This window comes from Acomys minous, assembly GCF_964271855.1.
Source record: "Acomys minous genome assembly, chromosome: 10".
Lineage (NCBI taxonomy): Eukaryota > Metazoa > Chordata > Mammalia > Rodentia > Muridae > Acomys > Acomys minous.
In genome coordinates this window covers 108,022,740-108,143,615 of record NC_140491.1, presented here as the reverse complement: position 1 = coordinate 108,143,615, position 120,876 = coordinate 108,022,740, and the positions used below count along the sequence as shown (strand labels likewise).

Genomic DNA, 120,876 nt, shown 5'->3' with positions numbered 1-120,876 from the left:
GGCTCCCGGATTCTGAGAGCACACTTGAGTCCCGGTCAGTTGATTCTGTGTTCTTTTTTTTTTTTTTCACATTTTTATTGAAAATTAAAAATAATTCCTATTACATCTCATTTTCTATCCCATCCCATGCATCCTCCCATTCCTCCCTCCCTCCCACTTTCACCCCAATCCCCCTTCCCTATGACTGTGGCTGTGGGGGAACTCCTCCCCCTGAATATGGTGCTAGGGTATCAAGTCTTTTCTTGGTAGTCCGCTATCCTTCCTCCGAGTGCCATTGGGCCTCCCCCACAAAGGGACATGGCCAAATATGGGGCACCAGAGATCCTGTGAAAGTCAGTCCCCAGTCTCCACTTAGCTGTGGAGAATGTTCTGTCCCTTGGCTAGATCTGGGTAGGGGTTTGATGATGACTGCCTGTTTTGTCCATGGTTGGTGCCTTAGATCAAGCAGAATCCCTGGGCTCAGATCTAGCCATCATAATGTTCTTCTTGTAGGTTTCTAGGACCCTCTGGGTCCCCCTACTTGCCTATCCTCTATATTTTCCTCATCTAGAGTCTCAATAGGATGTCCTCACCTCTATCCCCGTTTCCTGGTAGGTGCAGACTTTCATGGGACCTGTCCCTTGGACTAGTGTCCGGTAATAAGTGAGTATATACCATTTGAGTCTTTCTGCTTCTGGGTTAGCTCACTCATTATGATCATTTCTAGCTCAATCCATTTGTCCACAAATTTTGGAAAATCCTTGTTTTTAATAGCTGAGTAGTATTCCATAGTGTATATATACCACAGTTTCTTTATCCATTCTTCTACTGAGGGGCACTTAGGCTGTTTCCATGTTCTGGCGATTATGAATAAGGCTGCTATGAACATGGTTGAGCAAATTTTCTTGTTGTGTGCTGGAGCATCTTCTGGGTAATTGGACCCATACTTGTCACCATGCACAAGACTCAAGTCCAAATGGATTAAAGACCTCAATATAAAACCAGAGACACTAAATCAGTTAGAAGAAAAAGTGGGGAAGAGCCTGGAACACATCGGCACAGGAGACAACTTCCTGAACAGAACACCAACAGCCCAGGCCTTAAGGTCAACAATTAATAAATGGGACCTCATGAGGCTGAGAAGCTTTTGTAAGGCAGGAGACACTGTCAAAAAAACAAAGCGACAGCCTACAAACTGGGAAAAGATCTTCACCAACCCTGCATCTGACAAAGGTCTAATATCCAAACTTTATAAAGAACTCAAGAAATTAAATACCACCAAACCAAATAACCCAATTGAGAAATGGGGCTCAGAATTAAATAGAGAATTCTCAACAGAGGAATATCAAATGGCTGAGACACACTTAAAGAAATGCTCAACATCTCTAGTCATCAGAGAAATGCAAATCAAAACAACTCTGAGATTCCATCTTACACCCATCAGAATGGCTAAAATCAAACATTCAAGTGACAACACATGCTGGCGAGGATGTGGAGAGAGAGGAACACTCCTTCATTGCTGGTGGGAATGCAAACTAGTACAGCCACTTTGGAAATCTATCTGGTGCTATCTCAGAAAAATGGGAATAGGGCTTCCTCAAGACCCAGCTATTTCACTCCTTGATTCTGTGTTCTTGGTCCCTCTGGTTCTCCCAGCCCTTCCTCCCCCTCCTCCGCAGGACTCCCCGAGCTCTGCCTAACGCTTGGCTGTGGGGCTCTGCATCTGTTCCCACAGTTGATGGGCGAAGCCTCGCTGGTCTCTCTGAGGATGGTTCTGCTAGGCGTGGGTCCCAGCACACCATTCGGGCAGGACAAAGCTTTCTTAAGTGAGTTTCCTGGGGGCTATCTCATGACCTTTTGGTTCTGCAGTTTGGAGCAACCAGGTCATTGTCAGGAAACATCTTTTATAAGTACTTTTAAAAACCTGGGTGTAAATGGTCAGGTGACGATTAGTGTTGGAAGACAGTCCAGGTTCATAAAATGTTCTCATTGTTCAGAGAAAGACAGTTTAAATTTATCCCCTTATTTTCATAAAAACCTGAAGCAATTGATTCATTTTGTTACAGTTAAAGTTTCTCTGTGTAGCCCTGGCTGTCCTGGAACTTGCTCTGTAGACCAGGCTGGCCTCAAACTCAAGAGACTCTCCTACCTCTGCCTCCTGAGTGCTAGAATTAAAGGTGTGGGCTGGCACTATAAAAGGATTAGGCAGGCAGTAGTAGCACATGCCTTTAATCTCAGCATTCAGGATGCAGATCTCTGAGGCCAGCGTGGCCTACAGAGCGAGTTCTAGGACAGCCAGGGCTACACAGAGAGACCTTAACTATAACAAAACAAACGTGCAAACAAAAATACTTTTACAAAAAGAAATCACCAAATTTCATTCTGTATGATTATTTTTAAAGAAATGTATTGGAGATTAGTATATAAACTTACATTTTTATCAAAGATGAAACAAACCAATTGTACATAAAATAAGTTTATTATTTTTTACTCTTTATAACAGACATTTTAGAAAGCACTAAAATTTCTAAAATACACTCCAAGATATTAATTACCAGCATGAGTATCCACAGAGTGTGCAGAGTGAAAGTCTCTACAACTTTCCTCACATATCGGTATAATCCTTGTATTTTCTGGGGTTGAAACTTATGAGGCTACCAAGTTATACCAATAAATTATCTATCTAATTTATTCAACCATACACTTCTGTAGAAAGGTCTATATAGATTGTTTTCAACAGTATTTAGATGTTCACTTAGCAAATATTATATAGTATCAAAGCATCAACAAATGGGCTCCATTTAACAATGGAACTTCTACTATGAAGTAATTAAATGTAGGATTAACTTGGAGCCACATATAATCTTGATTATAGGGAAGGAAATCACCTAAGAAACCCATTTGTTAGCAAGCTCTAAGACTGAGAAGAACTACATTATATAAAAGGGAGATACAGGCAGAGGGTCCAGCCAGGAGGGAGGAAGGAAGGCGCACATTGGACACACGTGAGGACTTAGGAGGCCGGCACAGCTGAAACAAAACCCAACAGGAAATGTGGACTATAATATACAGGAAGGGCAGGTCGTCAAGGCATCTGTTAAGGACTGAGACTCTCCCCGCAGAGCAATGAGCTTTTAAGCAGTTTAGACTTGAGTGGTGGGAGGGGCTGAGAGACAGCCCGTGGTTCCGAGTGCTCTTGCTCCTGTAGAGGACCTGGGTTTGGTCCCCAGCACCCACGTGGTGGCTCACACCCATCTGTAATTCCAGTTCCAGAGCATCTCAAACCCTCCGAGGGCAGCAGCATATGCTTGCTGCACACACACACACACACACACACACACACACACACACACACACACAGGCAAAACACCTATACACATAAAATAAAAATGTAAAATAAAAAAATAGTTTAGGCTCCTTAGTAATATAAATAGATAATAAATAAAAAGCACCTAATTAAAGAATGGGCCACGATCTAGATACCTCATTAAATAAGGTATACAAATGAAAAATAAGCATATGGAAAGAAACAGCATCATATGCCATTTAGAATTACAAATTACATTGAAAAACAAAGTGAAAGTCCATGGTTCAATCCCTGTTACCTAAATAAGTGAAAAACAGTTCACATATTAGAATGGTCAAATTCCAAAATATTGAAACTCATAGGCCAGGGCATGGAACAGTGATGCTTGTTAGAGGGACAGAAGATGGCAACATTCTTGAAGACAGTTTGGCAGACACCACAGGATCTGGAGTACCTTGGTGTGATCCAAAATGGATTGAACACTTAGAACCACACAGCAACTTATATACTTTTTTTGTTTTGGTTTGGTTTGGTTTGGTTTTCTGAGACAGGGTTTCCTTAAGTAGCCTTGCCTGTCCTGGACTTACTTTGTAGATCTGCCTGCATCTGCCTTCCTGAGTGCTGGGATTACAGGCATGCGCCACCACGCCTGTTATTTACACAGCAACTTGCACATGGATGTTTATTCATAATTGGCAAATTTTGGAAGCATCCAAGATGCCCTTTAAGAGTGACACACCAAACCAGAAGGCATCACTCATGCTAAGAAATGAGCTATCACGGCATGGAGAGGCACGGTGAAAGCAGTTTCCTCAAGAAGCCAATCTGAAAAGCACTATTGTAAGATTCCAAATACATGGCATCCTGGAAAAGGAAAACTACCCAGATAACGAAAAGATGAACAGCGTCTGAGGGGAGGAAGGAGAGAAAGCAAAAACAATTAGAGCCGTAAGTTTGCTGTTCACGTAAGTCTTGACAAAGGTCACTTTTGAGTTTAATGACAGTGCTTCCGCAGAATAGGCTGCAGCATCAAACAGTCTAACTGTGGACACTTTTATTTTATTTTATTTTTTTACGCATTTTTATTGAAAAATAAAATCATTCATATTACATCTCATTTGCTATCCCATCCCATGCATCCTCCCATTCCTCCCTCCCTCCCACTTTCACCCCATTCCCCTTCCCTATGACTTTTCTTGTTAAAGCTGGTTGATATTTGCCTAAAGCACAAAAACACACCTGACATACTTTCCATTGCTTAAGGAAAAGAAACCCTGAGCTTTCTTAAGTGAGGATGTGACTCAGAGGACACAGGAGTATAAGGGACATAGTCCATGCTTCGTGTGAGTGCTTCATGCTCCGTGCGACCATGGGTTTTTTAATTACTATGGCTCTAGCAGCCAAAATATCACTTAATACTGTGAAGGAATAATCGGATCTCCTTTAAGTAGCTTTGTAACATTTGCCATGGCAGTGAGGAATATTTTTGACCACTTCCATGGTCACTGAGAACTAACACCTGACTGATAAATTTTAATTTCATCTTTTACACATCGAGGAAAGAGGTCAGCAGCAGTTTTAGCCACATCGAGATGCTTGTTTCGGAGGACTGACTCCATTTCTTCAAACACTTCTTGTTCCAGCTGCCTCATGTTGTCCAACACTGTCTTGCCCTTTTCCTAATTAAAATAATAAAAGTCAACACACACACATGAATCAAACGAAATTCAGATGTACTGGGAAGGCTTGCTCATTCTGGTTTCTAATGGTTTACTTACTTTCCTATTCTGTAGATGCAAAAGGAATGAAAAAGAAAAAAGGGAAAAACGGAATGGTTTTCTTTGGGAAAAATCATTGCCAAATACCAAAATTAGTTATTTTATTTAAAAATACAAGAGTGATCACAGAGTGTTAGTACACCAGAAACTGAAATCAGGACAATACAAACTCCGCTTTGACTGTACATGAAGGAGTGTGCTGAGTCGAGACGGAGAGGCTGTGTGGATTTAGAGCTTGTGTATTTAAGGCCAAAGGCATCCCATAAGGAAATGGGCCTGGAGTACGTCTCAGTGGCCGAGTGTTTGCCTAGCATGCTTGAGGACCTGTGTTCAACCCCCAGCACTGGAAAACAGGAAAGTAGATAAATAAACTCCATCTGCACACTAAGGAAACAAAACAGTAATGTTCAAGAGGAAAAGCAAGAAAAAGACATTTTCTCCTTGTTTAAAACAGGGGTATGTCCACATCGTGTAGCTGTTCCTGTGTGTGCTGCTGGGGATTGAACCCAGGACCATGTACGTGCTAGGCACATGCTCGGCCTCTGAACCCATGTTTCCAAGTAAAGAGGAATCATTTGTTTGTTGTTTTTCGAGACAGGGTTCCTCTGTGTAGCCCTGGCTGTCCTAGACGTACCTTGTAGGCCAGGCTGGCCTATAACTCAGAGATCCACCTGCCTCTGCCTCTGCTTTGTAAACCAGTCTGGCCTTGAACTCACAGCGATCTGCTTGCCTCTGCCTCCCAAGTGCTGGGATTAAAGGTGTGCGCCACCACACATGGCTTAAGAGGAATAATTTTTAAGTAGTTTAAAAGTCGCCATCAACGTTGAGTCTAGAGGAAAAAAAGAACACTGTATACAAGTAAGCACCGATTAAAACTTCTGAACAACCGTGGGACAGTGTGCCACAAAATGATGCCTCCTACCGCGAGGCTGCACGCATTCCCGCCCCAGGCAGCTCTGTGGTGTGCAATAATGACGGGGAAGTAATTCTGTCAATAAACTATATTTAAATACTTGATTGCCTTTTTGGAAAACAAGCTCAAAATCTCTGCCTTCATGACATATTAAACAGATTCAAGATGGCTTAGAGAACTAAATGTTGTTAAATTTTATTTATTTATTTATTTGTGTGCATGTGCATGGGCATGAATGTGCCCAGGACCTATTTGGTCAAAGGAGAGAACCAACTCCTGGAAACTGTCCTCTGACTTCACACACACACACACACACACACACACACACACACACACACACACACACACACATACACACACACACACACACACACTGTGGCGTATGCATGCTCCCATACATATGCACAAAAATTAATAAGTATTTAAAAATCACATATAATGGAAAGAAAATATGGAAAATTATTTATTATGAAGCAAGGCAGGTGTTTTGAAAAATGAAATCAAGATGCCTTAAGAAAACAACAAATACAACTAACTAAATAAAAATTTCTTGACATAAATATATAGTGTTAATTGACTGATATTTTAAAAAAGGAACACAAGAGGCAGGCGGTGGTGGCCCACACCTTTAATCCCAGCACTTGGGAGGCAGAGGCAGGCAGATCGCTGTGAGTTCAAGGCCAGCCTGGTCTACAAAGCAAGTCCAGGACAGCCAAGGCTACACAGAGAAGCCCTGTCTCAAAAAACTAAAAAAAAAAAAAAAAGGAGCATAAGGTGGGAATGGCGGCATCTACCCATAAGCTGAGGCAGGAAGACTATTTAAACTCAAGACTTAATATTCTTATTATTGCCTCTTGACTCAACATCAATTGAGAAGTAATCTAAGGAAAAACAAAGAGTTAAGTCACCAAGGAGAAAATATGACAGTAAGCATAGATTTCCAGCCTTACAGGTATTCAAGAAACATAAATTAAAGTTATCATAGAAGTGATTTTCCTTAAAGGACAGAAGGAGACGCCAGCTCTGTGACACTTCCCTCAAACTCCACTATCTTCCACCACTTCAGAATGTCAATCCATAGTGTTGCTTAGAGTCTAAACCAGTAACATTAGTTTACCAAATATTAAAAAGTGCCGTAAAACCTACATGCTAGAAACAGTTTGTCAGGGAAAGCTGTAAGCACTTGCGTGCTGCCATGAGCAAAGAAGGGTGTGGAGGTGGATCAAGGGAGCAGACGCAAGTTCCAGTAGGTACCGCTAAGGAGACTGGAGGAAAGGACCAGAGGGACTAGAGTCTCAGCTGCTTTGGAGACTGAGGAGTAAGGTCATAAATTCAAGCCCCGCCTGGGTGGTAGAGTGACTTTAAGACCAGTCTTGGCAACCTAATGAGCTCTTGTCTCATGAAGCACGGGCAGGGTTGAGGACAGCATAGTGGGGGAAAGGACAGTCAACAGGCGGTAGGGACAGATAAGAAACAGACAAGATGGCTGACATACACATGGGGAGTGGCTTGATGCCAGTTTTAGACAGCACTTCCATTTCCTTCTTATCTATTTTCCTCCTCTCTTCTCTCAATCTGTTCCACAAAATAAATACACGCTCTTTCTAGAGATGCTATTTCAAGCGATATATTACTTTTCTAAGCTGCTTCAAGTTTTAAAATAATGAGCACCTATCATTTTGGTAACAATAACAACAGCAAAACAAAACAAGCAATTAGCTGGGCATGGTGGCCTGTACCTTTAATCCCAGCACTTGTCCCAGCACTTGGGATTCAAGGCCAGCCTGGTCTATACTGCAAATCCTGGGCTAGTCAGGAATACACAATGAGACCAATCTCAAAACAAAACAATAAACCAAAGCCCAAACAAAAAACCCAGCTTGTTATTTCAAATCTACAGAATTTCTTTCTTTTCTTTTCTTTCTTTCTTTCTTTTTTTTAAAATTTTGTTGTTGCTGCTGTTTTGGGGTTTTTTGGTTTTTTGAGACAAGGTTTCTCTGTGTATCCTTGGCTGTCCTAGAACTCACATTGATCCACCTGCCTCTGCTTCCCCCCCAAAAATATTTATTTATCATGTATACAGTACTCTGCCTATATGTACATCTGCAGGCCAGAAGAGGGCACCAGATCTGTTGTGAGCCACCATGTGGTTGCTGGGAATTGAACTCAGGACCTTTGGAAGAACAGACAGTACTCTTAACCGCTGAGCCATCTCTCCAGCCCCAAGTCTACAGAATCTTAATCACCTACTCTAGTTGTGTTTTGTTTGTTGGCAGTGGTTGTTGGTATGGATCTGGAGGCTCACACGTGCCAGGTGAGCCCTCTCTGATCGACCTCTAGCCCCTTAAGTCGCTTTACTTTTAACGTAGGGCTGTCAGATTAAGAACATCATATAAAAAGACCAGGTTAGGTGCCCTTCAGAGACTTTGTAATATTTGCTGTGGAATATATACTGAGTAAATTATGCAACTTCCCCTGGTTTCAGAATCTTTATCAAAATAATAATATACATAAAGTGGTTGTAAAGATTAAATAATGCACATAAAACTAAGTGTTCAGTAACTGTTAGCTATTGTTACTGTTGTCAAGATCTAAATTTTTTAAAAAGAGTCAAAACATACATAGATACTCTTTTGGCGGGAGTACGGTTGGGGAGTGGACAGGGCTCTCTCTGTAGACCCTGCTGGCCTGTCAATCTCACAGATGTCCACCTACCTCTGTCTTCTGAGTGCTGGGATTAAAGGTGTGCACACCACTGGCTGGCCCACAACACACACACTCTCAACCAAAGGTCAAAGATATATTGCTCCATAAGTCTAAGAGTCATTACTTCTAACCCTATTTTTTTTTCCAAGACAGGGTTTCTTTATGTAGCCTTGGCTGTCCTGGACTTGCTTTGTAGACCAGGATGGCCTCGATCCACCTGCCTCTGCCTCCTGAGTGCTGGGATTAAAGGTGTGCACCACCACACCCAGCCTAACCCTATGTTTAACATGAAGGACGGAAAGAAAGCTAATACTACAAAATCCAGAATATGAATTGAGTTATGCCTTGAACTATTCGTAATTATACACAAAGCATACAGCCTGACCATACCTTATTGTTACTTATCACTTCCAAGGCCTGTTGATGGTTTTGGTAGAGTGGGTGTCTTCTGTCAGGCTTGACATATGGCTTCTTTGCCACTGGCCTTTCAAGTTCAAATGTTGGTGATTTTGTATCCAACAGTTGTGAAATATGAGGAACAAATATGAAAGGCTTAAAAACAGACCTAGAAGAAACAGTCTTTATTGAATTTGTATGTCAAATATATATTTAAAAAAACAATTATTGTGTCTTCCTAGAATCCTTCTAATTGAGGTTTCCAATAATAACGTTTATATTCTAATTGGTTCCTGCCACATTAGTTATTCTCAGGCTCATCTCCCTGTACATTAGGCAAGAAGACAATGCTTTATTTAGTTTTGTATTCCCAAAGACCTACCAGATGGCCTGGCACACTAAGAATATCAGAAAACAGAAAGTTTGTCATTTGCCAGGGTAAAAGTCACAGCAGTGGTTATGACTTAAAGTAAAATTCAGCACCAAAGTTAATGAGACATGGGTTTCATTTTATGCACTCAAAAATATCATTACTAATATGAAGAACTGTAACACTAGAGAAGAATGAATATAAAATTGTTTCTAATATAATGTACATTAGGTCTTATAAGAGATACGAATGATTTAAATCAAGACATGTTATGGAAGCCCTAAGGACACTTGACTTGAACTGGTAATATTTTACATTGTACATGTATGTAATTTCTAAATGAGGTGCATATGTGTATTTGACATAAGATCATTTATGCTGTTCACTGTTGTCACTTAATGTTATAGCATCTGAAATCAGGAATCTACTTCTCTTGACAATGTTAAATATGCTGTGGGGAAAAGGATAACACAAGACATCTCATAAAAGCGACAACAGTTATGCACACAAAGAAACTGCAAATTAAAACCCAAACAGACAATACATTAAAAGTTATAGCCTTATTAATGTGACAAAGATTTATACTGAGGAACTGAGAGGTGACTCAGTGGTATTGCTCTTGCAGAAGACTTGCATTCAATTCTGTGTCTGTGTCTGTGTGTGTGTCTCTCTCTCCCCCTCCCTTCCCCTTCCTCCCTCCTTCCCCCCTCCCCCCCCTCTCTCTTATAAAAACTATACTGACAAAAATCATCTACACACCAACTATGTGCCCCATCCTATGACCTCTTGGTAGTTACAGTACTTGAGGACGTCACCTCTCAGGATGTGGAGTCCCTGTAAAGAAGTGAATGCAAGGAAGGCTGGGATCTTGAGGTAAAATAGAAACCATGCTTGCCGTGGTCAGGAATTCTCCCTTCATATTGATGCCACTTGGTTTATCTCGAAGAATTTCCATCATTGTTTCAAATGTTATGTATCCTGAGGAAATAATTTTTTAAAAGCCCATCAAATAATGCATATATTTTACAAGCAAATCTCTATTAATAAGATAAAATGATACATACTGGTATTGATCCTCCAGCACCAATGGGGCCTGGTGGGGTGGGGGCAGGTGGCAAATGGTGAAGAATATGTTCGTTACTGCCTGTGTCTTCACGCAGAATTTATATCAGCCACAAATTCACACATCAACTCAGTCACGTATGCTACTGTGTCACCATGTCTAGCACAGAGCAAACACTGACTGACTATTTAATGACAAAATAAAAAGTCAGTGTGGAGGACACAATGATGAAGAAAGCTGTAAAGCCCCTTTGGGGAGCTGGAGAGCTAGCGCAGTGGTTAGGCTCACTTATGCTCTTGCCGAGCACCCAGGCTTGGTTCTCAGCACCTACATGGTGACTCACAACCATCCATAATGTCCTCGGCCACCAGAGTGTTGTGATTCAGGTAAGCACCCCATATGAAAAGCAGTTTAGGAAAAATGCCAGTGAGAAACAGTGGCGAACTAAGAGAGCATCGATAAGCTTCCAGGCTGATAAAAGTCTGAACCTGAGTTTAGCGGAAGAAAAGGACGACTTTGTATGAGCAACCTGACTGCCATTCACTCTAAGGACTTTTCAGCAAAGCTGTTACAGGTGAATCCTTGAATTAAAAAGTCAACTTCTGGGAGCTGTGTAGTCTCAAAGTAGGCCTGCCTTACTCTCCCTACAGCTCTGCCATTGAACTATGGGAACTGTAGTCACACCACCACATGTATCTGTGCATAATTGGTTTTGAGCACTGTCACTATGGCCACAGAACATTAAGTATTATTTTAAAGTCAATTTTCATTTATTTCAAGCCATGTGCTTTCTGCTCCTCTCACTTTTCACCCAGCCCTGCACATCTTGCTTCTATCTGGGACCATCCCTGCTTTTCTTCTTTCTTCCTTCCCTACTTTTTTCACTTCTCTCTCTACTCACATAAGGATTACACCAGCATGTCCTGCTAACCAGGTGTTCTGCCACTGACCCACACCCCTCCAAACACCCTCATTTCCTTCCTTCCTTCTTTCCTTCCTTCCTTCCTTCCTTTAAAAAAAAATCATGAAGTGGCTGGAGAGATGGTTCAGACGGTAAGAACACTGCCTGCTCTTCCAGAGATCCTGAGTTCAATTCCCAGCAACCACATGGTGGCTCACAACCATCTATAAAGAAATCTATGCCCTCTTCTGGTGTGCAGACTTACATGTAGTCAGAATACTGTATACATAGTAAATAAATAAATTTTTAAAATCATGAGACAGTTTTGCTAAGTTGTCCAGTCCTCAAACTCACAGTCCTCTTGCCTTAACCTTCTAGCAGCTGTGACTACACGTGTGCAATACCACACTTAGCTGGGATTTATTTATTTATTTCCTAAAGAATGCCCTTAAGAACACTCTTCCATTGCTGGTGCGAGTGCAAACTTGTACAACCACTGTAGAAATAAATCTGGCGCTTTCTCAGAAAATTGGAAAAAGTTCTATTTCAAGACTTAGCCATACCACACGGTGTATATTCCACCATACCACAGGGACACTTGCTCAACTAGGTGCATAGCAGCATTGTTCATAACACCCAGAAACTGAAAACAAGCTAGATGTCCCTCAAAGGAAAAACGGATAAAGAAAATGTGGTACACTCTTTCTGAGGGTATACCATTCAGCTATTAAAAACAAGAACATCTTGACATTTGCAGGCAAATGGATAGAACTGGAAAATATCATCCCGAGTGATGTAACCCAGACCCAGAAAGACACACATAGAATGTGCTCACTTATAAGTAGATATTAGCTGTAATGTCGAGCATAACCAGGCTACAATCCATTGACCCAAAGAAGCTAAGTTACAAGGAGGACCTAAAGAAGGATGCTTGCATCTCACTCAGAAAGGGAAATAAAATAGGCATTGGCGGTGGATGGATGGAGGGATCTGGGTAGGAGAGGGATGAGGGGGGTTAGGAGCAGGGAGAGTGGGGAAGAGAGGGCCAGGTGAGAGAATGGAAACCAGAAGGGGGGGACACCTCAGGGATTTTCCAGAGACCTGCGATAGGGGAGGCCCCAGGAAGTCAACGGGGTCCCCTAGCTGAGATTCCTAGCAAAGGGGGATGTGGAGCCTCAAGGGGCCACCTCCTGTAGCCATGCAAGACATCCAGTGAAGGATTAAGGACAGCAAGCCACCCATAAAACCTCTGACCCGACGATTGTTCTGCCTATCAGATGTGCAGAGACAAAGACGGAGCAAAGACTGAGGGGATGGCCAACCACAGACTGGCCCTACTTGAGACTCATCCCACGGGAGAGAACCAATCCCTGACACTATTAATGTTACTCTGCTATGACTGTAGGCTAACAAGCCTCTGAGAGGCTTTACACAGCAGCTGAGGGAAACAGATGCAGAGACCCACAGCCACACATTAGACAGAGTTGGGGGAGTCCTAGAAAAGAGCTGGGGGGAATGGCTGAGGGAGCCAGAAGAGTTAAGAACTCCACAACACTACATCGTCAACTAACCTGGGCCCATGGGGAGAGACTGAGCCACCAACCAAAGAGCACGCATGGCCACGTCCTAGGCCCCCTGCACATAAGTAGCAGATGCACAGCTTGGTTAACACACAGGTCCCCCAACAACAACTGATGCAGGGTCCTCTCTGACTCTGATGCCTCCCTTTCAATCCTGTTCCCCTAACTGGGCTGCCTTATCTGGCCTCAGTGGGAGAGGATGCACCTAGTTCTGCAGTGACTTAATGTGCCAGGGTGGGTTGGTACCCATGGGGGACCTCCCCCTTCTCTGAGGAGATGGAGAGGGAAGGGTGAGGGGTTATATGAGGTGGAGGTGGGGGTGGGGGGACAGACTGGGAGGAGAGGAGGGGGGCTGCAATAAGGATGTAAAGTGAATAGATAAATAATTTTTTAAAAAAAGGTCTCTTAATATTTTTAGTGCCCAATAGTGAGTAATGAAATCTCTCTTTTTTATTTCAACTTTGTATTTGGAGAATATTTTCACTAAGTTGCAATTCAAAATTAGTAGATACGATTTTTCTCCACCTTAGGATGCCATTTCCAGTCTTCTAGGTCCTTTCCTTTCTGTTGAAAATTAGCTGCCAGTTTCTATTTGCCCCGTGAGTACTTATTTTCTCCAGGTGCTTTACAGATTTTCATCTCCTCTGAAATGCTGTGATGATGTCAATGTCCTGGTTAGATCCACCTTGTGATTTACAGAGCTGCTTTCTGGCTTTGGTAACTTTTATTAATTAGGAAAATTTCTCAGCCAGTGGGCCTTCAACTATTGCGTCTGTGTCTCTCTAGTCTGTCCCTTTCTGTTCTCTCTCTCTCTCTCTCTCTCTCTCTCTCTCTCTCTCTCTCTCTCTCTCTCTCTCTCTCTCTCCCTTTCTCATCTCTCTCTCTGGGTCTGTTTGTCTCTGTCTCTCGGTCTCTCTCTCTTTCCTTTTCTGGTTTTTCAAGACATGGTTTCTCCTTATAGCCCTGGCTGTCCTGAACTCACTTTGTAGACCAGGCTGGCCTTGAATTTACAGAGATCTACCTGCCTCTGCCTCCCTGAGTGCCACCATGCTCTGCAAGGCTATTTTCTATTGAACTTTCATTTTCTGTTTAATTTGTTGTTAAATCAATCTGACAAACTCTTAGCTTCAGTTACATTTTTCTGTCCTATCATTTCCATTTGGTTCCCTAGTTTACAAATTAAATTCTCCATTTTCTCTTTCTCTTTATTCTTTTTGAAAGAGGGTCTCACTATGTTACAATGGCTGGCCTAGACCTCAATATATAGATAAGCAGGCCTTAACTCAAGGCCATTCGCCTGCCTTCCACATCCAGCTTTGGCTCCATTTCCTTCATCTCTCACAAACATAATTTTTTGTTTTTAAAAAAAGTTTTAAAGTAATTTTAACCTTAAGTTCTGTTTCTGATGAAGTTAATTTGTGGATAGCCTGAGAATTGGTTTCTAATGGTCACTTATTTTTTCTCTTGGTTTTCAGTCATTTGGTCCTTTGTCTTGGCAAGACTGATAATCTTTTTCCCATTTTCATGTGTGTTTATACACGTGTCTATACGCATGTGATTACCTGCGCTGTGTCCATGTGTTCATGTGGGGTCATGACGCTGATGTCTAGCATCACCCTGGTCAGTCTTCCACCTTGGTACCTGAAGGACCTCTTGAGCAAGCCCAGAGCTCACCAATATGGCTAGTGTCATGATCAGCTTGTCCTGGGGGTCCTGTTTCTGCCTTCAAGGCCTGGATTACAGGCAGGCCGCCATGCTCACCTGACATTTACATGGGTTCTGGGGATCCGAATGTGGGTCCTCATGATTTCACAGCAGTACTTTAACTGAGGTCCCCAGCCCCAGATGACTTCTGACTGGATGCTGAAAATGTCAGATAAAAATTTGTAAAGTTCTGCATAGAGCTTTTTCAAAGTTTTTTTTTAAAAGATTTATTTATTTATTATATATACAGTGTTCTGCCTACATGTATGCCTGCACACCAGAAGAGGGCATCAGATCACATTATAGATGTTGTAAGCCACCATGTGGTTGCTGGGAATTGAACTCAGGACCTCTGAAAGAGCAGTCAATGCTCTTAACTGCTGAGCCATCTCTCCAGCCCCTAAAAGTTTTTTTAGTTGTGTATTTTGTATATGTGGATGTGTTGTCTTCATGTACATCTGCACACACCAGAAGAGGGCACTGGATTTCCTGGAACTGTAGTTACAGAGAGTTGTAAGCGTGGACACTGGGAGTCGAAGTCAGGGCCCTCTGGAGAAGAGCAGCCAGTGCTCTGGACCACTGAACCATCTCTCCAGGCCCCAAATTTGAACTCTGCCTTTTGTTTGTTTTTGCATGGAGTTTTCTTGCACAGAGGATTTCATGATCTTATGGAAATAACTAAGATGCATAAGGATGACTTTGATTCAGTTGAGATGGACCAACTCTGTTAATCCTCACCTCTCAAGACTGGCAGAATTCCGGGTCCTTAACTGGACACTTAGGCCACTTTCCATTCTTGCCTCTCAGTTGATCCTCAAATAAAGCTGCCTTAAGGCCTGTGACACTTGTGGGAGCTCTAGTAAGCTTTCAAGGGCCTTAACAATTACTTTCTGCTTACTTACTCTGTGTTCCATAATACTTTTAAATCAGAAACTGCTTTAAGGACCAATTATAACATAGAAAGTCAGGTTCTTGGACTAGGGATATTATCTCAGTGTCAAAGAGGTGTAAAGCCCTGGATTCACTATTCAAAATGGAAGACTTGAAAGTAATGGAAAGAAAAGGCCCATCCAAGGTATTAGAAGAGTCCTTTCCAGGCTGTCTGGGGTGCTAATCCATGCCTTCAAACAGTGGGCTTTCCTTCTCAGATCTTGAAGAGGTGTTCTCAGAAGGACATCAGTCTAACGCCAGGTATTTCTTCACAGACAGCAGTAAGCTTTTACCCATTCTACCACTCCGCCTCTCAGTTATCAAATATGTCGGCCGTCTGCTACCCTAACGTAGTACAGGTTTCCTAATAATAGTAATGGACATGGTCGGCCTATACTATAACAAGAACTGCTTTAAATTAGTGTAACACGTCCTCCCAAGGGCCACCGACTGCTTCACAAAAACCCTGTACAGCAACAGGCACAAAAGACCTCCTTTCAAACTGTTGGTCAGGGGATTACAAGATCCCCACAGCTCTACAACCTATCGCTGCTGCCATTGGTTGCCTCCCAGAAGCTGAAGATCAAATCCTTAATGGCAAAACCAATACACACTCTGTACATCGGACTCAGCGGATTTGAGCAGTAGCTTTCATATTACCAGAAGGTGCCATGCAAGCTGCTGAGGAGCAAAGGAGTCAAAAGTCCTGCCCAGCTATGATGCCTATGAACCACAATGACCAGCATGGCCATATCACTGAAAGTGCAGCCGGGCACTTACATCTTGGTAACCAACAGCTGTCTAATTAGACTCACAACCCACTTAGGCAGGAGGGAAGTCACGCCTGCTACGATAAATCTAGCCAACTACATGTGGCCATGGGTTGAAGGAGAGATAAACCTGTTTTTGTTATGATTCCAAGTGTGGGATTGGAAAGGTCTTGTGAGAGAACAGATGAGGTTAATCCACTAGAAGACAACCATCTTGTGCAGGAGCATGATTGTTGCCAGCTGAAAAGATCCCATGAACAGACTGTAGGAGGAGATATATAAATGAGCCCAAAAACTGAAGGCGGGGCCTTTGGAAACTTGGGATAGTTTTGGCTGTTCATCGCATCACTTTGAGATGCTCCTCGAGAGAACCACTCGAGGGAAGGCTTCAGGGCTCTGGGCTCCTGCTGAGGTTCCAGGTTCTGGTTACTCCAGGTTCCAGCAAAAGAAATCCTGCTGGTAACACCAGGAGAATTGCTCCTCAGAACTGATATCCTTACAGTTTTGTTATTCTTTAATCCTCTTTGCCTATTGTTTAGGTTAGTCGGGTTATAAGGAACATACACTGGGTTAATAAGTTCGTAATAAAATATATTGGTTAAGAAAACTGAACCTACAACAGGTGCTAGAGGACCCACTACCACCACTTTCCTAACCCAGTATGAATCCTAACTGCATTCTATACACTCTTCTTTACCCACAGATAAGAACAGATTTCGCCCCTCATCAAATATGCTTCCTTTTGCAGCAAGGACCATTGCCGAAAGCCATAACTAATCAAAATGCAGAGAACAACAGAACACAGGGTGCCCAGCCACACTCGATACAGCACAGCTCTTGCACCCAAGGCTCAGGGAGCATAATAAAAGAAGGGGAGGAAAGACTGCAAGTCAGAGGACCAGGAAGTCTGCTGCGAGACTGTGCCCTATGTAATAGGGAAGTGAAACCCACGAAATACCAACAACCTGGACCTGAGCAATTCCAACAGCTGATATCCCAAAATAGATAGAGAAAGATCACGAGGCTCCTTCCCCTGGATGAGAGTTACAGGCAATCAAGAACTGCTGAGAGAATTAAGTCTTCCCCAGGGATAACCCTAACGGGTCATCCAATAATCAGTGGTTAGTCCTAGAAACTGATGTGCAAGCAACACAATGGGCTCAGCAGGCTGCATTTTTATGTAGATTTATTTATACATGTAGGTATGTATATATATGATACACACACATGTGTATATATACATATGTTTGTTTGTTTGTTTTCAAGATATGGTTTCTCAGTGTAGCCTTGGAACTTGCTCTGTACCAGGCTGGCCCTCAAACTTAGAGATCCACCTGCCTCTACCTCCTGAGTGCTAAGATTAAAGGTGTGCACCACCACTGTCTAGTTATGAAATTATATTTTAATTAAATTTTTTTGGTTTTTGTTAATTAATTTTTTTAAAAAAATTAAAAAGTAAAATATAATTTCTGCCATTAGATGTACTAGGATATGAAATGTTTACTGTATTAAAATTAGTCCTAAAGAAACGCATGATCTTCATTTACATTTAGTTGACTATGGGTTTTTCTTTCCTCACAAAACTGTACTAATTGGGACTGGAAGCATATCATAATAGAGTGTACATGCTTAGTGTCCATCGGGCCCTGGGTTAACTCACAAGGCAATCTAACAGGCAAGAAGCTCCCTCTCCCTCTCCTTTAGTATGGGGATCAAAGGAGAAGCTCACCACAAGTCTGTATCCAAAATATGGATTTTTGATGCTTTGCTGAAAATTTAGATTCACGTGAAAGAACCTAAAGTGCTGCTGTTAGAGAAACAAGCTACCAACCAGTTTGTACCAGTGGCAGCAGGTTTTGTGCACGCATGCTTACTCTTACCCAGCTCCTTCATAACACAGCATGAGTTCATTTGACCTCACAGGGGACTTGCTAGAGGAGCTGCATCTTTCAGTAACTCCTGACCATCACTGGGAGAAGAGAGTGCTACATCTACACCCAGTGCTCCATGTTAAACTCAGCGGTAAAGCAAACCCTACCATTCACACTATCAGGCACAAAGCTTCAACATCTAGTGAGGTTTAAAAATGGTTCAGGTCTAAATTCCTGCAAATGGCAGGCTGTAATAAAAAACAATGTCAGAACTGTAACACCGTGATAATACAGGTATTATGAAAATGTTTCCAGGATTCAAAACCTACAATTCTCAAAATGAAAGGGGGATTTACATGATCACTTGAGTGGGGTAGCTGTAAGTAATCCACGAGCAAGCGCTGAATAAGTACCGAGACTGCAGCGGAAGGCTCCAGAAAGTAAATGTAAAACACAGGGTGCAATCTCATAGCAATTTAAACTGGTTACTTAAAATACACGCGTGAATATAGATACAGCTGGATATACATGCAGCACACTCAAATAGCCATCAGGTAGGGACAGACGGAAAGAAAGGAATAGGCTCTTCTGTCTAGAAAAAAAAATCATAGCAAACTTTAAACTTACGATACCAGCAGACAATTTCCTACGGAACTATTATTGGAGAGACGCTTCTCTCTCTGGATGACCTGTTCATCACACTTGCACCCATTACGATACCCACGCATGCGCTTCAAGTCTGTGATTCCTATTTTAAAGTTAATACGACAAATATTGCAATGTAGTAGCTTTCTGATTTATAATCGTCTATTTGGTTTTCTTCCTTTTGTCCTGTTACCCTCAACCTTGGGATTCTTGACATTTTCCCTTCTGTCGAGTTTGCTTGCGGCACAGTCTTCCTATACAGCATATATTGGCACTGAACTAGCTTGGCTCCTCCTGCCTCAGCTCCCGAATGGTGAGCCCTCTCCGCACTGAGGCGCGCGTCCTCGCGCCTGGTGCACTCCTTTCTGTTTAGCTATGTGCTGATCTCCAGTATTGGGAGGGCGGGTGGTTGTGCACAGCATGAGTGCACATGTGCACGCAGATGGAGTCAGGCCTATATAGTGAGACCACAACTCAAATTTTTTACAAAAGAGAAGAAAGTTTCTGAGGATTGAGAGTCTGAACTTGACCCTCAAAAGGAACCAGTATGTTTTTATAATGGCTTAATATTTCACACATATCAGAAAACAAAATAGCTTGTATTACCCTAATGCTGTTTTATTCAAACCATATTTTACTAAGTATGAGATCACTCCCACATTATATCTGCACAAAATTCAAATTTTTATGTTATTTAAATGCTAAAAATTACCTGTGTGTTTATTCAGAAGCCTGTAGCCCTGACAGTATCGGCTTGACGAGGTCAGCATCGCAGCCGTGTTAATGTAAGAATATGTTGCAGCAAAGTCAAACTCCTCTTTGCCATCCCACCAGCCCTTCTGCTTGGCATAGGTCCTCATGTCTGGATGCTCCCGGTCTATCTTGGTTGTTATGGAAAGCTGATTGGAAATATTACGGACTCCTATTTGCAAAGGATGAAAAGGAGCAGAAATGTCACCTTTAACACAAAGCATCTACCTCTACATTATGATTTTTAACCACCATTTAAACACTGAGTGAGTTTTTGCCATGTACAGCTACTGCATATTCTAAACAATTAATTAAACTTTGGGATAACTGTAGACTCAGGTGCAGTTATATGAAATAATCCAGAGAGATGGTATACACTCCACTCAGTTTCCACCCATCACATTCTATAGAACGATAGAATAATATCACAGCAAGAACATTCATTTTGATAATGTCAAGAAAAAGAACACCTGTACCATCATGTTACCCTTTCATACCAAACCTGTGCATCTCCCAATCCTAATGCTTTATTAACTCCAGGTACCCAGTATGGACTTTTTGACTCCAATGTAACTCAAAAGGTTTTATATATACATATATGTATATATACTATATATACACATATTTGGTTATACATAAATTTAAAACTCAAAATGTTTTATGTATACAAACATATATAACCATTATACTGGATATATAACCAAATATATATATATGGATATATATATCATCCATATATATTTATATATAACATTTTGAGTCTATGTATTAGTATATATATGTATGTATATACACGTGTGTGTGTATGTTGTGTGTGTGTGTATGTATCTCACAACCTAATATAATTTGGGTAAAGGCACTTGCCATAAACTGAACCACCTGAGTTCACATGATGGAAACAAAGAACTGATTCTCAAAAGTGGCCCTCTGACCTCCACACACATGCCGTAACACACATGCCGACATAGACATATGCACGTTTTTTAAAAAGAATGTTATGTAAGTAGAATTATTCATTAGATAGCCTTCTGGCTTTTTAAATTTTTATTTATTTATTTATTGAGACAGGGTTTCTCTTGTGTAGTCTTGGCTGTCCTAGCTACAGCTTTGTAGTCCAGGCTAGCCGAGCTCAGAGCCATCTGCCTGCCTCTGCCTCCAGAGGCCTGGAATTAAAGTGTGCGCCCCCATGCACAGCAGCCTTCTGCTTTTTAAAATTTATTTTAAAACATTTAAAAATGTACATGTGTTTACTTGTGTGTATGTGTTTATGAATTCTGGGAATCAAATTCAGGTTGTGAGGGCCGGTGGCACACACCCTTATCTGCTGAGATATCATGCCCTCCCCTTCCCCCCTCATGGGGCGTGTGTTTGTTTGTTTGTCTTTTTTTTTTTTTTAAGATTTATTATGTATAGTGTTTCACCTGCAATGTACACCTGCATGCCAGAAGAGGGCATCAGATCACATTATAGATGGTTGTGAGTCACCATGGGGTTGCTGGGAATTGAACTTGAAACCTTTGGAAGAACAGCCAGTGTTCTTAACCTCTGAGCCACCTCTCCAGCCTTTTCTAGTGTTTTAAACTCAGCACAATTCTGGGAAGACTCATCACGCCATCCGCAGTCATGGTGTATCTCATGGTTTGATGAATGACACTTTGTTCAGCATTTCAATACATGTGTGTACTACGCACAAGGCGGTTAGCTAGCTATCAGAGATGTATCATCTCTGTGCTGGAGACACTTGAAACAGCAATCTAGTTCTTGAGATCATTCAGTAAGAGGACAAGAACGCAGCAGCAAGGTTACTGCAACAGAATAATCAATGCAGGAAGGCGTTCATTCTGCATGACCAGGTAAGATGTTTTTCAGTAGTATTTATTCCTTTGTCTTTCAGGTAGGATATTTAATAAAAGAAAAAGTGGTCAATGATATAACCATAATAATAAAATGGATTAAATTTTATATATTTTATTAATATATCAAAACCGCCAAATATAAAAACAGTATTCCTAAGTCCATGAAAATAACTGGCAATAACCTATTTGAAAGGTAACACTGGAACCTTCCACAGCAGGCTCCTCCTGTAGCCTTTTTGAACTCTTCCAGAAGCTCACAACGACTTTTCCTTCCTCTGACGTTCAGAGCAACCACGGGTCCACATCACTCACGCAGTTAGCCCCCCAATTACCTGAGGCAGGCTCTGCTAGAGCCAAGGCTAGACGCAAACTCTGCAGTGCATAAGACTCCTGAACTTCTCGTCCCCCTAGCTCTCACCTGCCAGAGGTTGGGATGACAGGTGTGCGCCACTACTCTGCTTTATGCAGTGCTGGTGATTGGAGCAGGGCTCTGCATGTGCTAGACAAGCGTGACACCAAGTGGGCTAGCCTCCACCTCGTGTGTTTCCTTGTGCCTCTTATCTCCTCTGTAAAACTAGGAGACTCAAGACACAAGTGCACAAGCAGCGTGTGAGTAGGTCTCAGCAGAAGGCTAGCCTCTGACTGCGGAGAAGGCAGTAAGAGCAGGAGTGAAGAGTCTACTCACTACTTTAAGCTCCTTTCTACCTCTGGGTTTCTCCCTTGAAATTAAAAAAAAAAGAATATCAATATGTGTTCCCTATACTAATTACAAATTCCCTGTAACTTTGACATCAGAAACACTCCATTTCTAATCATGTTATGATATAAATACAGTACTTACATGTGAAATCCTAAAGAAATTTATTTTAAAAATAATACTGTCTAAATATATACAATAAAAGGGAAGTTTAAAAAAAAAAAAGAGGACTGGCTGGAGGGAAAGCTTAATGGGTTATCTGAATGCAAATCCCCGGGGCTGTTGTAAAGCTGAGGGTGGTAGTAGTGTCTAAGATCCCTCCGTGTCTGTGCTGAGATGGATCCCTCCATGTCTGTGCTGAGATGGATCCCTCCATATCTGTGCTGAGATGGATCCCTCCATGTCTGTGCTAAGATGATCCCTCCATGTCTGTGCTGAGATGGATCCCTCCATGTCTGTGCTAAGATGATCCCTCCATGTCTGTGCTGAGATGGATCCCTCCGTGTCTGTGCTGAGATGGATCCCTCCATGTCTGTGCTGAGATGGATCCCTCCATGTCTGTGCTGAGATGGATCCCTCCATGTCTGTGCTGAGATGATCCCTCTGTGTCTGTGCTGAGATGGATCCCTCCATCTCTGTGCTGAGATGGATCCCTCCATGTCTGTGCTGAGATGATCGCTCTGTGTCTGTGCTGAGATGGATCCCTCCATGTCTGTGCTGAGATGGATCCCTCCATGTCTGTGCTGAGATGATCCCTCCATGTCTGTGCTGAGATGATCCCTCCATGTCTGTGCTGAGATGGATCCCTCCATGTCTGTGCTGAGATGATCGCTCTGTGTCTGTGCTGAGATGGATCCCTCCATGTCTGTGCTGAGATGGATCCCTCCATGTCTGTGCTGAGATGATCCCTCCATGTCTGTGCTGAGATGGATCCCTCCAGGTCTGTGCTGAGATGATCCCTCTGTGTCTGTGCTGAGATGGATCCCTCCATGTCTGTGCTGAGATGGATCCCTGCATGTCTGTGCTGAGATGGATCCCTCCAGGTCTGTGCTGAGATGATCGCTCTGTGTCTGTGCTGAGATGGATCCCTCCATGTCTGTGCTGAGATGATCCCTCTGTGTCTGTGCTGAGATGGATCCCTCCATGTCTGTGCTGAGATGGATCCCTGCATGTCTGTGCTGAGATGGATCCCTCCATGTCTGTGCTGAGATGGATCCCTGCATGTCTGTGCTGAGATGGATCCCTCCAGGTCTGTGCTGAGATGATCGCTCTGTGTCTGTGCTGAGATGGATCCCTCCATGTCTGTGCTGAGATGATCCCTCTGTGTCTGTGCTGAGATGGATCCCTCCATGTCTGTGCTGAGATGGATCCCTGCATGTCTGTGCTGAGATGGATCCCTCCATGTCTGTGCTGAGATGATCGCTCTGTGTCTGTGCTGAGATGGATCCCTCCATGTCTGTGCTGAGATGATCCCTCCATGTCTGTGCTGAGATGGATCCCTCCAGGTCTGTGCTGAGATGATCCCTCTGTGTCTGTGCTGAGATGGATCCCTCCATGTCTGTGCTGAGATGATCCCTCTGTGTCTGTGCTGAGATGGATCCCTCCATGTCTGTGCTGAGATGGATCCCTGCATGTCTGTGCTGAGATGGATCCCTCCAGGTCTGTGCTGAGATGATCCCTCTGTGTCTGTGCTGAGATGGATCCCTCCATGTCTGTGCTGAGATGGATCCCTCCATGTCTGTGCTGAGATGATCCCTCTGTGTCTGTGCTGAGATGGATCCCTCCATCTCTGTGCTGAGATGGATCCCTCCATGTCTGTGCTGAGATGGATCCCTCCATGTCTGTGCTGAGATGATCCCTCTGTGTCTGTGCTGAGATGGATCCCTCCATGTCTGTGCTGAGATGGATCCCTCCATGTCTGTGCTGAGATGGATCCCTCCATGTCTGTGCTGAGATGGATCCCTCCATGTCTGTGCTGAGATGGATCCCTCTGTGTCTGTGCTGAGATGGATCCCTCCATGTCTGTGCTGAGATGGATCCCTCCATGTCTGTGCTGAGATGGATCCCTCCGTGTCTGTGCTGAGATGGATCCCTCCGTGTCTGTGCTGAGATGGATCCCTCCATGTCTGTGCTGAGATGGATCCCTCCATGTCTGTGCTGAGATGGATCCCTCCATGTCTGTGCTGAGATGGATCCCTCCGTGTCTGTGCTGAGATGGATCCCTCCATGTCTGTGCTGAGATGGATCCCTCCATGTCTGTGCTGAGATGGATCCCTCCGTGTCTGTGCTGAGATGGATCCCTCCATGTCTGTGCTGAGATGGATCCCTCCGTGTCTGTGCTAAGATGGATCCCTCCGTGTCTGTGCTGAGATGGATCCCTCCGTGTCTGTGCTGAGATGATCCCTCCATGTCTGTGCTGAGATGGATCCCTCCGTGTCTGTGCTAAGATGATCCCTCTGTGTCTGTGCTGAGATGGATCCCTCCGTGTCTGTGCTGAGATGGATCCCTCTGTGTCTGTGCTGAGATGGATCCCTCCATGTCTGTGCTGAGATGGATCCCTCCGTGTCTGTGCTAAGATGATCCCTCCATGTCTGTGCTGAGATGGATCCCTCCGTGTCTGTGCTGAGATGGATCCCTCTGTGTCTGTGCTGAGATGGATCCCTCCATGTCTGTGCTGAGATGGATCCCTCCATGTCTGTGCTGAGATGGATCCCTCCATGTCTGTGCTAAGATGATCCCTCCATGTCTGTGCTGAGAGGGAAGGCATGAGAGGAAGAGCCCCCAAAGCACATGGGTCAGCTAGCCAGGCTTATGCAGGAGCAGCAGACACCAGGGACCCTGCCTCCGAAAGGACCATGAGTCACCGGAGGCTGTCCTCTGACCTTCCCTTGTACACAGTGGTCCATCCTGCCCCACGCCTGGCATACAGACATGTACACATGTCACAAACAAACACACACAAGAAAAAATAAGAGGAATATATGACCATAAGTAAATCATGGGGAGAAATCAATTCCAACGCAATCAAATTGCATTGTTTTAGTCAATGGCATCCAATTTTGTTTTACTGCTGTGTTAATATACCCTTTCTAAACACAGACCCAAAGCCACCCATCCCAGACAAATTCCCTTTTCTTTACCTCCAAATTTATACATGATACAATTCTGAAATTCCACCCAAAGTTAGAAAAGGAATAAATAATATAAGTAGTTGTTCAAGAGAGGAAAAAAATGCATTATCTACAGTTAAGTGTATATTTTATTAATTATATAAACATAGAAACCAAATTGTAAATAGTTGTTCATACCTTGAACTTTTTCTGCTGCCCAGTAATTCCCTGAAGTCTCCAGAATCCAGGCTTCACTCCTATCAGCTATCAGGAAACTGTTAAAATAGCTAAACTCTTCACCCTCTGCACAGTTTCCACCTTGGCCGTATTTTTCTAATAAGTCGACAATGACATCAAGAGCTTTTTCAGCTGTATTAGCTCTTTCAAGGCCAAGTCTAAAATAAAAATATTGAGGGTCTCAGATTAAAAATAATTTCCTTTATTCATTTTAACTTCATGTGCAAGAAACACCATGTTAGCCAGGCGTGGTGGCGCACGCCTTTAATCCCAGCAATTGGAGAGGCAGAGGCAGATGGATCACTGTAAATTTGAGGCCAGCCTGTTCTACAAAGCGAGCCCAGGACAGCCAAGGGGTACACAGAGAACCCTGTCTTGAAAAAGGGAAAACAAACAAACAAACAAACAAACAAACAAATAAACACTGTGTTAACTATACTCAAAATGAGAAAACACAAGTTAATATGTAAAATAAAATCTTAGACTCCTTCTTCTCCTTCTTCTTCTTCTCCTCCTCCTCCTTCTTCTTTTCTCTCTCTCTCTCTCTCTGTCTCTCTCTCTCTCTTTTTGATACAGGGTTTCTCTGTATTAACCTTGGCTGTCGTGGACTCACTTTGTAGACCAGGCTGGCCTCGAACTCACAGCAATCCGCCTGTCTCTGCCTTTCGAGTGCTGGGATTTAAGACATGTGCCACCACCTCCTGGCTAGACTCCTACTTCTTAAGGCAGTTTGAGACAATGAAAACATTTGTGGAGTCAAGTTCCATCTTGGTAATTTACAACAAAGTTAGTTTTATTTCTAAGACTGAGATATTTCTTTGTAAAATGAAGGTATTAATCAACCATGTGATAAAACAATTCAGGCATTTCTGATAAGTGGTAATGTCTAATTTTGGCCCCTCTCCTAATTAATGATATGCATGAGTTTAGGTAGGTGTTTGTGTGCTGCATGTATGTGCTTATGTGGGTGTGAGTCTGAGGGCATGCATGCATGTAAGCATGTTTGTAGAAGCCAGAGGTTGAGGTCCAACAACTTTTTCAATTGCATTCCACCTTAAGCTATGAGACAGGATCTGCGGGTGAACTGGAACTTACCAATTCAGCTAGACTACTGCCCCGCAAGCCCCAGGGAACTGCCTGCTTCTGCTTCCCCAGTGCTAGGACTTCTACAGACGCACATGAGTGCTGGAGCTCAAACTCAGCTCTCACGCTTGCGCAGTGAGCACCTTGTGTGCTGAGCCACCCACCATAGACTAGGAAACTGCGTGCTGGGGGGAACACGGATGCTGCTCCATCTCGAGAAACAGCACAGTAGCTACCTGACAAGGTCCATGCCCAGAAGAGCTTCCTCCTGAGGAATCTCTTCCCTTCCCCATACGGCTTCATTCCCGATGCAGACTCCGTGCTCATTGGCTCCCATTTCTGCCCCCCACAACCAAGCTGGGCGACTAAGGATGACAGCATATGTTTCGGGGACTTGATCAACTTCTATGTAAGTACACTGTCAAGAAGAAAAAGTCAGACAACTATAAGACCAAACATGAAAAGTTACCGAATTCCAGAATTTAAAACACCATTTGGAAGACATCATCATGGAGCTAAACTGAAACTTTCAGTAACAAAAGCCTTAACCTTAAAACTGAGGCAGAATCGACTGTAAAGCACTCATCACTTAAATACGCTCTGAGTGTGCCTGTTATAATGCACCCTGCTAGCCAGGGGGTGGTGGCGCACGCCTTTAATCCCAGCACTTGGGAGGCAGAGGCAGGAGGATCGCTATGAGTTCGAGGCCAGCCTAGTCTACACAGTGAATCCAGGACAGTCAAGGCTACACAGAGAAACCCTGTCTCAAAAAACCAAAATAATAATAATAATAATAATACACCCTGCTAAGACAGGTCAGTGGCAAAGATACATCAAGCTTCATTTCAAGAAGCAAAGACTTCTCCATTAGCTAAGATACAACAAATATTAAGTATGAAGGCCAGGCAGAGTGGGCAGAGCAGCTGCGGAAGCCCAGGAGTGAAGGTTACTAACCTTCAAGCTGTCTCGTGGAGAATAACTAATATGAGGTGATGAGCAGCAGCTCAAAGGTTCAGTGTCTAGCATGTCCTGACCCAGAGGTCAGATGGGAGTTGCCACAGGCCCACACTTCCGGTGTAAGTGACCTCTGAGGCACCTTCACAGTGGTGGAAAGAGTAAGAACCTAACTTACATGACAGGCTAGATTTAAACATACAAGTCTAGAATGGAAATGATATCCCATAATAAACGGATACTGAAAAAGAAAACTATAGTCTAATGTACAAGAAGTCTTATACTTAATACATATCAGTGTTAGGACATCAAGAATCCAAAATGTTCATAACAATAGAAAGTAATATACACCTTTAAGTTCCATGTAAATACACGTTTAAATAAAAATTATAAAGGACATTTTATTTAATGTGCATATAAGAGGTGAGAAAAATACACAAAATGTACATTGATGGTATTATCAGAAGCCTAATAAATCTTTCTGATGAACCACAAAACTTACGTGTAAGGCTGTAGCTGTGGTTTGGGTGATAGAATATGTGCCTAACATACCACACAAGAGGGCATGGGTTTCATCGTCAGCACCATAGACAAAGAAACTAAGCCTGTTATTTATAAGATCCGGAATAAAATCTGGAGCCCACAGAGGTCAGACAGAGCACTGGATCTCATGCAACGGGGGTTACCGATGGTTGTGAACCACCATGTGGATGCTGGGAAATTAATCTGGGTCCTCTGCAAGTGCAACAAATGCTCTTAAACACGGAGCCAACTCTCTAGCCCCATTCCTTAATCCCTAGTCTGATCTAGACGTTGCTTCTCTGCTGCCACAATCTGCTGCTCCTGCCTAAGTTCTGCATTTAAACCACCCTACTCTACTGTGCTGCCACAGTCCATTCGCACACGCTCAGCTCCAATAAGATAGTGCCCAGGTTTTAATAAGTGACTTTAACTCTCTTGTCACTTCTAACATATAAAAAGTATTCAAATATTCGATCAAAGAGAACACTTTTTATTATTTCAGCAGTTCCTTCGAAATTATTGAAATAAAAGCCCAGAAGTCTATTTTTAGTTCAAACTATTTTCAACCTTAATTCTTGAATTTTAACTTCTGTCAAATGGTAGCTACGGAAAGAAATAAGCATCTATGGGGATGGAGAAATGGCTCACTGGTTAAGGGCACTTGCTGCTCTTGTAGAGGCCACAGCTCTGGTCCTGGCACCTACAGGACAGCTGTAACTACAGCCCCAAGACACCCAACACCCTCTTCTGGCCTCCTTGGGCACCAGGCACACATGTGCTGCACATACATACATATATGTAAACTATTTATACATATAAAACAAAATTATTTTTTAAAGACATATCCATTAACAACATTTTTCAAACTAGGTATTGTTAACACAACATATGTTTCACACACCTTAAGACGTTTTCCCAAATCATTATGAGCTGTAGCTGGAAAGTAAATTACTTCTTGTACTTCATCGAAGAGTCTGTCTGAATTTTTCCCAAAAATAACCCTATTTTCAACTGTTGCTGGCGGTAATGCCACAAAAGTGTCACAGGAGTAGGGTTCCATTTCTTAAAAAAAAAAAAAAAAAGAAGTGAAAGCATGTACAAGTTTCAAAGTAAAAAGAGAAAACATGTCAAGTACACTTAAAACAAAGAGCTTTTCTCTATGGCCAAGGGATAGACCTAAGAAGGGTGCACAGTAAAGTTTTAGCTATCGTATTACTTCTGTGCACGCCAGGATGGCCAGCGGTACACAGTAGGACCTGTCTTAAACAAATAAATGAGTAACATTACATAAACTACAAAAATCAGAGTATGACTTAGTAGTTAGCCATGTACTACTACTGTAATAAAATGACAACGAGAACCACATTTTTCTAGTCTACAGGTCAAGTTTCCTCTGTAAACCTTCTTCCAATGTGTGTTCCCTACTCCTTTCACTATGCCTGTAGCTGCTGCACATGCCACAGTCTGCTGTGTTGTATACTATGCCTGTAGCTGCTGCACATGCCACAGTCTGCTGTGTTGTGTACTATGCCTGTAGCTGCTGCACATGCCACAGTCTGCTGTGTTGTGTACTATGCCTGTAGCTGCTGCACATGCCACAGTCTGCTGTGTTGTGTACTATGCCTGTAGCTGCACATGCCATAGTCTGCTGCCCTGTGTACGCATGAGGCTCCTGACTAGATAGTGAGTCCTAGACAGCTAGATGATATGTTAATCTCTCTATCATTGTTTGAAATTATGTAAAGGTCGGGCGGTGATCGTGTACATCTTTAATCCAAGCATTTGGGAAGCAAAGGCAGACAGATCTCTGGTTTGGGGCCAACCTGGTTTAGACAGTGAGTGCCAGGATGGCCAGAGCCAAACAGAGACCCTGTCTCAAACAAACAAACAAAAATAAACAAAACAAAAAACCCAAAATGAAACCCCAACAACAACGAAACAACCCCTGCCCCTTGCGGGGGGGGGGGGGGGGCACTAAACTAAAAACTCTGCCTCCCAAGTGCTGGGATTAAAGGCATGTGCCACTTAAAAAAAATCATGGCGCTCTCGGAGGCAGAGGCAGCCGGATCTCTGAGTTCGTGGTCAGTCTGGTCTACAAAGGGAGTGCAGGACCAAAACCAAACAAACTAAAACTAAAACACCATCTACTAGGGCTGTTTTGAAGAGTTAGTAAAACCCCGAAGTTTCGTGAAAGCCCGGCTTGATGGTAATCCAAGTTTGAGCATTACATGGACGGTGTCACAAAAACAAGATAAAAACCCTGGAACAGAGCCAACCCTGCCCCCAAAAAGCTGTCATCTGTCCCAATTTGGCTTGTTCTTATCCTTTCTAGAGGTCAGTGGACTAAGCCATGCCCACACCAAACTCTGGGGTCCCTAGGGCCATCAAGTTGCAGTGGGTGACACACTAACTGGAATTGTGACAGCAACAAAGTAAACAGCACCCAGGGAGGAAAGCCCTTAGCCCTAACCATTCACGATGTTTGCTGAACATCTTTCTGAAGCTGCGTGTGGTGATGCACGCCTTTATTCCCAGCACTGGGGAGGCAAAGGCAGGCGGACCTCAGTAACTTCGCGGCCAAGGTCTACTTAGTCAATGCTACATTGTGAGACTGCCTCAAAAAAGGCATAGTAACAACAACAATTATAATAATAACTGGAAAGGACGAGCTAACCGTCTATTCCAGTGCTTTAGGTAACACCAATATTTTGAGTCTCACAGACGTCCTACAGTTGGCGTGAAACTGTCTCCATAATCTACATGGAAACTCCGCTGCAAAAGAAAATTTTTTGCAACTGGAGTTGGCGTTGCCAGAAAGTGCTGGGCTCGAACTTCGAAACCTCGCCGCTTTGGCTGCCTACGCTCGGAAGGACCCTCCGCTGCTCGCGACCCAGCCGAGAGCGAGCCTCACGCAGAGCTGGTTCCCCGAGCTTACCTTCTGTGCGCACGCGCGGACGCCGGGTAAGCCGCCGCAGCTACTAGAAGCAACCACCGGAAGAGACGAGGAGGGGCGGGGCGGGCCCAGGCTCTAATCGTCGGAAGTAGTCACCTTCGACCTCGGAAGTTCTCTCCGCAGCCTAACAGTTCCGGTAACGCTCCGCGAGTTTGTTTACGTTCCTCTCAGACCTATACCGGCTGACTTCTTCATCTCGGACTCCAAGATGGGGAAGTCGTTCGCCAATTTCATGTGTAAAAAGGACTTTCATCCTGCGTCCAAATCCAACATCAAGAAGGTGAGTAGCGGGGTCCGGAGAGGACAGCGACATGCTGAGCTCCATGGGACAGTCATGTCCTCTGCGCATCTGGTGCCGTCACGCCTTCCTTCATGCTAACCCAACAGACCGAATGGTTCCCAAAGTCCGGCCTGTCCGTCAATGTGGAGACCGACGCCATAGCTCGATGACACTGTCTCCTAGAGCCCAAAGATCAAGGCCCGGAAACTGCACCCTTGGACACAGAAGAACCGTGGCAAGAATTAAAGCGCGAAAGAAAGGGGACGGAACACAGAGAAACCCTGTCGGGGGAGGGCGGGGAGGGGGAGAAGGCTGGCGACGGCGTCAGACAAGAATTCGTTAGTTCAGTACGGTCACTTTTAGCCCTGAAGCCTCGCACAAACTATTTGAATGGCATCATCATTGGCCTCGTACCCTATCAGTTAAGAATGATCAGTGTCAGTTGTCCTAATTTGTAAAATTGTTAGGAAGACGAAATGAAATCGTATGGGAAAAGACTAGAAATGAACGCTTAGCACTATGTGTCACAAAAAGTACTCCAAAGTACACAAGCTTGTGATAATAGCTTAAGATTTTGGTTGTTTCTAAGCCTGTTGTGGGTCCTGTATGTTACCATGCACGTAAACAATGTTATGTATATATTAGCACACATGGGCATTAGAATATCTGTGCAAGGATGTACAAGAAACACTAACAGTGCTTATCCGGGAGTATAATTTTTAAGTCATTTTCAAAAACAACAACAACTTGCTAGATCTTTGTATCCCAGCCTTAACTCCTTGACTCCACTTCCACCACCACCACCCCCCAAAAAAATCCTGTTCTATTTCTTTATACATTCCAAAGCCTCTCTTTGTGGCTTCAAATTTACTATCAGAGGAGGATGGCCTTGAACTCCTGATCCTCCTGTCCCCGCCTCCCACATGCTGAGGTGATAGGTGTAAGCCTCTGCACTTGACTTTCCTTCATGTCTCCTTCCTAAGTCAAGAAATAGTTTATAATACGCAGAAGAATCATTATGAGCACTTTGACAATGGAGCTGTGTTTGATTTTTATTTCAGTTCATGGAACATGAGTTCTTGAGCAGTTGAGACTAGTTAAATAACTGTAAAACCTAGAGCTTGAAGTACATGGTGAATTTTCCATTTTGTTTTGGGGTTTGCAGACAGGGTCTCACTGTATAGCCCAGGCTGGCCTGGTACTCTTTGTAGTTCTACCTCAGCCTCCTGAGGCCTGGGCTTGTAGGAATGAGCCAGCCTTACCTGGCTAAACAGGTGTGTTTGATCATGGGAGCCGAGCAGGCTTCCAGGGTTCTCAAGCCTGCTCAATGGAAAAAGCACTTGATACACAAGTGTGTGGGCTAGAGTTTGGAACTCCAGCACCCGATAAAAGCCAGGTAGGCTTGGTGGCCCATTTGTAATCCTAGCCTTCAGGGGATGACGGTGGGAGATTGTGTGAGCTGGTAGCTTAGACTAGTGGAATTGTTAAACTCTGGGTTCAGTGAGAGACTCTGCCTCAGTAAGTAAGGAGGAGAGTAAAAAAGAAGATAGCTTTTTTTTTAACCCCTGGACTCCGTGCTCTCACATACACACCACACACACACTACACACACACACACACATACACACACACACACACACTACACACTACACACACACACTACACACACACACACACACCACACACACACACACACCACACACACACACACTACTCACACACACACACTACACACACACACACACACACTACACACATGCAAACAGGTGTATACACAAATCAGCCTAATTTAAACCCAGTTGTTAAATCCTATTTTGTTTCCCTAATACAGGTATGGATGGCAGAGCAGAAAATATCATATGATAAAAAGAAACAAGAAGAATTAATGCAGCAGTACCTTAAGGAGCAAGAGTCCTATGATAACAGGTGAGTGCCGCCTTGCAGGCGCTCTTAGAGTAGTCAGTTCCATGGGAGTGATCACGGGTCAGCCTCGCTCCCATAACTCCGCAGGGCTGCCTTTTCCAGCTGTCCCTTTCTTCACTTAACTCATCCAGTCTATGAGCAAGTCCTAAATGAGGCAGAGCTTGCAGGGATCGGGACCACTGTGTTAGCTACAGAGACTGATAGAAAGGTTTCTCTTTGTACACTGTTATGGGAGGATGCTCAGGACGCTTAGAAGAGTCCACTGATGGTGTTTTGGTTATATAGACTGTTCTCTGAAGCAACACTTATTTTTTTAAACATTTATATTAGAAACTTGAGACATTCATCAGTTTCTGGATAAGTGGGTCATGCTGTTAACATTGATACAGAGGTATTTGTTCAACGCTGTTTTCAGTTGCTTTGCTTATGTGCTTAGGAGCAGAATTTCTGCACCTTAAGGTAATTCTTTGTTTAGCTTTTTAAAGAGCCACCAAATTTCCATAGTTACTGCACTATTTTATATTTCCTACTATTAATGCAAAACTCTTTGCTTTCCTTCATGTTCGGTATTTGTAATTTTGCCTTTTTCCATTTTATTTTATGTTTTATTTACTGTTCTTGTCATTATTTTCCTAAGACAGGGTCTCACATAGCTTAAGCTGGTCTTGAACTCCCTGTGTAGCTGAGGATGAGCTAAAACTCTAGATTCTCCTGCCTTGAACTCTCAAGTGCTGGCATGTGCTGCTAGACCTGCTTAAGTGATACTAGGAAGCAAATGCAGGCCTTCCTGTGCGCCGGACCAGCATTCTACCAACTGAGTTGCAGCTCACTCTATTTATTGATAGACATGCTGATAAGCATGAAGTGGTAGCTATCGTTTTGATTTGTATTTTTCCATGTCTAGCGAGGCAAAGCTTTTCATGTACATGATTTTAAATTTTTAAATGGTGTTAAGACAAAATTTATAGATGTTTAAAGGTACACGTAGGGTTTTGTTGTTGTTGTTGTTATTTTTTTATTTTTTATTTTGGTTTTTTGAGACAGGGTTTCTCTGTTACACAGAGCATTGGCTGTCCTGGACTCTCTTTGTAGACCAGGCCAGGCTGGCCTTGAACTCACAGAGATCAGCCTGTTTCTGCATCCCATATGCTGGGATTAAAGGCGTGTGCCACCATGTCCAGCTACACCAAGGTATTTAAGTTTGTTTAATGTTTGTAAGCCATCACAGTGGCTTTTGTTTGGAACATTTTTTTTATCACCTGAAAAAGAAATTTTGTGCTCATTAGCAGTTGTCTTAGTTTGGGTTTCATTGCTGTGAGGAGACACCACGGCCACGGCAACTCTTAGGCAAACATTTAGCTGAGGCTGGCTCACAGTTCAGAAGTTTAGTCCACTATCATCATGGCAGGAAACATGGCAGCGTGCAGGCAGACATGGTGCTGGAGAAGGAGCTGAGAGCTCTACACCTTGATCCAAAGACCTCAGAAGGAGACTGTGTGCCACTGGGCACAGCTTGAGTAGCTGAGAACTCAAAGCCTGCCTCCTCAGTGACATAACTTGGACCTTCATAAGCATGCAGATACGCTTCATAACCCCACACATAGTAATTACTTTAAAACCAGGTGAGTGATTAACAAAAATACACTACTTGAACCTTTGGCCTCCACATGCATATGTATTCATGTGTGTCTGCATGTACACACACACACACACACACACACACACACACACACACACACACACACACACACACTAACTGGCTATGGTAGAGCACGTCTTTAATCCCAGTAGAGGAGGCAGGTGGATCACTGTATTAGGCTAGGCTGGCCTACAAAGCGAGATCCAGGACAGCTAGGCTACACAGCGAAACCCTATCTCAAAAAGCCAGAAAGAAAAAAGGCTATTTTTTTTTTTTTTTAAAGAAAAAGTTGTGGCTCCAAAATATATGATGGCATATAGGATTTCAAAACTATTTCAGCAGCATTTCACAGCTTTTAAGGAAATCTTATAAGAGTAATCATGTCATCTTTTTCCTTTATTGGGAGAACTGGAGGGAAAAAAGAAGCCTCAATTTTAGAGCAAGTTTCTAATAAGGTAGTACCTTTTGGCCTTTATCTCTAACAAAAATATCTTAATTCCTTTAGGGTTCTCTTTGAGAAATGGTATGCTCTGTGTTCGTCCTCACTTAACAACTTGTCATCATTTCATCTAGATTGCTTATGGGAGATGAGCGTGTAAAGAATGGCCTGAATTTCATGTATGAGGCCCCACCAGGAGTTAAAAAAGGTACTTGCCTCATTTCCTTTACACTTTTATGTGGTTACCTGCAAAGACTGAGCAGCCAGTATTTTAAATAGTTGTCTTTTTCCACTGCTGTTGCTCTGTGATAATAGCAACACAAACGCTGTCATTAGCACAGTTCAGATATTAAGAATTAACATGCCCTGGGACTGGAGAGATGGCTCAGAGGTTAAGAGCACTGACTGCTCTTCCAGAGGTTATGAGTTCAATTCCCAGCAACCCCATGGTGGCTCACAACCATCTATGATGTGATCTGATGCCCTCCTCTGGCCAGCAGATGTACATGCAGGCAGAGCACTGTATACATTATAATAAATAAATAAGTAAATCTTAAAAAAAAAAAAAAAAAAAAGAATTAACATGCCCATTCTGAGCTCTGGTTCATGTTGTACCTCAGGGATCTGGAGTTTTATCGTGTACAAAAAGAGAAGCCTGTAAATTCTTACAAGTTACACTTAAATAGCGCAGCATAGTAAGTAGTAGACTGTTGTACTGACATTTCTAATGTGTCCTGCTTCCCGCCCGCCCCGTGCTTTGAATATGCAATCAAGAAAACAAAGAGGTAGAGTACTTTTCTCTGTTTTAATTGATTTACAGCTGATTTTGATTTTATGGGAAACTGAATGAATTTTTACTGGCTGTTGTAGAAAGAAGACACGGAAGGAGAGACAGAGTACAAGTTCGAATGGCAGAAAGGTGCTCCAAGAGAAAAGTAAGGCCGCTTTGTGTTATGGGACTGTGTTGCTGTCCGCCGTCCTTCCCTCTTACTTGTTAGGGTCACTCGCCAGGGCAGGTAACTCCCGTGAGAGGACGTTTAGTGAGCTACCTCATACAGCCGTGTGCTTCAGTCTAGCGTTGGCTTATGTACTTGCTTGCTTTTTAAAGCTGTACATTATCAGGCAGTAAAGACACTGGAAATTGATGCTGGGTTTATGTCTTATAGTAAGACTGCATTTTATAATGTTTTAAGAACTATTAGCTTTTCTCAGGTTAACTGACATTGAATTTGTTAAGTTGTTCTTAACACTAAAGTCATACGTTTTTTTACTTAACAGATACGCCAAAGATGACATGAACATCAGAGATCAGCCCTTTGGTATCCAGGTAAGTGACATAGTTATTCTTTAAGGATAATTTTTACTTAGTACATATATCTTTACATTATTTTCCAAAAAATGTTTGTACTAGATTTCTCCAAAAGAACAGAACTAATAGGCTATGTGTGTGTGTGTTGGGGGTTTATTATGCTAGCTTAGAGGGTCATGATAGGGTGTGTGTGTGTGTGTGTGTGTGTGTGTGTGTGTGTGTGTGTGTGTGTGTTGGAGGTTTATTATGTTAGCTTAGAGGGTCATGATGGGCTGTGTGTGTGTGTTGGGGGTTTATTATGCTAGCTTAGAGGGTCATGATAGTGTGTGTGTGTGTGTGTGTGTGTGTGTGTGTGTGTGTGTGTGTTGGAGGTTTATTATGCTAGCTTAGAGGGTCATGATGTGTGTGTGTGTGTGTGTGTGTGTGTGTGTGTGTGTGTGTGTGTTGGGGCTTTATTATGCTAGCTTAGAGGGTCATGATGGGCTGGGTGTGTGTGTGTGTGTGTGTGTGTGTGTGTGTGTGTGTGTGTGTTGGGGATTTATTATGCTAGCTTAGAGGGTCATGATGGGAAAGCTAAGAAGCTGTTGTTGTCTGCTCTGTGAGGCTGAGTGTCTCTGCAGAGCTACTAGTCTTTCTTTAATCTATGTTGGAATCTTGAGGAAGTTGAATTTAGCAGCAACAGGCTAGAAGAACTTGAACTTGTCAGTGAGAGAGAGAGAGAGCAAACAGGCAAAAAGCAAAGCTTCCTTCTTTGAATTCTTTTTATGTAGGATGTCACCAGGAGGTATGGCCCAGATTTAATAATCTGATCAGGAAACCCCTCACAGGAGTGCCCAGCGGTTCAGGTGATTCCAGATGTGGTCAGGGTGGCAGCCAAGATTAGCATCACAGCATTTAAGCTAAAAAAGAACTTGGTTTACACTTAGTCAGATGCTAGGAGTGCAGTGAAAGCATGCAATGCAATAGGCACATGGAACTGGATGAGAATCAAGTCCTCTAGTGAAGGGATAATAATGTGATCACTAATAACGCAGAGTTACTGACTTAGAGTCAACTGTCACTCCAAGGCTGATCCCTGTGGGAAACATTGCCCTAGCCATCTGTGCATTGTCTGTGGCAGCTCTCCTGTCACATCTGTCACAACAGCAGAGTTTAGTTGCACACAAATATAAGCAGCTTAAAATACCATTTTTATTTTACAGAATAGTTTGCTAACTCCTATCTTAGAAATGTGAAACCTCAGGACTAGAGGTAATAGCTCAGTGAAAAAGTACTTTCACAGTGTGCTATGAGGGCCTAGATAAAAAAATTAAAAAAGAAAAGAAATGTAGCTGGGTGTGGTGGTACAGGCCTGTTTTTTCCAATGCATGAACAGTGGAGGCGAGGTAAGAAGATTGAAAGCTCGGCCTGAGCCACAGAGGGAGACCCTGTGTGGAAAAGGGAGGTGGGGGCAGGATATTTAGATGGATATATTAAAATTAGAAAACCTAAAGTTAAACCATGGTGTAATTCTTTGCGATATTTTACCATTTCCTTTTGGACAACATTGTTTTATTGTAGGAGGCATAGATAGGATTCATCTTAGATTACAGACAAAATTTATAGTAAAAGATTTTAGTATTTACATTGAATTCCTCACCATAGTTACAGAGTCTCTTTCCCTGGAGATCATTTTAAAAAGTAATTTCGCCAAAAGTGTGGTGGTGCACGTTTTAATCCCAGCACTCTAGAAGCAGAAGCAGGTTGATGTCTGTGAATTCAGGCCAACCTGTCTCCAAAGCAAGTTCCATGCCAGCCAGGGCTACATGGTGAGGCCCTGTCTCCAAGGCAAAAAAGGAAAAAAGTAGCGTAGGGGAACCTAAATTAGACGTTAGGCTCTTAGAATTTGAGGATCAAAATAATGTTTATTATTTCTCAGGTTCGAAATGTAAGGTGTATTAAATGTCACAAGTGGGGTCATGTGAACACAGATCGAGAATGCCCCTTGTTTGGTCTTTCTGGAATCAATGCAAGTTCAGTTCCTACTGATGGCTCAGGTAGGCATTAGACAACATTTATTTGTTTTAGAATTTTGTCAAACAAGGAAAAATCAAATAACATTTTTATTTAAGGTAAGTTCTTTTGTTGTACATAAGTTTAATTTACCCCCCACAATAGGATGATCAGAGCGCGTGGAGTCACTAAGTGGTAGAGTGCTGTGTTGTGGAGTGTGCAGGGCTCAGGGTCAGCCCCTCACACGCCGCCTCTCTCTGCTAACCTGCAAAGAGACGATGAGCGGGAACTCTATTCTCTGTGTTAAATTTGAAGTGCTCTATAATAGAGTTTAATTTTTCTATCCAAGTTTCTTTATTTATTCACTTATTGGGGGTTTTTGTTGTGGTGGTGGTGGTGGTGATTTTTAAGCAAGATCTCAATAAAAGCCAGGCTGGCCCCAAATTCGATACGTAGCCAAAGATGGCCTTGAGCTACTGATCAGGCCTCCGCCTCTTGAGTGCTGAGATTATAGCTTTGTGGAGACAGGCTCTTACTATGTAGCCCTGGCCGACCTGGAACACACTGTTTAGACCACGCTGCTTTTGAACTCACAGGCATCCCCCTGTCTTTACCTCCAGAGTGCTTGGATTAAAGGCATGAGCCACCGGGCTTTGCTCTGGGGTTTTTTGTTTGGTTGTTTGTTTTGTTTTTAATGTTTGTATTATGTGGGTGTGTGTGCATATACATATACACACACCTGTGCAGCTGGCCCAGGAGGCCACCTGGAGCTGGAGTCACAGGTGGTTTGACATGGATGCTAGGAACCTAATGGGTCCTGAAGGGCAGTGATTTAACAACTGAGTCATTCATCTCTCCAGCCCCACTAAGTTTGATTTTAAAGTAAGAGACATTAAACATGTTGTTTATTAATGTTAGTAGCCTGAAATTAGAAGAAATGGTTCATCTCTGTGTGTGCACCTGTGTATGTTCACATTTGAGTATATGAATGCAAATGTGTGAGTGCCAGGAGGAATGCATGTCAGGGTGCACATGTGGAAATCAAAAGACAACCTTTGGTGTCATCCAGTCCTTGCCCCCCACCTTGTTTGAAACAAGTTGTATTTGTGGTTGGGTGCTGCATACTCCAGGCTAGTTCATGAGCTTCCAGGCAGTTTCCTGTCTCCACTTCTGTCTTGAGGTGGGAGCACTAGTGTCTCAGTTACTTTTCTATTACTGTAAATGGGTAATTCCCATTACCAATGAATGGAACTTACAGACCAAAGAGTTTATTTGGGGCTTACCATTTGAGAGGCCCGGAGTCCATGACCGTCATGACGAGAAGCACGGCAGCACACACACCTCCTAATCCTTCCCAAACAGTTCTCACAACTGGGCCCCTAGTATTTAAGTGTATGAGCCTCTGGGGGCCATTCTCAGCACAGCTAAGGCCACAGGTATATGCTGCTGGCTTTGCATGGCTTCTGGGGATGTGGATGCTGGTCCTCGTACTTGCCAAGGAAACACTATTCGCTGAACCATCTCCCCTGTCCAAAAATTGTTCTTAAATTTAGATTCTCCTGATTGTAAAACTAGGCTTGACTGAAAACTCCCATTTCTGTTTAGTTGAGAGATGAAGCTTAAAACTGAGTTTTTTAATAAAAATATGAAACATGGTAAATTGGCTTTCTCTTGAAAGTTATTTATCTTGTGCATACTGCTTTCTACCTAAGAAAATTTGGTATGATGTGGATTATATCAATCATCTTGGTTCTTTTTATTAAAAAACTGAGAAGTTTTCACTTAAATTCATCAGTACCTTCTTAGTATTTCATCAAAACCCGACTTACAATAGATCATCATGGAAATAACCTACGTAACTCTATAATAGTAAGCGAGTCACAGTACTTACATGACTTTCTGCTCCTGATTAAAAAAAATAAGGATAACCAAGGCATGGTAGCACACAGCTTTAATCCCAGAACTCAGGAGGCAGAGGCAGGTGAATCGCTGTGTGTTTGAGGTCAACCTGGTTTACATAGAGAGTTCCAGAATAAGCAAGGCTACATAGAGAGATCTTGTCTGAAGAATAGTAGTATAATTCCAGTTTCCATCATTTTTAAAGCATCTGTAAAACTACTTTTCCTCTTCTTTGTTCTCTTCTTTCTGTATTTTAAAGGCACTATACATGCAGTTTTGGAGTAGTGGTGAAATAAACACTTTGATAAACAGTCTTTCTTTCTAGAGTGCCATTTGAAAGTGTGTATAAAAAAAGAACATTAAAAACGGGCAGGGTGATGTCTCAGTGGGCAAAAACACAAGTTTTGTAATTAAAGATTAGCAGCAACCCAAATGTTACCAGTATGGAGTTAGTAAAATAAACATTGATCTAGCATATATGCAGGCATGACCATGTAGTGCCCTGGTAGAATACCTATTTAAAAATTAATTACTGAGGAGGTGGGCGGTGTGGAGGTACTTTTGCCATGTAAGTGTAGCCCAGGCTGGCCTCAAATTGTAGCAGTCTTCCTGCCTCAGTGCTAGAATTACAGGCTAAGCTACCATGCTTGCCGTTGAACCGTAATCCTTTTAAGACTTTCTCAAATAATTTTTTGAACTATGTATTTAGCATTGTACACATAGCTAGTAAATTTTGTGTTTTAACTTACAAAAGATACATATTCTACTCATACTGTTTGATTAAAACTTTAACATGCCATACAAGAACACAGAAAATAGCTCCAAGTTTTCAGTCTAGCCAAGAACACAGACCTGATTATCTATGGATTTTCCTACAAGAGAAAATCTATTTGCCAAGGTAGACCTTGTGTAGGGGGAAAGCTTGACCAAAAGCACAAAAGATATAACGGATCACTTTAGATGACCAGAACCAGATGAAAATGGCTCTCACAAAAGTGGACAGGCTGTTCATGCTGCAGCCTGTGTTTCCTAACTCAATAGTTGAAGGCAGTGGTTTTCAACAGGAAGGCGGGGGGAGGGGGGTCACCTAAGACCATTGGAAAACAAGATCTTTACATTATGATTCCTAACAGCAAAATTATAGTTATGCAGTAGCAGCAAAAATAATTTATTGCCGGATGTGTTGGCGCACGCCTTTAATCCCAGCACTCAGGAGGATGAGGCAGGCAGATCATTGTGAGTTCAAGGCTAGCCTGATCTACAAAGTGAGTCCAAGACAGCCAAGGCTACATGGTGAAACCTTGTCTCAAAAAACCAAAAAAAGGGAAAAAATAAAAAAATGTATTGTTGGGGGTCACCACAACATGAGGAACTGTATTTTTAAAAGGTCAAAACATTAGGAAGGTTGAGAACTACTGGTCTATGGGATCACTTAGATATTTTGTCTAAATACTAGCTTCCTGGAGCTGTAGAAGTGGCTACCCACACAGTGGCTCACAACTGCCTGTTGCTCATGTCCATGGGAATCCAGTGCTGTCCTTTGACCTCCCCTATCACTGCATATATAACACAGTGCCCACAAATAGCCTGCACTCAGGCACATGTGCACGCACACACGGATGAATAAGTAGATATTTTAATCTTAGCTTCCAACCCCATCATAGAACTCTCCTAAATGAGAGTGTGCAGAGGGAAGTCCTCCACACGTGCCCAGTGGTGCTTGCGATCTGGATGTGGAAAGGCTGTTAGAAGCAGAATTGATGTCTCGGCATAGTGGGTCTCTGCGTGTTGCTTGTTTGGGAAGGGAATAGTTTGGAGGAAAATGAAAGCTGTACTGAAAGAGCTTTTTAAAAGGGGGTGTATTTTCAGCATTTCTCATTTTCACTTGCAACTTAATCTAGTACTAGGGAACTAGGCAAGAAAAATTGTTAGTGTGTTGGTGAGCTAAGGTGCACTGATTGAATCTGTACGGTGATTCTAATATAAACCTGCACGCATGTCAATTAGGACTGGAAGAGTACAGAGGAAAATAGTCAATATTTGGTAAGATTACAGGCAATTTTTATTTTATATTAAATGTGTGATTAATTAAAGTTGGAAAAGAAGCTTAAAATATTTGCCTTTTGGTATTGCATGTCATATGGTCTTTGGGACACTAATATTTTCCCTTATATTCCCATATTAAACTCATTTTCAAAATAATTGGAATAGCTAAAGAGAACGCAGGTACTAGTGGGTTGTAAAGGCTGTGTTCATGATGAGAACTAGTTAGCAAACTGAATTAATCCCTGTCTCAGTCTTTATAAAAACGTGATATTAAGGAAATTTCCATTTGTAATTTTTTTCTTCCCAATTGGCAAGATATAAGTACAAGAACCATAAATACATAGAGATTTTGATTCTTTATATCCTGTACACTTAAGAATGTCTGAAGGCACTGAGCTCTGTGATTAAATGAAGATAAAAATAGACCAGTGTGTTCACCGTCTGTGCTACTCTTCTGTGAACTAATGCAAGTTCCCGTGTAGTTAGGCATGACTAGGCTAACGCCAGTCCTTGAGAAGCCGAGGCAGAAAGGTTGAACTGCGTACTGAGACTCTGAAAGAAAGTCCTAATCTGTACTTGATGCATCATCAAGGCCGAGAACCATCCGCTTAAACCACAAGTACAAACAATTGAGATTCAACTTGATACTACTTATTTCTGTTGACTTAAATTGTGGAACTTACAAAAGTCATAAATTTTTACCCTAAGGAAATAATCATGGATATGTCATTGCAGATTTTATATAATTCAGAGCAAAAAAATTGCCTGAGTACCTAATAAAAAGCTATTAAGTGAGTAAGTATAAACATTGTTACTGTACTGTGCAGCAATTAAAACAAGAGGGAAAAAAATCTGGCTTGGTGGTGCACACTTTAGATCTCAACACTTAGGCGGGAGAGGTGATCAGAGCTCTGGTTTCAAGGCTAATTAGGGATGCACAGTGAGACCCTGTCTCAACAGATGAATAAGATAATATGAGGATTTCTTTACAGATATTGTTTACAACACTTGGTCAGATAAAAAGACAGGTTATAACACAAAGACTAGAGCTTAGAGCTAGGCATAGGTGTGGTGGCGCACACCTTTAATCCCAGCACTCAGGGAGGCAGAGACAGGTGGAGCTCTGTGAGTTTGAGACCATCCTGGTGTACAAATTGAGTCCAGAATAGCCAAGGCTACACACAGAAACCCTGTCTCAAAAAAAACAAAACAAAAATAAATAAATAAATAAATAGAATAAAAAGACCAGAGTTCAGTGGTAACAGTGCCTACAGTACACAATACCCCGGATTTGAGCCCCAGCACCATAGCACTTTTAATTAATTAATTAATTTAGAAGTGGTTAGACTTATGTTTCTCTTATCTATGGGTAGGCTTAGAGTGAAATACATAATTTGGAAAAAGTGTTGGAAGAAAAGGACCAAAATGTTAACAGTGTTTGTATTTGACTGTTAGGATTGCTTAAGATACTTTGCCTTATATTTTTTCTTAACTATATCTCCAACAGTGAAAGTAAATCACATTTCTATTTTTTTTAATGAACATTGTTTTGGAAGAATTAAAAATTATACCTAGGGGACTGGGTATTTTAAATCATGTTGCTCCATTAACAATGCCTTCAAAGTCCGACCTGAACTTAGCACTAGCACTTAATGAAAGCTAAGAGGAGCTCTTAAGAGCTCCTCCAAAACAAAACCACAACACTGCTGTATCAAAGAGGAAGGCAGACAATGGCGATGTGTTCTGAATCTGAATGCAGTAAAACATAAACTGACCAATTTCCTAATCCACTTGCTGATTCAAGCTAAAAATGTCTTTTCATTTAAAAAAAAATCACCTATTGAATAATGTCCCGCCAGTGAATAGAGATTATTTTTGCAATAAGGCAATTTCAGTGGATGTGGTTATCATGGGATAATCACACCCCTGGGGTACAGCCTTGTGCCTGTAATCTCCCAGGAGTGTAATTATTTCATGATAACCACACCCCCTGGTGCTACATTATTTCTATTATGAAATTCTTGGTATAGTATATAAAGTAACTTACTTTGATCACTGGAAACTGAAAGGTGCTGTTAGAATATTCCAGCTGTGAGGTTTACGGAGACCAGCTATAAGACTTACTTCTCCTTTACAGAGTTAAATTAGGCAATCAAAATGCTTCTTTGGGCTAAGCTGGTTTAGAATATCTTTTCTGCTGATAAGATCATCTTAAGTTTGTAAGTTTCCATCCACTCCAGACACTTCAAAATTACCTCCGAAACTTGTGAGCTTCAGTAGTGAATGGCTTCTTATAAAGTACTTTTCCCACAGTGTAATTCAATGGCTAGCACACATGTATTCTATACTGGGTAGCTTTTCTTTCTTTCTTCCTAACAATATAGCATGTGGTCTGAGCCTGGCTTTACCTCCATATGTAGCCAAGCATTACCTCGAACCCTGGTCCTTCTGCCGCCTCCTCCTCCTGAGTGCTGGGATGACAGGCAGGAGCCACCACTCCTGGTGTATGCAGGGTGGGGCTCAGACTCAGCGCCTCATGCACACTGGGAGCCACTCTGCCATCTGAAACTATCCCTGCCCTGTCACCTTGGTTTTTTCCTACTGACTCTTAGCTTTTAATGTATATTACAATTAAACTTATTTTGAAAAAGTAGAGTGGGAAATAGCAAGTCCTTTTAAAATCAACTTTATTGAGCTATAATTTCAAATAAGCAGTTCAGTTCTGTGGTTTCTAACACAGTTGCAGAGTTGTATTCACAGCAGCCAAGTCTACGATGTTTTCACGACCCCAAGAAGAAACTCACCCTCTAGCTTCATTCCCCGTTAGTCCCAACGGGAAGGCAGCCACTGATCTGCTTTATGCCTGTAAATCTGCTTGTTTGGAGATATCCTCTCTTCCATGGACTACCGTTTCCTAGAGCTTACCCTGCAGTGTGAATTGTCATGATAATAAGCCTAGTCCACCGAGAAACAGGTTTATGTGTATTTACCTGTAAAACAGTAGGTTAGGTTGTCTTCATGAAATAAAAAAGTGACACTATTTTTTAAGTGCTTCCTTTTCCTAGGTAAGACTTTGCATATCCTGGCTTGTTTGACTATGAGGCTTCTGTCTTTAGGATGCAGATGCTGGCTCTAAGCAGACACTGTGCAGAAGGGCTGAAGCACGGGAGTGTTTGATGCCAGCCTCAGCCACCCATCAGGCCCACCGTTTAACTTAGCCAGTCCTAAAGCTCTGATAATGCCAGTCACTGGTTTTTTTAGAATTATGGATCAATGAGATGCACCATTTAGAAACATTCAACTTTATTATTTATAAATGTAGTATATGATCATATGGGTTTCCTTTTTAGCCTGATGGATTACCTTAATTAATTTTGTACATTTGGTTTTTTGGTTTTTCAAAACAGATTTTCTCTGTGTAGCCTCAGGTGTTCTGGGCTCACTTTGTAGACTGGGCTGGCCTTGAACTCACCGTGATCTGCCTGCCTCTGCCTCCCGAGTGCTGCGATTAAAGGCGTGTGCCACCACACCTGGCTCACATTTGTTTTTGTTTTTATTTTTATTTTTTTTTAACAGACTGGATTCAAACCTTACTGTGCAGTTCTGACTAACCTCAAACTTTGGATTCTCTTGCCTCAGGTGCACACACCACACTCAGCCACTTGAATTGATTTTCAAATGTGGAACGAGCCTTGCATATCTGGATTAAATCCCACTTGGTTGTGGTATACATTGTTTTTATACATTATTGGAATCAATTTGCTAAATGATATCTATGTTCACAAGAGATACTGGCCCTCGGCGTTTTTTATCCGTTTTATCCGTTTATAGTCTCCGTTAGTTGTTAGGTAGGTGTAGCTAGTAAACCCATGTGGGCCCGAAGCTCCCTATCTCCAGATCGCACCATCTAATAACTCTCTAGTGAATGTTCTTAGGTGTTTGTACTCTAAGGCATTTGGCTCAGTTTATATAAATACAACCCCAAAACACAGGACTCTTTATCCTATTCCTTTATTCCTTTCCGGTACACGGGACATTAGTGGTGTCCCTTCCTTCCTTGCTATTATTAGTCATTGTGTCCCCGCTCTTTCCTTGGTTAGCCTGGCTGATGCTTTTTCAGTTTCGTGCTCTTTCTAGAGAGTAGCTTTCAGTGTGGTGAATTTTTCTCTCCTATATTTCTGTTTTCAGTTTTATTTCTTACTGAGTTTAATTTGGTTTTTTGTTGTTGTTGTTTGTTTTGGTTTGTTTTGTTGCTTTTGCTTTTTCAAGACAGGGTTTTTCTGTGCAGCCTTGACTATCCTTGAACTCAGAGATCTGCCTGCCTGTGCCTCCGAAGTGCTGGGATTAGAGGTGTGCCCCACCATCACCTGGCCTAATTAGTTGCTCTTTAAGGTACGCATTTGGTTTTGGTTTGGGATTGGGCTTTTTTGAGATGCTGCAGATCTACCCATAGCCTTAACACATACTAGCAGGTGTGATACCATTGCGCTATACCTGTAGCCCCAGAACTGATTCAGACACGCGTTCCTACACGTTGATTCTGTGTGTGAGTGTGCATATAATGCGGTGGTCAGAGGCCAGCTAGGGGGAGGGCCAGTTGTCTCCTACTGTGTGTATCCTAGAGTGAGCCGAGGTCATTAGGCTGCAAGCGCCTTTACCACTGAGCCGCATAGCTTAATTTTAAATCCTTCTTATTTTTCTAAAGTGTGCATTCAATAGTATAATTATCTCTCTAAGCATGTTATTTTTTTTTTAATAAATTTTATTTCAGTGGTTTAGGACTTTAGTGTTTTGGGTTTTTTCTCTATTTAGTGATTTCTGACACTAACTGCCCAGAGTTAGGTCAAAACTTCTCAAAAAGACCCGCTTGATCTAGGACAGCAAGTTCTACAGGACTGGGAGTTCCAGACTACTCACAGAGGTCTTGCCAGTCAGGATGCCCTCTAGGGCAGCCCACGATTACTGACTGAGGGAAGTGTTCTTCTTAGCACTACAGTTTATAGCAGGAAGGATGCCCAGCAAAACAGCAGTAGAAGAGCTACAAAGAGCAAGGTGTGAGAACAACCCTGAGACGTCCACGTGCTTCCTGCAGAGAGGTGCACTGCTGTGGAGCGGTGTGCTGTATGTGGGCTTAACCAGGGAAGCTCACCTTCCCTGCTAAGGGTTCTTATTGGTGGTTTAATTACATAGATTAGATCATGTACCATAATTGAACTCTGTCTCCATCCCCTTTATCTTTCCCAGAGCTCTGTTCCTCCAGGCTCAAAGCTCAGCCCTCTGCTCACATGGTTTATCTTTCTGACATGTCTAGCCACCATTCCTAGCCGCCTCCATAACCTGAGCTGTCTTGGCTCACTCTTGGCTACCCTAGTAACATAAGCTGTCTTGTCAGCTTTGCTGTTTTCTTTAAACTACTGTTTGTGGGATTGCATCTCTCCTTTCACCTTTATGTGGGTCCCACCTGTCAAACTCAGTTTGTCAAGCTGGCATAGCAAGAGTTGCCAACACGGACTCCATCCCACCAGCCAGATACATACTGTTTGTACACCAGCCAGATTCTGTTAGTGGAAAGCTGGCATGTTTTTATTTTCCTTAACTCAGAACACTTTTTTACTCTCTCGTGACGCCTTCTCGCTGTGTGTTAGTGTGAAATATTCCAGCTGTTGTCCTCTTGCAGGTTTCTCGTTTACGTTTTGTGATCTGAGAGCAGGCCTTGTGCACTTTCCATTCTTTTACCATTTGTTCAGCTGTGTGGCCCAGAATATTTATTGTTCGGTGAACACCATACTTTGCTGTGGGAAAAGCACATGTCTCTCTACTGCTGGGTAGGATCGAAGTCACGTAGATCCGTTGCTTGGGTCAGTTCACTGTTGCCTCCTGATTTTTTGCCTGGGGGATCTGTCAACTGGTAGAAGGGTGTCAGAGTCTTCAAAAGTAACCATGGCTTTGCCTGTTTCTAAAAACAAATCAAAGCATGTCTATCAGTTTTCCCTCACACATTTTGATACTGTCATTAGGTATGTACATGTTTCAGATTATTGGATCTTTTTAGGAAATTGCTCCTTTGCCATTATAATGCCTCTCCTCATCCTTAATAGTTGTCCTTGCTAGGGTTGCTTGAATAAGAATGGCCGCCCATAGGCTCATATGCTTGAATGCTTAGCCATCAGGGAGTAGCATTGCTTGAGGAGGATTAGGAGGCGTGGCTTTGTTGGAGGAGGTGTAGCACTGGGAGTGTACTTTGAGGTTTCAGAAGCCCAAGCAGTGTCTCTCTCTCCTGCTTCCTTGTGGATCTGGATGTAGAGCTCTTAGCTACTTCTCCAGTGCTGCATCTGCCTGCGCGCCATCATGCATCACCATTATCAATGAAACTGTAAGCAAGCCCAAATTAAATGCTTTCTTTTTTAAAAATTTATTTATTTATTTATTTATTTATTTATTTATTTATTTATTTATTTATTATGTATACAGTGCTCTGTCTGTATATATGCCTGCACCCCAGAGAGGGCATTGGATCATATTATAGATGGTTGTAAGCCACAATGTGGTTGCTGGGAATTGAACTCAGGACCTCTGGGTGAGCAGTCGGTGCTCTTAACCTCTGAGCCATCTCTCCAGCCCCTAAATGCTTGCTTTTATAAGAATTTCCGTGTCTCTGCAGAGTACTAGTGACCCTAATTAAGACTCTTGCTTTGAACTCTGTTAGTGTCAAGATAAGCGTTGCTGCTCCTGCTTTTCTGCTTACTGTCGGCGTGGGATGTCCCTTTCTCCAACCTCCCCTGAAGAACTATTGTTAATATTTCCTATAACCCGAGTCTAGCTCCCAATAGATTTTTCATTCATCTGCTTGATCTGAGCTTTTTGCTTCTCATTTACTTTTGAAACATTTCACTGGATGTTGAATTCCTTATTGGTAGCTTTTTCTTTTAATATTTTAAAAAGTCAGTCTTTACCCCTCGTCCCTCCCTCTCCCTCGCCTTCCCATCCTGAAGATTAGACCCAAGCCTTTGTAGATCCACCGTGCTCAGCATGCACTCTGCCATAGTCAAACCACCAGCCCTTTACTTTCTTCTGCTTTTTTTGTCATTTTATAGTTTTTCTTTATTTGGATGTATTTATCTTACTTTGTGAGTGTTTTGCCTGCATATACATCTGTGTAGCACATGTGCGCCTGGTGCCTGCAGAGGTCAGATGATGGTGTTGGATCCCCTAGTACTGGAGTTACAGATGCTTGAACGCCACCATGTGCTGGAAACCAAACCCAGGTCCTCTGCAGGGACAAATGCTCTCAACCCCTGAATCATCTCTTCAGCTCCTAAATTATTTTTAAAGTGGTTCTTTGAAATTCTACTGATGCCAACAAATTAATTATAGTCTTATTCAGTCAATAAGCGGCTCTGCTTTTTGTTAAAGGCATATCTGGTACTAATGGAGGACACCACTCTCATACGCTCACAGAGTGCCATGCTTCTCAGATCACAAGCACAAGTCTCTGTATGTGCAGGCAGACACATGGCTTGAGCCCCACAGATCCTTTTGTCTCCCTCCTGGTGCTGGGATTACAGGCATGTAGCACCACACCTCAGCTTTTTACATGAGCACTGGAGATCTGAACTCATGACCTTGTGCTTGCCTTAAAGCACTTTACTGACTGAGCTATCTCCCCAGCCCCATAAGTCTCGTTTATGTCAGCCTCTGTGACCGTCAAGTAAAGGAAATTAACTTGTGGCAGTGCAGGTAAAGAATGACATTTGGTTTATCTTCTGCCCAAGTCAAATTCGGAGAATACGGTGAGCCTTCACCATGCTCCACTTAGAACGCCTGCGTTTCCTCTTTCCTAAGCCTCTGAGAGTCTAAGAATGAGTCGCTAGTTTACTCCTGGAGAATGTGTTTTTCTGAAATACGAACTATATCTTAACATTTCTGTATCCCCATTTTCTTGCGCAGTGTGCAGTTAGCAGGTAACGGTTGATTAGGCAAGTGTGCGGGTAGAAAAGCGTCACTAGCCACTCAGAACATCAAAGGGTGTCATCCCATCTCTTCAACCAGATTTCTCAGTAGAAGGTTGTACTTTTCTTATGAACTAATTTTCTCAAAAGTGTCACAAGCATGAAGATAGAACAAGACCCTCCTAAAATCTTATTAAGATAGATTTTTTAAAAATCATTATCTACGCTGTGTCTGAAATTTAAACTTTCCATGCAACACCCTCCTTATAGTAGATGCAGTGTGGAGTCCTTAGTACCACCACTCAGCAGTCACTCTTTTTTGTTGTTTTTTGTCTTTCTCAAGACAGGGTTTCTCTGTGTAGCCTTGGCTGTCCTGGACTCATTTTGTAGAACCAGGCTGGCCTCGAACTCCCAGAGATCTGCCTATCTGCCTCCCTGAGTGCTGGGATTACAGGCATGTGCCACCGAACCCAACTCAGCAATCACTCTTGTCTAATGTACTATTATAACTCTTTTTGTGAGACAGGATCCTGGCTGACGTGGAACTTGCTACACAGAGCAAGGTGGCCTCTAGCTCACAGAGATGTGCCTGCCTCTGCCTCCCAAGTGCTGGGATTAGTGTGCATCCCCACACCCAGCCTCTTAGAGCTGTTTAAGGTAAAATGCACTACTCTTGAGTGCAGGATTTGAGTTTGACGGATGTGTGCGCCTCCTAATGACATCCTAGACAAGATGGAGAGCATTCCCTTCGCTCTGCAAAACGCTGTTTGCCCTTTCCAGCTGGCCTCCTCCCGGAGGCACTAACTCCTAATCTGCTTTTCCTGCTCCTGAGCATCATGTATAGTGTACTCTCCTTCCTTCCCTCACTGGCATTTTGAGACAGGATCTCATACAGCTCTGGCTGGCCTCCAGTTCACTGTGTAGCCATGGATGACCCTGGATTGATCACAAATTACAGGCATCAGCACCGTGTCCAGTGTATGGTGTGCTAGGGATCAGACCAAGCAAGGTCTTCACAGGTGCCAATCAAGACTCCACCAACTGAGCCGCATCCCTAGCCCTCGGTGTATTGTTTTGGGGCTCACTGTAACCAGAGCATTTATATTCCTGTAATCAATTTAAAGTTGAATAGCAAGTTCTGATGCTTTGTGATCTCACAACACAGAGAAGTCTCGACAATCCCTTCGGCATGTGAATTAGCTTTATTGTAAATTAAGTTGGAAACATAAGTAATAAAGATCTAATCAAATACGTCATAGGTCTTTATATTGATTCTGTAAGGCAAAGTTGTTTCTAACAAAAAGTAATTTTGACTAGCATGCAATAAGGATAGTTTCATATTTTGTTGCCTTTGTACTTTTCAGCCACATAAGTGTTTAATTTTCCTGTATATTCTATGTCCTAAGAGTGAGCAGTCTTCAGATGAACTTTGGGGTAAGAGCAGTAAGGAGCCCTGTTGTCTCCAACCTCCTCTCCGGTGAACTGGCAGTGTGTCAGGACAATCCTGCGGACGGCACAGGTTAATGCAGTTCAGTACAGTTGGTTCTTACATAACCTTTAGAAAATCATACATAGAACATCCCCATCTTTATAAATAAACATCACCCACACACTTTATTAATAGCCTTTTTCACTTTTTCCTGGGACTTAAGCTACATGTTCCTGCTACATCCATGCTTTTCCCCCATTGTTCTTACTGTTAGCGTACAGAGTGATGGGTTTCATTATGGCACTTTTGTAATTTATGTTATTATACCTTGTTTTTATTATATCTTTTTCTCATTTTCAGTCTTCCCCCCCCCCCCTTTTTCCTGTTTTGGTTTTTGAGATGGGTTTCTCTGGATCTTTTGCTGTTTGGGGATTCACTCAGTAAGCCAGGCTGGCCTCAAACCACGAGCTGGGATTAAAGGTGTCCACCACTATACCCAGCTTCTGCTTTAGTCTTTGATCTTTTTCTTCTTCCATGTATTTATTTTTTTAATGACTTTACATCCTGATCCTAGCACCCTCTCTCCTCTCCTCCTAGTCCCCCCTACATTTTAATCTTTTCTTTTGTTTTTGTTTTTTTAATTAAGCTTTCTGGGTATTTTTTTCTAGTATGTATGTGTGAGTGCCTGCATGTACGTATGCGTACCATGTTCATGTCTTGTGCCCATGGAGGTCAGAGGGGTATCAGATGCCCTGGCTCTGGTGTTAAAAGCCTGTTGTAAGCTTCCATGTGGGTTCTGGGACCCACATCGTCCACCAGAGCAGCAAGCACTCTCCAGCCCCTCCACAAGCTTTCCTAAAAGCAAAACTGTTATGGCACAGTAAGAAGTTGGATGTAAGTATAAGATAGTTTTTGATAATCCGCACTAGCTAGCGCTCTCTGAGTAGTGTGCTGTAACTAGTGTCCCTATGTGCCCTTGTAAGAAGGAAGGGAAGAGCTGTGGTTCCCTAGAAACCCTGTCTCAAAAAGCAAAACAGAACCCCCAAATGCATGCCTTTTCTTTCACGTGGGCTCTGGGGTTGAAGTCTGACCCTTACACTGACGGAGCTATCTCCTTGGCCCAGGAAAGGCTTTTCTAACACTGGTTTGCTCACTACCCTCCTTTCATTTGATGCCATAAATCATAGAAATATTCATTTGATCCAGTACTCAGGAGGCTGAAGTGGGAATATTCGAAGTTTAAAGCCGTATTTGGGATGCATACTGAGTTCTGGGGGCAGAGGGGGTACAGCAGCGATGCTTTCTTTAAAAAGAAAGCTGAACTGCTGTGGACTGAGCAAGCGGTGGAGTACAGGTGTGTCTTCGGCATGACCTGTGCTGTCCTCTAACTGCCTCAGACCTCAGCCTTCCTTTGTAAAACTCCTTTACTTTGTACTATTATGTTTGTGTTTAGCTTTTTGAGATAGGGCCGTTCTTGGGTTACTCAGGCTAGCCAGAAAGCAGCTAGAGGAGACTGTGAACTCCTTCTACACCTGTGTGCGGGGTCTACAGGCACGTATCCTGACCCCAGTTTAAAACTTCCGAGTTTCTATATGACTGTCTAATGAAATGCCTGTCTTAGTGTAGAGCAGTTTACCTCTCCTTGAAATTGTCTATTTCTAAAAAATAACCACCTTTAATAAGTAAAGCCCTTTGCAAATGTAATCTTGTACAACATATTTCACTTCCTGGGATTTCTTCTCTTCTTTAAGGCACAGATTACACGCATATTTTTTCTAGAATAGTTTGGATGTAGTTGGGACATGAGCTAAGCAGCAGCATCTAATCAGTGCTTTGACACAGTTCACAGTAAAGGAAGGCTAAGAATAAGTGAGTGTGTAGAGCAGTTGCTCCGTGGGCTGCCTTCCTGGGGTGGACTGGGGCTTTTTCTTGTTGTGGAGGCCAAGCCCAATTGGCTCGGATTCTGAAGCTTCACAGGCACACATGTTACAACAGCCTAGACTGAGGCCTTGCCCAGCATGCAGAAGCCCTGGGTTTGCTTGTGACACGAGGCTGTGCCTTCAGCCCTAGCTCTCAGGAGGCAGAGGTATGGCAGTATGAAGGGTTCAAGACTATTTGGGACTACATGAGACCTTGTCTTGAAAACAAATAAACAAGAATAGTTGGCCTCCTTAAAAACTCTCTAATGAATTCTGGCACTGTAGATTTAAGAAGAAGGCAAGCATCTCTATGACTCATATCCAGCTGTAATTTAACAGACATTAAGAGGTACTTATTTTGTATTTGAAGATACTTGTTTTATTTGTTTGGTTGGTTGATTGATTGGTTTTTGGTTTTTCGAGACAGGGTTTCTCTGTGTAGCCTTGGCTGTCCTGGACTCACTCTGTAGACCAGGCTAGCCTCGAACTCACAGCAGTCCACTTGCCTCTGCCTCCTGAGTGCTGGGATTAAAGGCATGCGCTACCACACTTCGAAGATACTCGTTAGACAGCCTATTTTATGAGTGTGCCTGTTTTGGTAGGGGTGATATCTCACACCTTTGCTATGTATTTAGCCTCCTGAGCTGTAGTGTTGAGATCCTGTCAGAGGGTGGTCAAGGGAGAGAATCCTGTATGCAGAAACATACAGGTTTATCTGTTTGTTATACAGAAACACGTGCACATGTATTTATTCTGTCTGTTTTGACTTTTCAAAGAGCTAGAGTTACTTTTGTCAGCATAATTCTACATAGCCTCTGTCACAGTGACATGGAAAGTATAAAAATGTCTTGCTAAATATATCTTAATTAAACCTGCCTTGTCACATCTTCTAAACCAAGAACTTTAAACCTCAAGCTTTTGACAGCAGGAGGTTTAAGTACAAGAATCTGGGAACAACACTTGGTTCTGGGCTGGTGAGATACCCATAGTGGCAGAATGGTAGATTAGCAAGTGTGAGGTTCAGTCCCTTGTGCAAAAAAACGACTGGGGCCATCCAGATGCTACTTCACCTGATGGCCTGAGTGTGACCCCCGGAGCCCGTGTGGTGGAAGGGCTGACCTCCACACTCATTCACGTACCTGTAAAGAGTGTGAGAGGGTTCCTTCAAGAGCATTTTTATGATTTTAAAGAGTATCATAAAATAGTCAAAAGTAGCATGGATGCTGTTCCCATGAGAACTGTTGTTGGTGTGCCACTGCACATGGCACTACCAGTCCACCTCGTGGAAGGGCTTGCTAAACAGTACTGTTTGTTTTATCATTTTATTATTGACACATGGCAAAGATCATTTTCAGGTAGTTAGAATTACTGAAAGCATTGTCTCTAAATTACCCATCCTGTGATGAAGTTAATTAAAAAATTAAAAGTACCCTCTTAACCTAAGGGCCAAGCTCCTAAGCCTTACCATAATTGGCTTTGTGTGTGTGTGTTTCTGGGAACCCAACCCAAAATCCTGTCCAGGCTGCTCAAGTGCTCTAGCCCTGGCCTCCAACCCCAGCCCAGCGTACATGCTTTCTGAGTTTGTCTGACATCAATTCAAGTTGTTGACAGGCAAATATAATTTTAGTAATAAGGCCATTCTGTGCTTTATAAAATTATGTTCCTATAGATGAGACATGGAAAACCACCAAAGAGAACGTTGTTACTTATTTAAAGCTATTAGTTTTATGAGTACTTTTTTGCCACCCAGAGCCAACTAATATTTAAAAATCAAATTTTACTTAAGGTCTAATTAATGCTATCAAGAAAATTAAGTAAAATGATCCATAGAAATTAGTTTTAGTCCTCATACTCTAGTCATGGGCAGTTCCCCCATTATGTGCCTCATACGTAGGATGCAGAGCAGCAGGTGTGCAAGTAGAACACACACACAGCCTGTGCCTGACCGCTGTTGACAGGTGGAGAGACGGACTCCGTAGCTTTGGCTTTCAGAATAGCATGCTGCTGAGCATTCGGATAAGTGGCAAAAGACCAAAAAGAGGGAGAGAAAGATCAAACTATTTGATCAACAAATTAAAAATCTGTTTCCAGATGCTTCTCTATCCCCCATCTTGTCGTATAAAGTCTTGGCTGGCAGCAGCTCTCTCCTACCACATTATATTATTGAGACCTCTTCTGAGGCTGTGTGTGTCGTCTTGTGTATGACCTGCATATGGTGAAAACATGTAGCTGAGTCTCTTCTACTCTGAGAGAAGGGAGCAGACCTTAAATTTTTAAAAATTTTTGTTAGTACATATTATGAGACAAGAAGCCGTTCAATTTGATATTGTTGTAAAAGTAAAAACAGCAGTTTGTGGAAAATAGAAAGATACACATACTATAGCTATCCTAAAACTGTCACCAACCCCAATAACTAAAAGTTTCAAATGCCAGGTATATATATAAATGCAATTAATAGCTGATGTGCCTGAGTGAGTAAGTGCGTGCGTGTAGTGTTGGTAATATCAAACACATGGTTGTATATTCAGTATTAATATATTTGATTTTTTTAAAAAGACTTATAAATTTTGAGAATAACCATTAAAAGTTTAATTGTAGCTTTTCATTTTGTTTTTATTTTATACTAAAAACTTCCAAGTAGACATTTCAATATGACAAAGTTACATAAGCCGAGCATCCCCTTGCACGTAAGGAAAAATGCAATTATTTTCTATTCTGAATCTCCAGACTGCTGTTTTAGAAAATCATATCTGATTATTTGCTCAGCAGAAGATTATTGAGTTGATTTAGCTGTGATTTTACTTAACAAAGCTTCAACTGCATTCCCACTGTGGAGTCCAGAAAAGGTAGAGGGAGATAAATGATAGATTCAAACTGTGATTTTTGTGAGCAGGGCCGTCGATGCACCCCTCGGAGCTAATAGCGGAGATGAGAAACAGTGGGTTTGCACTGAAACGAAATGTGCTGGGGAGAAACTTGACCGCAAATGATCCATCACAGGTAATGATCTTTTTATCAGTAAGCTGAAAATGTCTGGAAACCTAAATGTGATTGCTTGTGAATTGCTACTTAATGTTTTCCAATATGCATATATCCATAGGAAAGTAAGATAGAGCAAAGAAAATGCTTTAAATGTATTTTGGTTTTGCTTCTTTATTACTTTAACCTAAATGAGAAACTGTTTATAAACCTATATTTTAATAAATGAAATGGCTCCTTTGGGTTTATGTGGATAAATAACTAACTGAATTGGTGATAGGATTGTTTGTTCCTTCCTGCTAACACACCCTTGAGATGGCATTACATTGAACCAGTAGAAGTCCACAGACAGCTCCCTTAGCATTATAGAAGATGTTTTTAACTTATTTATTAAACTGTTCACAAATTTGGAAAGTTAAGAGTTTTTAAACTTACTGCATTTTGTGCATGTTTTTGTGTGTATGAGCATCCTGCAGGTGTGTGTGTGTGTGTGTGTGTGTGTGTGTGTGTGTGTGTGTGTGTGTGGTGTGCACATGTACCAGTGCAAATCAAAAGGAAAGCTTGGAGGAGTCAGTTTTCCCCCATGTGGAACCCAGGAATTAAACCTCAGGTCATCAGACTTGGTGGCAACTGCCCTTACACACTGACCCACCTCACTGGCCCTGGTTTGAGTTTTAAAGACTGTATTATTGCATATTTGATAATAAATAATTCCTTTGATCTAAGTTTCGTAGGCTTTATATTTTCACATCTGTACTGCTGAGCACACACTTGCCATGTGAGTGTTAAGCAAGTGCTTTGTTAAGGAGCCATGGCCCCAGCCCTTCAAGTTGCTCTTATTTTTTATATTTCATTAAACTAAAGAAGCTGTGTTTAGCCAGTACATGTTTAACGTGTTAAAGAGAGAGCATAAGCCACATGTAGAGCTTCCGTCTGTATTTGTCGCCCACTTCCTGACAGTTTCCAAGAATTTTAAAGCAGCTGTAGTAACATCACGGTTCACCTTAGCAGGTAGAACGCAACTGCTGAAATATTCTAACCCCTCGCCCCGCCTAGTCCAAGTGCACACCATCTCTGGGAATGTCCCTCACACAGAACTCTCAGCTGTAAGTAGCTTTTTCCCCCATCTAATTAACTAGCTTGTCTAAAATCTAGCAATTGGATGTCTTTATTGACTAAGGACTATGTCGCAAGTGACGGTGAGGAAGACCCTGAAGTTGAGTTCTTAAAGTCGCTGACAACCAAACAGAAGCAGAAGCTGCTCAGGTAACCGAGGAGTCTGTATGGGATAGATTTGTCTCTGTTTCACCTGGGCTCTCATCCAGAGAGAGCCTGATGGTGCTTAAGTTGGGCATTGCATGGATTGATTTATTCTCCAGCTATAGTAATCCAACTTTGGCTTGTCAGTAACAAGAAAATCAGTGTTTGTGTCCTCAGATCATTTTACCAAGCTGTTGGACCTTCCAGAGTGTTCAATTTGGAAGTAGACCTACTTGTAGGTTTAACTCTTTTTAATAAATTTGTATATACGTTTCATACCGCTTGTTCTTAGAAAATATTTTTACTGGTTTTTTTTTTCCTTTTTTTCTTTTTTACGTTTTGTGAAATTTTACAAGGAATGTTGAAAGAATGTTTAAATTTACAATAATGCTTAAGTTTGTCAAACACACTCCCTCTAGGGTAAAGAATTCAAGCATTATCTACTGAGTCCAATAGAGGGCGCTCACCATGTTTCAGTAACCGGAGAATGGTGGGCAGAACCCAGTGCAGAAAGGCTGGTGTCACAGTTACTTAACTCCATCTCAACAACTTATGCTTCCCCAAGTGAAAATTCAGCAACGGAACTGCCCTATTTCTAAGGCTAAAAGTTGCTGGGAACTAGTAGGTAATTGTTTTACATATTAAAATGCCAACGTATATCCTAATTCAAAAATTACAGATAATCAGTTTTGGTAATTAACATTGGTTTGGTTTGGTTTGGTTTGGTTTGGTTTGGTTTGGTTTTTCAAGACAGGGTTTCTCTGTGTAGCCCTGGCTGTCCTGGAACTTGCTTTGTAGACCAGGCTGGCCTCAAACTCAGAGATCCACCTGCCTCTGGCTCCCAAGTGCTGGGATTAAAGGTGTGCACCACCACCACCTGGAAATAGTTAATGTTTATATGTCCACAAATAAAACATATATAAAAGATTAACTTTTCATCTAACATAGGTCCATTTAATGCTACACATATTTCCCAAGTTTTCTTTAAATCAAGAGAACCATTTTATTTAGGATGCTAAATAATTTCATGCTGTGACTCAATAGGAATGTTTTATCAAAAAGAGTCATTCCCATTGAAGTGTAGTCAGGAGTTTGGCCTTATTTAAATTTATACTCAATGCTTACATACCTGAATAATTTAGAAGGAAGAAAATGGTTTATTATCAAGTAAAGAATGTGTTTAGATGTGGACACCATTTTTAGCAACATCTTAAAAAGCTGTAGTCTGTTGACAGTTTCTATTTTGTTGATGGAAGAACTATTTTTTTTCCAACTATAGGAAATTGGATAGACTTGAAAAGAAAAAAAAGAAAAAGAAAAGTGATAAGAGAAAGAAAAAGTTACAGAAGAACAGAAGTAAACACAAAAAACATAAAAACAAATCCCCTTCCTCTTCCTCCTCTTCCTCCTCTTCTTCCTCTTCTTCCTCCTCCTCTTCTTCTTCCTCCTCCTCTTCAGATAATTCAGATAGCGAGAGTGACAACAAAGAAAAGAAAAGAGAGAAGAGGAAGAAAAAGAAGAAAACCAAATGTTCAGGAAATAAATCCAATTATTATAAAGAGGACAAGTCTAAGAGCGTACTTCATGAAGAACTTTCTAGCAATCACAGTGACAGGAGAAAAGCCAAGGAGAAAGAAAGGCTTCTAAAACAAGAGCCTGGGGAAAATAGCAAATGGGTCCACTCTGGTTCTGACCGAAGGCCCAGAAGCCATCGTCATAGTCCAGAGAAGAGATGGTCTGACAGAGACGAGGGAATCCGGAGCCACAGCAGGGCTGAGAACAGGAGAAGCCGCAGCAGAAGTCCTGGCAGTCATAAGCAAAGGGAGATGAGGAACCGGCCAGGTGAAGAGCAGGACAGAAGGAAGGACGCCAGAAGCCATGGTGATGGCGACTGTAGAAGAAAGAGTGGGCGGTGAGCACCCAGGAGATGAAGCTGAGCACTGGATGCCTGCCTGGGAAGGAAGGACGGACTCCCTTTCTTACCGAATAGCTTCAGCAAGGCCTGACTGGCACGTTGTCATCTCATTACAGTTTTCACAAGTCTCTTAATTTTCCATCTCTGTAAACTCACTTCCAGTGTAAAAGCGCCTGAGTGCCACAAGGTTGAAATTTGCAGATATTTCTAGCAAATGTATTTGGAGATATAGAAACCTTTTTTTCTGTTGGTAGTTGTTTCTTATGCCTTGTATCAGATTTAAAATATGTAAGTAATTCTGTGATTTTGTTGTTTTGAAACACCATTAAAACAGTGACAGAACTTGAATGACTATCAATTCAAATTTGTTATTTTAAGATTTGGATTTGCTGGACGCAAAATGAAATCATTGTTGAAATTCACTAGGGTGAATAAAACACTGTATGTCAATCAGCATTTCCTATATTTTTCCAGTAGTTTTTCTATAGAGTATAGAGATATTTATAATTGAACGTCCTGTTATTTGTCTTATTAGCATACAAAATTACTTTAAACTTAACAGTTCTGAAAACCGGAGTTCTGCCCTGGCTTTCACCAGGGTGAAATGAAGACCGCAGTGGGGCTGTCTTCCTTCTGCAATGTCGGTGCTGGTGTCTGGGCCCCTCTTTTCTATAGTTGAGGGCTGAGAGAGGAGCCCCATCATTTCCACATCCAGGCACTCTGATGCTTACTCTGCATCCTGCTTCTGCTTGGTAAGGTCCCCCGTGGGTAGGTCCACCTGAGGCCTCCAGAGTAAGCGCTACACTTAAGATCAAATGATTGTCAACATCCATTTTATCTACACCCACAACCCTCCCTTTTCACCTAATGTAACATGCTCATAGGTTCAGTGGGTTAAGGACATGCAGGGCATGGGTTGTTACCCTGCCTCCCACAATAGCCTTTCTGTTGACATCATTACAAGGTTTTTCTTCAAAAGGTGAAACATACTACAAAATACAAGAAACTATGTAAACTGTGGATTTATTTTATTAAAAGGTGTATGGGGGAGGAGGGTTCCTCTTTGAGACAGGCTCTCACTATCACTATGCAGCCCTTCCTAGCCTGAAGTTCACTTTGTAGACAAAACCAATAAAGTGTTCTATTTAATTTAGCTATACATTTTGCCATATGTTCCAAAGGATTGGTAAAAGGAAACTATGTAAAATTTTCAATACAAATTGCAGATAATATGCCGTACAGAAATTTTTTCTTGTTGTGAATGTAGTATTTTTTAAAATCTGGGTTTCATTAATTTTTAAAGCATCTCTTACTTAGTACAGAAATAACTGATTTTGATGTCAATCACAATTTCCAAGTTTCGTAAAAAATTAAATGTGAAAGGAGTTGAAACTACTCCATGTCTAATACTTGCCTATGCATACACAGATGTCCTGTGATGTAGCTGCACCGAAGACGTAAATAGCCCTTTGATTATGCATGTGAAGGAAACTAGAGAGGAAGTGAACTCCTTCACCACACCCTTTAATGGCTCACAGCACACCTCAAAGATCCTACTCCTTCACTTGAAAAAGCATGCATTTGAAATTGATAAGGGCTGATTTATACCGAGTTCATCAGTGTCGCTGTGATTATTTTCCACCGTACGCCTTTTTAGACTTTATAATTTTTGTAATGTCAAAACCTATGCAATACTTACTGCCTTAAAAGGGGGTTCCAAACCAACATAGTGTTCATGAAGAAAAACGTTGAAATGCATCCTATAATTAAAAATGAATTAAAGAAATAATTTCTTACACTTTGACATTCACCAAAATGTGATACCTCACCCTTAACTTTGTAAGGTAGCCCCTAAGGGTTTTTTTTTTTTAATCTCTCATTTAATCCTTCCTGTTGAGAATATTAAATCATAAAGGAATAGCTTTTAAAGCTCTAATATTACCCAATTCTGAGAGATTTTTTTTTCCCCAGTGGTTATAGATCATGTGTATCTGCAATTTAGTTTTTGGCCTTGGCCACTCACGGATGTTAGACAACTGAAAAGGGCCAGCATTCTAACTTAGAGGCGCAAGGGGAGGCATTTTCACACAAAACCACCGTAACAACAGCCTTCACGAAGCTCACTGTGTCTGCATGTGCTGGTGATGCTTAGGGATGGCACTGAAAGTGGTCTTTAAGATAGTTAGGGTTCTAGTAAGTAGCCAACGGGGAATCCTCCAAGTTCAATAGTTCCAGACTAAACTCCACAAATCCACACATGAAATTGTCATTTTTCTTATCCTTTTAAATAAATCTGGGTACATGTCGACATTTTTCATTTTTTTTTCCTCCAATATGGACCTGTATGGAGAGGCATAGGACACATTTTGGGGACACCCCTCTCCAACTCTTTCCTTAAGCCTCATTTAACGCAACACTGACGTATTAATTCCTGTAGGAGGCACTGTCGATTTACAAACGACCAGGAAAAAGCTGGTTGTTAGGTTGGGATTTGTTTATCTGGATGTCTACATTGTAAATTAGTCATAACTTCTCTTAATAAATGCCCAAGTGGGTAGAAGTTGCTGCGGCAAAGCAGCAGGAATGGTCACCGTGCGGTGTGACGCCCATCTGCCTAGAATCAAACAGTTGCAATATGAAGAAAGTTTTTTATCTGAAAGGTTGTGGAGAGACCTTTCTTCCAGATTCTTCCACTAGCGGATAGTGGACCCTATCGCAGCCGGCGTTATTTCAGTTTCGACCACAGAATTTAGATCCGCACGGACTATTTCATGCTTTGACCTAATAGCCAAGACGCTGGTAGAGGCCTCTCAGGAAGGCTGCGTCCTCCACACCCTGTGCCTAAGACCAAGGAGCAAGCTGAAGAAACAAAAGCAAAAACAAACAAACAAAAAAACCCGAACACTTTTAATCTTACTTAGGTTTTCTGAAAAGATAAATTTTACTACAGTTACCATTTCTTGACAAGTGTTAGCAGGCCTGCAAAGGCGGCCTTTGCCGCAGGGTCAGATCTGAAATTGCTGGTAAAAGTGAGAAAACATCCTGAGACCTGAGCGCTTTCCTGGCTTGCAGTTTCTACCCAGTTCCTATGACAGAAAAGGAGGCAGATAATTCTTACCACCTTCCACTCTGTCTTCATTTCACCTCACCCTGAGCACCCCAGGGCCCCACAGTGTGGAGAGGTACCCATTGAGACGCGATGTTCCCATTGCAATACGTATTCGGGCGGAACTGCCCTCGAGTCGTCTGCGAGGGACTGAAGACGTGGGAAATCTCTGGCATTTCCTTGGCAGAGGCTTCCAGGGTGCCGAGGCCATCGGAACCCACCAGACCCGCACCCGAAAGGGCGTCACACCAAAGGAAGCAGACGGCTGGCCAGGGGAGCTTCATAGGCTGAGTCCTGAATAGGTGTCGCCAGTCCACCCCGTAGGCGCCACAGCACCCTGCGTTCTCTGGGGCCTTTTCGGAATTTTCACCTGGACACCAGGGACACAACACGCAGAGAAGTTGGGAATTTGGAGGCGCACATCCCCTCGACTTCCTGTCCATGGGGCGTTACGAGAAAGGGTCAGATTAACTCTTTGCGTGGGTCCACTGGCGCTGATCCGCGGCGGCCCAAACCCAGCCAGGAGACACTGTCAGGCCCCTCCGCAAAGCTGCGGGCCCGGGCAGCAGCTCAGCGCTCGCGACGGCTTGGCCCTTGCCGCCCTGTCCGTGCTGAAGCTTGCTCAGCCTCCCTCGTAGGTCCCCTGCTCGGCGCGGGTCTCAGGGCACAATTGCTTGGAAGGCAAGAGAATTTTTCTGCTTGCTGGGGCTCCACAGGTGAAGACCGCGCTTTGGGAAGTCAATCCTAATCTCTAGCTCCTGGAGCAAAAGAAGAAAATACCAACTCTCCTAGAAATCTACAAAAAGAAAACCGTCTGAAGGAGTTACACCCTATCACTGCATTTCTTTCATCAGTGAACCAACCCCCGAAGTGGCAAGATGCCCGAGAAACAATGCAAAATCCCCAGCGAATTTCCAAAGAAACAAATGCTACCGTCTGTGAAAACCTACAGCTCAAATGTTAAGCTTTTCCGGACCCTGGCCAACTGACTCTGGAGGAATGTGTCCCCACGGACATTTGGAAACCTTGAGTTCCAAACGCCGTATATATATTTATACCAATAATATATAGGGAGGCAAGTCTGTATGTATTTACCTCATACATATTTCTATAAACTCCATCGTCTGGAAAGGGTTGGGGGTAAATAGCACTGAACGGTTAAAATTATGGAGAAGGGATAATAACTGATTACTAATTTGAAAGTAAATAAACAGGTGACTTTTTCAGATCAAATTCCTCCTTGGATCGTTACAATAAATATCTCTGAAGGAAGCGCTCTATTTATGTTGTCATTGATTAATTCTTCACTACCTCATTTGATTTCGATTTAGAACGATTTGATTCTAATTTAATTAGCATGTAATTTGGATGTACATAATTACTGTAATTATGACATTCAGGTAAGGCAGCTTTAGGCTGAAAGGCAATTTCAAATTTTCTAGCAACCTACTTTGTACTGGGAAATGGACAAGGACTTTGCGCCCTGCTATCCAAGTAGTAATTAGCACATCTTTGAAATAGGCAGTGCGGCGGGGTTTGTATTAAAACAGCAAATACAAACCCAGCCGAGGACCCGCTACAAAGGTGGCTTTTGAGTTCCCAGAAGTGCGTTGCGTTTCCAAGGCTTGAGTTTGGGGAGCCCGGTACCCCGGAGCCTCCGCTCCGTTCTCAGGTTCTCACAGCTTCGGGCGACTGCGTTTCGTTTCTCCTCGGGCGGGCACGGGGTTGGGAAGGTGTCGCTTTTTAAATTAAAATACAATAACTGCTGGGGGGGGGGTCGCTCCAAGCCGTCGAAGGCTTGTGGGTGGGGGAGGGGTAGTGGACTAGGAAGAGGAGGGAAGGGGGCGGCGGGAGGCAGGGCAAAGCACAGAGAAGAGAAAATTGGCCAACGCCCCCAACTGTTATCTCATTTCAGATTTGTGTTTCGAAAAGACGAGGACAAAAGGGGTGGGTCGGTTCTGGGAGTGGGTGCACACCCGTCGGGGGAGCCTGGGGCGAGGGCTCTGGGGGCTCCAGGTCGCCCTCCGGAGCCCCCGCGCTGGCTACCCACCTCGGCTTGCCCAAACACTCGCAGAGCCTCCTCCTAGAGCACACAGATGCCCGCAGGGGTCGCCTCCCAGAGCGCGGCGGCCCTGCGGAGGGCTGCCGCGGTGGTCGCTGGGTCCAGGCAGGCCATAGCTGTGGCGCTCTGGATTTCCCTCTTATTCTAGGGATTCTGGGAACTTGAGGGGGTCTTGGTGACCTGGTTGAGTGAACTGCGTTCCCGCCCTTCCTCGTTGTTCACGCAGACCTTCGTGGTCCTGCAGCCCCGAGTCCCAGGGCACCGGGTGAAGTGTACGAAACAAGCTATGCCCATCCTGGGATCTCTGTCCCGGGTCCACGCCGTTACCGTTACCGAAAACGCTCAGCCTTTTCATCTATGAGTCCTGGAAGACCTTGAAATCGCCTAGGAAAGAATGCTAAATGAGACAATGAAAGAGAGCTAAGACCAGGGCCAGGCAGGGTGTTAGTCCGTTTTGGTTGGATTTTTCAGTAACCGTGTTCCAGAACAACCCTTTTCTCTTGGCGCTACTGCTAGGCAATGTCTCCTTAAAATGGGGCATGCCCCCAGCTAAAAGACAAAACACAGTTTTTCTTTGCTTGATCCCCTGGCCTGTGGGAGTTCGAGACAGAAGCCGGTCTCCCGAAAGCTAACAGCCAAGTGCCCGGCCGACAGCGCGGACCGCCCATGCACGAGCTCTAGATGGCGCCAGAGAGCCGCACTCGCCATCCGCCTCTTGGGGGAATCAAGAGCTACTGTCAAACATAAAAGCAAATCAGAGTTTTCAGTTTTTTTAATGTGTTAAGAATGTTATTCCTTAAGAAAATTTGTAGCTAAATTATTCTCACTTAAAATAAACACTTAGTATACCAATTACACAAATGGGCGGGATTTATGTGAGATTTACTTCATCTGCATTTTTGTAGTGGAAGAGAGCCTTGGTGAATACAGATAATAGATGCAAATAAGATTAGAGTTAAAATAAATAAAGTTTCCATGTGAATAAAAAGAAATTCAATTTCATACGACTGGTGACGATTTGGCGGAATGTCCAGACGCGCGGTTCAGGTGCACAATCTAATCTCATCCAAGTGTTTTCAAACGTCCTTGAGAAACAGATTTTTTTTTCCTACTTACTTTTCCTCATCAGGTAGGACTCTGTTTACTCCAAGGGGTGGGGGTGAATTATGCCAAGAAAGAAAAATACTGGGGAGGGTGTGGATTGGGGCCCGGGAGGTGCAAGCCCAGCAAACTTGGCCTGGCTTCATCTATTGCACAGGAGTTGGAAGCAAGAAATCCCTAGAAACTCGCTGAAACGAAATTGCATTTCCCCTCACCCTGGCGGGGGCGAGACTCCCGGCCCCAGATCTCAGCCCTGGCTTCATAAAATACACTTCCAGGCCGCTGCTTTCGTTCCCAGCTTGGACCCCCCAGCCGCGCCACCCCATCTGCTCTACCCTGTACCCAGTTAGGCCCAAGCCATGGGAATGCGGAGGTGGCCCTGGGGAGGGAAGCCGCATCTCAGCTGGGGACCCAATTGAGGTGTCTCAGCTGAAGGACCTCGCCTCCGGTGCCTGCCTCTCTTCAATTTGTTCGTCTTCAGTCGGTCGCCACCCACTGAGGTCAAGGCTCTCTGCGCCCGGGGGACGCCTAGAGCTGGGGGAGGGGGTGTATGTTTCCCTTGGTGGGTTTCCGACGGGAGCTAGGGACCGGGTCCCTCTTGGCTCAGCTTCGGAGTACACAGTATCTGGCTGGACACTGGGGTCTGGGCTGCCGCCCGCGGTTCACCGGAGCCACGGTGATGGACGTTGGCTGACCCACGGGGCAGAGGCAGCGCGCAGAGGCCTTGATCACTGGCCTGCGGAGGGAGCCCCTCCGGGAACGAGACCTGCACAGCCAAGCCCTTTGATCTGCCTTTATTATCAACAAGAAACAAAGCTGCCTGGGACCGACGTCCCGGCGCCCTCGTTTCTCCGGATCCCCTAGCATGCACTCACCTCCGCGCCCCCAGCCCGCAGCCCCCAGGCGCGCAGGACACCCTTATGGGCCTACAGAGCCTCTTCCCAAAGCCCCTGGAATAAGCGAACCCTGCCATCTTCTCCCCAAGACCAGACCCAAGCTCGAAAACGCCTAGGGTGGAGATGGGGAGGGGGCGTCCCAAGCAGGAATGGATGAGCCAGGAGAGAAAATGACCAAAGAAAAGGAAAATTAGAGGAAGAGCCGCGCAGCTGTGGCGGCAGAGTCCAAGAGAAAAGAGGAAGAAGCCACTGAACCTCACGCTGCAGACACCCCGCTGGGAACCTTCCTGCTGTTTCCTCGCTACTTTGCTATTTGGCCTTTCAGAGTAGTTTTTGTTGACTGTTAATACCAATAATTTATTCTTTCCAAAGAATCAAAATCTTCATTCAAGTTTCCAAGGCCAATAATAAAAAGAGGGGGGGGCTTACTGATGCTGACTTCTCTTGTAGTTTCTATTGTGTGAGAAGCCTTTTAGAAATATTTTTATTCCGTAAATATGTACTTTCTTTTCTAAACTAACATTTTTTTTTCGAGTTGCGAAATTGTCTCATTTACCAATTTTCCTTTCGTCATTTTCTCCCTTGTCCCTCTTTTAAACTGGGGCTGTTAAGTTGGTGGTCAGAAGACAAAGAGAGTGAAAATAATTTTCATTTCAATAATTGCCTTCTGGTCAATTTAACTGTGCCTTATTTTGAAAGAGACTGTCTAAATGAGATTCCTGTCCCAAATGTGTTCCCAGGCCTGATCCCAGCCTTTAATTATTCCTGAGTTTTTTTTCTTCAGAATAAGACGCCGCACTGAGTAATCACAAAGAAGGCAGAGAGCATCCTTGAACCTTTTCAGAAGCAGCCACTGATATTCAAATAACCTGCGAGGGCCATTTGACGGCGAGGGGACCTAGGCATTTCCAATTCACTATTTGCATAGATCAGCCGTCTTTGAAAAGGAAGGGAGCAGTTGTCTTCCATAACATTAAAAAGCCTAGTTATCAAATCAAGTGCTTAGTTTGGGGCTTTTAAAACGTTTACATTTTATCTCAGGTTGCCCTTTACCGTTTGACATGCAAATTTGGTGCGGTTAATTTAGACAATTAAAAAGATCTTCAAGGGAGCTTTGTCACAGAGAATATTTGGAGTTTTCCCCGTGGACCAGCTGAGATAAAGTTGGCCAGAACAAATGATGTCTAGGAGATTAATTAGATATTTGATAAGACATGAATCCCTAATAAGGGAATACAAGGCACAGGGGGCTGCTATGTGCTCTAAGTCAAAATTAATAACATTTAACAAGATTTTCATTTAGGCATGAAATGTCTTTTCCGGGGTATTGACTCTAGCGATTTATTCCCCAGAGATGCCTCCCACCATAGAAGGCCTTAGAAACTAAAAGACATTTTTTTTTAAAGAAAGATTTTTCTTTCACAGATTGTTTTAAAATCAGGTTTTAAAAACAAACCCACCAATTTTCTCTGAGCCCTCCGGGGAGATGTAGGTACCTCTCCAGTTAAAATTGCCAAAGACTTTGCTTTTTAAAAAAGGCGATCCAAAGATTTAAAATGTCACCTTTTGCAAGCACTCCCATTAAAGTAATGCAACTACACGTTCTTATAACCCAATTTAATTTATGCTGTTGATATACAAATAAATAATTTTGTATATGTGTTATGGCTTTTGTAACCCTTATAAACTTCATTGCCTACAGCTAACATTAAGGGATTTTGTTTCCCAACAAGAAAAGTTGATCCCACATTAAAGATTATTGAGGGGAAAACAGGATATTTTTTTAAGGAGGAATGTTGTTCAGAGTCCTTTAATAACACCAAAATGAAAATATGATGTCAAGATTTTCTTCATACAGATAAACGCATTTAATTTCTTTAGATGACCTTAACTTACGTGTTTGAGTGAAATGGTAACTCAACATTTTAAATATCTTTTACATATATACTGACTTTCACAAAGTGCATCAGAAAATTAAAAAGAAACTCCCTGAATTTCAGGAATTCACAAAAAACCTATTTGAATGAACATTTACAAGAAAATAAAAAAGAACACAATCCTTTGAACCCTATTTATACAGATGTTATGAAATACAGAGAAACTGTTGCTAGACTTCCAGTTGAATATCTCACCTTAAGCCTTTTTTGATGCGTCCTTTTTTATAAAAAAAAAGTCTCACTGTAAGTAGACATCAAGCAGGACTTGGAGCATTTTTATATATAATATAATCCACACAAAGGGTCTGTTTTTATAGGTCTCGTTTGTTTTCACTCGAAAGTTCTGACAGTCCTTTGCTGAATGGTAACTAGTTTTTGTTTTTTGTTTTTGTGAAAAGGACAGAGAAGGATGGCGGAGGCAGTGGGCAGTGGGCAGCGCGCGGAGGGGGCCGATTCTGTGTATTGCTCTTCTCTGGAGAAGTTTTTACGAGTGGGAGTGCACGCGTGAATGTGAGTTCTTACGGTTGTGGGTCTCGTGTGTGTGTGTGCGCGCGCGTGTGTGTGTGCGTGCGTGCAGTTTTGAACCTATTTATGTCTGAGGATGGTTTCTGGACCTCGCGTTCGATTCTCGTCTGGGCGCAGTGGGTGGAAGGGAACTCTGGCGGCGCCAGCAAACCACCGCCCAGGGATCCGCGCGGCTCCACCTCGCGCCCAGCCTGGGCTCGGGGCGCCTCTGGAGCCCCTGCCCTCCCGTGCGCCCACTCACTCGCCCACCGAACCTCTTGCTCGCTCTGGGTGTCTCTACTCGCTTGCTCGCGCCTCTCCGCCAACCTCTAGGAGTCGTTGGGACCGGTTGCAGCTTCTTTGCCTCCCGCCGAAGCCGCTGCGGCCGCCGCTGCCGCCGCCGCCGCCGCAGCAGCAGCAGCAGCCGCCCGGGCTGCACTGACGCCGGAGTCGTGCAGGATGAGGTCCGGGGACTCGGAGCGGGGCGTCTCCAGGTTGCTGGCGTCCGTGTCACTGTCGCTGCCCTTTTTGCCCCCGCCGCCCCCGTTGTGCGTCTTAATATGTTTGCTCAGGTGGTCGCTGCGCATGAACCGCTTGTTGCACACCGGGCAGGCGAAGCGCTTCTCTCCCGTGTGAGTCCGCAGGTGCCGCTGCAGCTCGTCCGAGCGCGTGAAGCGTTTGCCGCAGAAGAGCCAGTTGCACACGAAGGGCCGCTCGCCTGTGTGCCAGCGCAGGTGTGCCTTCAGGTGCGACGTCTTGCCGTACACCTTGCCGCAGCCGGGGATGTGGCAGCTGTGCAGCCCCTTGCGTCGTAGGCTCGCCCCAGCCGGACCCAGGCGTTCGGCCTCCTGGCAGTTGGGGCAGTCGCAGGTGGCGCGGCCAGAATAGCGGCGAGCCGAGCGCGCGGAACTGCCCCCGGCGGCGGCGGCTGCGGCGCCGGAGATCATGGCGCTGGCGGCGGCCGCGGCTACCGCAGCGCTGGAGTCCGAGTAGGAGGGCAGCACCGGCTTGAAGCCGTCCTGAGCCAGCAGGTGCTGGCTGGTGGAGAGCAGGTGCGAGGCGGCGGCAGCCGAGGAGCCGAGGCCCGTGGAGCTGAAGGCCGAATGCGTGAGTGAGCTGAAGTCGGGGTTGTAGGTGCCCAGCTGCGAATGCAGCGAGGCCTGGGGGGCGCCCGAGTGCAGCGAGCTCTGCAGCCCCCCGGCGGGGTTCTGCACCTCCAGCCACGAGCCGGGGCTGCTGTGCACGTCCCACCAAGACGACGCCGCGCCGTTGGTCACTTCGCCCGCCGCCAGCGTCGAGTGGAAACCTGACTTGTACCACGACTCGTATGGGTGCGCCATACCCACGCGCGGATACAGACCGTCGGCTGCCGTCGTGTGCACCTTGGAGATGAAGGCCGACTGGCCGCCCGCCTCCTGCGGGGACACGCCGGCCGCCGCGGCCGCCGCTGCCGCCGAGTTGGAGAAGAGGCCGCCGTAGTCGCTGCTGAAGGCGGACGACGTAGGGGACGTGGAGGCCAGGCAGAAGGCGCTGTTGGCGGCTCCCGAGCCACCCGCCAGGCCGCCCGAGCCGCGGCCTCCCGTGGCCACAGCGAAGCCCGAGAGGCTGGAGCCGAGGTTGCAGCTGGAGGAGGAGCGCTTCCAGGGATGGAAGCCGCCTTTGGCGAAGGCGCTGGACTCGGGCAGCGTCGTCAGAGGGCTCGTGTTGCCGATCTTGTTGCAGGTCGCCGCCAGCATGGCCAACGGGGTCGTTCCGAAGCGTGGCTCTTCCTGGAGTGGGTGGGGTGAGGGAGGGAGTAAGGAGGAGGAGGGCAGGAGGGAGTGGGGGGGAAGACACAAAGTGCACCCGTGAGCAGCCTCTTTTCCCCCCCGCGCCGGTCCCTAAGGGCCCTGGCACCCCGGCTCGCGCCTCCTCCCCACGCGTTAGCCGAGGACGCGCCGCGCCCGGCGCAGGGTAGGGCGATCACAAGCCTGGAGGTCCCCGAGCTGGAAAGTTGCTCTTCGGTGAGACTATAGATCAGAGATGCCTTGGGTTTCTCCACTTCGTTCGCTGTCACCCTTGTCCAGAATCAGACTTGGGTTGACACCATAAACCCGCTTGTCTCCCAGAAAGCCCCCAAGTCGCCCTTCTGGGTGCAGCACGAAGGTAAACACAGACAACAAATAGCGGATGAGGGCAGGGGGATGGCAGAAACAACTGCCCAGGGCAGGGAGAAACTTAGAACACTCCTCGAACTAGTGGCTACGATTTGGCTATTTTATAGTTCAAAAACGTGATTTTTAAACACACACACACACACACACACACACACACACACACACACACACCAACTACAAAAATAATCCTAGAATAAGCGGCCCACTGGCGGCTTTCAAAGTCAAGGGCGAACTGGGCAACCACACAAATGTAAATGTTTGTTAATGTAACTGCATGGCCGGCAAAACAAGACTTTTCTGAAAACTGTCGTGTAAAGCAACAATCCCCAAATTTGCGGGGGGGGGGGGGCGAGAAGGAGAGAACTAGAATCGAGAAGGGAGGAAAAGAAACCTTTAGCTTTGCTTCAAAACCAGTTAAAAGGGAACTTGCTTAAGAAACTCTTTCTTGCAGAGGCAATAGCCCCAGGTTTCAATAACTTGAAAAGATCAGTTCCGGAAATGTGGAAGATGCTAAAAGGAACCTGAAGCTGTGGTCCAGCAACAGTTTCTTGTGAGCCGCGGAACCAGAGAAGCCATAAAGAAAGAAAATTTATAATAACTCCAATCCAAATTAATAAATAAACAAAAAGAGCAAAGGCGTTTGCTGTGCTTTCTTACTTACCCCAAGAATAGACGTGGCCATAGCAGGTCTTTGGACTATGCGGCGAGGCCGGAGCGGTGTTAAGCCTGGCGGCTGCTGGGAAACACAACTCTGGTCCCGCGCGGGTCCCGCGTCCCGCGCTCGCGCCGAGCGGACTCTGGGCTCCCGCCGGCAAAACTCAGCCTAAGTGCGAGGAGCACCCGCTTTGAAGTGCCGCTGGCTGCGCCTCTCGCCCAATGAGGGCGCAGGCGGAGCAGACGGGAGCTGCCCCGCAGCCAATCAGACGCGCGGAGGGGCCCGAGCCCGGGCTCCTGGCGCGTGCCAGTCAAGTCTGCGGGCGTGGGTGGGAGCGGGGCGGAGGGGGGGGGGCGTGCGGCGGACTGGGGACAGAAGAAATTACAGTGCAATTAAAAATTTACACACACTCACGTACCAAGCCAGGTTTAAGTACCGTTGAGACCCAGCCTCAAGCCCCCCTACCACCCGGGCCACCTCAAGAGGTTGCTGGTTGGGGCTGGCAGTCTTCATTCCCCACTTGTGGGAAAAAGCAGGAGAGGTGAGGACACCCAGGCCTAGGGCACAAGAGGAAATGGTCTGCGTTCACTCTGCGTGTACAGGTCCTTGCTGCGAAGAACTTCAGCTTGTAGCCATCCCTCTCGCTATGGATTTTGTTCGTCATGGTTCCCAGTTTCTTATCCCCACCTCATTCAGTTTTATGCTCAGAGTCCTATTGAGCAGAGGGCGCAAAGGACAACTGGGCCTCTCCAGGCAGGTCTACACCCACAGACTTGTTGGGAAGAACCTAGAGCTTGGCCCTGCATCCCGCCATTTCCTCCAGTGGTCTAAGTGACTTCCTAATTGTCGCTCTGGCCTCTGACCCGGGTGGTAATACAAGTGCCACTCACGCCAGAAGCTTCTGGTGGTAATTGAGGGGCACCCTTTGTACGGCTTCTCTAGAGCCTAGATACCAGGTTAACCCAGTTGTCAAATATGACTAAACAGTGGGACGTGCTGATTATCTGCCAGGTTTTGCTGGGGGCTGGCGTGGGGGTGGGAGGCATCAGCCCATACAACACGCTGCACGAAGCCACTTATTTTCACATTGTAACAACTTTGGAAACGGAGACTGGCGCGAGCGGTGTCCGCCCCCCCCGTCCCCCCCCCCCCCGTCCTCATCTCCACCCCCGCTGAAGCTGCAGCTTGCACCGCTGTTTGTTTAACCCAGTGGAGATTTACAAGTCGGATTTCAGGCTGAAATCGAGTTTTAGGGGGATGGTTAGAGAGTCATTTTTCTTGCTTCAGATCCAACCAGTCTCCGTTGCAGACTGTCAGGGCCTGCAGGGGTCTGCAGGGGTCTGCAGGGTCAAGGGCGTCCTAACTGTCAGCTCACCCTCGGCAGGCACCCTGCTGGCACAGACCTGCGGAGGATCTCTCTCCGGAACCTTCACCGAGGAGTCTGCCGAAAGCCAAGCCACACGTGGGCGCCTCCGCGTTCTGCAGGCTGGAAGCATCCTCAACTCCTTTTCTGGACCTTGGTATAAAAGAAGTGTCCTCACTCAACGCAAGGCGCCGCCGCTAGAGTGTTTCCTGTCCTTCTGGGCTCCACTTTCTCTTTTCCTGGGTAGCCAGAGGCTGCTTTTGAACTGGAAATACCAGAGCCGGCAGGCAGATCAGGGTACTAAAGCATGTAGCAATTCCCCCCCCCCCCAAACTACATCCTGCTCTCTAAAAAAACAAACAAACAAACAACAACCAACCAACCAACCAACGCTAAACGCTCCGGTGCAGAAGACAATTTGTCAAGAAAGGACAAGGAAAGAGGGCATGGAGGTGTACTTCCGGTTTTTGTTCATTCGCAAGATCACTAGGCCCAAAAGTAAGTCCCCAACAGGCTCTTCTCTCCCACCTTAAGGTGGAAGACTGGGCCTGTGTGCACCGCCTCTCTTCGTGGATGGGGTAGGCTCTCTGGATCGCTTTCATTGCTTTTCACTAGAATGTTTTTGCTCAGAATGCCCTAAAAAAAAAAAAGAAAGAAAGAAAGAAAGAAAGAAAGAAAAAAGCAGCTTTAAGGTGGCCAAAGGCACTGAGGAAAATGGTAGCGGAGAAAGAGAAAAGAGAGGGGCGACCAGAACAGCTGCGGAGGGAGCGCAGTGCCCTAGGGGACTGAAAAAAAGAATCTGAGGGGAGGGGGCGGTAAAGCAAGACGCTGGGTCTACACGGGGTGGAGGGTTTGGGGTGGGTGGAATTCCAGGCCGCAGGACCAAGGCAGAAAGTCCAGCAGGGGGACCCGGGAGCTGTTCCCAACAGGTGACTTCTACCCTGTAAGGGGTGCCTGGCCTTCGGCTTCCCCTTGGGTCCCGGCGTCGATTTACTAATAGAGGAATTGTTAAGTAGCAGCGAGGCGTTTCCGATTCGCCCTGTGCAGCCCAGGGAGGAGCAGAGGGTCCCCCACGACTTCTCCTCCGCAACCCACTCCCTTCTTAAGAAAACCTGACCAAGTAATAAGTAAGACAATCCGAAAAGCCACTTGGCACTGGTGACATTTTCAAGCCAACCATTTAAGCAGCTCTCACAGACACCTCGGGCTCGAGGAGCCCGGCTCTTCCCCTTCTCCGCCTCCAGCCGTCCCCTCCCCCTCCCGCTGTTTTCCACGCAGTTCCAGCTGTCAGACTCTGGACGTGGGCACTCGCATATTCCTAGACACACGCTTCCTCGTCACAATAAAAGTTAGGGAAATCTTCCAAAGGAACACAGACAAACAATCGGGGCCAGTTCAACTCTAACATGGGGCTCAAAGGAAATCTTTGGGGAAAAGTCCAGTTTTCCCCCCTTCCATCTGACAGATTTTTTTCATCTTCTAAAAAAATCTAGTTTTTAAACAAAGATCAATGTGTTATGCTAAAGTGTTGAGCTGACTGTTAAAACATTTGGGGAAATAATGACAATGTAACAAAGGCCTGGTTTGGAGTGAATCATCACCCTTTTAAAAGTTAAAGCAATTTTCAGGAGAATAGCTTTCAGCAAACGCTTTACATTATTCAAAACGGCCAAATAATGCTCTATTATAGCGCCTGAATGCTGCCAGTCAGCCCCTAAGTGCAATTTGTGCAAAGGCCCCGGTGCCTTATCTCCACTTCTTTATAAAGAGGTGAATATAAAACAATTTCTTCCAAACCCAGACAGAGAGCAGGAAAATTGCTTCCCTTTCTGCAATCAGGGCAATTTAACTGGAGTGCAATTAGCACTATTAAATGTCGATTCTGCATAAACAAATCTGACTGAGCAGAGAAAGTGGGGTGAGAACCTCATATACACTGAAACTGATTTTTTAAAATTATGTATCCGGGTCCTTTACAATTGATCCGTGACGTTTTCATCTTGGCATATATTTACATCGCAAATACCCTATGGTTAAATCAACATGATTTTTTTTGCAAAAAAAAAAAATTCAATATGAATCCCAATAAAGAAGAATGGGGTAATTAAAGGGGAGAATTCACTTCCTTTGAACAAATATTGTTTCTCTCTCATCTTGCCTTTCCTAAGGGCGTAGATCTGAGCAACTGCTCAAGTTTGTAGTGTTTCAGAGGCAAAGCTAGGGAAACAGTTTCATCCTAAGAACTCCTCATCCCCGTTCCCAGCGGCTATGCCACAGACGAAATGCTTTCTCGCTGATGCACGAAGCAGGGTGGTGATCCCGAAGAACAGTTATTCTCCGAACTCCTTCATACTGTAGCTGAGTAAGCATTAGGGAACTGCCCAGTCTCCTCTCAGGTTAGCAGCGGACCTCCATCAGTGAGGTGGGGTAAGGTATAGTTGGAGTTTCAGGCTATGTGCAGGAAGGGAGGCGGTAGGGGGGGGAGGTACCAAAGGGTTCTCAGATTGGTGGGGCTGGTTTCAGTAGAAGCCCCGGCCACTAGAACTCGGCTGCTGGGCGGGGGTGGGGGTGGGGGTGGGGATGGGGTAAGAGGGGGAGCGCCCATAAAAGCATTTGTTTGACCTGTCCTCCCACCTGCCTTTATTTATTTATTTGCTAAGCCACAGAGGCTCCGGGTTTTGAATCATTTGTGCAATTAATTATGCTTTTCATTTGCATGATCTACACCAGAGCAGTGATTATCAGGTCAGCACCATGTGGGAGTTGGGGAGAAACATAATAACTTCAGTTTAAAAAAAAAAAAAAGCTGCCTGTGTATGGGTTGTCGCCTGCCTTGAGCAAGAGGGAAGGAAGCCCAACGGAGCCTTTAGCGCCTGTTGAGTCGGGTGGAGTATGTCAATGTGAGTGAAAAGGAAACACAGCCTTTGATTAGCCGGGACTCTTTTACAGTTGTTAATATATAGTTATGCCTTTAAAGGTGCCAGCCTTGAGCTCAAGTGGATCAAGAAAATTAATTGATAATTGAGGAACTCTCTTACGTTTTCTGTGAAGCTTTTTATTTAATACTCGTTTTATGACACCCTTCCTCGGTTTAGCCCAAACCCTTACCAAAAAAAAAAAAAAAAAAAAAAAAGCCAAGAAGAATCAATAGGCCAATGAGACTTTCATCTCTGCCCCCCCCCACACACACACACCTCAAAGGTGGCACTCCTCTTTACAGGTGCTAGGAGATCCAATGGATTCTAGCGACTAGAAGGTCTCCAGGAGAAACTGAAAGCCCCTGGGTTGTGGTGAACACTCCATGCCCTGGCTGTACAACCGGTTGTCTGCTGCTGGGTTTGACTGGACCTCATAGTCTGAGCTGGATCTGTTTATCTGAGCCAAAAGCGTATTAACAATTAAAGGAGACACTGGTATGTCAAAGGAAGGAAGGTGACTGGAGACTGTGATGATTTTAATGACTGCAATTATTGGAAGATTATTCAACAAGCATCATAGGTCTGTTTACTGCATCACTAGGAAACTAAAAGGGTGTATGTGTGTGTGTGCTGTTTGGCTTCGGCCTGTACTTATCCTTCTTACCTCACCAAGCACTAAGGAGGAGGCCCAGACCTAAGGGGGGAGGTGGGGGGGGTAGGGAGTGGGGGGACAGGAGTCAGTGTCAGTTTTCTTCTTTTTAAAGAGAGGTTCTTCCCAAATGGTACACAGGTGATGTTGCCTCAGATAGCTTTTTCAGATCTTCTCATATGCATCTTAACCTAACAACAAGAAAGCCCAAGGCCCAGAGGATTATGGTCAAGAGTCCCCTTCTGGCCAGCATGCTAGTTCCCTCAGTTTAACCACTTGTGGGCAGCTTAAGAGAACTTCCCAACTTCCAGCTCTTTCCTCCTCCATCCAAGGCTCGGAGAAGGAAGTCAAGCCAACTGGAAGGGCCCTACCTCCAGAGCTGTCCTTAAAAAAAAAGCTGCCCCCCTTTTTCCTTTAATGATCTGATCCCCTTCAAATAATTTCATATCATTATTGTTAAAAATAAGCACGGGGGGGGGGGGGTACAGCCAAGAGCATATTGGTTTGTGACTAGCCAAGTTGTGTATGTGTGTGTGTGTGCATGTGCGTGTGTGTGCATGTGTGTGTGTGTGCATGTGTGTGTGTGTTTCCTATAAATATAAATGCAGAGGATGTAAATCCAGATGACTTCTGATAGTGACAAAAGGTGTTTTGGTTTACAATAATCAAGAGATCGGCAGGCTGAGCTTTATTTGTTACTGAAATGTTGATTTGCAAGTTAACTTTGGGGGCAGGGGGATGAATACAAACTTTCCTTAGCAAAACTCCCTCTCCTGGGTACCAAGACTGGAGTGACAGGGTGCTCTTTCTGGGTTCTGTAATGACCAGTCTGGGGCTTCAGGCAGACTGAGCTGGCATTGAGAAAGTTCCCTACTCCAGTGTGAGCCTGCAGGCGTCTGCAAATGACAATTAGGAACCTATTACAAGCCATTAGATTGACCAATGTACCTTAAACAATGTGAATGATTTATGTGGCTGATTTATAAGGGTAAAAGAAAGAAGTGGGGGAAGATGGCTCCATATCCTTTATACCCAAGGCACTGCTACACGGGGTGGGGGGACCCAGACCCTGCTCACCTCAGCTTAGAGCCACCAGTGACTTAGACACCTTTTCAAGCAGAGGCACAGGTTCCTCAGCTTGTCCAGTGGGTGGCGAGATGCATGGTTTTGCCCGTGTTCCTTCATTCTAAGGAAGAGTGAAGGTGACTAAGGCCAGATGCTGAGGAGGAAGGTCACAGAGATGCCACTCCCCTAGCACAGGGGTCCCAGCTGCCTCCCTTCCTCAGTCTTTCCCCACGAAGATGGCTTACACATTTGTTTAACGAGTGCTGGCCCCCTAATTACTGCAGGAACACACACCATTAGCCCTTGAAATTTCAGGCCAGATTGGGGAGGAGCAGCAAGCCTGGCTCTGTGAGGAAGATGCCGCTGAGGAGGGAGGGGAGTCCTCGTTAGGGCTGACTCTTCCAGCTAATCTACAGAGCGAAGACAAAATTACAACAGAGCTGAAGCGATCAAAGCTGCCCTCCCCTTCCTGGTCCAAAGTCTGTTTGTAGTTGTCTACTTGCTGCAGACACTCATCGGCTTCTCACAAGAAAATTCCTCCCAGTTTATTCCGTGACACCACCCCCCCCCCATCTCCCGCCCCGAGCCTGTAAGGAGAGCACAGACACACTTCACCCATCCCAAAAGAGGATTTCCCCTTCTGGTGCAGCTTCAGCCAGACAATGGAGGAGGAGGCCAGGGGCCGGAAAGACTCTAAATCTGATGGAGTGATTACCGAACATCTCACACCAGGGCTACTCTACCGTGGCTGGTCCTCCCCCTCCTTCCTCCTCCCAGTCCTCTTTCCCAGTCTCCCCCCCCCCCCACCGCTCCCCCCCCCCCTTTCTCCTCTCCTCTCCTCTCCTCACCCTAGTTCTTTCCCAGCTCCTGTCCCTAGAGCCTGGCCAGGCTATGTCCCCCCCTCCCCCCATACCTTAGTTTGGCAGGAAAGACCTTCCCCTTGCTTTGCTCACCAGTGTCTAGAACAAACTCTTTTGCTTTTGTCTAAGTGTGGAGTCAGATGCCTTCCGGGTATGCGGAAGGGAGAGGGAAAGAGCCAAGAAACAACGTGCACTTATCTTTTGCAGCCAACGTTCCCCGGGAGCCCAGGATTTGGAAAGCCTTCTAAATGGATCAAGTCCTGTCCCGCACACTCCGCAAACACACACACACACACACACACACACACACACACACACACACACACACACACTTTCCAGCATCTCTCCTCAGACCTTATTTCTCCAGATGGCACCCTGCTGAGTTCTCCTAAGAGTAATTCCCCCAGTCCCCTCCTACCTGGAATCTCTTCTCAAGGCCCTGCAACTCCAAGAGGCTGAGAAGGGGGGCTTGTGCGGGCCATGAGATTTTCTGTGAGGACTCAGGCACCCCTGTGACCTTGCCCAGACAAACCCAATGCTTTCTGCATTTCAGCCACTCTTAGGACGGACCCTGGTAAGCTGGCCTTCTGTTTCACCACCGGCTGGTGTTACACCCGTTATCCTGAGGGAGCCCCTTTAGTCTCTTCCTGGAAGTATTGAATGACGACGTAGGGGTGGAGGGAGGCAGCACACACTTCAGGCACGCGCATCCTGCGCCTTTACTCTTTCCTAGGACCCCAAGCAAAGGATACACTAGTTGACACAGACACACTCACCAAGCACATGCCAGGGACGCCCATCCTTGTCCCCAGCCAGGTGTCAGCCGAGCAGGATGGCCTTGAGGCAGGGTACAACATACAGAGGCAGCCTCAGAGCTCCAGAAACAGCCCTGCGAATTCGGTCCGTGATGCTTAGGTCCCTCAGAAGCCTCTAGGAGTCTCTAGCTGGGTGGTCTGTGGCGGTATAGGCTGGGCCTCTCCTCCACGTCCTGGTACCCAGCTCAGCTTCCTTTACCGCACCGTGTTGAATATCTCCGGGGCTACAGCACCCCTGCTCTCACCCAGCGCCCCCTTGCAGGAGCCTGCCAGCCGCCTTGCACGCCTTCCATAGACATCTGGGATGCATTGCCCCTTAATTGTCAACCCGTTATTCTGATCAAGTGAATGTTGCTAATCTCTACATTTATTGTTTAGGTAAACGGAGGCTGCGTTGCACCAATATGCAAGGCCCCAGCCCTCGCAGCGCCAAGTAACTTAAGTCAACGCTGAAATTTTCAGGGTGTGCGTAATTACAGAGCACGCGGAATTTTCACTCATTCCTAATTCCACATCTTTTCTCCGACCCGGGGGCAGCAGCGGGGGTGGGGTGGGGCGGGGCGGGCAGAGGGAACCCGAGATTCTCCACCTCTAAGGAGTCGAGGGCCTGCTTATTGAGAGCAAGGGACTTCACTGGCGATGGCACCGCGAGTCCTGCCCTCAATCCACAGCCTGAGGTGGATCTGGGGGAGAATCCCAAACTTCCGAGCTTCAGAATCCAGCGCTCAGCATTCCCTTTGCAATGTTTCTGGACCCCTCCCCCAGATTTGCCGCCGTGAGGAGGGTGATCCTCACTCGGTCGCTTGGCGGCGGTGGCCGGTCCTTAGGTGGGTGTAGGGGTCTTGAAAGGCGGTTGTCCTACGTGAGCTCCCGGCTTCTTGTTCTGCCTGAGTGCCCAGTTCCTTGGCCTGAGTTTGGAGCGAAGAGAGTGTGCTAAGCCTTGGCACGAAGAGCTCTGGTTATTCGCACGTCTTAAGTAACTATTGTTTTCCAATTAAGAGGGTCTAAGTGCCAAGGCTGGTAGAAGACCAGGGATTTGGCTCAAGAAATGGACCGTCCCCTTCCGCCAAGGCTATTGTGAGCATCTTACTGCTTCTAGACTCTGGGAGTGGCTTTGGGCTGAGGGCTTCAGGGCCTGGCAGGGAAAGGGTTAGCTGAGACTCTTCCAGAAGGCCGCGGAATGAAACTCCGGGGGCAGATCCTCAAGTCAGGGAGAGAAGCACTCTTTTAGGCAACTCGGTTGTAGGGAATTTGTTTTTCTGCTTCAGTTATAAGTGGATGCCCATCTTGCAGGAGGTTGTCTGGCTTTATTTAAGTAGAATTCTGAAGTCCACTCCTCACTTGCAAGTTTAGGGTGGTTAGTGCAACCACTAGATTACATTATAATCGAGGCTTGAATTGGGAGGGGGTGGCGCAGCATGGGGTGGCAGCTAGCTGTTTCTCATTTTTGGAACTGGGCACTTCTCATATAAGGTACCTCTCTTTGCTTTCTTCTTTCCTTATGAGTTGAATAGCATTTGCAACAAGGGGGAAATTAAACACAAATGTCAGTTCAATCCCGACAGACTTTCCGTTACTCCCTTCTGAACCTCCCCTTTGCAGGCCCAAGCTACTTTCAAGCCTGTGGCTCCTTTATCATGGATGCAGATCTTTTACCACGCTGACACACACCAGCACCGCCTCTCACAGAGCAGATAGATGTGGTTTTGGACTGCAAATGTTAACCTTTTCTGAGTTGTGGTTGTTTTCAGCTAGGAAGAGGAGAAAAGAAAGACAGACAGACGCAGAGACAGACAGAAAGAAAGAAAGAAAGAAAGAAAGAAAGAAAGAAAGAAAGAAAGAAGAAAGTCCTCTGGGTGGCACAAACCCTTGGAAGTCTCAGGATGAGTATGCGTTAAGGCTTACCACTTAAAGCTTTGATCCTGGCCAGGTGGAAACATTTGTCAGTTGTCTCTTCTCCAAAGGGCAGCTAAGAGTTTCAGTTTTGAAGGATTGTTATAAAGGCTAAATAAATCCAGGCAGAGAAAGCCATGGTGGTGCCTATTGAGAATTAAGCTTTAATATATATATCCCTGTTTGGAAATGCCATTCATAGCTAAAACACTGAGATTAAAACAAGGCCAATGGGCCATCCCACAACAGAGTAAGAGTGAGGGGCCAGGAAGGTAAGCAACAGCCTGCTATCAGCTATCAGTTAGTGATGCCTGTTTGGAAGGGGGGCAAAGGGGGGGAAGAAGTCATTGCTCCATGGATGATTCTAGGAATGGTTTGTAGTTTGATGGCTTGGTTGGTTGGTTTCTTTGTTTTGTTTGGTATGTTTGTTTGTTTGTTTGTTTGTTTTTTGTGTTTTGTTTTTTGTTTTTCTTGGTCCTTTTGTGTGTCTTGGCTGTTCTGGAATTCTCTATGTTGACCAACTGTGCCTTCAGCTCTGCCACCTCTGAGATCTGCCTGCCTCTGCTTCCCAGAGTACTTGGACTAAAGCCACCATGCCTGGCTTGTTTTAATTATTTTTAAAGATTATTTTAATTTTATTTCTTAATTGTGTGCAACTGTGGGTAGGCACGTGCACGGTTCCCAAGGAGGCCGGAGGTGTGTGCTGCTGGATGCAGAAGTGGTTGTGAGCTACCCAGGGTGGATGCTGGGAACTGAACCCAGCTCCTCTGCACAGACAGTAATGGCTTTTAATTATTAAGCCACCTTTAGGGTCCTTGTTTTTGTTTTGAGATCAGGCCTCGCTATATATCTCACACTGGCTTGAACTCACTTATTTAGCCCAGGCTAGCCCTCGCAGTCCTTTTGGAGTTGCACACATATGCTAGCATGATCATCTCTATCATTGGGGGTCTTGCCTCTAGAAACAGCAGGTAACATTTATTGAGCAATTATCATATACCAGGCATTCTGGAACATGCTTTACACACACACACACACACACACACACACACACACACACACACACACACCAACATTGAGCATCACTCATTAAAATCTCTCATTTAAAAAAAAAAGTACTGGGGCTGGAGAGATGGCTCAGTGGTTAAGAGCATCGCCTGCTCTTCCAAAGGTCCTGAGTTCAATTCCCAGCAACCACATGGTGGTTCACAACCATCTATAATGTGATCTAATGCCCTCTTCTAGTGTACAGGTGTACATGCAGACAGAACACTATATACATAATAATAAAAAATAAATCTTTAAAAAATTTTTTAAAAAGTACTATTTTTAATTGTGTGTATTGTGTGTGCACACATGGATGCCAGTACCCACAGAGACCAGAGGTGTCAGGTGTCCTGGAGCTGGAGTTACATGTAGCTGTGAGGCACTTGATGTGGGTGCTTGGTTCTTCTGGAAGAGCCTATGCACTATTCTTAGCCATCGTGAGCCCTCTCTCCAGCCTAATCTGTCTCTTTATTGCTATATAGAGTGTCAAACACATATTGAAAAGTGGAGAAAATTCAGCCCAGCACCCAGCACCAACAATTCTAATCTTGGGGCCAAGCTTGTTTTTCTGATATTTCCTTCTCATCTTGCTTCACTTTAAATCAAATCTCAGATTCCTGTGACTCGTCTGTGTGAAGAGCTATTTTAGAAACTTACAATACCATGTTGTCATCTTATTTAAACACATTGGAAATCATTCTTTATAGTATAAAAGATCTAATCAATGTTCAAGTATCCCCTGGACTCTTATAAATGATGTTTTATGATTATTTTCGTTAGGTCAAGATATTCTTACACAATAGCTAATTGACTCTTTGGGGGCTCTGGTTTTGTTTTGGTTTGGTTTGGTTTGTTTGGTTGGTTTTGTTTGGCTGGTTGAGACAGGGTCTTTCTATGCAGCCCTGGCTGTCTTGGCACTCTTTATGTAGACCAGGTTAGCCTCGAATGAGCAGTGGTCTGCTTGCCTCTCTGCCTTCCAAGTGCCAAGATTAAGTGAATATGCAACCAAGGCTGGATTTAGTTGCTTTTAAGTCAGTTTTAATCTATATGTCCCCAATCTCTCTCTTCCTTTTTTGCTTTGTTTTGTTTTGGTTTGGTTTTTGGTTTTTTAAGACAGGGTTTCTCTGTGTTAGCCTTGGCTGTCCTGGACTCACTGTGTAGACCAGGCTGGTCTCAAACTCACAGTGATCCACCTGCCTCTGCCTCCCAAGTGCTGGGATTAAAGGCGTGTGCTACCACGCCCAGCTGCTTTTTGTTTCTTTTAACATCATGTCATTCATTTTTTTCTTGCACTTCATTTGTTGACATGAGTCATTGGTCCTGATATTAATTTTTAAAGTGAAGAACCAAGGCTCAGAGAGGTTAGAGCAATTTAGCACTGAATAGAAAAAGAATTTGGTTTTAGCTATTTCTAACTATAGTATCTATGCTGAATTGGCTTTATTATATTCCCTTTAAGTCAAATGACAAAAAAAAAATCAAGACACAGAAAAACCTAGTTACCCTTAAGGGTTTCAGAGTGTGCATGACTCCCCTAAGTAACCAGATTTGCCTACTACCCACAGAACACCACTCCCTTAAAACTCAGTCGGGGCTTGAAACTGGGGAGAGAAATATTGAAAACAGTAACTCTGCATGACTGAATAATCCTCATACCCTTGTGTTTGTAACATGCACAGACTTTCTGTCCAACAAATATGTAATAAGATACAAAGATTTCTTGAAGAAACCTACCAAATTCCTTTATCTTCCTTTTCTTCATTTGTTCTGCAGTCTCTACTCTCCATTGCTCTACAAGGCAAGATAAGAAGAAAACATCTCTTTCCAGTAGTTATTTTAAAATACCAGTCAAATTAACAATTTGGTAGTTTGATATGTGATATCTGGCTTTTGTTACGGTAGTTTTGAAACCACAGGTTACCCTAGCAACTGAATACATTTTTTTTCCTTAAAAAAAAAATTTTTTTTTTTAGCTGTCTGGAGGAGAAAAAAAAGAAAAAGGAAACTTCTTGCCAGAATTTCCCCATAATAGCTTCCATTAACTGCAGTGACTTCTATTGGAGAGGCCAGCACTGCTGTGTCCTGCTGTCACCAGTCATTCACGGATCTAGCAGATGTTTTGTTTGATAAGGCCAATTTGAGCTGTATAAAACATTTATTTTTTTTCACCTCCAAGGAGCAAATACCAGTAAGGATGGGATTCAGCAATGATCACTAGATGCCACACAAGGGCTCACCCTGCCAGTGGAGATGCTGGGCCAGGAAGACACACTAAAACCAGTCTAGAGGCTTCATTGACTAAAAAGAAAGGGCACAAAAAGGAAGAAAAAAAAAAAAGAGAGGGATGGTTAGAGAGCATTAGATCAGTCCCTAGGGACTTAAGGGGAAGAAGGAAGAACCCAAGTTGAAGAGGCAAGAGTCTACTGTGGAATCAACTGGAAATCCCTGGCGGGCACGCCATTCCCCAATAGGATACTGCCAATAGTGAGAAAACAGAAAGAGATTCTGTGTGATTCCTGTCCATTTATTTGGAACTTTTGCTGAGCCGGGTGTCATCATTTCAAGCAAAGTAGAGAAGAATCCAGATGGGAAGACAAGTAGGGGTTAGGTATTCGCACAGCCTGCAGACTGAGGTAAGCACTTCTATCTGAACGGGATGCCCCATCCCCCTGCAAGCAACATCATGCCCCAGCGCGGATGGCTCCAGGTTCCACTCTTCTTAAACACAGATCGATTTGATACAATTATGAGCCTGTCGGTCCTTTTCCTGGTTTAAAAAGAAGGAAAAGTCTCAAGGCCCGGAGTTGTGCTCTGTGTCAATAAAAAGCAGGAAAAAGAGAAGACTCCAAGTGGTTTGTGCCATTAGGGCCCCCTTCTACTCTGGGAGAGAAGAAATGCTAAAAAGTCTAAAAGGCTTCATTGGCTAAAAAGGAAGGAGATAAAAAGAAACGTTAAAGAGCCTTAGATCAGTCACCCCACTTTTCCACAAGGCTCCCTATGCATCACCCAATGTTTGGCTGTGAGTCTCAGCATCTGTTTTAAACTGCTACAGGGTGGAACCTCACAGAGGAGAACGCTACTAGGCTCCTTTCTGCAAGCATAGCAGAGTATCATTCATAGTGTCAGGGGTCAGATTAATACATGGGACCTCTTGAAACTGAAAAGCTTCTGTAAGGCAAAGGATACTGTCAATAGAATGAAATGACAGTCTACAGCTTGGGAAAAGATCTTCATCAATCCTACATCTGACAAAGGGCTAATATCCCAAACACATAAAGAACTGAAAACATTAAACACCAACAAACAAAATAACCCAATTAAAAAATGGGGCACATGCCGGGCGTGGTGGCGCACGCCTTTAATCCCAGCACTCGGGAGGCAGAGGCGGGCGGATCACTATGAGTTCGAGGCCAGCCTGGTCTACAAAGTGAGTCCAGGACAGCCAAGGCTAACACAGAGAGACCTTGCCTCGAAAAAAAAAAAAAATGGGGCACAGAGCGAAACAGAAAAATGGCTGAGAAGTACTTAAAAGTTCTCAATGTCCTTAGACAACAGGGAAATGCAAATCAAATTGACTCTGAGATTCCAACTTACACCTGTCAGAATGGCTAAGATTAAAAACTCAAGTGACAGCACATGCTGGCGAGGATGTGGAGAAAGGGGAATGTTCCTCCATTGGCGCTTAAACTTGTACAACCACTTTGGAAATCAATCTGGCACTTTCTCAGAAAACTGGGACTAGTTCTACCTCAAGACCCAGCTATACCACTCCTGGGTATATACCCAAAAGATGCTCCATTATACAACAAGGACACTTGCTCAATTATGTTCATAGCCAGCTTTATTCCTAGATGTCCCTCAACTGAAGAAAAGAGAAAGAAACTACGGCACATTTACACAATAGAATACTACTCAGCTATTAAACACAAAGAAATTATGATTTTTGCAGGCAAATGGATAGAACTAGAAAAGATCATCCTGAGTGAGGTAACCCAGACCCAGAATGACACACATGGTCTGCACTCTCTTATAAGTCAACTTTAGCCATTTAGTACAGGATACACATACTACAATGCACACACCCAAAGAAGATAAGTAACAAAGAGGATCCAAGGAAGGATGCTCAAATATCACCCAGAAGGGGAAATAGAAAAGCCAGAGGTAGTGGTTAGAGAGCTGGGGCAGGGTAGGAGAGGGAGCCCAGAGAGATATGAGTGCAGAGATTAGACTTGGGGAGAGTCGGGGCTGGGAGACAGAAGGCCAGCAGAGAAAAGAGAAACTGTGGAGGGAGGAACCGTATTTTAAGCCAGAGTGAGAACTAAAGAACAAGGAGAGAGAGGGAAGGAGGGAGGGAGGGAATGAAAATGTTGGTTTTTAACCTTTTAGCCTGGTTGTAATCCCAGCACTCAGGAGGCAGAGGCAGGCAGATCTCTGTGAGTTCAATGTCAGCCTGCTCTACAAAAGTGAGTCCAGGACAGCCAAGGCTACACAGAGAAACCTTGTCTCAAAAAACCAAGAGGGAGAGAGAGAGAGAGAGAGAAGAGCTGGTATTAGGAAGACCAAAAAATAAATATCCACTATAGAGAGCATAAAGAAAGCCTAAATAATATTGATTGGTTTGAGAAAAGAGCCGAGGAAATTAGAATAAAAAGTTATTCCAAAATGTTTCAGTATCAATAACAACATTCATGCATTCATGACCAGACATTGTGAAATGTGTGGTAGAGTCAGTTATAATTTCGTCATTGTCTCTTGTATGCCTTTTCTCCTTTCTTTCTTTCTTTCTTCCTTTCTTTCTTCCTTTCTTCCTTCCTTTCCTTCCTTTCCTTCCTTCCTTCTCTCTCTCTCTCTCCTTTTTTCTCTGTTTCTCTCTGTGTGTCCCTCCCTCCTTCCCCTCCCTCCCTCCCTCTTTTTTCCTTCCTTCCTTCCTCCTCCTCCTCCTCCTTTTCGTCCATGGGCAGTCTGGAAGTCACTCTGTAGACTGGGCTGGCCTGGAACTCAACAGAGATGCGCCTCCCTCTGCCTCTTGAGTGCTGGGAATTTAAAAAATTTGCCCTGCCACAACCAGCAACTTTTTAATTTTTAAATAATTTCAGATGCACAGGGGAATTGTAAGAACCATACGAGTAAGTACTTTTGTTTTGTTTTGTTTTGTTTCTCTGTGTAGTCCTGAACGTCCTGGAACTCACTCTACAGAGCAGGCTGACCTCGAACTCGGATCCACCTGCCTCTGCTGGGATTAAAGGCCCGTGCCACCAGACCAGCTCCTCACCAGGTTTTAACACTTGGCATCATTCGTCTTTCTGCTCCCTCCGAAGGCTCAGACTTGCAAAGAAGACAGTGGGTGGGCTGCTTTTGAGACAGTAAAACTTGGCATAATGGTGGGGATCCAAACAGATAGCTCAAGTACATTGGGGTTCAAGAAAGACTCTGCCCACGCACATTCACATCTGAAGCAGAACACTAGACAGCTGAGGACAGAACCTTTGGGGAAACGAATTCTGGAGGACAAAAGGCTAAACCCACTAAAAAGACGCGGTCTCTGAATGGCCGTCTCAGTCCTTTCTAGGGGGCACAATGACCGTCTTGTCTACACCAGGCAAGCGCTGCATTCCCTAACTAACTATATCCCCAGGCCTGTAGGTCTTATTTCACGTTTGAGAGATACTTTCCAACATGTCAATTTCGTGGTTGCTATTAGTTACTCACTTCATTGCTGTGACAAAACACCCTGGCCAACACAACTGAAGGAAGACAGTTTATTTTAGCTCACAGTTCAGAGTAGAGTTCAGCATGACACAGAAATAAATCGTGGACAGGAATGAGGCAGCTGGTTACAGGCATCTGCAGCCAGTAAGCAGAGGACTGTTAAATGGACGTGTGCCTGTTTTTAACTTATTTCTTTTTTCTTTTTTTTACATTTTTAAATGTTGTCTCCTTTTCTTGCAAAACTGTAACCAATCCTCTTAACTCTCAGCCAACCCTTCTCCCCGGTTCCACCCAGCCCTTTCAAATGTCTCCCAACCATTCCTCCCTTGGCTCCCCAAAACCGTGCTTTAACGGTTCCGTCTCCCAGTTTCCCCCAATACAAGTAGCTCAGAACTGTACCAACTGTTTTAGCCTATCTGTTCAGCTCAGCCTCTCTGGCTCAGCTGTCACTGAGCTAGCACAGGTCACTTTCAACCAATCTGATGTAGGCAATTGCTCAATCCAGGCTTTTCTGTCAGGCTGTGTCAAGTTGACAACCAAGGCTAAGTAGAAGATAACCACGTGATGGTTACTGTTGTCAACATGACAGAGTCTAGCATCACCTAAGAGACGAGACTAGGATCACCTAGGAGACAAGCCTCTAGATGACATTAAGTGAGATGGGAGGACCCACCCTGAATGTGGGCTACAGCATTCTGTGGGCTGGGGTCCTAGACTTAATAAAAAAGAGAAAATGAACTAGACATTAACATTTACCGTCCTCTGTCGTGTGATTTATTTTTGTGTGACTGGCCCTTTAAAGGATCCCCAGTTGACCCTGTGACCTTCAGTGTTGCCTCTTACACCACGGGTCAGGAGGAGGGTTTGGAAAGGAGGTAGAGGTATAAGATAACCCAAATAAAATAACTTGAAAAAGTACACATTACAAAAGACATTATATTCAGTTACTGTTATACACCAATGAACCATCCTGAGACTCAGTGGCACAAAGCAATTATTTTATTATGCTTTCAGATTTTTGAATCAGAAATCCAGATAGGAGTCAGTAAGATGCCTTCTCTCTGCTCTGTGACACAGAAGCCTCAGGGGAAGACACAAAGGCCAGATATGTTCATGAGGACACAACTGGGGGCTGGAATCACTGAACACATCTTCACACATATCTCGAAGATGACAGTGGCCGTTAGCTGAGGCACTTTTTATTTTTTTATTTTTATCTTTTTTTTTTTCCCCGAGACAGAGTCTCTCTGTGTAGCCTTGGCTGTCCTGGACTCATTTTGTAGACCAGGCTGTCCTCGAACTCACAACGATCTGCTTGCCTGTGCCTCCCAAGTGCTGGGATGAAGAGAGTGCACCACCACACCTGGCTAGCTGGGGCACTTTTTAAATAGCAGTCTAGTTGGGCTTCCTCGAGGTAACCAAGTGAGTTCCTACTGTGACTGCCCCGAGAAACCAGCATGAAACACTTGGACTTTTAATTATCTAGCCTCAAACTCTACATAATGCTGCTCCCCTGAATTCTGCCTGTTGATACAGTCACAAATGTTTACCCAAATTTAGGGGGGAAAGGACATAAACTCAATCTTCCCCTGGAACTAATGTTAAGGTCGACTTGTGAAGAGAACACTAGGATAGTTCATACTGTTCCATCCATTTTCAGAAGACACAGTCTGCAATGATTTATGTATATGCATTTGAAGAGAAAATTGACATCTGCTTTATGTTTTCCTATTTCTGGTAGTTGTAGTTTCTTCTCAGAGTCTGAGAGATAAAGTAGGATTTCAGTTCTCCATGACTCTTTACTGGAATTGTTTTGCCCTAATTTCTTAGGCATATAAGACTTACAGTATTCTTTTGAATTTATTTTATATGTTTATTTAAATTTACTATACATATACACTCACACACACACATATATGTTTTGACTGCATGCATGTTTGTGTACCACATGCATGTCTGGTGCCTGAGGAGGTCAGAAGAGAACCTCGTGTCTCCTGTAACAAGAGTTACAGACAGTTATGGATTATATGGGTGCTGGGAATTGAACCCGGGTCCTCTGGAAGAGCAGCCAGTGCTTTAACCACTGAAATGTTTCCTAGCCCCTTTATTTATTTTTTTTTACAGTATTTTAATTAATATTGTGCTCTCACACATGTAATACACTAGCAGCATAGCAGCTTTTATGGTCATGTGAACAGCAGCAAACCTGGAATTCCAGAGGGCAATAGTTGCGGTTGAGGATGCTATCTCTTGCATCTCCTTAGGGTAAAATGTGATGCTGAGCATATGGTAGAGCACTTGTCTATATGGGTAAGGCTCTAGGTTCAACCCTTGGCACTGAAAAAAGAAGGTAGATTTGATAGGTGATTTCAATAGATTTTTTTTTAAATAGAAAGAAACAATACTTTCATGTTCACTCCAGCAGAATTGGAACAATGCAGAGTTTAGTGTGACCACAACATAAGGACGACATGCAAGTCTGTGAGGCGGTCCATATTTTTTCAAAAAACGAAACAAAACAAAAAGAAAAAAACAAACAAACAAATGCAGAACCTCATTGTGCGTTTTTAAATGAGCCCCCTCCCATTCTTAGCTTAAATGTTTGGAATATTAGAAACTCACTTCCATCTTTGAAAGAAACCTGTGGAGGAATGCTGAGTGGATGTATCAACCATCAATAAAGCGCTGTTTAGCCAATCAGCTGGGCAGAAGGACAGGCAGTGGAAGGCGGGGCTTGCTGGGGGCAGAAGAGGGAGTTCCGGCAATTGGAGATAGATGGTTGGCTGCGGAGGAGGAAGGGAAGAACGGCCTGTGGCGCATCACAGTAGCAAATGCTTGCTGTATAGTATTGTTTATCAGTTTAGAGTAGTTTGTTTACCATAGTTTAGGAATAGATTTGTATTACTATAGTTTCTGCCCAGAGCGTTGTGTTAGCAGCTTTAAAGTACGCTTCAGACTCTGTGTCTTTATTTTGCTACCATAGGCTGAACTGATACATTTTTAATGTAGCAGAAACCTTAATCCTTTTCTTTTGTTACCAAAGATCTTTTTTCTTATTTTCTTTTAATATGAAAAGAGATGGAGGAAATATCATGATGTTCATTTAGCAAACGAAAATCTCATATTTAACTTAATACCTCGGTCCTATTTCACTGTGTCACCAGGGGCTGATTTCCCAGCTGTAGAATTACTTGAGAAACCACTTGGATTTGGAACTGTTGACAGCGTTTGAACTTTTTTTTTTTTTTTGTAAGATTTATTTATTAGTGTTCTGTCTGCATGTACACCTGCAGGCCAGAAGAGGGCATCAGATCTCATTATAGATGGTTGTGAGCCACCATGTGGTTGCTGGGAATTGAACTCAGGACGTTTGGAAGAGCAGGCGGTGCTCTTTAACCACTGAGCCATTTGCCAAAGACTGCATGCAGTGTATCCATCAGTAGCGCTCACCCAGCACCGGCTGAAGTCAGCCACCTGTGTTTAGAGATCTCAGGCCTTTTATCAGATAGCTTGCTCTAGTGTCCTGTTCCCGGGCTACTCTCAGTAGTTCAGGCTCCTTTTTCGCAGGTCAGCAACAAAATATTTCTCTTAAGATGCAATAAATTGCCAGGCAGTGATGACACATACCTTTAATTCCAGCACTCGGGAGGCAGAGGCAGGTGGATCTCTGTTAGTTCAAGGCCAGTCTGGTCTACAGAGCGAGTTCCAGGACAACCAGAGCTACACAGAGAAACCCTGTCTCAAAAGCAAACAAACAAATAAAAAAGTAAGTGATTGGTCTATTTGTACAGCTTATTAATTAAGATAGCAGAAAAGACATTGATTATGTAGCAAGGACAATTTCTGAGGAAAGACGGTTGGGGTGGACATGTGTCATTTTAAAATGGTAGATTTTATGGGCTTTGTCTCAGTTAACAGTGTGTTAGCTGAGGAGCATTAGCTCAGAGCTAATCTTTGTGGCTGCATCTACAGCCACCACAATGAAAGGACTATACAGAACTATTTGTCTGTTATGATTAATTCATCTATATGTGCCAAAATAACCAGAAACCAAGATAAATAACATTGGCTGGAAGCTTGGAGGGCAGAGGCTTACTTTACAGCTGACCAGGCACCTTCATAACCATTAAGGATCTAAGTCTTTCTTTCCTGGATGCCTCACCCACGTTTATGTAGTATGTAGGCTACAGCTACAGCAAGGAAAACATGTGTTCTTCCTACTTGAGGCCATCTTCAGAAGCTTAATTCAACATGCCAGGGAATGCATCACGTTCTAGACTTTCCTTCTCTAACTGCATCATGTGGCAGGAGAGCTTGCTTCCCCAGGACCACATCTCTCCCTAAACATCTGTAACTGAGTGCTGTGCTTAGGGAGTTTACATCCTCTCAAGATTCTCAAGTGAGAAGCCTGTTTCCGGTACAACAGTATTGATAAGGTGGGTCCTGGGGGTGTTTAGCATCTACGGGTTTAGCACTGATGAGTGGAAAAGAACTTGCAGGGCTGTTTTTCTGATACTTAAGAAAGAGCACAGCCGGGCAGGGGTGGCGCACGCCTTTAATCCCAGTACTTGGGAGGCAGAGGCAGGTGGATCACTATGAGTTCGAGGCCAGCCTGGTCTACAAAGGAAGTACAGGACAGCCAAGGCTACACAGAGAAACCCTGTCTCAAAAAAAACCAACCAAACAAACAAAACTGTAAGCAAGAACTCTTTTCTTTATAAGTCACTTAAACTTAGGCATTCTGCTATAGCAGTGCAAATGAACACTAAGGCACTAATATCATTTCTTAACCCAAAATAAATGCTTTGGGCAAGGACGATCCAGTGACTTCTTCTGACCTTCACAGGCACCTGCACGCACGTGTGCACAGATTCCGCCCCCACCCCTCACATACACATATATACCGCACATTAAAAAAAAAAAAATACAAATGAAACTAATTTGTCCTAAGCAATTGACAGCCTTTTGGTGAAGCTCAAGGGTAAAACTGCTCGTGAGATGTTTTGGAATCTATGTGTTATACAGCATGATATCAGTTATCTTCAATGATACACTTGCCGCCATTTTTAGAATTGTGAATGGGAGCACAGAGGCCGTGTCTCACGGTTTACCATTGCATCTCAAATGATGGGTGAGATGCTTGGCACATAGTAGACTAGAAATAAATGACCGGTGATCAAAGCAAAATTAAGAGGAAAAAAATCTGTAATTGATACATGCTCATGAAACTAGAAAAGACTGGATAATTACCCAGCAACCTCACGTCATCCATGAGGAACACTTAGTTCTGGACAAATACATTGACTAACCTAAAATGTCAGAACGGCTGTTTTCAGTGGAGAAGAAATGAAAAAAGGGTCGTCCTCCTCAAACCCACCAGCACTGCAGAGAGGATGCCTTTCTCATTTTAGTTAGCTTGTGGGAAACTATGTGGCAATATAACCACACCGCTTCTCCTTAGAATCCCAAGGAACAGCACATTTCCTTGCAGTTCTAAGGTTTTGTTCTATTAACTACTGTTTCCAAATAGGAGGCTAACCAGTGGGGACTCAAATCCTTTTTGTCACACTAACATTTTGGTTCTAATGGTCTCAATTATGAAAACTGGTTCTGTAGATGGAACTACAATTACTTGCAATCATTTCTTTAAAAATTCTCATAATACTGTTACATAATTTTTTTTTTTTTTGTGGCCGAGAGCTGTTTATTCTGTTTAAGTATTTCATTGGGAAATCTACTTGAGCATGTACCTGAGCCAATCAAGTTAACAACGTTCTGACACAAAGAGAGTTACATTTACATATGAATGTGACTTTGATGGGTAGGAGATGTGTGATCAGCAGCCCTTAGGGAATTGTCCCACGGGGAGCAAGCAGTCACCCCGTCTACACAGGCAACTCAGGGCTAGAGTGCTTGCCTAACGTGCAAAAAAAAGCCGGGGATTCAATCCTGAACACCACAAATAAAAACAACGCTAAGTAACCAAGTTTCCATGTTCGAAATTATTTAGACGTTTCCCCCTACTTATGGGCACATGCAACATTCCTTTTCACTGGTAATAAGTTTTACAGGGTCATTGTTGTAGTTAGATACATTTAAATACAAAATGTTTTCATAGACCGTATGTTTGCTTCTTGGTCCCCAACTAGTGGCACTGTTTGGAAGGTTGTAAAAGCCTCAGGAGGTGGAACATTACTGGAGGAAATGATTTGTAACAGGCTTTGAGGTTTTATAGTCTGGCCTCGCTTCTGTCTGCCCTCTGCTTCCTGACTACATGGGCAATAGACCTTAGGTTCCTGCTGCCGCGGTCCCTATTCCCCTGTTGCCTCAACCCTCTCAAAATATCGGTCGAAATAAACCCCTTTCCCTTTAAGTTGCTTCTTACCTTGTATTTGGCCACAGGAACAAAACAAGTACCTGAAACAGAAAATTAGTAGGAGGAGTGGGGACGTTGCTGTGATAAACCTGATCACGTGGTCTGTAGGACATGCTTTGCAGAAAGGATGTGGAGTAGTTTAGGATCGAGTTTAGAGCTGCGGAGGAGTCGAGTGTGAAAGCCTCCTTGAGGAGGAATTGGTTCCTCCTGCGTGGAGAAGTGCTTCTCCGGGGGTTGGGGTGTGGGGTGCGGGGTAGGGGTAGGGGGTGTTGCCTGGTCCCAGAGGGAGCTCAGGCTGCAGCTCTAGCTGATGGCCAGCACCTTGCAAGAGTCTCCCATGTGCAGTAAGGGAGTGAATGAAGGCCTGAAGGGGTCATAAGAGAGCAGCCGATGTGACGATGTCGCTAGGTGAAGAGTTGGGCGGATGTACAGCCTCAGTTGAAACAGAAGCTACAGGATAGCAAAGGTTGTGGAGAGAAGTTAGGCTCGGCACCGTCTGGGAGAGTCACAGTCCCTGAACGAAGCCCTAGTTGCCTCCGGTGCTGGTGTGGAGATGCCAGTACCATGGGATGACCACCAAGCACAGCTGCAGGTGTCGAGTGGAGGCAGCCTGAGCCTGACAGATGTCGAGTGTGCTGCAGCAAAGGCCTGGAGTCCCGGAAGTCCTCTGACACTGAACATTTTACAGTTTCACTTTGGTTTTGCTTTCATTTTAATGTGACTATGCCTTCTTGGAACAAGAAAGTTTGTAACTTTTTTTTCTTCAAGAACCAACAGTTAAGACACTTACTTTGGATATTGAAAGAGACTTTGGATATTGAAAGAGACTTCAGGTTTTTTGTTTCTTTTTATTTTCAAGACAGAGTTTCTCTGTGTAGCCCGGGCTGCCCTGGAACTTGTTCTGTAGTCTAGGCTGGCCTGGAACTCAAAGATCTGCCTGGCCCTGCTTCTTGAATGCAGGGATTAAAAGTGTGCACCACCACCACCTGGTGAAACTTTGGATTTTTAAAAGAGACTGAAGTGTTTGGATTTTTAAAGACTGAGAGTTTTAAGGTTTGGAATCTATTTTATATTGTGATATTGATATCAATATGAAGTCTTAGGGACAACAAGAAAGGAAAGGTTTTAGTTGAACAGTGTGATGTGTTTGGGAGTCAAGCTGACAATAGGTCAATTGTGCTGGCTGGCTTTATGCCAACCTAAAGTCAGTTTAGAAGAGAGAATCTCAGTTTTTAAAAATGACCCCACAAAACCAGCCTGTGGGCAAGTCTGTGGCACATTTTCTTGATCGATGTCTGATGTGGGAAGGCTTAGGTCACAGTGGGCAGTGCCGCTCCTGGGCCCCTGGTCCTGGATGCAGGCTGAGCAAACTATGAGAATCAAGCCAATCAGTAGTGCTCCTCCCTGGCCTCTGCTGCAGTTCCTGCCTCCAGGTTCCTGCCTGGGCTTCCCTTCGTGACGGACTGTGATTGGGACATATAAACGGAAATGAATTCTCTCTTTCCCAAGTCGCTTTTGGTCATGGTGTTGTATCACAGCAGTAGGAACCCTAAGTAAGCCAGTATCTAATGTGGTTGGTCAGGCAGCTGGTTGATCTCAGGTAGGTTCACTTGCCTCTGTGAACTTTCCTACTGCTGGGAGGAAACTTACGCGAGGAGAGGTTTGTTTGGACTCCGTTCCAGAGGAGTAAGAGTCCTCACTGTCGCAGTAGGCAGTGTGCAGGCATAGTGACTGCAACAGAGCGCAGAGAGCTCATATCTTCAACCACAAGCAGAAAGCAGAGAGCAAACAGGTGATAGGAGAGTCTCTAGAGCTCAAAGCACCACCCCCATCTCCACCCCCTCCTCCTCCAGTGACGTACTTCCTCCAGCAAGGCTCCTCCTAAGCTGCCCAAACAGCGCCACCAACTGGGTCCAAGTATTCAAAGGCCGCGTTGCATCCAAACCACCACAGAAGGGTTCGTTTGGGTCTATGTTTTCTGAGAGCTTCAGTTTTTTTGTGGCGGGGAAGGCATGGTCAACAGGTCAGTTCGTGGTGGTGGGAGCACATGACTGTGGCTGTTCACATCATGGCACATTAGGAAACACGGAGCCCAGTAGCAAACAAGGGGCCGGGTGTAATTTTCAAAGTTCTGACTCTCATGACCTACTTGTGCCAGCTAGGCTGGGCCTCCAAAAGGCTCTACAGCCTCCCTGAATAGCTCCACAGAACGGGGACTAATGCCAAAAATGTAAACAGCTCAGACTCAGACTATGAAAACACATCAAAGACTATAGCTCATTATCACAGAAAATGGCAGAACATTAAAACAAGTTCAAAGACAGATCCAAAGAACAAACACATATAATAGCAGTTAACACTGCTGAAATGAGCCAGTTGTGGAGGCTTATTTCTGTAATCCCAGTGCTTAGGAGACTGAGACAGGAGGATTACCATGTGCTCAAAGCAAGCCTGAACTATTTAGTGAGTCCCCAAGCAGCCTGAGCTACAGAATAAGACCCTGTCTCAAAACAAACAAATGGTAAAATGTTTGAATGAAATAAAACTGGTCAAAGTGTGTCTTAGTTAGGGGTTACCATTGTTGTGTTAAAAGACCATAACCAAAAGCAACTTGGAAGGAAAGGGCTTATTTGGCTTATAGTTTTACATTGCTGATCATCACCAAAGGAAGTCAGGACAGGAACTCAAACAGGACAGGAACCTGGAAGCAGGAACTGACACAGAGGCTATGGAGGGGTTGCTGCTTACTGGCTTGCTCCTAATGTTCTCTTCAGCCTTCTTTCTTACAGAACCCAGGACCACCAGCCCAGGGATGGCACCATTCACAGTGGTCTGGGCCCTCTCGTATCAATCACTAGAAAATGCCTCACAGCCAGATGTTATGGACACACTTTCTCAACTGAGGCTCCTACCTCTCCAGTGACTCCAGCTTGTTTCAAGTAGACACAAAACTAGCCAGCACATGGCATTACCCAGGTCCCCAAATTTAGGAGTCTGAGGCAAGATCTCAGAGAGTACAAGTCCACCCTGGGCTACATATGGAGGTTAGGGCCAGCCTACAGTACATGGGTAACATAGTCTCAAAAGGGAACAAAACAAAGGATGCTCCAGTGAGTTTTCTACAGATGAAAAACTCGTCAATATTTGACATCTTTGCCACAGAACGGTAGTCAACTGTATCAGTGGCTGAGTCATTTATTATTATATATGTCAAGAAGATTAATTCATACTGTTTGTTTTCTACAATGTACATAGGTCTATATAGTATTATTTAACCAGGAATGATGAGCATAGACCTGTGTATAGTCAGAGAACCCTGAAGGCTAACACAAAACGCCACTGAGTATACACCTTGTAATTGTCACCAAGACAAAATTTTGCTGGCAATCACGTGCATTTTTTCCAATTCTGTATTTGAACCCAAAGTTTCCCAAATATGGTACAAATAACATGGCTGACACAGCAGATGATGTCAGATGGCATGGGCGACTCTCATTCTCAATTATGATGTTTTTATTTTATTGTATAGAAGGATCAAAATTTGGTAAAAAAAAAAACTTTACTTCACAGATACTATTGTTTTTAATTCATATATCACTGTTAAACTCCAGGACATGGTGTGCAGGAGGTGATTTTATAATTTGTAGGAAGGAAAAAAGTTACATAAAAAGATAAGAATTCAGGCTAGGGAGATAGTAAACTCAGTTTAGCTGGTTAGTAAAGTGTTTGCCATAGAAGCACCTGAGATCAAGAACCGAAGTAAAAAAGGCTGGCGTGGTGGCCCATGCTGTGATCCCAGCGCTAGGGAGGTGGAGACAGACAGATAGATGCCTGGGCTCAGAGGCCAGCCAGCCTACCCTACTTGGTGAATTCCAGGCCAGGTGAGAGACCCTGACAAAACCAAGGTGGACAGTACCAGAGGAATGATATGTGAGGGTGACTTCTCACCTTTCTCTACACACATGCTTATACATGGACACAACACACACATGCAGAAAGAGAGAGGGGGGGTGGGGAAGAGAGAAAGAGAAAAAGAGACAGAGAGAGAGAGAGAAAGAAAAGGAAGGAAGGAAGGAAGGAAGGAGGAAGCAATGAAGGAAGAAGAATCAAGAAATCACCGCTCCTCCTCCTAGCAATATTAGTCACTTGAAAAGCAAGTTAAAATATTTGGAATCAAAATTATTTTAACTGTAGAATTTTCTTTCCATTCGAAATGTTCAATAAAGACAGAGAACAAAGCACAGTCATTTTTCAGGAGTTCAATAACTCAAAAAGTTTAACACCTATAAACTCCAGACAAATTAAAATCTTTACTATAGCACACACTTGTTCCCAGCAGGAGTGGGATAAGCAAGACCAGGTCCCCTGCCAACTCCACCTGAAACAACTGAAAAAAAGTCACAAAATATAATAAACAATTACTCTTTGTGTGTGTGTGTATGTGTGTGTGCCCACTCGCCTGCGTGAGTGCATGGGCTCACACATGGAGGTATAGGAGCCAAAAAAAAACCAATGTTGACTGTCCTGCTCTGTTTTTCTGTGTCTCATTTGCTTGAGACAAGGTCTTTCATTGAACCTGGAACTTGCCATCTTTCCACTGGGCCGGCTGCTAGCCTAGTGAGCCCTGGTGTCTCCTGTTTCCGTCCCACGGCCACAGAGCTAGCAATATAGGACTAACGTAGCCACGGCTGATTTTATCATGGGTTCCAGGGATTGGCACTCGAGTCCTCATGCCTGTAGAGCATGCGCCTTTTGCCCACTGAGCCATTCCTCTAGCTCTAAACAATGGTTCTTAAGATTCTGGACAGGAAACTGTGAAAGACAGTGACCTCCAAGTGAAGAGGAACCAGTCAGGTGATACCAATGGCTGTCCCAGCTTAGAGCTTGGAGGTTTCCAGGCTGGGGCTGCAGCAAGGGGGGATACAAGAAGAGACCAGCAAAAGCTGGATCTGGGAGGGCTGAAAACTTCTGGAGTTTGTAGAGCAAATTTCTAGAAGAGATCTAGAAAAGAGACAGACAGAAAGACAGACAGACAGGGAGAGGCTTGCTTAAAGTGTTTGTTTAGTATTCATGGAGTCCTCCTTGGGCTTAATCCTCAGCACCACGCAGGAAAATAGTGCCATAAATATAGACATACTGGGCTGAGGAGATGGCTCAGCAAGTAAGGGAATAGCTACTGCTGCGTCCTTGATGGCTGGGGTCCTAGAACTCTGACTAGGGCAACGAGGGGATGAAGAAAGGGCAGCTAGTGAAGAAACAACAGGCATATGGGCACAAAAAAGCTGTCATTGGGCGGTGCTGGCTCCCTGATGGAGAAGCTGCAGCACCCTTAAAGCTCAGTGCGTTTGTGATACAGAGTTGAACAGGGAGGGGGACTATTGCATACAGCTGAACAAGGGCACAGGGGTCAAAGCTACAGTGGACATTTTCTTCACAAGCCATCAACATTTTCACTTGGACCAGAGGAAGGCGTTTCAAGTTCCTTGAGTCTGAAGTGGGGAGGATTTTGCCATCCCCATGGGTCTAGGCACTGAGGTCCTTGACATGGTTGTGCTCATGTCAACAGCACACGTTTACTCAGGGCTTCCTCTGCTCCTCACAAAAGTGCATGACTGTAATCCCAGAATTCCAGAGGCTAAGGCAGGATTGCCACAAGTTCGAGGCCAGTCTGGTCTCCATAATGGCCTGCATATTCTTAGCCAGCCAGGGTTACATAATGCGACTCTGTCTCGGATATACAAGACCATAAAACCCATCGCACCACCGCAACCATCCCTACCACCACCACCACCACCACCACCACCATCACCACCACAACTATCACCACCACCACCACCACCACCACAACTATCACCACAACTATCACCACCACCACTATCACCACCACAACTATCACCACCACCACCACCACCACCACAACTATCACCACAACTATCACCACCACCACCATCACCACCACCACCACTATCACCACCACAACTATCACCACCACAACTATCACCACCACCACCATCACCACCACCACCACTATCACCACCACCACTATCACCACCACCACCATCACCACCACCACCATCACCACCACCACCATCACCACCACCACCATCACCACCACAACTATCACCACCACAACTATCACCACCACCACCACTATCACCACCACAACTATCACCACCACCACTATCACCACCACAACTATCACCACCACCACTATCACCACCACAACTATCACCACCACAACTATCACCACCACCACCATCACCACCACCACCATCACCACCACAACTATCACCACCACCACCACCATCACCACCACCACCACTATCACCACCACAACTATCACCACCACCACCATCACCACCACAACCATCACCACCACAACTATCACCACCACCACCATCACCACCACAACTATCACCACCACCACCATCACCATCACCACCACAACTATCACCACCACCACCACCACTATCACCACCACAACTATCACCACCACCACCATCACCACCACAAATATCACCACCACAACTATCACCACCACCACTATCACCACCACCACCATCACCACCACCACCATCACCACCACAACTATCACCACCTTCACCATCACCACCACCACCATCATCACCACTACAACCATCCCTACCACCATCCCTACCACCACCACCATCACCACCACAACCATCACCACCAGCAACAACACAGGAATGAAAGTAAGGATGATTTGTTTGGCAGGCGTGTCCTCAGTAATGATGTGTGTCATTGTGTACCTCTCTCTCTGTGAGCTGCCCCTATACTGATGTCATAACACAGTAGAATTTTCAGGTATGTCCTGTGTATCAGACTTGAGACTGGAATAGGAATTTAGGAAGACAGAAAGCTGGATTTCCTCAACCCAAGAGGCACGGCTACTGGAATAAGGTGGCAAAGCTGAACCTTGCTCCTTTCTGCACCTTTGGTAATAATCTCAGCGACAAGGTGTTGAAGCTAGGAAGGCAACTGTACTTTTTAAGTCGGCGCCGCACCGTCCAGCGGAAATAAGACACCAACAACCAGACTTCTTCTCGAGATCTTTACTCAGGATTAAGCTCAGTGGGAATGGCCCCGAAGAAGGGAAGGGCCAAGCTTAAGTACAACTCAAGGGCCAGTCAGCTCATGCCAGGTGTCACCTCTTCATAAGTCCGTGTTAGAGCAGGACTGCTCGTAATCAGATCACCAGTTACCCTTGCACAGCCTTTTGCCATTTAAGGACTTGTTTATCTTAGAGAGCGCTCGACTTCGGGATGGCGGAAACCTGCGCCTTGTTAAGGCGCGGCACCTCACAGCTCTCCACATAATTTCCCCAAGTCCAGCTTGCTGTGTGTAGTTTATGTATTTGTGCCTGTGAGTGTATGTGTATAAAGATGTGTGTGGGTGTCTGGGTGTGGAGGCCAGAGGTCCTCACTGAGTGCCTGTCCTCAGTCAAACTTTTTTTTTTCCTGAGATAAGATCTCTCCAGGAACCTGGAGCTTATTGGTTTAACAAGGCAGGCTGCTGAGCTGCAAGCCCCTGGGATCTCCCTGCCTCTGCCCCAGGCCTGGGATTACAGCCGCATACTATTATCGTACCCAACTCTTTCTTTGTAGAGGCGCTAGAGATCTGAACTCAGGCCCTTATGCTTTTGCCAGGAACGCTTTATGCACTGAGTCACCTCCTCAGTCCTGACATAAATTTTCTAAATCTCTGTAATTTCAGAATTTCAGACCGAAGCCAGGAGTGGTGGTACACACCTTTAATTCCAGCACTCGGGAGGTAGAGGCAGGCGGATCTCTGTGAGTTCGAGGCTAGTCTGGTCTTTACGTTTAAGCCACATTCATGTGTTTGGGTGTACACATGCACATGTGTAGGTGGGTGCCAAAGTGCTCATGGGAAGGTCAGGAGACAATTGGTAGGAATTGTCTCTTACCTTGTGAATCCTGGGTGTCAAACCCAGGTTGTCAGGCTTGGAGAAAAGTGCATTCACCTCCTGAGTCATTTTGCTGGCCATAACTTTACACACTGTGTGTGTGATTTTTATTTTATTTTTTAAGGTTTTATTTATTTATTATGTATATAGTGCTCTGCCTGCATGTACACCTGCACACCAGAAGAGGGCATCAGATCACATTATAGATGGTTGTGAGTCACCATGTGGTTGCTGGGAATTGAACTCAGGACCTTTGGAAGAGCAAGCAGTACTCTTAACCTCTGAGCCATCTCTCCAGCCCTGTGTGTGTATTTATAAGACACTGTTTTCCACCAGAGTTTCAAGGCCCTGACTATTCACCTGTTACCTGGTGCATCCTGTTTTTTCTTTTGGTCTCCATTATGATATGATTATCTTCTTGGTATCATAGATTAATTTTATTAAAGGGCTGTAGAATCATTCCCCTGATTTTAATGTTGTTTTTAGAGAAGAAAATGCTGTTATTTCTTGGTGAGATGACCTTCAGAGAATCAGAGCAGTGCACAGATAGGACAGATAAGGCTTGAAACTTGTCTTTGGCTTTGATCCACTTTAAAATTTACCTTGTATTCAATTTTATATTTTTGCTATTGAGTTGCAAGAGTTTCTTGGATATTTTAGATATTAGATTCTTGTAAATTATATGGCTTCCAAATGGTGTAGATTGTGTTTCCATTTTAAAAAAGAAATCTCCTCTGCTATTCGAAAGCCTTTTAGCTTGATATAACTTTACTTGTTCATTTTTTATTTTGTTATCTGTGTTTTGCATGTCATATGCAAGATATTATCTGCAAGACCAGTATCGAAAAGATCCCCCCACAAATGTTTCTTCTAGAGATCTTATGCTTTGAGATGCCCGTTTATTATTACTTATTATTATCACACTTATTCAATATAGTAACAACCAGGGCAGTCTGGTGAGAAATTAATAAAAGGTATTAAAATCAGAAAGAAACATTATCTCTGTAGCTGCAATGGTTTTATATAAAACACAAAATCTCAAAGATGCCACAAAAAAAGTCCTGTTAGAATAGGTGAAATCAGTAAAGTTGTAAGATACAAAATCAATCAATGTAGCAACTCGCACCTGTGTGAGCTAGCGCACAACTGCGGTAACCCAGCGCATGGAACGCTAAGGTGGGGAACTGTGGGTTGGAGCCCAGTCGGGGTTACGCACCTAGTTCCATGCTACTCTGGGCTACGTAGTGAGACTTTATTTATTTATTTTTAAAATCAGCTTCATTTCTGTGCAACAACAAGCAATTCAAAGGGAAATTAAATAATCCCCGTTACAGGAGTATGAGAAATAAAATACTTAAGAATAAACTAAGGAGATGAAACTAAAATACTGAAAACTATATAACATTCATGAGGGACTTTAAGGAAGACACAAGTACACAGAAAGACTTTTTGGGGAAGAATTAATTTTGCTACAGTGTCTATGTTACCTGAGGCAATTTATACATTTAATAAAGCCCAAATATAAAGTACCGATATTTCTTTGTGGAAAGAGAAAAGCATCTCCAAGTTCATATTGATCTACCACAGACCTAAGTATCCCAAGAAAGAAGAACAAAATAGGAGGCATCACACATAAAGCTACAGTGTGATGCTGGCATAGGGACAAACAGAGCAATGGAGCAGAGCAGAGAGCCCAGAAACGACCCTCTGCATATAGTCAATTGATCTTCAACAAAAATGCCACGGGTACTCTGTAGGAGAAGGGATAGTCATGTCAGTAGTGCTGAAAAAATGAAATAGTCGGGTGAAAAAAAAATCTAAATTTCAACCTTTTAAAAAAATATTATAGCCGGGCGTGGTAGTGCACGCCTTTAACCCTAGTACTCGGGAGGCAGAAGCAGGTGGATCGCTGTGAGTTCGAGGCCAGCCTGGACTACAAAGTGAGTCCAGGACAGTCCAGGCTACACACAGAAACCCTGTCTCGAAAAACAAAACAAAACAAAAAATATCATACACACATATTAACTCAAACTTGATGAGAGACTTAAATACAAAACTCCAAGACACCAAAGAAGACTTCTCTCCTTTCCTTCCCTGGGGGTTAAGAAAAGTCAGAAGGAAGGAAGCCAGTGGCCCCGGGAGGAAGATGGGCTGTCTGTCGTTCTGTGAGGAGAGCCCCAGACGGCTTCAATGAGAGCTAGCTGGTTCTGGTGTTGGCACTCTACCTAGGTCTTGCCTTGGCTAATAACCTAAGCTTCCCCAAGTGTTTAACTTGGACTCTGCACAGAAAAGATTTGCATTGGTTAAAGCCAATATGGGGCTGAATGCTAGTCCTTTAGATGAGGAATTATGATCTGGAAATCTGGCGAGGAGAGACATGTCTTGCCCCAAGTGGATGAAGGAACTCATTAGACCACCTTCCCTGTGAGCAAGGTCACCACGATTAAACACATAGTTTCTCTTTCCATTTATACAGTGGCACACTCCAAAAGACCTATTCATACAAGAAGGAGGAAAAAAAAAAAAAAAAGAATCAAATGAGCCCAGTCCGCCTCCTTGAGGATGGTCGTGTCAACTTTCTGTGTGTCCTTTTTCCAAAATGACGTCGTGCTTTAGTGTTTGAGTTTAGTCCCTTCTAGAAAGAGGCGATTTGTTTGGTAGGTAAAGGGCCTGTCTTCTTCAGCTCTGTGACAATGTTTCCTGTATCCTACACGGTTCTAAGGAGAACAGTATACACCAGCTCTAACCTGTTTCCAATTGGCTTTCACTCTATTGGCTGGCGAGAACTAATCCGTTCTCCCATAGGCAGTAACCAAAGGAGAGGTGGCAGACTTTCCAGGGCCGTAGAGCGTGGTCAGTGCAGGCCTACAAGTGGCAGAATGACATTTGTTACAATGTTCGACTGGACTCACAATAGGATAAGCAACATGCTGGGCAACGGGCCTATGGTAAACATATTAGGCGAGCCAGGCTCTACAGGTGTTTTACATATAAGATTCTTTTATGTGTAAAAACTGGGGGAGAAAACAGCTGTTCCACAGCCCTTCTTTCCCAGCAGGCCTTTTCTTTAAAGAATAATGAATATATATTGCTCCCTGCACATTTTCTACCTCTGCTGTCACAGAGATTGTATCCAGGAGGCATACGAGCCCAGGAGAGCCATTTGATGATGGGTGAATACTACAAATTAATTTGGCTGGATTTCTGGAAGTTGCACCCAACTATCCTGTCCTCTTTGAAGTGCCACATAAGATGGCAATTTGACGGCTGCTGGCCTTCTGCAGTCTCTTTTGTGGCAGATGAAAGGACCAACGCCATGTAAATCACTCCGCCCTTCAGACTCTCTGCAGACATTGTTCCCTCAAGGAACAAATTTGTGTTGGTCGGAAGGTGACCCGTGTGACTTAACTGGAACAGAAAGTGTGGGAGGCTAACAGGACAAGATGGAGCCTGGAGTCAAGCCTTCAGACTTGGCAGAGCCCAGTGAAGGAGAGTGCCCTGATGGAGAGCCACCTGTTCCATCCTCAGGTGTGGGGCCACTGGGAATCTGCCACCTTGTGACAAGAGACAATGCGCCCAGATGGTAGCCCAAGACTTCAGCTGTTCGCCAGAATTTACTTTGCTAATATGATGGCCCTGTCTGTTGGGGGAAGGAGGGGAGGAATGCAGCATTGAGTTGAGAGCATTTCTGGACTTCAAAGGACTGTGAGCTGCACTCACTTGCTACTTCCTGGTTCCTCCTGTCTGGTTTATGGCATAACTAAGATCTAAGAGTTCTCAAAACCAAGTTGGAAGTGCTCATATCTGATCAGAATTTAGTGATTTCTTTCAGTCAGGTATAGTGTTTCCTTTGTTGCCCCAAACTTTTATTTATTTGGTGGGTGTGGGTGTGGGTGTGCGCACACGCGAGCCCCTTGGTAGAGGACAGAGGACAGCTTTGTCTTCTGTTCTCTCCTTTCACCTTTGAGTGGGATCTAGGACTTGAACTCAGGACGTCAGGCTTACAGAGCAAGCGTTTGACCCACAGAGTCATCTCCCAGCCCCCACCTACAGCATTTCTTCTCCCAGGATTTCCTGCTTTGGCTGACGGCGGGAGCTCACTGGTATGCAGACAGGCCAATGACTACATATGTGCTTGTAAGACTACAAACACTCATTGTGCACATAGGACCTGAAAAGCAGGTTGAAGCTGAGACAGGAGGATTTCAATGAGCTGGAAGCTAGCCTGGGCTACATAGTGAGTTCCAGGCCAGCCATGTATATATATGGTGTGTGTGTGTGTGTGTGCGTGTGTGTGTGCGTGTATATATGAAATTCAGATGAATATCCAAAGAACATTCTCTATATAGGGACATGTAAATGTACCCACGATCTGGACCTACACTCTGGATACAATTCTACCAGCTTTCCAGGTCTCTGAAATACTAAGTGTCCATAGTTTCTGGAAGTCTATGTAAAGCATTCTCAAAGATGAGACTGCTTGAGCCGGCTATCAGTTCTACAGTTGGTAGTTGGTATTCCGAACCGGAAGCAGAAGGGATACTTGGGCAACAGTGAGCAGTAGTTTTCATATGTCTTATTTTATCGTATGTTTAAGATCACTTTCTCTTCTTACTGTTATAGCAATGATTGGACAGCCAGTATCTTCACTTTTACACTCCTATTTCATAGCCTTTCTTGATGTCACTTTAATCTATTGTAAAAGGTAGTGTGAGCGCTGGCCCTCGGTCTGTAATTCCCCCTCGCCTGCTTGTAACTAGAATCTTGAGGCTGTTTTATTTTTTTTATTTATTTATTTTTATTTTTCATTTTTTGGTTTTTCGAGACAGGGTCTCTCTATAGCCTTGGCTGTCCTGGACTCACTTTGTAGACCAGGCTGGCCTCGAACTCACAGCGATCCGCCCGCCTCTGCCTCCCAAGTGCTGGGATTAAAGGCGTACGCCACCACGCTGGGCTTTGGGGCTGTTTTATTCGGGAGTGCTCAGTGAAGTCACTCATCCCAACAGACAAGGCGGTTCAAATGAGAGCTGAGCACGATGCACAGGCCGATAACCCCACCATGCAAGAGGCAGAAACACAGTGAGATTGAGGCTAGCCTAGTCTATATAGCAAGTTCCAGGCCAGCCAGGGTTACACAGTAAGACCTTGTTTCAAAACAAACAAACCAGCAAAGAAACAAACAAAACAACAACAACAACAAAAACCCACCACCAACAAAAGAATTTCAAATGAGGAAAGTTTGGCTTCTGCCTCGCTTTAAAAATGAATGCAACTTCCAATTTAGCACCCTTGGGCAAGAAAAAATCCTGGCTGTGTTTGAAAATGTTACAGGAAAGAAAAAAAAAAGAGCATGTATAACCTTGCACCCATATTCCTCAAAGATATTCAGACTATAGCCATCCTCTAACCTGCCGTGGTGGAAACGGCATTCTAACAAGCCGATGCTATGAGCAAGAATGTGAATTATTGATGCACCAGAGCACTGTCACTAGCAGACCACAGAATCTTATTTTAAAAATTCTTTTACATACATAGTAGGTTCTGCTGTGGCACCTAGTATGCTCAAAGCCACACATACACCGTGGAAACACTGATGAAGCCGCTGCTGCTCTGTCTGTTGGTTTATAGTATGTATCATTATTCAAGGAATTTAAGAGCCATAATGATGGAAAATCACACAGAAAAGAGAGGGGGGGAGGGAAGGAATGTAGACTCTGTCAGCAACAAGGGTGACATTTTTATTCAAGAGGTCCCCACTGATGGAAAATCACAATGAAAGGCAGAGATAAAACTGGGCTTCCATAGAGGACCCGACACACGCCAGTTGTACAAGTAAGAGAACAGCCGTAGCAGACGCATAAAAATAAAGAAAAACAAAATTAACGAGACAAGTTGTACTGGGGCTGACACACAAAACAGCAACAAATCACAGCGCATTCTGAAGATTAATTTCAACGAATCTTGTGAAATAAGCAGGCAGACAGACAGCATCAATATTAATGATGCTGAAATGGAGCTCTCCGAAAGAGCCACAGCATAAAACTGCACATGAAATGCTTTGTCTTTAAATGAGCTGTAGATTGGATCACAGGACCATCAGGAAAATGAAGGGACATCTACCAGAACATCATAACAGGGCCAGCTGTGTGATGAGCAATTACAGCATCAGTGCGAAAATCCCCAGCGTAAAAGAAAAACATCAGTGTGGAAATAAAAGAAAATGTCAACAGTCTGCAGATGAGGTAGAAGAAAGTAAAGAATGGATTTTATTGAGACCCAATTGCTTGCACTGGGTCTATATTGACTATCTTTGATAAAACGAACAATAGGCCTTTGAAGTAAAATGAGGATTTGATTCATTCTTGTATTGCACTCTTTCCCCTTCGGACTGTCGGCTAAGCAGCCTAGAAGTCAGCCCACTACTTCCAGTGCTTAAACTAGTTGCTGGTTGTAGATACTTCTGGAAGCTGTGTGAGTGTCATGGGTTCCTACAGATTTGCAGATGTGTCTCCTATGTACCTGTCTAACTCAAAACTTAGAACAAATAGTTTAAATGTGTAACAACATGGTCTGCAAAGTCCTAAGTTATGGGCTAAATTTTATGACAGATTTGCTATTAAAAGGCAAATGATCCTTTATTTGTTGGTCTTATGGGGGTTCTGACCTCTAGTTTTAGAAGTCTATGGGCTGAGTAGGGCTGGGTAGGACTTGGTAGGGATGGGTAGGGATGGGTAGGGCTGGGTAGGGATGGGTAGGGCTGGGTAGGGATGGGTAGGGCTGGGTAGGGATGGGTAGGGCTGGATAGGACTTGGTAGGGTTGGGTAGGGATGGGTAGGGATGGGTAGGGTTGGGTAGGGTTGGGTAGGGCTGGGTAGGGATGGGTAGGGATGGGTAGGGATGGGTAGAGATGGGTAGGACTGGGTAGGGTTGGGTAGGGCTGGGTAGGGATGGGTAGGGCTGGGTAGGACTTGGTAGGGTTGGGTAGGGTTGGGTAGGGATGGGTAGGGCTGGGTAGGGCTGGGTAGGGCTGGGTAGGGCTGGGTAGGACTTGGTAGGGTTGGGTAGGGATGGGTAGCAACATATCTTGGCAAATTCCACAGCTCTCTGGAACACAGGAAAAGAACACTCACCTGCGGCTCCTTCTCTCCTTCTATAACTCTGTAACATGTCCGGTTGCAGGGAACTAAGCTATTTAACAACTCACTGAGCCAAAGCAAAGTCCTCAAGGAGGGGGAAGAAGTGCTGAGTGAGGATTGTTTCCAGCCCACATTAGAAAGACAAAACATATCTGGGACAAAACAGTGCCTGTTAGGCCAAGTTCATGCCTGTGCTCTCCAGAAGCCTGACGGAAAGATGTGGGTATCTCTGGAGAAGTTAAACTAAGACAACTTCCAGTGTTGCTATGGTAGTTCAAGTAATGAGCGGCCCCCAGAGGCGCGTACATTTGAGTACACGTGGGGGAACGGGCTGGGCGGTGGTGGCGCACGCCTTTAGTCCCAGCACTTGGGAGGCAGAGGTAGGCAGATCTCCATGAGTTCCAGGCCAGCCTGGACTATGGAGCAAGTTCCAGGACAGCCAGAGCTGTTACACAAAGAAACCTTGTCTCAAAAAACAAAGCAAGCAAGCAAGCAAGCAAGCAAACAAACAAACAAACAACACACATGGTGGAACTGCTTGGGAAGGATTAGCCAGTTTGTTGGAGGGTGTGTATCATTGGGGGCAGGCTTAGAAGTTTCAAAAGACTCAGGCGATTTCAGTGTGCTCTGACTCCTGCTTGTGGATCCAGATGTGAGCCCCCAGCTGTTCCTGCTGCCCTGCCTTTTCCCCACCATCATGGACTCTAACCCTCTGAAACCACAAGTCCAATTAAATGCTTCCTTCTATAAGTTGCCTTAGTCATGGTGTTTTATTATAGCAATGGAAAAGCAACTAATTCATTGGGTTAAATAGCAAGACCTTGGAGAGAGGGAGAGGGAGAGGGAGAGGGAGAGGGAGGGAGGGAGGGAGGGAGAGAGAGAGAGAGAGAGAGAGAGAGAGAGAGAGAGAGAGAGAGAGAGAGAGAGAGAGAGAATGAATAATGGTCAGTTATGGAAAAACCCTAAGGTTTCTTCTGTGTGGTAGGCCCAGTCAAGCCTTAGATGACAGCATCTTCAGCTAGCATCTTCAGCATCCTCAGGTAGATGGGGAGGGAAGAGGAAAACAATAACTTTGTTGCCAAGACATGCAATTGTTACTAACGTTACTAACAGGAGGCACCAGGGTATGGTGTTGCCTTTCTCTACTGATTACCCCAATGCTCCTGTGTTCCACCTCAGCCTCAAAGGAAGTGAACATGACTCAGAAGTAGGCCGACAGCCTGCAGCCTGTACTATCTCTATGAATTCTCTCTCTTCTACTTTAGTGAACCCATCTATGTGGCTCTTCTGCTTTCTCAGAGGATGGATGCTATTGTTGCTGCCTTCTTCCTGCTGTCTCCTCAAGGAATCCTTGTCCTCTGGCTTGTCCCATCAGCATTCACTCATCTTCTAGCACGTCTTATACTTAGAGGCTCTTTGAGACATGCGTAGTGAGTACAATTACAGCCCAACAAGAACTTTCACAATGTTCCGGTCTCCTCCAGTTAGTTATAGAAAGCATCTTCCAGAGAGCTCTCTAGCCCACCGAGTAGCAATTCCTGCCTTTAGAAGTTGTTAAGCCCCTTCCGGAGCTGTAGGAACACTGGCCATATTTTCACTTATCAGGAAAACAGCACTTGGCTTCAACGCTGGACGATACAGTAAGATAGAAGCGAGGTTGGTTAGTAGAGGGGAGGTAGAGTGGCAAGAACTGAAATGTGTAGCCAGTGGGATGAAGCTTCTCTAGCAAAACCATTTTACCCCTAGTTATAAGATACAAGGAAATCAAGTCGGACACGGTGGCGCAGACCTTTAATCCTCCCTTTCTACTTCTCTGACCTCATATAGCATGCAGCAGGACTCTGTCTCGCTTGTTACCGCGGAAACTGCTCTCTTAGAGGAAATGACTTTGGGAATTGTGAAAGAACTCTAACTGGCCTGGCCAAGTTTGTTTGTTTGTTTGTTTGTTTGTTTGTTTGTTTTCGAGATAGGGTTTCTCTGTGTAGCCTTGGCTATTCTGGACTTGCTTTGTAGACCAGGCTGGCCTCATACTCAGAGAACCACCTACCTCTGCCTCCCTGAGTGTTGGAATTACAGGCATATGCCACCGCACCTGGCAAAGATTAGAAATCATTATTTTGGGGGTATTTCTATTTTATTTTGTTTTAATGGTTTTGTTTTTTTTTTTTTTTTTTTTTTTTTGTAGCCTTGGGAATTGAGCTCATGACCTTGCACACACTACATGCTGGGCTACAAAGCTACCATTTAGCCCTTGGAACCTCTTTTTTGTTTGTTTTGGTTTTTCGAGACAGGGTCTCTCTGTGTTAGCCTTTGCTGTCCTGGACTCATGTTGTAGACCAGGCTGGCCTCGAACTCACAGTGATCACCTACCTGTGCCTCCCAAGTGCTGTCTTTTTTTTTTTTTTTTTTTAAAGCAGCACTTTACAGCTTGGTCCCTTGTGCTTATGGCCAGGTCCCTTTCTACCTTTCTGACATATCATGGCAAAGCCAACAGGATTGGCATGCTGTTTGGACCTTCCAGCCATGAGAGAGGTGTGCACCAAATAAACCTCTTTTATTTTATAAAATATGCAGCATTAAATACTGTATTATAGCAACACAAAATGGACTGAATCGTTATACGACTTCAATTTACCTTAATTACCTCTTTAAAGGCCCCTTTTCTAAGTATAGACACATTCTCAGATACCACCAGGCTTTAAAGACTTCAACACAAGACTTTGGATGGGAGACACAGTTAAGTACAAATAAAGAGCATTGTCTGTGGGTGGGCGGAGGGCATGAAGACAGAAGAGAGTGTGATGGCATCACTGTTTACTGTAGCAAAAGTGTAATGTGATCTTCCTGAAATCAAGCAGAATGGGGCTGAGCTCAGAGCTTTCAGGTTCTTATCTACCAAGGTAAGATCTCATCCTGGAGGTTACAGGCCTTGGAATGACAGAAGTCATAGGAGAGTCCCGATCAAAGGTATGCTTTTGGATTTTCTGCAGTGCTGGGACTAGAGTGTAGAGAGAGGGCATGGCTGAAGGCACAGACACTATGCAGGAAGTTAAAGGTGAATTCTGCCTGTAAAGGAGGACCACATTCCTACAGTGTTCATGTGGAGACTGTACGGAGGGAGGACAGTGGTTAGATGTGGACAGAGCTAAAGGGCCATAGAAACAGAGAAAGGCATCCGGGAAGATGAGGAAAGGTCTGGGCACCTGTGTTGATTCACACTTTTAATCCCAGCACTCCAGAGGCAGAGGCAGGGAGATCCTTGTGAGTTCAAGGCCACCCTGGTCTACATAGCAAGTTCCAGGAGTGAACCAGAGTGAAAGAGTAAGACCGTCTCAATCAAAGCAAAATAAAACTGAAGAAAAATTCAGGTATATCTGCAAACAGTAGAGAATTAAAGGAGTACCAACCTAATTGCCTTTTTCTTTCTTTCTTTCTTTCTTCTTCTTCTTCTTCTTCTTCTTCTTCTTCTTCTTCTTCCCTCTTTACTTCTAGTTGAGGGACTGGTGGTGTTCCAGACTTGAGAACAGCAACAAAGTTTTAAGGCAGGCACTATGGATAGAAAGGAAAGAAGGAGAGAAAGCAATTCCTGAGCTATCTTATAGCCCCAGGAGATGGAAGGAAACAGTGTGGAAAAAAACTCCAGGACAGTTGCATTTTGTTTGGATAGAGGCTGAGAAGGGCAGAGACCAAGGCTGAGGCTGTTAAGGATGGGGGAGGGGGAGGGAGAGGGTGGCTGACTGTTTGGGACCAGACAGTTGAAGAAGGCAAGAAGCCAGGAGGGGGGTCTTTTGAGAGGGAGGATGCATAGAATGCGTGGCCAGATGGCTCAGTGGTTAGAAAACCAAGGTTTCGGATGACAGATGTCAGAGAAAGAGCAGTCTGAGGTAGTGACAAGTCTTAAAGTCACCGCTAAAGGAGAGGAGACATGTGCCGAGTTACACAGAAGAGATTTATTTGTGTTATGCCCAGAGGAAGCATTTCCTGAAAGCTCTGTCAACATGGCTTTATTGTTTGGTCCTTTTTAAGCGTAGGGAAATATTGAAAACCTCTGTTCCCTAAGGAAGATGAAAGTGAGAAGATGGGTTCTGGAGAGCAAGTACATCTGGGGACCATTAATTATATGTAAAAACAAAAACACTCAGAGAGCAAGAACAGGACGGGGAGGGAAAGCCCCCTACCTCTTGCCACGTAATGACCGGCTAGGAATGCATTCTTTACACAACATCTCAGAGCAAGGCAATTTTATTTGGCTTATACATCCTATAAATCTTGAAATAAGAGAACTTTTATTTAAGTTTTGTTATATAAATTCCCATGCCCCTGAAAAACAGCATGAATTCTCTTTTATGTTCTTGTCATCCTCCTCTTAGGGTTGTGAGTGTGATAAACACAGCGGACCCAGAGTTTCTAACTTCACACTATCTGAGTATACACTACTGCCTTGACTTCTCCCTCCAGAAATCAGTCTTCCTTCAGATGGCTTTCTTTGTGAAGTACGGATTCCAATCTTAAAACAAAAACTGAAAAAAGAAGACAAGGCACAAACCCTACCCAAACCAAACACACATTCACCTTATTTAAGACATTCTACAGAACCCTTAGTGTAAATTGAATAAAGCTGTAAATAAATATTCGTAGTATTATGTTGACCCAAAAGGAAGAAATAATCCAGTTATCTGACAATTGGTGAAATGATTGAAAATGAACAGCGATCGCCAAATGTAGAACAGAAAGGTGGAAGAGGAAGAATTCATTCTCTCTACCAGGCTTCTTGGCCTGGGACATCAGCCTTCTGCTTTGATTGGGACTTACACCATCAGTACTCTGGTGCGCAGGACTTTGTCAGCAGTTTCCCTGGGTCTCCAAATTGCAGGAGATAGACTGTAGGACATTTTAGTCTCCATAATCATAAGAGCCAATTCTTCATTATAAATCTGAGCCACAGCCGGGCAGTGGTGGTGCACGCCTTTAATCCCAGCACTCAGGAGGCAAAGGCAGGCGGGTCGCTGTGAGTTCAAAACCAGCCTGGTCTACAAAGCGAGTCCAGGATAGTCAAGGCTACACAAAGAAACCCTGTCTCAAAAAACAAACAAACAAACAAACAAACCATATAATAGATAAATAAATAAATCTGAGCCACATGAAAAGGGTCCAGAACTCGCTCTTCAAATTCACCCCAAACTAGGTAGCCTTGGACTTAGCTGTTGCAGTAGCTAGGCTTGAAAACTGGCCTTCCAGATTCTTTACATCGTTAGTTCACATATTGTGTGTCTGTGTGTATGTGTGTGTCTGCGCACGCACATACACACGTGTAAGTCAGAAGTCAGTATTATTCCCTTAGTCGCTCCTCTTGTTTGTTTGGTTGGTTTTGTTTTTCAGTCAGGGTTTCTCTCTGTAGCCCTGGCTGTCCTGGAACTCACTCTATAGACCAGACTGGCCTCAAACTCAGAGATACGCCTGCCTCTGCCTCCTAATCACTGTGATCAAAGGCATACACCACTACAGCCTGGCTTTTGTCCTTCTGTCTGTCTCCTCTTTCCTAGTATTACATGTGAGTATATGTCTTTTTTCTTGGGGTCTTGAACTCTGGTCCCTATGGTCGGCAGCAAGCACTTTCCTGACTAAGGCCTGGGGTCTCTTTTATAGAAAGCACTAATTCTAGTCACAAGGTCTCTAACCTTCGTGATGTCATAATTTCCCAAAGGTCACACCTTATAATACTGTCACATTAAGGGGTAGGGGTTAGACATTTGCGTTAGGCAGACATAAACACTTCGTCCATAACAAAACTCAACTGCTATGGCTGCAGCTACATAAGAGCCCTCAAGCAAGACCAGCAGAGCTACCCAGATGATCCCTGGGCAGTCTGCAGGGTGAGGAGAAGTGCTAAGGCTGCTGCTGGCTTTAAGTTACTAAAACTGTGGGGTTTTACATAGCAATAGATAACAAAATGGAAACTAGATTCACCACAGGGGTCGCTGTAACATAAATCTAAGCCATGTGGCGTTAGTTTTAGGGGACCAGCTGGGATGCAGAGGCGGGAAGGGCCTAAGGAGGCTGTGAAAAGGAAACAAGGGGGATCACTGGATTAGAATCCAACACTTTCATTGTTGCCTCCCTTTTTGAAAGTATCAGTTGTGGATATTTTGTTTCTTTTCCATCATTATATTTTTTTTCCTTGCATTGCAGCAAATATTTGTATCTTTTAGGTGACAGGTCTTTGCACTCAGGGCAGAGAACATGCTAGGAGGAGAAGCTTATTAACTCCTGGTCTTATTTAGAGCAAGCTGGAATTTGAGTTGATGCCATAGTTATGTATGAGATGTTCAAAGGTGTGAGAAGGGATGAGCGCGTTGTTCAGGGCAGAGGGATGCAGACTGCAGTGGCCAGAGCGTAGGGGCTGCTAGCTGGCTGCTACTCTCTAACCTCATTCCCAACTACTCCATCTGCCTGCAGGCGTTTCCTCCAATTAAATTTACTTTTCCTCCTTGATTCTAGCTGGCTGAACAAGAGAACGTGGACAAAATTATAGTCTAGGTTTTCCAGACTGTGACCCTAAGAGGACTGGCAGCTTCTCCTTTCTCTTGTTCACTAAATGCATTCAGTCACCAGAGTGTGAGCTGCCTGAGTGGGAAACTCAGGGCTCTTAATCAATGACCAGATGGCAAACACGGAACGTTAGCCAAATAGGTGTTAAGGATCTTGGGTCTGTGTCTTAGAGTTCCCTGGGAGGACGTTATGCATACATGTAATGTAAGTAGTAATAGTAGAATTTAGCCGGGCGGTGGCGGTGCACACCTTTAATCCCAGCACTCGGGAGGCAGAGGCAGGTGGATTGCTGTGAGTTCAGGGCCAGCCTGGTCTACAAATCAAGTCCAAGACAGCCAAGGCTACACAGAGAAACCTTGCCTTGAAAAACAAAAACAAAAACAAAACAACAACAAAAAAAGAATTTAACCTGGCTCCGATGTTTCTATTCTTTCCAGCATAGCAGAACATTCACCAACACATTAATAGAAAAATTAAGAAGTTTAACATAGAGAAAAACACTATCCATAGGAGTGCTATTCTAAAATGTTTATATATTCATAAGTAGAAATAAATCCTTATTTTATATGTACTAATATATAATGTATATGTTGGTATTACATATGCATTTTTGTGTATAAAAATGCATGTACACATTTATGCCTTCTGATTATTTTTGTTTTTGTTTTTGTTTTTTGTTTTTTGAGACAGGGTTTCTCTGTGCAGCCTTGGCTGTCCTGGACTCATTTTGTAGACCAGGCTAGACTCAAACTGACAACATTCTACCTGCCTCTGCCTCCCAAGTGCTGGTATTAACGGTGTGTGCCACCACACCTGGCTATACATATATGCTTTAATTGGATATATATCTCCAAATCCTTACGTTCTCAAATATCAAGACTTTTATTGATTTTCATTTCTTTTTTTTCAAGTGAATCCTCTAAATACTAGTGTATTGTCTAGTTTATATGTCAACTTGATGCAAACTAGGATCATCTGTTAAGAAGAAATTTTTTTGTTGTTTGTGTTTGTTTTGTTTTGTTTTGAGACATGGTTTCTCTGTGTAGCTTTGGCTGTCCTGGAACTTACTTTATAGACCAGGCTGGCCTTGAGCTCACAGAGATCTGCCTGTCTCTGCCTCTGGAGTGCTGCGATTAAAGGCGTGGGCTTACCACCTCCCAACTAGAAATCTTTATTTAAGAAAAAAAAAGCCTCTGTAGGATTGGATTGGAGGCAAGTCTGTAGGGCATTGTTTTGAGTGGCGATTAATGTTGGGGGGCCAAGTTCACTGTGGCAGTGCACCCCTGGGCTGCTGGCTATAGGTTCCACAAGAAAGCCAGCTGAGCAAGTAATAAGAAGCAAGGCAGTAAACAGCACCCCTCCATGGCTCTGCCTGAGTTCCTGCCTCCAGGTTCCTGCCTTGACTTCCTTCCAGGATGGACTAACAATGTGACAGTGAAAGCAAAATAAACCCTTTCCTTTCCAAGTTGCTTTTGTTCATGGTGTTTCATCACAGCAATAGTGACCCTAACTAAGACATCAGGAAGTTTATTTTGCTGCTTATTTTGATGTTAAATTTTTATTTCTATTTCTAAAGGAAAATCTTGTTACTAATGAGATTCCTTGGCTGGTTTTATGCTGTCAAATAAAGTGAAGAAACTATTCATTGCATTAGATTTTCTTTGAGGTTGATGTTTGTCTCAAAGTGTGGTGGAAGACAAATGCATATGACAGGCACATTTCTGAAAGTTTGACTTTTAAGGAAAGAATATGGAAAATGAACATAAAAAACAAGCAGCATGAAATACCTTCAAAGCCTCATATTGAAGATGAAATCTATGCTTAAAGAATAGTGAAAATTCTATACTTTCCCAAGATAGCTCATTCCAGTTTATTCACAGATTATTAGATAGTTATATTTAGCTAACAATTCTATGCAAAGATCTTTTAGTTGGTCTTAGAAGGATAGTTTTATATAAATGTGAACAATTGTTTGGAAGCAAGTCAATTTTTTTATCCACCTGCTCTGAGCTATCACAGTTTGGCCTGCCTCAGGGCTATTTTCCAGCTGGACTTCATTGTGCCTTAATTTAATATGTTATCAGGAGTGGTGGGGACAACAGGGGAGGGAAGAGTCTGGCAGGCAAGACCTTTTAGGACCTTGGTCTGTCCACTGGCAGGGAACACCCTATACTCTGACCTCGCCACATACAGCTATCTACTGTGAGGAAACTGTAACCTTCTGTTTCTCTAAGACTTTCCTCGCTCAGCTCAGTTAAGCCCGTCTTACTCTCACCCACCCCCAGCCCTGCTAACACACACACACACACACACACACACACACACACTCACACACACTCACACACACACACACTCACACACATACACACTCACACATATACACACACTCACACACATACACACTCAGACACACACACACACACTCACACACATACACACTCACACACATACACACTCAGACACACACTCACACACACACACACACACACACATACTCACACACACTCACACACACACACTGACACACACACATATACACACACACTCACACACATACACACTCAGACACACACTCACACACACACACACTCACACACATACACACTCAGACACACACTCACACAGACACACACATGGACTCACACACACACACACACACTCACACACATACACACACATTCACACACACACACTCACACACATACACACTCAGACACACACTCACACAGACACACACGGACTCACACACACACACACTCACACACTCACACACATACACACTCACACACATACACACTTCAGGATGCAATTCTTTTTAGTCTGGTGTCACATTACATTTTACTAGTTAATACTCTAAGGTGCATTGAGCACACTGATTTCCTTTGTCTCTTTTCCCCATTAGGTTAAGGAGGAATTGCATGTTACTCCTTATTTATTTATTTATTTATTTATTTATTTATTTATTTAGTATACAGTGCTCTGCCTGCATGTACACCAGCAGGCCAGAAGAGGACACCAGATCTCACTATAAATGGTTCTGAGCCACCATGTGGTTGCTGGGAATTGAACTCAGGACCTTTGGAAGACCAGGCAATGTTCTTAACCACTGAGCCATCTCTCCAACCATGTGCTACTCATCTTTATCTCTCTTCTCAGAGCAGAATATCTGGCATGGCATTAAGTTCAATAAATGTCAATTAAAGGGAAGACTTCCACGGCTAGAGGAGAGGGAAAAATCAAGTTGTATAAAGGCACCTTGATGGTGGACAACAAGAAAACATGATTTTACTTATTCTTTTAAAAAGCTTTGCTGAGGGAGCAGTGTGGCACACACCTTTAATTCCAGGCTTCAGGAGGCCTCAAGGTCAGTCTGGTCTGCATAGTGAGTTCCAGAACAGTCAGAGGTAGGTAGAGAGACCCCATAAGGTTCATACAGTTGTTGTTCGGTGCCCAGTTGGTGGAACTGTTTGTGAAGGATTGGGAGGTGTGGCCTTGTTGGAGGAGGTGTGTCATTGGGAGCAGGCTTTGAGAGTTCAAAGCCTACATCATTCTCAGCACTTTCTCTGCCCCGTGGTTGCGTCTCACTCAGGATGTTAAGTGCTGAGGTACTGCTTTAGTGCCATGCTTGCCTGCCTACCTGGCTGTTGTCAAGCTCCCCACCATGATGGTTATGGACTCTAACCCTCTGAAACTGGAAGCCCAAATAAACTTCTGCTTCTGTAAGTTGCCTTGGTCATGGTGTCTTCTCACAGTATGGAGGTTTGGATAGGAATGGCCACCAAAGGTTCATAGATTTGCATTCTTGGTTATCAGGGAATGGCACTCTTGGAAACATTAGGAGGTGTGGCTTTGTTGGGGTGGGTGTAGCCTTGTTGTAGGACGCATGTCACTGGGGCATGGGCTTTGAGGTTTCAAAGGCCCAATCTAGGCCGAGAAACTGTCTCTGCTGCCCATGGATCCAGATGCAGAGCTCTTTTCTACTTCTCTAGCACCATGTCTGTCTGCATGTTGCCATGCTTCCTGCCACGATGATAAGCGACCAAACCTCTGAAACTATAAGCCAGCTCCAACTCTTTTATAA

General features: G+C 44.2%; 3 protein-coding genes and 1 long non-coding RNA gene across 9 annotated transcripts; 1 reads left to right on the top strand and 3 right to left on the bottom strand.

Annotated features, from left to right (window-relative positions):
• Window positions 1-4,329: 4,329 nt before the first annotated feature.
• Window positions 4,330-31,165, bottom strand: SCRN3 (secernin 3). 4 transcript variants are annotated; one of them, XM_084797993.1, is made up of 8 exons: window positions 31,058-31,161; window positions 29,024-29,184; window positions 26,883-27,064; window positions 25,525-25,721; window positions 19,626-19,835; window positions 10,265-10,427; window positions 9,074-9,248; window positions 4,330-4,965 (listed from the first exon to the last, which is right to left on the bottom strand). In XM_084797993.1, the coding sequence occupies exons 2-8, from the start codon at window positions 29,180-29,182 to the stop codon at window positions 4,789-4,791; spliced, it is 1,263 nt and encodes a 420-aa protein (XP_084654119.1). In that variant the 5' UTR covers window positions 29,183-29,184; window positions 31,058-31,161; the 3' UTR covers window positions 4,330-4,788. The 4 variants fall into 4 exon arrangements, with proteins under 4 accessions (XP_084654119.1, XP_084654120.1, XP_084654121.1 ...); XM_084797994.1 differs by lacking the exon at window positions 19,626-19,835 and having other exon boundaries at window positions 31,058-31,165; XM_084797995.1 differs by lacking the exon at window positions 10,265-10,427 and having other exon boundaries at window positions 4,829-4,965; window positions 31,058-31,162.
• Window positions 31,166-31,218: 53 nt separating this feature from the next.
• CIRSR (corepressor of RBPJ and splicing regulator) lies at window positions 31,219-60,401 on the top strand. Of its 2 annotated transcripts, XM_084797985.1 has the most exons (10): window positions 31,219-31,355; window positions 33,187-33,281; window positions 35,491-35,564; window positions 36,131-36,141; window positions 36,227-36,291; window positions 36,635-36,683; window positions 38,584-38,701; window positions 56,793-56,899; window positions 58,059-58,144; window positions 59,418-60,401. In XM_084797985.1, the coding sequence occupies exons 1-10, from the start codon at window positions 31,284-31,286 to the stop codon at window positions 60,052-60,054; spliced, it is 1,314 nt and encodes a 437-aa protein (XP_084654111.1). In that variant the 5' UTR covers window positions 31,219-31,283; the 3' UTR covers window positions 60,055-60,401. The 2 variants fall into 2 exon arrangements, with proteins under 2 accessions (XP_084654111.1, XP_084654112.1); XM_084797986.1 differs by lacking the exons at window positions 31,219-31,355; window positions 36,131-36,141.
• Window positions 39,604-72,621, bottom strand: SP9 (Sp9 transcription factor). 2 transcript variants are annotated; one of them, XR_014782373.1, is made up of 3 exons: window positions 72,477-72,621; window positions 69,935-71,428; window positions 39,604-48,558 (listed from the first exon to the last, which is right to left on the bottom strand). XR_014782373.1 is itself a non-coding variant. In XM_084797984.1 (2 exons), exons 1-2 carry the CDS (start codon window positions 72,495-72,497, stop codon window positions 69,989-69,991), a joined length of 1,461 nt encoding a protein of 486 aa, XP_084654110.1. In that variant the 5' UTR covers window positions 72,498-72,621; the 3' UTR covers window positions 68,814-69,988. The 2 variants fall into 2 exon arrangements, 1 of the variants encoding a protein (XP_084654110.1); XM_084797984.1 differs by lacking the exon at window positions 39,604-48,558 and having other exon boundaries at window positions 68,814-71,428.
• Window positions 72,622-77,525: 4,904 nt separating this feature from the next.
• LOC311607406 lies at window positions 77,526-113,769 on the bottom strand. The gene is made up of 4 exons (XR_014782584.1): window positions 113,654-113,769; window positions 84,815-84,871; window positions 78,478-78,586; window positions 77,526-77,591 (listed from the first exon to the last, which is right to left on the bottom strand). It is a non-coding gene; the product is annotated as an uncharacterized lncRNA (long non-coding RNA).
• Window positions 113,770-120,876: the final 7,107 nt, after the last annotated feature.

Excerpts from the sequence above, each read along its gene's own strand:
- SCRN3 (XM_084797993.1), bottom strand. The coding sequence starts at position 29,182 with ATGGAACCCTACTCCTGTGACACTTTTGTGGCATTACCGCCAGCAACA. Across the intron at positions 19,836-25,524 it reads GGCAGCAGAAAAAGTTCAAG|GAGTCCGTAATATTTCCAAT; the intron begins GTATGAACAACT and ends CTTTGCAAATAG. Across the intron at positions 10,428-19,625 it reads GCTTCTGAATAAACACACAG|GATACATAACATTTGAAACA; the intron begins GTAATTTTTAGC and ends TTATTTCCTCAG.
- CIRSR (XM_084797985.1), top strand. The coding sequence starts at position 31,284 with ATGGGGAAGTCGTTCGCCAATTTCATGTGTAAAAAGGACTTTCATCCT. Across the intron at positions 33,282-35,490 it reads CAAGAGTCCTATGATAACAG|ATTGCTTATGGGAGATGAGC; the intron begins GTGAGTGCCGCC and ends CATTTCATCTAG. Across the intron at positions 56,900-58,058 it reads CCGCAAATGATCCATCACAG|GACTATGTCGCAAGTGACGG; the intron begins GTAATGATCTTT and ends TTATTGACTAAG.
- SP9 (XM_084797984.1), bottom strand. The coding sequence starts at position 72,497 with ATGGCCACGTCTATTCTTGGG. Across the intron at positions 71,429-72,476 it reads TGGCCACGTCTATTCTTGGG|GAAGAGCCACGCTTCGGAAC; the intron begins GTAAGTAAGAAA and ends CACCCACTCCAG.